This window comes from Muntiacus reevesi, chromosome 4 (genome assembly GCF_963930625.1).
Source record: "Muntiacus reevesi chromosome 4, mMunRee1.1, whole genome shotgun sequence".
NCBI classification, from domain to species: domain Eukaryota; kingdom Metazoa; phylum Chordata; class Mammalia; order Artiodactyla; family Cervidae; genus Muntiacus; species Muntiacus reevesi.
Window position 1 is genome coordinate 66484276 of NC_089252.1, and position 111219 is coordinate 66595494.

At 45.9% G+C, this 111219-nt stretch overlaps 2 protein-coding genes across 2 annotated transcripts; both read left to right on the forward strand.

Moving 5' to 3' along the window:
* The first annotated feature begins 19363 nt into the window (after positions 1-19363).
* Positions 19364-19787, forward strand: LOC136167723 (10 kDa heat shock protein, mitochondrial). Its single transcript, XM_065935229.1, has one exon. It carries the CDS (start codon positions 19384-19386, stop codon positions 19690-19692), a length of 309 nt encoding a protein of 102 aa, XP_065791301.1. The 5' UTR covers positions 19364-19383; the 3' UTR covers positions 19693-19787.
* A 3003-nt stretch (positions 19788-22790) lies between these two features.
* Positions 22791-83283, forward strand: GPD1L (glycerol-3-phosphate dehydrogenase 1 like). The gene is made up of 8 exons (XM_065932923.1): positions 22791-22974; positions 38638-38815; positions 55201-55341; positions 56854-56992; positions 64067-64179; positions 72976-73209; positions 73599-73705; positions 80471-83283. The coding sequence occupies exons 1-8, from the start codon at positions 22928-22930 to the stop codon at positions 80565-80567; spliced, it is 1056 nt and encodes a 351-aa protein (XP_065788995.1). The 5' UTR covers positions 22791-22927; the 3' UTR covers positions 80568-83283.
* Positions 83284-111219: the final 27936 nt, after the last annotated feature.

Genomic DNA, 111219 nt, shown 5'->3' on the forward strand with positions numbered 1-111219 from the left:
ATCAGAAACAAGGAGGGGAGGACTTTCCTGGTGATCCAGTGTTAAGAATCCGCCTTACAACACAGGGTGCTCGGGTTCAATTGCTGGTCAGGAAACTAAGATCCCACATGTCAGGGGACAACTATGCCTGAGTGCTGCCGTAGTGAGGCTCACGCCAGAACTAGAGAGTCTGTGTGCCTCAGTACAAGACCTGATGTGAAGACTCTAAGACCGGGATGCAGAGAGCAAATTAATTAATTATAATAAAATAGTTTTTTACAAATGAGGAGGGAGACAATGCAGACAAAGGAGCTACAAGGATCGCTGTGCTGGGGACATCGATTTTTGACCAGCTTGACCCAAACTTGCTGCGTAGCCTTCCTCAGACCACCCAGTCTCCCCAGGCTGCAGGTTCCCTGCGTGCAAAATGGTTTCACAAAGACAACACTTACTAATAGTTCAGAACTTTTGTAAATGCTGATGTTCAATGACAACACTCTTCTCAAAAGGTGAAACGAAAGAACTTGGACAAATTAAACCCTTTTCACCTTAAGGACTGGTTCCAAACTGGGAAAGCAGTACATCAAGACTGTATATTGTCACCCCACTTACTTAACTTATATGCAGAGTACATCGTGCAAAATGCTGGGGTGGATGAAGCACAAGCTGGAATCAAGATTGCTGGGAGAAATAGCAATAACCTCAGATATGCAGATGACATCACCCTCATGGCAGTAAGTGAAAAGGAACTTAAGAGCCTCTTGATGAAGGTGAAAGGAGAATGAAAAAGCTGGCTTAAAACTCAACATTCAAAAAAAAAAAAAAAAAAAAAAAAACCTCAACATTCAAAAAACTAAGATCATGGCATCCAGGCCCATCACTTCATGGGAAATAGATGGGGAAACAATGGAAACAGTGACAGCTTTTATTTTCTTGTGCTCCAAAATCACTGCAGATGGTGACTGCAGCCATGAAATTAAAAGATGCTTGCTCCTTGGAAGAAAAGCTATGAGAAACCTAAACAGTATATTAAAAAAGCAGAGACATTAATTACTTTACCTACAAAGATCTGTAGAGTCAAAGCTATGACTTTTCCAGTAATCATGTACGGATATGAGAGCTGGACCATAAAGAAGGCTGAGCGCCAAAGAATTGATCCTTTTGAACTGTGGTGTTGGAGAAGACTCTGGAGAGTCCCTTGGACTGCAAGGAGAGCAAACCAGTCAACACTAAAGAAGATCAGTCCTGAATATTCATTGGAAGGACTGATGCTGAAGCTGAAGCCCCAATACTCTGGCCACCTGATGTGAAGAGCCGATTCATTGGGAAAGACCCTGATGCTGGGAAAGATTGAGGGCAGGAGGAGAAGGGGATGACAGAGGGTGAGATGGTTGGATGGTATCACCGATTCAATGAACATGAATTTGAGCAAACTCTGGGAGGTGGTGAAGGCCAGGGAAGCCTGATGTGCTGCAGTCCATGGAATCAGAGTCGGACACGACTGAGCGACTAAATGACAACAACCTTCAGGATTTCGGCTAGATCCATGTAACAGTGCTGACTTAGGCTAAGTACTTATTTTCTTACTAGGCTCTCTAACCTAATCTATGTTTTAATCTGGTTCTAATTGTCCTGTAGGACTTCAGCTGTTTTCGATCACAATAGCTGATGTTTGCAGGATACACATTGACTTTAAGAATCTAGAAAGTTCTTTCAGGTTGGCCCAGACAAACATTCTTGAGTGCAGATAGGGAAACTTTTCCCAGGATGCAGGACTGGAAACGGGAGAGAAAGGCTGGTGTGGGGGCTGCCTGCAGGACCTGCACTTAACTCCCAGCTGCAAATGAAAATTGTCATCTGAAGCATCAGTAAACAAACGATGCAGCCACCATCTAGGACAGCCACCTCCATCCTCCCCCTGGGGCCCTGAGGGAACTCAGCGTGGAGTCAGATGGCTGCCACTGAAGTCACCACCCGCTGGGCCCCGAGGGGATTCAGGACGGACCCAAACAGGACCCTGGGCCTAGTCAGCGAAGGTGCATATCAAAGGGGTGATTTCAGTTATCTCAGATTTTTGCATTTTTCCATACAGGGAAAAGTGCCAAATTTATTAACTTGAGATGTCTGGTTTTCTTTGGCTAACAGCAATCTTTTGATGTTCTGACTAGCTGGTTTCTGTTTCAAAAAAATCCCCAGATATATCCTGGCTCCTCCCTTAGGCCTTCAGAGCAGTCCCTCAGAGCATCTGAGAAACAGTATCCTCAGCTTAAGTCCTCAGGTTTATGTACCAAATAAAACATAATTGTCAACTTTTAGGTTGTGCGTGTTTTTGTTTTTGTTTTTTCAGTTGGCACAGCGAAAGACTTGCTATTACTTATTTTTTTGTTTTTTGCCACATAGCTTTTGGGATCTTAGTTCCCCGACCAGGGATCGAACCCATGTCTCCTGCAGTGGAAGTTTTAACCACTGGAACACCAGGGAAGTCCCAGGACTTGCTATTATGAGTTTCATCTTGAGTACTTAGTCATGTCCGACTCTTTGAGACCCCATAGATAGCAGCATGCCAGGCTTCCCTGTTCTTCACCATCACCAGGAGTTTGCTCAAACTCATGTTAATTGAGTCGGTGATGCCCTCCAACCATCTCATCCTCTGTTGTCCCCTTTTCCTCCCGCCCTCAATCTTTCCCAGCATAGGGTCTTTTCCAGTGAGTCAGCTCTTTGCTTCAGGTGGCCAAAGTATTGGAGCTTCAACTTCAGTATCAGTCCTTCCAATGAATATTCAGGGTTGATTTCCTTTAGGAATGATTGGTTTGCTCTTGCAGACCAAGGGATTCTCAAAAGTCTTCTCCAACACCACAGTTCAAAAGCATTGATTCCTCGGCATTTCAAATAAAGTCTGTCTTTTTCCAGTATATCTTACTTTGAATATACTGCCAGAACACAGACCCTAAAGTTAGTCACAGATCTTGGATAACCTCGATTCACAGCAGTTTATGTACTAAAAATATTTATGTATTCCCTAGTCTTAATGGGCACAATAGCAGTCTTTCAAAAAACCATGCAGTGGGATGTCATAAAACTTGGATTGTAGCCTTAAATCATTTCTAGGTTTCTTTCTTTCTTTTTTTTTTTGCCATGTCATGTGGCTTGTGGGAATCTTAGTTTCCCAACCGGGGAGGGAGCCCGCCCTCAGCAGTGAAAGGGCCTAGCACAGAGGCCTCGCACACTGGACTGCCAGGGAAGTCCCCATTTCTAGTTCAATTCTGTTTCTTGGTTGCTGAGTCAACTTGGGTAGGTTTCAAGGGTAGAACAACAGAGCACTGCATTCCCTCTGGAGGAAGTGAGGCGTGATATTGATCTGAAATATCTCCCACGAAGTGGCTGCTGACTATTTTTAGCACCAGAGTGACCAGTTAGTTCCCCATTTAATCTTGTACTGGGCTGGAGGCTGCTGAGGCAGCAAAGGGTTTAGAGCCACGTGAAGACAAGAACCCAAGGAGAAGTTTAGGGTCTCAGCTCTGCTGCAGGAATGGGGACCCCTTCCAGGGCCCGAGAGGGGACTCTTGTCTAACACTCAGAAATGAATTACGCAAGGAGACACACACGCTGACAAAGCAAGGGACTCTCGGAAAAGGGCGCCCTGGCGGAGAGCAGGAAGGTAAGGGAACCAGAACTGTCCTGCCACATGGCTCACAGTCTCAGGTTTTATGGTGATGGGATTAGTTTCCAGGTTGTCTTTGGCCAATCACTCTGACTCTGGCTCCTTCCTGGTGACACCCAGCCAAGATGGATGCCAGCAAGAAGGATTCCTGGAAGTGGAAGGACATGTGGCATCTCCTTTTGACTTTTCCCGAACTCTTCTGGTTGGTGATGGCGTGTTAGTTCTGTGTTCCTTACCAGGACTTCCTGTCATAAAATAACTCATGAAAATGATTACTGTGGTGCCTGGCCAGTTCCAGTCAGTAGGGTTTCCCTAACAGCGCCACAACTTGGGATCTCTGGGCCTTACCATCACAGTGACCAGACCCCAGGTAAACAGACCAACGCCAGAGGTTAAGGGCGGGGTCGTCAGAGTTAGATTAACTAGGGTTGCTGCACACTCACCATGTGCTACCGGGAAGAAACGGACAAATCATGTGAGCACTCTGCACCCCTGTACCCTCCTCCATAAAGGACATAAACACAATTTCCCTTAGAACTGCTTTGAGGATGAGATTCCTAGAGGATTAACAGAAGCTGGCCACAATTGTGCATCTGGCACCTAGTTCTACGCTTGACTTCAAATAGGTGCTCACTGAGAAACTTTTGAATGAATAAATACATGAAGGATGAATGTGAAACGCTTAACAAACAGCCTGCCTCATGGTGAACACTAAAAGAAGACACACGAACTGAATGGTTTACATAAAGAGTCTGGGACACAGGACAACATGGGGCTGATCTGTATAAGACCTCACCTGGAAGAAGAAATCTAAATGCAGGTGAACTGATTGATAGTTACCATGTCCTCCTTTCAGTAAAGGAGCCAGCCTGGGAAAGCTAGGTGAGTAAAATGTACAAAAAGGAGCGCTCTTCTGTTAGATTCAACATTGGGGGTGTGTGTGTGTGTGTACTCAGTCACTTCAGTCATGTCCGATTCTCTGCGACCCCATGAACTATAGCCCACCAGGCTCCTCTGTCCATGGGATTCCCCAGGTAAGAATACTGGGGTGGGTTGCCATGCCCTCCTCCAGGGGATCTTCCTGACCCAGGGATGGAATCCACTGTCTCTATGTCTCCTACATTGGCAGGTGGGTTCTTTACCACTAGCGCCATCTGGGAATTAAAGGAGAACACAAACCATTTTCCCCAACACCCAGCTGGGGCCCTGAGGACTGAAACCACCTGACCCCCATATCTCCTTTAGAGACTTCCTTGATCTAACTTTAGAATTCCACCGCCCTCATTAGGATGACTTTGCCATTCCAAAAGACTCTGCCCAGACAAAAGGCTAGATTGTTCACAGCAAGAATTTCCTGAAAGATTCATGCCCTTCAGTGGAAGCCATCAACAGGTACTCTGCCCCTTAAGATTCTTCAAATCCCTCAAATTCCTCACCAGTCCTGGATAGTTGCCTCCTGATCCTTATCTAGTCCTGATCGAGGGCATAAACTGAACTCCCCATTCTAATCCCTTTCCACTTTGCCTTCCCCTTGGAGCCACTGCCCATGCACCATGCAGGCAGTGTGCAGCAAGTGACCGTCAACTACAAATTGGCACTTGGCATCTACTGCGACAGGGACTAAATCAGGTGCTGCTGTGGCTGTTGATTTTCAAACCACCCACCCTCCCCGAAAGAAATGAGGCACTCGGTGCCCTGGGGAAAACAGGTCTTCGGGTAGTTAGATGCTTTCAGGAGCCAATTTTATGAGCCCAATTCTTGTCTCTCCTCATATCTAGAAAAGCACTAAAATCCTTCACGGTGACGACCGCTCCTTGTGACTAGCAGAAAGCTTCTGTAAAAAACATGTGGCTGACTGCATGTACTCCCCCTTCACCAAAATCACCTCTATACTGATCTTCCCCCCACCTCCCCACCGCCTCTTTGAAGCAGTCTCTCACCTATCTGAGGTGCTGTCTCCCGGGCTACAGTCCTCAATCTGTGCCCAATAAAATTTAACTTGGGACTCTCACATTGTGCATTTTTTAAAAAAGTGGGCACAATAAACTGAGCCTGGTCTTTTCAGTGGGTCTTTAGGCACAGCTGCATTGATAGTCACAGAACATCAAGAGTACAAAAGCAGCCTTAAGGGGCCTGACCCACCAAGGATGGGCGCCGCTAGCAGATTTCCTTCTCCTACGAAGAGTCATCAAAGTTCTGCTCTGAGATGCCTGTGCTAAGATCCCCCCTCCCACGGGGCCTATTCTGTCTCTGCCTGGTCCTCTCCCCGTGTCTCCCACAAATCATATTCACCCCGAGACTGGCTTCCCTTCCAAGAACCAACTGACAAGGAAACCATCAGTGTTGAGTCCTTATCAGCTCCCTCTGAAGGCAGCTGCCCCTCAAAGCAGGATCTAAAATATCAGAGGCCTGCTCAGAAATCTCTTATCTCCTCTTTCAAGCGGGATCAGAAATTCCTACCATTCCCGTTTGGGAATAGAGATTCTGTATCTGACAAAACCAGAAAAAAAGATAATAATAATTGTTCCCTCGGTTTTATCTGTCCGGGAATGGAAATAGCTGTATAGGATGCAGAGAAGGGGGCTTCTCTGGTAGCTTAGCTGGTAAAGAATCTGCCTGCAATGCAGGAGACACTGGTTCAATTCCTGGGTTGGGAAGATCCTCTGGAGGACGGCATGGCAACCCACCTGCTCCACTATTCTTGCCTGGAGAATCCCATGGATAAGGAGCCTGGTGGGCTACAGTCCATGGGGTCTCAAGGAGTTGGACATGACTAAGCGACACAGCACTTTCTTCAAAGGCAAAAAGTGAAAGTGCTTAGTCACTCAGTCATGTCCGACTCTTTGCAACCCTCATGGACTGTAGCTCGCCAGACTCCTCTGTCCATAGGATTCTCTAGGCAAGAATACTGGAGTGGGTAACCATTCCCTTCTCCAGGGGATCTTCCCAACCCAGGGACTGAACCTGGGTCTCCTGCATTACAGGCAGATTCTTTAACCACTGGACCATCAAGGAGTGAAAGTGAAAGTTGCTCAGTCGTGTCTGACTCTTTGCGACCCTATGGACTATACAGTCCATGGAATTCTCCAGGCCAGAATACTGGAGTGGGTAGCCGTTCCCTTCTCCTATGGATCTTCCCAACCCAGGGATTGAACCCAGGTCTCCTGCATTGTAGACGGGTTCTTTACCAGCTGAGCCACCAGTGAATCCCAGTAAATGTTTTTTGAATGGGGAATACATAAGACCCGTTCTATCCTTTACAAACTTCTCAGCCAAGATGAACAAAGCAGGACTTGAATCGCAGTTGCTTTGAAGATATTTTATTGTTGTTCTTTCATATAGAGGTAATGCATATCTGTTATAGGCAATTTAGAAGAGATAGATAAATTTGAAAAAGGTTACCTGTTGTCTTCATCATCTGAATATTACCTCTTATCCTGAATCTTTTTATATCTTTACTGGTCATCTGTGTTTCTGCTGCTACACATTATCTTTGCATGCCTTGTGCTCATTTTTTCTGCTAGGATATTCAGTTTTCTCTCTAGTAAGTTATAAGAGCTCTTTATATATTAGGATAGTCATCATTCATCTGTTCCATATTTTATACAATTTCCTGAAGTTTAACCAGCAAGAGAGGTGAAGGGTCTGGATCCTATTGGAATAAAGGAAGGTATACGCTCAGGAAATGTCCACAAGGGTGGATCTTGGGAGCATGAGGGATTCAAAACCATTAAAACCTGGGGCAAGTAGAGAGAAGACTGAAGGAAAAGCTGAGAACAAAGACTCAAGTCACAGAAGGCAAAACAAAGAGACCAGGGACAGTGCAAGAGGGTTTCTACAAAGGACTGGGTGGAGTTCCTTTCGATTCAGCTGGATGTGATTAACTTTTCAACTTGCCCAGTACTGCATGGAGGTGAGCCAAGGCCACCCAGAGTGGTAGAAAGGGGGAGATCCCTAAGATCTTAGCTAAGGCAGCAGAAGTTCCCCTTCCAAACAGACACACTCATGCTCTCTACATCCCTCCCACACCGTCAAAGGCTTCCTTCTTCATTTCAGACCCCTTAATGCTACCCCAGGAGTGTCCCACCTGGAAGGCCTCCAAGCTTCCTGTAAGCTCACTCCACCCTCTGTAATGGAATCATTTAGTCTCTCTCTCTCTTTTTTTTTTTTTTTGATGGCCTTTATTATTATTATTATTATTTTAAAAACTCTCTAAGTCTCCACATCAATTTAGCTACTCATGGGTGAGAAAGGGCTCGGAGAATAGACCTCTAACAGTACAGTGTCTTCTGTACCACACACCTTCATGCTCAGAGTATCTGGTGATGGATAGAGAGAGGGTGAGTCCCACAGAGTGCAGGGCTTGTTCCTGGCAGGGGATCATCGGCAGACTCCTGGCCCCCGCCCACTTTCCAGAGGCCTGTTAGCAGCCGAGGTGTCTGTGGCCCTGATGCCAGAGGAGTTATCTATTTTCAGGATAAGCAGAGGCCGGCTGGCTGCAGGAGACTGAGCTGGGGACCTTTGAGCAGTGCCCACCTGTATTCAGAATAGCATCACGAGCGGCACAGATTCGTGCTCATTTCAGCTGCTCAGGGCTCTGCAGAGCTGGACGCAGACAGCAGGTCTGATGGCAGGAGGGCACTGCTCACTAGAGACACCTGGGTGATGCCTGCACCCTCAGATGTTCTGACTCCAGGCCTGGGGTCAGTGTGTGTTGTGTGCATGTCTGTCTGTCTTTTCTGAGTCCCAGGCACGAGCCCGGTGCGTGGCCATGGTGAGAACCACGTACTCTACCCCAGGGGACACACTCTTTGAGGGCTGCCACGAGAAGCTATGGTATTTGGGTGTGGCCTGCCCACCTGCACGTGCCCATGCCCAGGGCACACATACTAAATCGCTTCAGTCGTGTCCAATAGTCTCTTTTTTAAAAAACAAAACCACGAAAACACCTTGCTGAGTTTCAACTATCTTCAGACATTCCTGTCTATTGAACTCTGTCCTGAATCTGTTTGAATTTAAACTTCTCGGATTCACTGATGGGACACTTGGAAGGAAAGTGACGGTTTACAAAGAAGACTTTACAATCCTCCCTGTGCCTAAGAGTGAGACCTGAGTTCGAAGGCTGCCTGGCTTTGACTTGCTCCCTTTTCCCTTCTTGCTCTGTATCCAGCCCTTTCATTCTTTCTTTCTTTTTGGGGTGGGGGGGGGGTGGGGAGGGTGGTGCAACGTAACATGGGAGATCTTAGTTCCCTGACCAGGGATTGAAACTGTGCCTTCTGCAGCAGAGGCGTGGAGTCTTAACCAGTGGACCACCAGGGAAGTCCCATCTAGCCATTTCAATTTCTGCTCTTATAACCAGATGGTGACTGCAGCCATAAAATTAAAAGACACTTACTCCTTGGAAGGAAAGTTATGACCAACCTAGATAGCATATTAAAAAGCAGAGACATTACTTTGCCAACAAAGGTCCGTCTGGTCAAGGCTATTGTTTTTCCAGTAGTCATGTATGGATGTGAGAGTTGGACTGTGAAGAAAGCTGAGCACCGAAAAATTGATGCTTTTGAACTGTGGTGTTGGAGGAGACTCTTGAGAGTCCCTTGGACTGCAAGGAGATCCAACCAGTCCATCCTGAAGGAGATCAGTCCTGGGTGTTCATTGGAAGGACTGATGCTGAAGCTGAAACTCCAATACTTTGGCCACCTCATGTGAAGAGTTGACTCATTGGAAAAGACCCTGATGCTGGGAGGGATTGGGGGCAGGAGGAGAAGGGGACGACAGAGGATGAGATGGCTGGATGGCATCACCGACTCAATGGGCATGAGTTTGGGTGAACTCTCGGAGTTGGTGATGGACAGGGAGACCTGGTGTGCTGCGATTCATGGGGTCGCAAAGAGTCGGACACGACTGAGTGACTGAACTGAACTGAACCAGAGAAGGTGAGGGGTCCCCTGATGACTTTCTTGACAGAAGAGAGGCCATTTTTGGCCTAAGCTATTTGTGATCTAGTGGGCTTCCCCGGTGACTCAGTGGTAAAGAATCTGCCTGCCAATGGAGGAGACTTGTTGGATTAGATCCCTAGGTCAGGAAGATCCCCTGGAGAAGGAAATGGCAACCCACTTCAGTATCCTTGCCTGGGAAAACCCATGGAGAGAGAAGCCTGGTGGGCTATCGTCCAAGGGGTTGCAAAAGAGTCAGAAACAACTCAGTCACTAGACAACAATTTTGTTTCCTAAGCCTGGTCACAATCCTTCCCCTTAAATGGGCCTCAACAGTATTTATCTTAAGGGAACAAAAGAACAAACAACTGTCATTAGGCAAGAAAAGTAACAGTAGGGACTTCCTTGGTGGTTCAGGGGTTAAAGCTCTGCTTCCAGCGCAGGGGGCGCAGGTTTGATCCCTGGTTGGGGAACTAATCCCACTTGTCTCCCAGCATGGTCAAAGAAAGGAAGGAAGAAAGAAAAGTAACAGTAGCAAAGATAGCAAATTAGTTGTAAACTCCCAGTTCTATTTCATGGTAAAGATTTACCTGAAGAAATTTATTGCACTGTTTTGCAGATTTTAAACTTCCACTGGGGACTCAACTCCTGGTCAATTGGAACCAAAGGGATGAGGATGTTGACCTTTTCTGACAGACACTGTGGCTTCAATCAACTGAAACTTGGACTCTGTCAACCTTTGCCCCCATTCTAAGCCGACTCCTCTGCTCAAGCCCCTTCATTAGTATGTATGTTCTCTTAGCTTAAAACTTCCCTATTTTGCTTTTCCGGAGGACTGCTTTGGGGAAGATCCCTAGTATTCTCCTTATTTGCTGCAAATATTAAATCCTTCCTTCTCTCGATCTTTGGCTCAGTTGTGTCTTTTGCTCGACCTCCATCAAGAGGGGAGCTTGGACTGGATGGCACGTCTCTCCTTTACACAAGGCACTCCCAAATGTCATTATCCTAATGACTGTTTTCCAGAGTAGGTTCATTTCTCAAAGGGAGAGTTCTGTGGTTTCCTGGCAGGGACATGATTGAGGACTAACATAATCTGTAGACCTGGGTTTTTGTGGGGGAGGGGGCAGGAGAGAGGACAAGCAGGAAGGGAAACTCCATATCTATAAAATGAGCAGAAGGGAATGCGGTCCCTCCTCCACCCACTCTCCCCACTTCCCCACAAAATACAGGTGAAAAATACGCCGAAATACACCACTCCCATAACAGCAGTCACTGTCTGAACATGTACTTTGATCACAGCTGCTACCAACCAAAGCAAAGACAGTGTTTCTCTCAGTTTTGCCTTCCCAGTTCCATAAATACACACACCGAGGAGGGAGTCATTACAAATAGCTGTTAAGTGAATAAACACATGTGCTATAATATGCCTGTGTTATCATCCCCAGTTCGCTAAAGTGAATCAATATCTTTGGGACTTCCTCGGTGGTCCACTGGTTAAGGTTCTGCCTTCCAATGCAGGGGACGTGGGTTTGATCCCTGCTTGGGAACAAAGATCCCACATGTAGCAACTAGAGAGGCCACACACCTTCCAATGCAGGGGACGTGGGTTTGATCCCTGCTTGGGAACAAAGATCTCACATGTGGCAGCTAGAGAGGCCACACACCTCAGTACTGAGCCCGCACCCTCTAGAGCCTGTGCCACAACAAGAGAAGTCCACACACAGACACATAGCAGTGAAGACTCAACACAGCCCAAAAATGAAAACCAAAGAACTGCTCCCTGCCCAGCCCACTCCCAATTAAAACAAACAAAAAAAAGAAATCATTTAAAAGAAAAAAGGGCAGGAACTTCCCCCGTAGTCCAGTGGTTGAGAATCCACCTTCCAATGCAGGGGACGTGTATTACATCCCTGGTCAGGGAACTAAGATTCTGTGCCCGCCACAACTACTGAGCCCAAGAATTCTGGAGCCTGCATACTGCAACCAAGACCCAGTGCAGCCAAATAAAAAAATAAATTAAAAAAAACCCAATAGTATCTTTATATATGAAAGTGAGTTTGAAGTATACATGTGATCTCTTCTCCCTTCACCTTTGACAGTGAGGCATTCGGCCTTCACCATGCCAGGGAACCACAGAACTCTCCCTTTGAGAAACTGACCTGCTCTGGAGAACAGTGGTTAGGATAATGACATTTGGGAGTGCCTCACGTAGAAGATCTGCTGTTACCCACCCAGCCCCTCTCTGTTGACGAGCCTGCCCAATGCGCCTGGCGGTGCCTCACTCTTAACTATGAACGACTCACAAGACCAAACATCTGAGAAAGCCTCTGCCCTGACAGATAACACTCACAGGATAATGCAAAAAACAAAAGAAAACGAAGGGGAAAACCTATACTTAAGTTCAAAGAGATAAAAAAAAATAATAATGAGAAAGAACTCCTGGAAATTGAAACCACTAACAAAGCCTTTTAAAAAAGAAGAAGCACCAAAAGAGTTGAAATATAGGACCCAGAAAATTGGGGGGTGGGGGGCAGCATGGGAGCAGGCAAGCAGAAATGAGGAAAGAAAAGACTTTGGAGAAGGAGACAAGTGCTAAATGATAGAAGTTTCAGACATAAGCTCCAGAGAAAATGGATAAGAGCTAGTTCTTGAAGAAATGAGACAAGAAATCTTCACAGCATTGAAAAACATAATAATTCCAATGCAAAGTTCATCACTGAATTTAGACAGACCCAGGACAGGACTATCATCATGAACTTTCAGGATCCTGAGGATAAAAAGGGGATCCTAAAACTTTCAAAGAAAGAAAAACAGGTCATATAGAAAGGAAAAGTGTAGTAGGGAATAGACTGCTGCTGCTGCTGCTGCTGCTAAGTCGCTTCAGTCGTGTCCGACCCTGTGCGACCCCATAGACAGAAGCCCACCAGGCTCCTCTGTCCCTGGGATTCTCCAGGCAAGAACACTGGAGTGGGTTGCGATTTCCTTCTTCAAGGGAATAGACTAAGTGGCTTTAAAACAGAGATACAGAAAATGGAGCATGGTAATCAAAATAGAAATTTATTCCCAGCTCCTGCCGTAGCTCAGAGGAGGAGCCCAGAGCTGGAAGGTCATGTCAGGAATCCTCACAGTCCAGCTGCCAGTTCTGAGTTTAGGGCGTGAGCCTTGGTCCCTCCATCACGTCTGCATCCCTCCTCAGGGAAAAGGGCAAAGTACAAGGATTTTGGTTACAACCTGGAACTACTGGCCAGAGCTTAGTCACCTGTCCAGAGAGCACTGCAAGAAAGGCTAGGAAATGTGATCTCCTTTTTATAAAAGGAAAAAGGAAGAATGGATTCTGGAGGACAAAAAGAATCCGCTCTGGACTGTACTACTTCACACATCACTGGACACTAGTGGCCAATGAATAATGTCTCCATAATTTGAGAGAAAATGATCTTTACCCTAGGATGTCATATTAGTCCAGTATCAAGGTGAGGTCAGAACAAAGCCATTAAAGACCTAGAAACAGAATGTTTAAGAAGTTCTTGATTGATGTGCTCTACTTAACTAAGGAGTAGTTCAAGAAGAAAGACATGGGATCCAAGAAGCAGGCTTGGAGAACAAGTAGGTCAGGATGGTATAAGAGACCGATGATAGTGGGAAAGAAATCTCCAGGAAAAAATGGAATCAATAAAATAGCCAACACGTTTGATCATTTGGGGAAAATTACTGATAGGAATACACTTGATCCAACAGAGCAAATGATAAAACCTTAAGGAACAGGAGAAGAAAAACATGTGAGCAAAAAAAACCAAGGCAATTATTAGGTCCAACATTCCCGTCCACCAGTCACCCAACTGGTGGGCCAAGTCAAAAATCTGCAAGTCATCCTTAACTCTTTCCCTCCTCTCATCCCTTCAAATGTAGCTAGAGTGATCATCTAAAAGATAAATATGAGCACATCATTTAGCAGCCTAACTGCTTCAATATTCCCTCTCCACCTTCAAAATAAAACCAAACCTCTACAAGAGAACCCTCTGCTGTCTGGTCCCCATCCGCTGTCTGCCTCATCCATCTTTACCTCTTGATCAATCCTCCAACTTGCTCAACTTTCAGATCTCAAAGGAACCAAGGACTACTTCTGTTTTGCCTCCAAGCCTTCAGACAGGTTGCTCTCTCTGCCACAAACACTCTTCTCCCATCTAATTCCTACACGTCCTTCAGCTCAGACATCCTCCAACTAGAAAGGCTTACCTGACCCCCGGCGCCCCCTGGGTACCACTCCCATCTGTCCCCAGAATGACCTGTTTCCTATCGGAGCAACATCAGGCTAGACTCTATGGAAGATGGTGGTGATGGTTTAGTCTCTAAGTAGTGTCTGACTCTTGTGATCTCATGGACTGTAACCTGCCAGGCCCACCAGACTCCTCTGTCCATTGGATTTTGCAGGCAAGAATACTGAAATGAGTTGCTAACATTGGAGTGTTTTGCCATATCCTCCTCCAGGGGAACTTCTTGACCTCGGGATCAAACCCAGGTCTCCTGCATTGCAGGTAGATTACCCACTGAGCCATCAGGTAAGCCCCTCTATGAAAGATACTTGTTTTTATTTGACCTCCTTTCCAGACTGTAAACTTTGTCTCTATTTTTCAACACTGTATCCTCAGTTCCTGGCACAAGGTTGGAGTCCAGTGTTGAATAAGCAGATGAACAAGACTCACCTAGAGCCAAGACTAGGTTAACATTTGATTTTTAATCAAGCAGAAACTGAGTAAATCTCTCTGCCTCTCTCAGGTTGGGTACAATGCTGAATCTGATCATTTTATCTTTAAAACTCCCAAGTTCTCCAAGTCATCCAAGGTGGTGGCAACTCAGATGTAATCAATAATAATATCCAGTGCTTGGCTAAGAGCTGGTTTCTAAATAAAGGTAGGTTTTAGTAGTGTGATTTTTTAATTTTTTCAGTAGTGTGATCTTTAGAAGAACCAACAGATCCCCAATCTAAGGGGCTGGTGCTGAAGTACAGCTGGTGGATACAACCTGACGCACAAACCTTGCTTGATAATTTAATAAACTTTAATATGAACAGATTGAAATTGACAGTGGCTACTGTTAAGTGTCTGGAACTCTACTTGGTTCTTTCAAGCAGTGAAATCTGCCTTTTATCTACTCTTGTTTCTTTTCCCCAGGGAAGTGAGATAAAAGCCCATATAAATTTCCAGAATGAGGCATTGTTTTCTTTAGCCAAAAATCTGTACTTTCTCATTAGACTGTCAGTAGCAATATTGAAGATGGGCAATTTCATCTGAAGCTTGTACGGAGAACAAATGCTACCACCCAGGGCTGTACAGCGTGTAATTAGGAAGCAGAGAGGTGACACATGTACTGGGGGACGGAGTAGATGAAATGTTTCTTAAGTGTGGCCCGAGTTTATGCCTTCCCTAGAATTAGAGGAATGAATTTAACCAATATCAGCCTGTGAAAACATTTTCAGTGCCACAGAGAAATGAGAAAAAGAAAGATTTTGTGAGAGGAAGAGTTTTCTAAGAAGTCTCCTTTATTCTTTTCACTGTTCATTTTAAGTTTTCATTATGTGAATTCATTTTTTGAGAATGACTGACGTTTGTGATATGAAATAATGTTAAGTGGGGACACAAATAACAGAATACTGTGTCCATGCAAGAAACTGGTAACAAGGTTTCATCAAGAGAGGGAAATGGGGGCTGGAAAAAGGAGGGAGAGGAACTTCCCTGGTGGACCAGTGGTTAAGACTCTGGCTTCCAATGCAAGGGGTGCGGGTTCCATCTCTGATCGGGCAGCTAAGATACTGCATGCCTCATAACCAAAAAAACAAAAATATAAAACAGAAGGAATATTGTTTAACAAATTCAATAAAGACTGAAAAAATAGTCAACATCAAAAAAGAAAAGGGAGGGAGACAGAATTTCACTATACAGCCTTTCCATGGCTTCCCCCATGACTCAACAGTAAAGAATCTGCCTGCAAAGCAGGAGATGAGGGTTGGTTCCCTGGGTTGGGAAGATCCTCTGGAGATGGAAATGGCAACCCACTCCAGCATTCTTGCCTGGAGAATCCCATGGACAGAGGAGCCTGGCGGGCTACAGTCTGTGGGGTTGCAAAAGAGCAGGACATGACTGAGCAGCTGAGCAAACATGGCAAATGGTTTAAGTCCTTACTTGGAAAAAAAAAATTGGTAATTCCACATCAGACAAGAAAAATGTGTTTCATATATAAAATCCCAAGACCTAGGAACTGTTTCACAATATTTTTCTGACAACCTATATTAACTAAATGCCTTCTCACGCCAGCTAAAGAAGGCATGTGTGTCCCATCTCGGGTAATGTCTCTGGTGCCCAGTAGGTTAAATTGGTGACAGCCAGTTTTCTCTACTGTGAGGTTGCTCTTTTATCTCTTGTAAGAAATCTACGTGGCGATTTCGAGGCCAAGTATCTTATCCCTCTTCAAACTTCCAGCACTATTCTGGCAACCACTGTTGACTGAGGAACTTTGTGTTTATTTGTTGGCATGCTATTGTAAGCGAGGCTGTCTCTTCTGTTGTTTACTTATTTCTCTAAGTCACCACAGACCCATGACTTTTCAGTTTATTCAAGGCCTGTTACTATCATTATTTATTTTTAGCTATTTACTTACTTGTTTTTTAGTTGAAGTACACTGATTTGCAACACTTTGTTAGTTTCAGTTATACAGCAGACGGATTCAGTTACACGTGTCTGCGTGTGTGCTCAACCATGTTCATCTCTTTGTGACTCAATGGACTCTAGCCTGCCAGGCTCCTCTGTCCGTGGGATTCTCCAGGCAAGAATACAGGAGTGGGTTGCCACTTCCTTCTCCAGGGGATTTTCCTGACCCATGGATCGAACCCTCATCTCGCGTCTGCTGCATTGGCAGGCATGTTCTTTACCAGTTGAGCCACCTGGAAAGCCCAATTACACACATATATGTATATTCTTCTCCAGATTCTTTTCCCTTTTTAGGATATAATAAAATATTACATGTAGTTCCCAGTGCTATAGAGTAAATCCTCATTGTTTATCATTATTTACTTTAATGATTGTGTTGACCCAGATTTGGCTCCTGGGAAATCCTTTTTTTTTTTTTTTTTCCTTTTAAACCATAGACCACAAGGCCCTACAATTTAGTCTGCCTAAATTCTGCCTCTCGGACCACAATTCGCCCCTCTCTCACATTTGTTCACTATTCAACAGCTCCTTCTGTTGTTCCTTAAACACAGAGGCTATTTATTTTCTGCCCCAGGGCCTTTGCACTGGCTACTTCCTCTTCCTCGAGGGCTGGCTCCTTTGATTCTCTCAGGTGTCTCTCCTAATTTAAGGCTAGCCTCTCTCTCCCTCTCCTCCTGTCCTTCTCATTCTCTCTTCTGTGTTTTCTCCCTTTCTACTGGTTCCTTCCTAGGAATAGGCCAACATGTTCTAGCCTTTTCCACATGATTTAAAGGGGGGGGAAAACCCTTCAAATTCTTCCCTTTCCCCTTAGGTTTTGTCATCCCTCCCCACATGGCCCCAGCCCTCATCTGCTGCTGACAGCCAAAATTTGGGAAGCAGTTTCTACACTCTCAAGTGCCATTTCTTTGTTTTCCATTTAAGTCTCCATCTACTTCAAGCTCTGCTCAGAACCAAAACTGAAATCTTCTGACCAGGCCCACCAACAACCAGGGAGGTGGCTGCCTGTACCAGACCTTTCCAGTATGGACTGGAAAAAAGTCTTCCTCCGTCAGGGCACTTGTTTCCATCTGTCAGAAAAAGGTACTCTCAAACACACATATCTACAATGTACACAACAGGCATGGTGCCCACTGGCCTTGTGGAGTGTCTTACCTGCACAACCATACTTTGCCAGCAGCCTTCTGTTAGCCTGAAAGATGTACTCTGGTCTCATCTGACCACTCTCAAATTCCCCTGTGACTATCCCTCCTTCTGGAAATGTGGTCTTCCTGGACGACCACAACACCACACTCTGTAGGTCCTTCTGCTCCTTCCTCGTTCTCCCAGGCCCTTAAATGTTGACTCCATTTCAGAGTCCTGCCCTGCTCTGTCTTCCTTTGCTACCTGACCCATCTGTGTGAGTGGTCTCAATCCCTTTCACTCAACACTTACAGAGTGTCCACTCCATGACTGGCAGTGTTCTAAGCACTGAGCCCTTGAGTTCATACTGATGATCTACAAACATGTCTCCCTAGCTGCCTTCCTGAAATCTATACGTGCAAACCAAATGGATTCCTCAGACTTAAGTTCTCCAGATCTGAGCTCATCACCCCTCTCTTCATATTGATTCCTCTTCCTGTTTTAGCAAATGATGCTTATTCAATTACCCAAGCCTGAAAGCTGGAGACATCCTAGACTCTCACTTCTCTGCCCTCAAAAAGCAGGAAGTCTTATTTTTCTACTTCCTAGGCATGTCTCAGTTTCACCCACATCTTCCCATTGCTGTCACCACCACACTGACCTCCGTCCTAGGTATCCGGTATCACTTCCCATGTAGAATAAACACTGCATCACAGCTGTGGAAAACAAATTTATGGTTACCAAGGTACATGATGAGGGAAAGATAATTGGAAGATTGGAACTGACATATACATATATATGCATTACTATATAAACAAATAGATAAGTGGGGTCTTCCCTGGCAGTCCAGAGGTTAAGACTGCCAACTTACAAAGAAAAATGCACAACATGAAAGTTGAGAGTAAAGTTTTATTTGGGACAAAATGAGGAATACTATGGGAGCTACCCAGGTGGAACCAGTGGTAAAGAACCTGCCTGTCAATGCAGGAGACACCAGAGATGCAGGTTCAATTCCTGGATTGGGAAGATCCCCTGGAGGAGGGCCTGGCAACCCACTCCAGTATTCTTGCCTGCAGAATCCCACAGACAGAGGAGCCTGTGGGGTACTGTCCACAGGGTCACAAAGAGTCAGACATGACTGAAGCAACTTAGCACACACGCATGAAGTATACTATAGCCTGGGAGACAGCTCTGAGAACCTGCTTCAAAGAGGTAGGGTGCAAGGTCAGTATACACGTGATTTTGGTGAAGAGAGGTACATGCCGTGAAGCATGTATTATTTTGCAGGTTTCTACTAGTCACGAGGAGTAGTTGTCATCATGAAAGATGTTAGTGCTTTTCTAGATAATGAGGAGATACAAGAATTGGGCTCATAAAATCGGCTCCTGAAAATATTTAACTATCTGAAGCCCTGTTCTGCCAGTTTTTCCCAGAGCACAGGGTGCCTCATGTCTGCTTTCCACCCTGAAATCCTTACAGTGGGTGTTGCAAGTCAGCAGCTGCAGCAGCAAGTGATGTAATCCTTGTAGAGGCAGATGGCAAGTGCCGACTTGTACTTCACAAGATTTTGTGCTTTCACTGCCTAGGGCCCAGGTTCAATCCCTAGTTGGGGAACTAAGACTGCCACATGCTGCGTGATGTGGAAAAAAAAATTAAAATAAAAAATAACTAATAAGAGAACTTCTCCCATCCAAGTACTAACCAGGCCCGACCCTGCTTAGCTTCGGAGATCAGACGAGATCGGGCGCATTCAGGGTGGTATGGCCGTAGATAAGAGAACTTATTAGTTATAGTACAGAGAACTCTACTCAATACTCTGTAATGATTTATATGGGAATGGAATCTAAAAAAGAACAAAAATATGCATATATACAACATGTATGCATATGCTGTATGCCTGAAACTAGCACAACAATGTAAATCCCGACAGTAGGTCTCTCCTTTCGCCTGCGGTGAGTGCAGAGTGCGAACTGCGGCAGCCGGAGTCATGGCAGGACAGGCATTTAGAAAGTTTCTTCCCCTCTTTGACCGAGTATTAGTTGAAAGAAGTGCAGCCGAAACTGTAACCAAAGGAGGCATTATGCTTCCAGAAAAATCACAAGGAAAAGTATTGCAAGCAACGGTGGTAGCTGTTGGATCAGGCTCTAAAGGAAAGGGTGGAGAGATTCAGCCAGTTAGTGTGAAAGTTGGAGATAAAGTTCTTCTCCCAGAATATGGAGGCACCAAAGTAGTTCTAGACGACAAGGATTATTTCTTATTTAGAGATGGTGACATTCTTGGGAAATACGTTGATTGAAATAAGTCACTATTGAAATGGCATCACGTGAAGCTGCCCATTCCACTGAAGTTCTGAAATCTTTCATCATGTAAATAATTTCCATGTTTCTCTTTTATAATAAACTAAGGATATCCAAAAACAAAAAAAAAACAACAAAAAAACAATGTAAATCAACTTTACTCCAATAAAAATTAATTAGAAACAAATAAACAGGCTCCCACCTGGCCTCTGCCTCCTGGCCCTGACCTGAAAGTCTACAATGGCTTCTTCTGCCCTTAGGATTTCAGTTCTAATTCTCTGGTACGGTTTATAAGGCCAATCATGACCAGACACCTCCTCTACCTCCCAACTTTCATTTCTCTTCATTTTCCCTGCCCTTCACACTCTTCCCCTTATTTGTTCTCCCTTCCATCCTTACTGAGTTCCATTTAGTTCCTGAACATGTCATCTGTTTATAATCTCTGAATCTTAGCCAATACTAGTCCCTCTGCGTAGAAGAGCTCCTTTGGGTCCCCTCCCAGCCCATCATCTTGCTGACTGCACCTTTTTTCTTTAAAAAAAAAATTTTTTTTTTAATTTGGCTGCACCTGGTCTTAGCAGCCAATGAATCACCTTGGAAGTGAAGCCTCCAACTTGCTTTGATCATGTACCCCATGTGTAGAGAGCTGTCCCCTCTGATTCTAGAGCTAAATAAATGAATGTGGTGGTCTGGAGACCTAACCTTGGGATGCTCTGTTAAGCAACAAGAAATAACCAGGGGGTTATTGAGCCCTGTAAGTGGAGTGTTGCTGCCTGACATGCACCATTGGCTTTGGGACACGGCAGCAGGCAGGCATCCAAAGGCCCAGGGAGGGCGTCAGAGACAGGGTGGAAGGCTGGAGGTGAGGGCCTAAGAGAGGAAAGGAGTCTCCAGTTACAGACGAGAGCTTGCCAATCCTGTTGCCATCCTCTCCCATAAGGTAGAAAATCTGAACTGTGCTTCAGGAGCTCAGTGACCTGGTGAAGGAGACAGCTGAGCTGTTTCTAAAGGGCTTCCTGGCTTCTCCTAGCTGCCTGATGAGTTTCCATCAAGATACATGCATAATCCAGTCATGCTGTCTCCATGCACCATGCACTGAGTCGTAAACACCCTGGGACTTCTCCAGGTCCCTCAAGAGTCGGCTTGTCCAATGAGACTGACTAACGTGTTGTCCTCTGGGTTGTTCAACCCTCCTGGGGAAGGCAATCCACAGAAGGCCAACTGGCAGACTGCCATCTTAGCAGACCAGGAGGCAGACTGGCAGAGAACCAGAGATCTCGCTAGACCTTCTCCCCTTCCCCATGCTCTTCGTTAGGTCGATATATAAACGTGTTTCTAACATATATACAATAATATAAAGAATAACCAACCCTCCTCTCCACTAGAACCACAACCCCTGCATTTTGGGTTTGTTTCCCTTCTTTTCCTTTACAGTTATAGTACCTATGTATATATCTACAGTGATACCTGTAATTTTGCTTGTTTCTGAACCGACAGAACTAGAATTCTACCGTGTGCAATCTCTTGCAGTTTGCTTTATTCTCTCAACATTCTACCCATGGGTTTCACCTCTGTGGTTTTGGTTTTGATCTTTGCAACCGGTCTATAAAATAAATGGCTACTCACTATGTCCATCCTGGCGCAATGTATCGTGTATCTCGGGTGGCCGATAAACCCTCTATGATGATGCTGTGCAAGATGAGTTCACAGAACAGCCAGACCACTCACTTTCACGCAGGCGCAGTTGCAACATCGGGGAAATCGAGTGTCCACATGAGGTATAAATCTTTTAGGCAAAGGTTAAACATGAACTGATCACTTGGCATAAATCTTGGCAATGTATGCTGCCTCAAGTACGAGTTCATCATTGGGTTAGGCAAATGCATTTAATAACACAAATGCAAGGGGATAAAAATGAATAAAGTTTAGATAGTCCACCTTTCGAGTTATTCCTGCTTTGGCATCTTTCCTGGCAAAGAACTGAAAGCAAACTATCAGTGAGGGGTGCAAAGCATGCTTTGTCTCACCCACTCTCTCTAGGGAGTTTCTTGAGTTAGTACCATAAGTAATAGAAGTAAAATTTTCATATAATGTAGATGTAACAAAAATAACAGTTAATCCTCTGGGCGTCAAACTAACAGGCCTAATATTTTTCTAGGTACTAGAGTATTTGTTTCCTCCGTCAGTCTCTGATATTTTAGTTCTCTGGTTCTCAATCTTGAGTCCTTTTGTAGTCATCCCCCTGAACATAAAAAATTCGGATGTTTGCATCGTCTTCCGGGAGATTCTGATGCAATCGGTCTGAGGTGATGCCTTTGCGTGGGGGTTTTGAAAAGTTCCAGAGACACAGCTGTAGTGGAGTTGAGAGGTTCTGGTTCACACCACTTCGTTTCCTCCTCTGGGTCCAGCGCGGCGCCTGGTGGAAAGTGATGCTCAGAATGGATACCGAACGTTCAGTTTCTCAGAAAGGAAGGAAGCGAGGTCTCGGAACCTCAAACCCTTGCGGTGCCCTGGGGCGAAGACCACTGAGGAGCCAAGTCCTGCCAAGCCAGTGGTGAGGGCGACGCCCCCGTGCCCAGGTCTCTCCCCGCTGCCCTGACGCTAGAAAGTCCCCACCCTGGAGAGCAGGTACTCTCCGGTCAATTCTCAAAGGCCTCTGAAGATACACGGCCACCGTGAAGTTCGGCGGTGCCAGGCGGTTTCTTGTTTCCACAGGTGAGGCAGAGTCTGAAGAAACTTAAGTGGCCTCTTGGGGCTCTGGGCCCAAGCCGGGTTGACTTTAGAGTCCAGAGTCCTCTCTTGGCTTCAAATTGCAGCCCGGCAGCGCCTCCCGAGACAGGTGGAGCGGGGGTCACCTAAGCAAGCCTGCTCCGCGGGGAAGGCGGCGCGTCCCCTGCGGCCCGAGCGCGAGTCTCGGCGCTACCAGCGACAGCTGCACGTGGCGCGGCGGGAGAGGAGGTCTGGGGAGGCGGACTACAAGTCCCGAAAGGCCTCGCGCTGGACTGGGCGGGGCCTCGCAGGGCCGGGCGTGCGCAGTGGCTCTCGGGAGTAGCGGGGCGGGCCCTCCGGGCTGTCAGCTGTGGCCCCGGGCGCCCGGGCGGGGGTGGTCGCGGCCATTGGCCGAGAGGCGGCGGGGCGGGGCCGGCGTGCGCCGCAGCGGGTTCATGCCGAGCGGGCGGAGGCGGGCAGCCGACCCGGTAGGCGCGCGCCGGTCTGCAGCGTTCGGCCTGAACCATGGCAGCGGCGCCCCTGAAAGTGTGCATCGTGGGCTCTGGGAACTGGTGAGCGTCAGCTGGCGGGCGGCGCGGACTCCGCCTCCAGGAGGCCCCTCTCCGGGGCGAGTGAGGGCGCGCGTCCCCGCCGCGGCGAGGACACCCGGCACCGCGCGTGGGGAGGCAGGGCGGGCAGCGTCGCGGCCCGGCTGGGCACCGCGCGCCCGGGGAGGCCGCGCCGAGGCACCAGCTGGGGAGGCCCAGAGCCCGCGTGCTCCTGGAGGCGGCGCGGGGAGAGGGGACGGCGTGCCCGCGGGCACCTGTCTGCGCTCGCGGCACCAGGCAGCGGACGCCCGGGGGCCACCTGCTCGCCACGCCCGGGGGGTTTGCGCAACATCCTCAGGACGTTCTCCATTCTCCTGGGCAGATCTCCTGGGTAGAGGAGTTGTAGGAGGCTCGAGCGTTCTTGCTGGGGTTTCCGTGTCAAGGAAACCGAGGCAGAGGGGGATGAAGGGTGCCTGTCGTGCAGGTCGAGGGCGGAGCCGGCTCTGCCCTTCCAAGTGCAGGTCCGGCTCCAGGCTTCTGCCAAGTCTAGTATCTTAGTAACATATCGGGAAGAAAATCCAAGTTCCCTACAGCCCGGGCTCGCCCAGTAGCTCAAGGGCTTTGGGAATTTTTACCTGGGGGACGGGACGGGACGGGGCGGGGGGGCTGGTGTTTGCGAAGCTTTGCGTCTCCGCTCTGCCAGGCATTCTCTTAAGCACTTTAAACGTCAGCTCTTTTAGTTCACTTTCTCAGACCTAACACAGTTGGATTATTTGGTGTGTTTGGGTGACTGTAGAGGAAAGTGGGCTGGGGGCGAGGAGGCAGAATATGGTATAGCATCTGGTGTTTTCAATCTTTTCCCATGGCTGCCCGCTATTTTCCCCACATTCAAGGGACTGGTATAAGAATAGTTAAAAGAGTGATGTCCTTTAAGTCCTGTGGCCGCACACTCATCACAGTTCACGCTTGTAGCAGCCCTACAGAAATTGGTACTAGTTACTCGGTCTTCCTCTTTAAGACTTGGCCCAGAAAGTACTTTTTGGAGGAAACCTTTTCTGATTCGCCACTTTTCCATCCCAGCGAGGCCAGGAGCGGCTCTCGGTGCCCTGTTGCTACCATCTGTCATAGGTGATGACTTATTTGATTATCTGTTTCCACTCCTCCCCTTCCAGCTCTGGAGAACAGCAAGAGCTAGGCATGTACTTAGTAAATACTAAATGAATAAACACAAACTAAGTTAAAAGAAAAATCTTTTGGCCATACTGAGCTGCATGTGGAATCTTAGTTCCACAATCAGGGATCCAACCCTCCCCGCCCCCTGCCACCATGACCTGCCCCCTCCCTCCCCCACCCCCGCGGTGTTTGGCAGCCTGGAGGCTTAACTACTGGACCACTGGGGAAGTCACCCCAAACTCATTTTTTAATGAAGAAATGTAATTATATACGATTTGGCCAAATTTCACATTGTTAGAAAGGTACCCCAGAACTCACCAAAAAAAAAATTATCTTGGCTAAGTTCCAAGACAACCCACCGTTATCTCCCAAGGTACTTCCTGGAGGAAAACCAGTGTTATCAGTTTATTCTGTTCTTTCTGGAAGAATTCCATCAGATGCAAGAGAATGTTTACAAGTAGTGTTTTATCTCACATCCCTGCAAATACTAGGATATTTTGCACTTTTCTGTAAACTTTTTTCAACCAACAACAAAATGTTCTGTCCTACGTTTAATTGAGTCCGTACCTTTCATTGCAGAGCTTCGTTTGGACTTGCTGCTGACTTTACCAGTTCTTATCCCCAGGCACTTGAGTGAAATGTCAGCTGCCTCATGGACTGTGAGCCTGGAAACATGCCCATTCATCCTGTGTTCTTTAACACTAATTTCCTCTTCTGAAAAAGGCCCCAGGAGCACAGATGACAGCACCTTTTCCTCCTTTGCAAGGTGCAGGAGAAATGGCATGGCTGGGCCACGCGGGATTTGGGCCTGGAGCTAGAGTCATGAAATGACCCTCCTGCCCCCATCTCTGACTTTGGCTGCCTTCCCGCAGCTTAACTCTGATGTACTTGACTGTTTTTCTTGGCTTGCTCCAGATCAAGGAAATGGAGTAGAACTTGGCTAGTGACACTGGAGCTGAGCAATTGAGAAATGCACCAATGGTTTGGCCTGGCTGCCAGGCTCCATTAATGATGGGATCAGATGGGAACAGTCATTGGCTTCCCAGGCACTGTCCTGGGTACAGAGCCACGCCAGCCCTAGAGAGAGGTTCACGACCTCACCAGAGAGATTCAGGAACTTAGGAACAGAAAATGACACAGAGATGCTGCCCAGGGGTCCACTGAGTATTCAGCTCTGGTCATAGACATTTGCCTGTCTGCTCCATGCAGATATAGTGGTCTTTCCAGGGGTAGGAATGCAATGGACACTGTCTCTGCCTTCAGGTCACAGATAGATAAGGACTTGGAAGGTTATGTTCAAAAGAAATACAAAGTGGAATGAAATATCTGCCTCAAGGTTAGACGTTTTAGGTTTATTTCCTCCTGTGGCTTGCGGGATCTTATTTCCCCGACCAGGGATGACACCCGTGCCCCTGCAGTGGAAGCATGGAATCTTAACCCCTGGACTGCCAGGGAAGTCCCAAGATTAGATGTTTTAATAGTGTTTTTAATGTTGTTGTTCAGTTGCTAAGTCGTGTCTGACTCTTTGCAACCTCATGGATTGCAGCACGCCAGGCTTCCCTGTCCTTCACTGCCTCCCAGAATTTGTTCAAACTCATGTCCATTGAGTCAGTGATGCCATCCAACCATCTCATCCTCTGTCGTCCCCTTCTCCTGCCTTCAATCTTTCCCAGCATCACAGTCTTTTCCAAAGGGTTGGCTCTTCACATCAGGTAACCAAACGATTGGAGTTTCAGTATCAGCCCTTCCAATGAATATTCAGGCTTGATTTCCTTTAGAATTGACTGGTTTGATTTCCTTGCAGTCCAAGGGACTCTCAAGAGTCTTCTTCACCGCAATTTGAAAGCATCAGTTCTTTGGTGCTCAGCTTTCTTTTTGGTCCAGCTCTCAAATCCATACATGACTATTGGAAAAACTGTAGCTTTGACTATATAGACCTTTGTCAGCAGAGTGGAATCCAGTGTTTTTAATTGTGTTTGTTAAAACATGGTCCAAAGACCACTTGCATCAGAATTGTGTGTATTGGTCGCTCAGTCATGTCCGACTCTTTGTGACCACATGGACTGTAGCCCTCCAGGCTCCTCTGTCCATAGAATTCAAGCAAGAATACTGGGTTGGGTTGCCATTTCCTTCTCCAGGGGGTCTTCCCAACCCAGGGATTGAACCCAGATCTGCATTGCAGGCAGATTCTTTATCATCTGAACCACAATTAGTACCAAGGAATCTGGACTTGCTGAATCACATTCCCTAAGGGCAGGGCAGATTTTTTTCCCTTCAGGGACTTTAGCCTTCTGTTAACTTTTTTTTTTTTTTTTTTTTGACCTTGCCACAAGTCATGCTTCCCTGGTGGCTCAGACAGTAAAGCGTCTGCCTACAATGTGGGAGACCCGGGTTCAATCCCTGGGTTGGGAAGATCTCCTGGAGAAGGAAATGGCAACCCACTCCAGTATTCTTGCCTGGAAAATCCCATAGATGGAGGAGCCTGGTGGTCTGTAGTCCATGGGGTCACGAAGAGTTGGACACAACTGAGTGACTTCATTTTCACAAGGCATGTGGGATCTTAGTTCCAGTTGCCAGTCCAGGGATCAAACCCATACCCCCTGCATTAGAAGCACAGGGTCTTAAACACTGAGCCACAATCTATTCCACAAACACTGAACCCAATCTTCCACTAATTTTAAAACAGATTACCAAAAGACAGACCCTTCCAGATTCTCAGGAATAGGAAGTTGCCTAAGCAGCGTTTACACTTGGGAACTTGAAGTTGCTCAGAATGCTTAGGTAAATAAAGGTGTTACGTCTGTAGCTATAAGGTGGCTCCCATTAAGTTCATCCTGCAGTGTAAATGATCATCTCTGACTACGCAGATACCTGAAGAATGACAGGCCCTGTCCCGCCCTCCAACACTTAGAGCTGGTGATGGTGGAGGCTGGGGCACCTCACCGAGCCCTGCAGGGCTGCCCGCCGCGGGCAGGTAGGTGCTTCCTAACCGGCACCGCGTTTCATGGGCCTGGTCCCTGGGACTCATAAAAGCAACTGAAAGGAAAAAACAAAAGCCTCCTAAGTTCCTGCAAAGATGAAACAAAGTTCCTTCAGCAAAAAGATCTCCAGGAGATCTCTCCTTGGGACGGCCACCCTGAAGCAGTGCTAAGATGCAGTTTGAGAACTAAAACGTCAGGGTTGTGTTAGTGAGAGCTCAGTCTCTGTGCACCGATGCGGAACCAAACCCTGGAGACCAGAGCTGTGGGTGAAGCAGAGAAGGACAGCTTTATTACCTGGCCAGGCAAAGGGGGACACACCAGGCTTCTGCCTGGAAAAGCTATGTGTCTCTTTTTCCAGAGAACTTGATGAGGGTTTTTGTAACAGTGGGTCAAAGATGGGATTGCTGACAAGATCAGGGAGTATGCTGGATCTCAGGTGGTTGGTCTTCTAATCTTGATGAGCTGCTCTAGTCCCTCTAATCTTGCCTTAGGTGGTTTCTTGGTTGATTAGCCAACTGTTTGAATCCTCTCTTTGGAACTCAGAGAAGGTCGTAATGGCTGGAGTCTTGCCTACCAGAAAGGCCTCTCTGCCTGGGAGCCCCACAGGGTCCCACTCTGTTTCACTTGTATTTGCAGCCCCACCTCTGTGCCTGGGAGGTCAGTCCAGAAACACCCCAAACCTCCTTGGGAGGCCGGGTGGGGCAGGAGGCAGCAGTAATAGGATTCCACCCTGATCCCCTCCTGGCTTCTTACCCTGTCAGTCTAGGTCCTTGAGCAAACCGCTTCTCTCCAAGGCTCAGGCTCTGACTGACGTTGGTACCTGCTGTTTAGGATCATGGTTAGGATGAAGTGAGGTGATCCAGGAGCGACCTAGGTTCAATCCCTGGGTTGGGAAGATTCCCTGGAGAAGGGAAAGGCTACCCACTCCAGTATTCTGGGCTGGAGAATTCCATGGACTTATAGTCCATGGGGTCCCAAAGAGTCAGAACTGAGCGACTGAGCGACTTTTACTTTTTCAGCAGCGTGCAGAGGGACTAGCACTCAGTAAATGTCAGCTAGTGAAAAAATGTTATTTTCGTTAGTTGGGTCATCTTTGACCAGCACCATCATTATTAAGTCACACAATGGATCTTTTCGAGGCCAGTGTTGAATAAGGTGGAGTGGGGACGCAGATCCTTCTAACTCCGATGTTCACGTCTCTATAAATTCTTATCATTTTCAGTGAGAAGCATACTTCCACCTGAGAGCCGGTGCTCATCACAAAAGGCCAAGGAACAGGGACAGAGGAGGGGAAAAGATCAGAGAGCAGGAGGTGTTTCCAGAAGTTATCTTTTGCCCTTGTTTACACCGTCACCTTACAGCTTGACTGACGCCTGGGACTGAAGGTCTGGAGAGCTTTGGCCCACTTTGCACTGATGGCCGAAGCTGGTCATCTGGGTGACTCTCTTTGTCCTGCTGGAAGCGTCTGAATGCAGCCTGGATGGCTAGTCATCCCCCGTGTCATCCTTTTTTGTCTGGGCTACTCAGGCTCTGTGATGATTCTTGCTGTATCCTGACATGGAGAGCTTGAACTGACTTGAGCTTCCGTGTGTGAGCTCCTCTCCGGTCAAAAATGACCCTTGCCCTGTCCACAGCAGTGGAACTGACACCTCTGCTCTGGAAGCGGGGGTGGGTAGTGATGCGTCGGGGCGACCTGGGAGGAGACCCATTTCCCCGAGGAGCCAGGCTGAGAACACCTTCCAGACTAATACACCTATTTCTGTTTCTGTGCAGTAAAAACATCACAGCTATTCTGGGGGTGAGTCCAGTTTTCCTAGCTGAGCCCTCTTTCACCTCTTTCGCCATTCTTCATTTCCTCCCCGTCTTTAAGGGAATAATCATTATAGCAGTTGCCACTTACTGGCATTTTCTGTGTCTGGGATATGTGCTATTTCATGTATATCTAATAATAAGCCTATGCGGTACTATTACTATCCCTATTTTAGATGATGAAATTGAGATTGGAAAACTTTTCAAGGTCAGTGGTTAATACAGTAGAATTGAAATGCAGATCCCTCTAACTTCAGGGTGCATGTTTCTAGAAATTCTTATCATTTTTATTTAATTTTTTTGGCCACGACCAAGCAGAATGTGAGATCTTTGTTCTCAGACTAGGGATCAAACCCACGTGTCCTGCCATGGAAATGTGGAGTCTTAACCCCTGGACTGCCAGGGAAATTCCTAATTCTTAACCATTTTTAGTGAGAAGCATACTTCTATCTGAACAAATCCCATCTGCACAAAAAAATTGAATATCTTATCCTCCCTAAAAAAGTCTAGTATAACAATATTCCATTTAAAAAAAATCAAATTGAAGTGAGGTCTTAAAAATCGTCCTGGAGGGACTTCCTTGGTGGCAAAAGTCTTGAAAAACAAACAAGATCCTGTTCAGTTTCCTTCCACAGTGGCCACCCCTTCTCCTGCAGTTCAGACACGATTACAATTTACTGTTTATAAGGTGCGGCTCAGTCGCTTCAGTCATGTCTGACACTGCAGCGCCATGGACTGTAGCCCGCCAGGCTCCTCTTCCCATGGGATTCTCCAGGCAAGAATACTGGAGTGGGTTGCCATGCCCTCCTCCAGGGGATCTTCCCCACCCAGGGATCCAACCTGCATCTCCTGCGTCTCCTGCATCACAGACAGATTCTTTACCACTGAGCCACCAAGGAAGCCCTGTTCATAAGGTACCTGATCTTAAAATTAATCTAGAAAATTAATCATTAGATAAGTCTGGTATTTGACAGGGAAATCCATCACCTCCAACTTCCACCCATTAGCATCAGAGCAGTGGCCAGGTGAGCCCACTCTTTTTGAAGACATGTCCCATTGTTTAGAGAGTCATGTATCCGCCAGATCTTCTCCATGTAGTGTCTCCAGGTTTCTCAGCAGTTGCCGATGGGAAGTTGTGTCAGGCGCCTCACCTCCAGATCTTTCTTCTTCCCCTCATCCCTGACTCCCAGGGCTTGATGACATCAGGAACTAAGCCTGACTTTCCTCCAGCTCCTCTGGGGTTCTCCTAGTGGCGCTTTGCTATCCTTCTGTCCTCTGGGGTTCCTTCCACAGTTGGGTGCCAGGACTTCATCAGTTATCTGCTACTGCCCAACTATCTCCCCCTGAGACTTCCTGACTTCAAACAGTTTGAGCTAAGCTGGGTGGATCTGTGCTGGTCTCTTCTGGGCTCTCTGTTAAGGCAGCAGTTGGGTGGGGAGTGGGCTGGGGCTCTTGATCCTCCACACCCCCTTTCACAGGGGTGGGCTTTGGCCAGGCTGATGGGGATGACAAGCCACATGTTCCTCTGTCTGCAGCAGGCAAGCTTGGGCTCCTCCATGCGGTGACTGGGTTCCAACTTCCAGAAAGAATTCATATGAATTCCTCACATACCATGGAATTATACAGTGATTTTTTTTTTTTTTTTTTTTGGTAACTGGCTTATTTCATTTAGTATAATGTCCTCATGTTTTACTTGTAGCATGTACCAAAATTTCCTTCCTTTTTAGGGCTGAATGGTTGTAGGTATATACCACCTTCTCTTTGTCCATCAGTGGACACTTGGGTTGCCTCTGTCTTTTGGCTCTCGTATATAATTCTGCTATGAACATTGGTGTACAAATACCTTTTCAAGATTCTGCTTTCAAGTCTTTTGGGTGTATGCCCAGAAGGGGAATTGCTGGATCAGATGGTAATTCTATTTTTAGTTTTTTGAGGAACCACGGTATTGGTTTTCATAGCAGTTGTACCATTTTACATTCCCACCAGCAGAGCTCAAGGGTTCCAATTTCTGCACATTCTCACTAACACTTGTTTTTTCGTTTTGTTTTAATATAGTAGCCACCCTGACAGGTGTGAGGTAGTATATATTTTGTTAATTGCATATGATCATATGTTAGGTACACTTTGCATCCTGTTTTCTGTTAAATGTAGCATTCTATCTTAGGCTTTTCCCCTGCAGTTTAGATTTTGATAGACAGGCTTTTTTTTCATCTGCTTCTCCCTCTCCTTTTTCTCTGTGAAGTTGTTCACCTTGATCTTTTTTCCTCTGTGGTTGCTAGCTTTGATTTTAAACTTAGGAAGCTTCCCTATCCAGAGATCAAATAAGCATTCACCAAATTGAATCTATTTTTAAAATACTTTGTTTTTCACATTTGCATCTAAATACTCTGGCATTTGATTGTACTCTAAAAGCCCTTAGCTGCAAAGAATTACGCAAAATGTTAACAGTGGTTCTCTCTGGTGGTGAGTTATTTATAATTGTTTCTTTCATCTTTCATGAATAGCTTTTAGCAATAAGAACGTAGATGTTATTTAAACCAAAATTGTGGAAAAGGAAATGGCAACCCACTCCAGTATTCTTGCCTGGAGAATCCCATGGGAAGAGGAGCCTGGCGGGCTACAGTCCATGGGGTCGCTAGGAGTTGGACATGACTCACAAACCAAAACTGACCATTCTCTTCCCTTGGATACACAGGCTGGATCAGCTCTGGGCATGGGATGGGAAGAGTCTAGCTGAACCCTTGTTTGTTCTCCCTGGAGAGTTTCCTCCTTGGTTAAAGAGGGATGGTCTTATGGGGTCCTTTCTGGACCAGAAAGCTTCTGCACCGTGCAGTTCTGGGAATTGTCAGCCTGCCTGGATAGGCATCTTGTCCCTCGGCTGATTAAAATATCACTTCTTTTGGAGAGGAAGAGAGGAGCCAGTGCCAAGGGGCTGGGGGGTGTTGCCTAGTGGAGGTTAGGACCTCCAGCAGGTGAGTGTCCATCTGGGACCCAGGGAGAGAGAGCAGAGAGGTGAAGACACATGAAGTGAAAGTTGCTCAGTCATGGCTGACTCTTTGCGACCCTGTGGGGTATATAGTCCATGGAATTCTCCAGGCCAGGATAGTGGAGTGGGTAGCCTTCTCCAGGGGATCTTACCAACACAGGGATCGAACCCAGGTCTCCCTCATTGCAGGCAGATTCTTTACCAGCTGAGCCACCAGGGAGACCCTGTGAAGACATGACTGGGTTGCGGATCTCTCCTCCTCCACTGACCACCTGCCTGTTTGATCCTTGGGGTCCAGTGTCTTCACTGAGAAACGGGGAGCATGATAGTGCCTGCCTCAGAGGGTTGCTGAGGCTTGAAACAGATAACTAGTGGGTGAGGTATTGAAAACAGTGCTCTAGTGGTAACCAGATTGCAGTGTACAAATGTATCAGACCAACTTGTATGCCTTGAGTTTATATAATGTTATTTGTCAATTATGTGTCAATCAAAAAACAAAGAGCAGACAAACAGCAGTGCCTGACAGCTGGTGGTCAGCACATCCCTACCTGCCTCTCTCTCCTCTTCCCCTTTCCTCCCCCACTTTACCACCTCCTTCCCCGCCATTAACCTCCCGCCACCCTGCAACACGTGTGGGCTCTGGGTAAAAGCGCAGGACAGCCTCTGTGCCCCTCCGGTTCCTGCATGCTTGCTCCTGGGCCCCTCCATCTACCTGGAAACCCACCCCCCACCCCACCCCAAACTTGGACTTAGCGGCTTTATCCCATTTGTCTTCTCTGTGCCCGGCATGGTGTCTGCATGGCGTAGGTACTCAACAGGCGATTCTCAACAGGCGATTCTACTCTACCCCTCAGCAAGTGGGAATCAGTGTGGGCTTTGGAAACAGATCTGGCTAGAACTGCTGGCTCCAGATGGACAGCACAACCCGGTAACTTACTCTCTCCAAGCCTCGACTTCCTTATCTGTAAAATGGGGATAATGTGGCTGCTGAAGAGATGCAATGAGCTCTGTGTCACAGACTCAGTGTGCACGCAGCTGGCACGGAGCATCTTTTCCTACCCACGGTGCCTTTATTGTTGCTTTTTTGGGGGGAAATTTTTTAAAGTCTTTATTGAATTTGTTACAGTATTGCTTCTGTTGCTTATGTTCTGTGTTTTGGACCATGAGACATGTGTGATCGTAGCTCCCTGACCAGGGGTCAAACCCCTATCACCCCCAGCATTGGAAGGCAAAGCCTTAACCACTGGACCGCCAGTGAAGTGCCCCCACCCAAGTCCCTTTTCAGTTTCGTGAGCATAACATTGCTGAGGTTGCAAGTTAGCCTGTATCTTGAGACCCAGGACTTAAGATAATTCATGATTCCGCTGCCACTACCTGGTCCAGGGACCCAAGGTCAGAGTGACTGAGCCTCCCGGGTCGTGTCTTAATCTGCCACGTGGAGGTTGAGATGGACTTTAAACCTCCTTTAAACCGCCCCAGTCACTTCTGCCCTGCTTATTCACTTGCACTCTCTTTGAAAGTTGATTGAAAAAGAAAATTTTGTAACAGCACTCCAAATACCACAAGTAGAAGATAACAGCCCCCTGTAGAATGGAAACAAATGGATCATCTAGGCAGCCTCATACTTTGCAGAGGGAAATTCGCAGAGGCCAGGGAGGTGGAGAACACGGTGGCGCTCACATGAGCCTTGCTGCAGCTCCCTCGGGGCGGCCAGGTGAGTGGAAAGGACTCACGTGGGAAAAGGACTCTGTGTGTTTGGGCGGCTCTCAGCTGATGGGACTCCCACCGGCCCCCGTTCCTTACGCTGGGAAGCACCGCACTCTATCACAGACCTGGCATTTAGCAGACAGACGAGTGGGCGTGTGGAGTGATGGCTGCTTGTGACCTTGACCCAGCTGTGTTAATGATCCATGCCTGACCGGACTTGGGCAGTGACAGGACAGGCCTGAAACGCAGACTCCACCATCGTGGCTGTGGGACCCCAACTTCCACTGCGGCCAAACCACACATCGCCCGCCTCCATGGACTGGGCTGTAGACAGTGTATATTATTTTATTTTATTTTTTTAATTTTAAGCTCTCAGTTCTATTGGATCTGTGCATGTTTTTGGACTGGTCCTCTGTAGGCTAGGCACATTTTTAGGACAAGGTTGTCACTTATACGTGGGTTCCATTTCCTTTCAAAACACACAGGTTCCTGCAAAACACTCCCTTTGCTATTTGATCCTGTTCCTTACACAAATGTGACAAACACATTTCTTTTCAAATAAATTTTGAATTAGTTTTTATTACAGTTTAGGGCTTCCCAGGTGGCGCTAGTGGTAAAGAACCCACCTGCCAGTGCAGGAGCCGTCAGACTCGCATTCGATCCCTGGGTCAGGAAGATCCCCTGGAGGAGGGCATGGCCACCCACTCCAGTATTCTTGCCTGGAGAATCCCGTGGACAGAGCAGTCTGACAGGCTGTGGTCCATAGGGTTGCACAGAGTCAGACACGACTGAAGCAGCTTAGCATGCACGCATAGTTGCTTTACAGTGTTATGTTAGCTTCTGCTTTCCATCATCATGAATCAGCTGCACATGTACATATATCCCCTCTTTTTGGATTTTCTTCCTTTTCAAGTCACCACAGAGCACTGAGTAGACTCCCCTGTGAAGGTTCTCATTAGTTATCTATTTTATATATAGTAATGTATATGCATCAATCCCAATTTCCCAATTCATCTCCCCACCCCCAAATGTATTTAGTACCATTTAAGAGCCACAGAAGAATTTTTGGTTATGGATTATACTTAAACAAAAAGCCCCAGCTTTATTCAGGTATACTGGAGACACGGAAAACTGAGTGAGACATAATTAATATTTGATGGGTTTGGAGATAACACATATACCTGTGAAATGGTCACCACAATAGAGATAATAAACATCCATCACCTCCAAGAGTTTTCTCCAGACCCCTACCTCCAGTTTTGGTGGCAAATATATATTCTTGTCGTACAGAATATATTGCCTTTATTATGCTGAGGCTAATTATATACATTTGAGGTTTTATAAACAGCACAGAAATGGTGGACAGCAAACAAAATACTTGGTTCAAATGGAGACTGTACTGAAAGAGATGAAAATAAAGCGTTTTCATTTCTGATCTCTGCTTACCATCCCCCCCCTCCCCCCCAGAAAAAGTTTGTTATTTAGACAGAACAAGACTAGGCCTTATGTTTTACTGTTTTTGTTCATCTCCCTAGCTTCTTCAGTGAATTGAATTTCTTGCTTCTTCCCCACCCACATCTCTTCCTGTGCCTCCCCCACCCTGTCCATGAGCGACAGAGCCAACGGCTTGGCCCAGAATCACCTGGAGTTACCTCTAGCTGCGTATCTGATACATCCCTTTGCTCCTGATGCAAAATAGCCCGCTCTCCCCCAACGCAGTGCTGAAAATAACACGCACGTGTCGTTGCTTGTGCATCTCTGAATCAGCCGGTTAGTTCTTGGCCTGGCCCCACTCCTCATGTGTCTGCAGCTCGCTCAGTGTTGGCTGGAAGCTCTGCTTTGCCGGTTCTTCCCATCCCTAGGGTATGAAGCCCCTTTACTTCTCTGTAGACAGAGGGAGTGTGCCCATGTCTTCTCCCCGGACCACCCCCTCACCCCCCACCAGGTCTGTCCATCGTTTCTCTCAGCTGAATGCTGGGTGTGCGAGACTTCTCATGGATGAACTGGGTTGCATCTGAGTCCTTTGTGTTGAAAGTCTGTCGCAATTGACCCTTCTAATCATATGTCCCTCATTCCCCTTCACCTCTTATCACACACAGGACTGTCGAGTTCCTTTTACCTTGTTCTCTGTTAAGTGGATGTGATCTCGGGTGGCCTCTGCCCACAAGGGCTTGGAGCAGGGCTTGGGTTCCCAGCTGGAGATTGAGTCCAGATCAAGGTCAACCAGATCCTAGCCACTAGACCAGTGGTCAGTGACAGGAGCCCTGGCCCTTCAGCTCTGCAGAAAAGAACTTCCACAAAGACGGAAAGTAGTGAAGCATTTATTAAGAGGAAAAGAGTACAGTGTGTATGGATAGACACACGGGCAGACTCAGGGGGAGGAGTCCCTGAGTCACACTCTCCTGGCAGTTTGAATTACTTTTATGGGGCATTTCTTAATGGTTTTCCTTTGGCCAATAATTTTGATTTGCGTTCACAGTCCATATTTGATGTATCTCAGGATCCTCGCACGTGTGCGCGTACGTCTCTAAGCCTAGATGGATTATACCAAAAAGGCCTATGGGTAGGGAACATCCCTTGGCATCACGCCCCTGTAGCCTCCAAGGAGCCTCTCTGCACATGTGTGGTCGGGGAGGTCTCCTGACTTCGAGAATGGGAAGTATGTGGTTTGGGCAGGGTCCAGCTTCCTCCTTTAATTATCCTGCCATCCTCATCTTGGAGTTTTGGTCCAAACGGAATGAATCTCAAATTGCTTTACCTTGGGAGGCCCTCTACCTCCTGCCTCATGTGGGAAGCTTTTTTTTCCTTTAAATAGTCGTTTATTTAATTTGGCTGTACCAGGTCCAAGTTGTGGTATGTGGGAATCTAGTTCCCTGACCAGGGATTGAACCTGGGCTCCCTGTATTGGGAGCGTGGCGTCTTAGCCACTGGATCACCAGTGAAGTCCTAAAGTGGTCGGGAAGCTTTTGAGAGCACTCCTTTGTATTGCCAGCTTCTAGCCAAATGCATTAAACACAGTAGGTGATCAGGACATTTTTTGCAGCCGACATCAATGCATGAATGAAAGACTGAATGAAGACGTTGATGAAACTAAGGAGAAGGTAGAATGAAGTCCTGATGAGCTTACAGGAGTGAACAATATGCCTGGAATTCTCATTTTTTTTCTGTCCTAAGCCCCTTGAGCACCATAGGACAAGGTCTGTCTGGTGGGCTTAGCTCTTAATAGTTCCAATTGTTATTTAAGTTTTCTTAACTAACTTTTCAGCAGACACTACAGTAGGTTTGTCCCTGGTTGCAAGTGCTTGACTTTTCCAGGAGGGAACTGTGAAGGGAGAAGGAGGTGTATTCCAGTAAGACTGGACCATGGGGAGGGCGCTTGTGATTTAGTTTATTTTCTCACTGGCTTTACTAGACTTGGATTCCTAGTGTCTTAGAGATCCCCACCCCTCTCGGTTTGCTGAGTTCATCAGAATCACACTTGGTGTCTTTGACCTTGTGTGAATTGTCAGGATAAACATTAGGATAAAGGTGGTAGTGATGGTGGGGAGATTCTTGGCCTTTTCTTCTATCAAGTGTCAGAGGAGAATTGGATTAAAGGATATTTAGCTAATAAACTGCCCTGCTGGCATAGAATAAGGATTTCACAGGGAGCGCCTCTCCAAGGATAACCCTCTCCATCTCTTCTGTATCAGCTTGGTCCTGCCCCCTTTCTGTCATTACCCCTTACTCATTTTCCAAACTGTCTTAAGAATAATTGTTAGAAAAAGTAATAAATGCCCTGACGTGTGAATTCTCCAGGGGCTCCAGGCCTTTCTTTCCTTTGCTCCTCACACCAGGAAGGTTGTCTAAGAAACAAATCTTTTTTCCATTCAAAGTCCTGTAAAAGAAGCTGATTGGCTTAGCCGGGATTTGGTACCACCCCTGGTCCAAATCGCTGCACCCAGCACATCCCTGAAACGGGCATAAGTGCCCGAGCTGACCAGCAGCATCTCTGCCGTGGGGACCAGCTGCACACCACGGCTCTTGTGCAGAGGACTGGCATTAACTAGCATTAACTGGCATCTTCTCTTCCCTCGGGGGAAAGCCTGTGGGTGACTGATTCATTACCAGGATGTGTTTGGTGAATAGAGATGCAGAAAAGGGAGCTTTTAGAAGTCGCTGGGTGTCTGTTGGGGAGACCAGACCTGGAGCCCTTGCTCTGCTATTTTTCTTGAATCCACCTGGGTCTTCCTTTATGACTCCACCTGGGCCCTAGTGGAGTTCACCAGAACACAGCTTATCCTACAGTAACTGCATATGAATCTTCTTTTGATGGATTGGAAATATAGCCCAGTGGCCTTGGAGACTTTGGGAACCCTTGAAATGTTTTTTTGCTTTTTTGTTTTCAAGATTTCTTTTTTATTTTTGGCTGAACTGGGTCTCCGTTGCTTTCCCTAGCTGAGGTGAGCAGGGGGCTACTCTCTAGTTGCAGTGGTCGGGCTTCTTGTTGCGGAGGCTTCTCTTATTGCGAAGCCCAGGCCGTAAGACACATGGGCTTCAGGAGGTGCTCTCGAGCCTGTGAGTTGCACAGGCCTGGTTGCCTCACTGCACGTGGGATCTTCCCGGAGCAGGGATTGAACCTGTGTCCCCTGCACTGCCAGGCAGATTCTTAATCACTGAGCCCTTCAGGGGAAGCCCTGAAGTGTTATTTTTATGCATCTTTCAGGTGGATTTCTCTTCCACCTTTGATAGTCTCTTCCAAGAAAGGTTGATGCCTTCTAGTCTCAAGGGGAGGTACTTTTTGACCTTGTACCAAATTCTGAGGCTTTCCTGACCACAGGGCAGTATTTCCAAGTGAAAACAACTAAGCTTCAGCCGAGGCAATACCATATCTTGAGTTCTAAGCTCAGTGCTTGAATAAGAACTCAAGTCTTCTGAATTATAATCTGGTGCTTCTTCTCTTCTGCTCAAGGGAATTTATCATTTTCTCTCTTTTTAAAAAATTTTTTTATTATTTTTTAATCATTTTCTTTTCCACCATTTCTTTTGCAGGGGTTCAGCTGTTGCAAAAATAATTGGTAATAATGTCAAGAAACTTCAGAAGTTTGCCTCCACGGTCAAGATGTGGGTCTTTGAAGAAACAGTTAATGGGAGAAAACTGACAGACATCATAAATAACGACCATGAAAATGTGAAATATCTCCCCGGACACAAGCTGCCAGAAAATGTGGTAAGATTTGGGGGTAAAAGTATTGGGATTGACAAAAAAAATTCACTCAGATTTTTACACTACATCTTATGGAAAAACCAGAATGAACCTTTTGGCCAACCCAATTTTTTGGTTCATTCTGAAAGTTAGGCTTGACTGAGTTAGCACCTAGGCCTTGGGGGGATGGGAACACTGCTTCCCCAGTCTCCTCTTCCTTTCTGTCACCAAGTTCATTGCTTGATCTGTTTTGGTTTTCCTCCCTGGTGCCTCAGATGGTAGAGTATCTGCCTATAATGCCGGAGACCCGGGTTCGATCCCTGGGTCGGGAAGATCCTCTGGAGAAGAAAATGGCAACCCACTCTAGTACTCTTGCTTGGAAAATCCCATGAATGGAGGAGCCTGGCGAGCTACAGTCCATGGGGTTGCAAAGAGTTGGACACGACTGAGTGACTTCACTTTTTTTATTGTGAATGTGGCCTTGCTTTGGGCCTTGCTAGGGCTGCCATGACGAAGTAAAATAGACTGGGTGTCTTAAACAACAGGAATGAATTTTCTCATAATTCAAGAGACTTCAAGTTGTCTGGAGGAAGTAACTTTTCTTTCCCCTTCTAGGTTCTACTGTCTGGCCTAGGAATTAAGCTGATACAAGTCAGAATAACATGTAGTAAAGAATCTACCTCCAGTGCAGGAGAAATGGGTTCGATCCCTCGGTCAGGAAGATCCCCTGGAGAAGGGAATGGCAGTCCACTCCTGCATTCTTGCCTGGAGAATTCCTTGGACAGAGGAGCCTGGTGGGCTCCACTCCATGGGGTCGCAAAGAGTCAGATAACCTCTGAACAATTAAAAAAAAATGCATAGGAGAGATCCAGGAAAACTTTGTAACCAAAAAGATAGAAGCCCTTACCTTAGGTAATCCTCATCTAAAGAAAAAAGGGGGATGGGGGGAACTTGCCCAGTGGTCCAGTGGTTAAGACTCTGAGGTTCCAATGCAGGAGATGTGGGTTTGATCCCTCACCAGGGAACTAAGATCACCCCACATGCCTCAGGGCATGGCGAAAAAGAAGGATGTTGAGGGTGGGGAGAGTCAATTATGGGAGGTGAGCAGGAAAGCACAGGAAACAAAAGTGAAGTTTTTACGCAGATTTAATCATTACCTTCCCAGTTTGAGAGTTTGTAGAGATCTGGTCCTTCTCTTCTTCCCTTGGAGGGAGACCCCCCTTACAAATAGAGATTTCCCTTATAGATGTAAATATTTTTACATAAGGGCAACTCCTATTTGGTTTTCATTGAGTCAGTGATGCCATCCAGCCATCTCATCCTCTGTCACCCCCTTCTCCTGCCTAGATCTTTCCCAGCACCTTAAAATATGCTGAACTTCCTTAGTGGTCCAGTGGTAAAACTCCACACTTCCAATGCAGGGTCCTTGGTTGGGAAACTTAAGATCCCACAAGCTGCAGGCTGCAGCCAATAAATTCATAAATAAAATAACTTTATAAATAATAATAATTAATATGCCCACTGCAGGAAGGGGGACAACCTCCAGGGCCTGAAAGGGGCCTCTTGTCTAATACTCAGAAATGAATTGTCCCAGGAGACACACAAACTGGCAGAGCAAGATACTTTACTGGGAAGGGATGCCTGGGCAGAGAACAGTAGGATAAAGGAACCCAGGAGGACTGCTCTGCCAGGTGGCTCTGCAGTCTCAGGTTTAATGGTGATGGGATTAGTTTCTGGGGTGTCTTTGGCCAGGCACTCTGACTTAAGAGTCCTTCCTGGTGGCGCACACATTCGTCAGCCAAGATAGACACCAGCAAGAAGGATTCTAGGGGGCGGTTGGACACGTGGTGTCTCCTTTTGACCTTTTCCGAACTCTTCCAGTTGGTGGTGTCATATTAGTCCCTGTTCCTTCCCAGGACCTCCTGTCGTGAAATAACTCATGCAAATGGTTACTCTGGTGCCTGGCCAGGCTGTGTCATTTCACTCAGTTTGTTCCCCCAGCATGCCAAAGAGGCATATTTTAAGGTGGCAGAATCTGCTCTGCTGAAAAGCCCATCAGCTAGGTGTTGACAGGGTTGGCTTCTTCTGAGGCCTCTCCTTCCTGTGTCTCCACGTGGTCCTTCTTCCTAATCACCTCTGCAGAGACACCAGTCACATTGGGTTCAAGCTCACCCAGGGACCTCATTTTAACGTAATTCCCTTTATAAAGACTCTGCCTCCAAATACAGTCACATTCTGGGGGACTAGAGTTAGGACTTCCACACATGAATCTGGGGTGGGGGTGGACACATTGCAGACCATCACAGTCTACCTTCTTGGCATTCAGGGTGCTGATCACATCAAAGCTGGAACTAAGAATTTTGCTTTTCATGTTGGTACCTGACACTTGTTCCTTGGAGGAAAAATTGTGACAAACCTAGACAGCATTTTAAGCAGAGACATCACTTTGCCAACAAAGGTCCATATAGTCAAAGCTGTGGTTTTTCCAGTAGTCATGTATGGATGTGAGAGTTGGACTGTAAAAAAGACTAGGTGCTGAAGAATTGATGCTTCCAAATTGTGGTGCTGGAGAAGATTCTTGAGAGTCCCTTGGACTGCAAGGAGATCAAACCAGTCCATCCTAAAGGAAATTAACTCTGAATATTCTTTGGAAGGACTGATGCTGAAGCTGAAGCTCCAATACTTTGGCCACCTGATGCGAAGAGCCGACTCATTGGAAAAGACCCTGAAGCTGGGAGAGACTGAAGGTAGGAGGAGAAGGGGATGACAGAGGATGAGATGGTTGGATGGCATCACGGACTTGATGGACACTGAGTCTGAGCAAACTCCAGGAGATAATGAAGGACAGGGAAGCCTGACGTGCTACAGTCCATGTGGTCACAGAGTCGGACACAACTGAGCGACTGAACAACAAAAAGGAAGAAATGGAAGTTTTATTTGAGCTAAATGAAGGATTATAACCTGGGAACAGCATCTTAGCACCAAGAACTCTTCTGTTAGAAGTTAAGGCAGAGTTATGTAAGTTTTTTGAGGGAGCTGTGTATTGAATGATGTGATACTGACAGTTGTGCCTATCCAAACCTGTAGGTACAAAGCAGGGATGTTGGAAACTCTGCTTCTCTGTATAGCGGTGTTGAATCAAATCTCAGAGACAGAGTTTTGGGTGAAGTAGAAAAGAATAGCTTTATTGCTTTGTCAGGCAAAAGGGGACACAGTGGGTTCCTGTACTGGAAAACTGTGATTCCCAATCCGGGTGAACTTGCTGAGGAGTTTTATAACAATACCTCCAGAGTGGGGTTGCTGACAGGTTGAGGGCGTGTGCTAGATCTCAGGTCAGTACAATCGCTCAGTCATGTCCAACTCTGCGACTCCATGGACTGCAGCACACCAGGCTTCCCTGTCCATCACCAACTCCTGGAGCTTGCTCAAAATCATGTCCATCAAGTCAGTGATGCCATCCAACCATCTCATCCTCTGCCCTCCCCTTCTCCTCCTGCCTTCAATCTTTCTCAGCATCAGGGTCTTTTTCAATGAGTCAGTTCTTAAAATTGGGTGGGGCCAGGTATTGGAGTTTCAACTTCAACATCAGTCCTTCCGAAGAACACCCAGAACTGATCTCCTTTAGGATGGACTGGTTGAATCTCCCTGCAGTCCAAGGGACTCTCAAGAGTCTTCTCCAACACCACAGTTCTAAAGCATCAATTCTGTGGCGCTCAGCCTTCTTTATGCTCTAACTCTCACATCCATACATGACTACTAGAAAACCATAGCTTTGACTAGATGGACGTTTGTCAGTAAAGTAATGTCTCTGCTTTTTAATATGCTGTCTAGGTTGGTCATAGCTTTTCTCAGGGGGTCACCTCCTAATCTTGCTGAGCTTCTTTAGTCCCTTTCATCTTGCCTCAGGTGTTTTCTTGGCTACTCCTCCCTTGATGAGCAACTAATTTGCCTTTTGGAACTCAGGGAAGGTCATGGAGGCTGGAGTCTTCCCTACAAGAAAGATGGGACAAAAAAAAGACCTCAGTGCCCAGAAGCCCCACAGGGTCCTCTTTGGTTTCAGTGGTGAGTCTTTGTGATCCCCTCTAAGATCTAGAAGGAATGTTATCTTTAAGGAATTGCTTCCTTGATGCTGGGAGAGTGTTACTCTATGGTTGAGAGCAGGTATTTCCACCTATGGGGAAGGTATGGTCCCTGTATAATGCAGATACGCAAAGCCCAATAGAGGGGAGTTGTTTAGTCGCTCAGTCGAATCTGACTCTCTGCAGCCTCATGACTGTAGCCCGCCAGGCTCCTCTGTCCATGGGATTTCCCAGGCAAGAGTGCTGGAGTGGGTTGCTATTTCCTTCTCCAGCAGATCTTTCCAATCCAGGGATCAAATCCATGTCTCCAGCTTGGCAGGCAGCTTGTTTACCCCTGAGCCACCTGGGAAGTCCCCAGGGGAGGGGAGAGAGCAGACCAAAGGGCAGAGAAAAAAAAAAATTTTTTTTTTGGTTTAAATTTTTCTTGTCTTGCCATAAAACATGGGTTTTATTTCACATACCCTTTCTTAAGTTGATGGACTTTGGGCCATCCCTAGGCCAGCTAATGGACTGGTCTTTAATTAAAATCAAGGTTAAGACCTAAATCACTGAAGGGGATTGGAGGAAATAGAAAATTGGAAGAATGATAGTTTAAAATTCCAGCTTATTAGGCTTGAACAGGAAAATCTAGGCTATTGCCTGGCCTCATTCCAGTGACTTGTGGAGGAAGGAAGAAATGAGATGAGAATGAAAATGCTGACCCAGCTACTGGTGTGAGTGGGGTTCGTGAACTTTTTTTTTTAATATTTCGGTGTTTATTTTTGGCTGCTCTGGGTCTTCTTTGCGGTGCGTGGGCTTCTTGTTGCCGAGCGCAGGCTCCAGGTGCTCAAGTTTCAGGAGCTGTGGCGCGCAGGCTCAGCTGCCACACAGCACGTGGGATCTTCCCGCGCCAGGGATCGAGCCAGCGTCCCCTGCATTGCAAGGCGAATTCTTAACCACTGGACCTCCAGGGAGCCTAGAATTCATAAACTTCTGTTCCAGAGTCACCCCTGGGTGGCTTTTTGGAAGAGTCTGTTAGAAAACCAGCCTGGGGTCTTCCTTGCTGATCCAGTGGTTAGGACTCTCCACTTCCACTGCAGGGGGCACAGGTTCAATCCCTGGTCCGGGAACTAGGATCCTGGATGCCATAAACTGCAGACCCAAAAAAGAAAGAAAGAAAATGAAAACCAGCCCACATGGCTGTCTGACTCCTGGCAGGGGAGACTGATTTGTAGGCTGATGAATGCCAGCAAGTTTGGAGATAACAGTCCTTCTCATCTAAGGATTGCCGGTTGGCTTTGGCTACAGAGTTCCTTGGCGTCAAGCACTCTGGGAAGTAGTTCACGTTTATCATATTGTTACCTGAAAACTGAGATCACCTCTTGGTAGGTGTCAAGGGAGAAAAGTGAAAGTGAAGTTGCTCAGTCATGTCCGACTCTTAGTGACCCCATGGACTGCAGCCTACCAGGCTCCTCCATCCATGGGATTTTCCAGGCAAGAGTACTGGAGTGGGGTGCCATTGCCAAGGAAGGATTTATTATTTGCATCAAGTAAGGAGAACCTCAGGGGTCTTTCCCAAAGCAGAGCCTCCCCAACAGCAAAACTGTGAACCTTATAATCTAAGAGAACAGGCATATTCACCCAGGGGTTTGGGTGTTACACAGAGTGAGTCCAAGCTTCAGTGGAATGAAATCATGAAGGTCAGAAAAGGTCAACTTCATCATTCCTTAGGTTCTAGTTGATCTGGAGGTGGAGTGCCCAAAGTGGGTTTAAATACCTCAAAACACTTAAGACAGAGCTTTAGGCTATTCTAATGAGAGTCATTACAACTGATTTGGTATCTTTGCTGTTGTTACTTCTCTTGTCTGATAAGTTGGTCCTTTGGGTCTTTTCGTTCCCTTAAGATCCTTTATTACTGTTCATAGGCAAGCCAGGCTTAGGTCCCAGAATGGCTTAGGCCAGAGATGGCTTCTCTTCTGTCAAGAAAGCCAGGCCTGGTTTTCCTTTGGTGGGGACTTCTATGCTATCACCTTACAGTCTCACTGAATGTTCTCAGTGACCCTCTTAGGATGGTGCTCTTAGTTTTCTTATGATGATGATGCTTCTGATTTTACAGGGGAAGAAACTGGAGCTCAGAGAGGTTAATGAACTTGGCCCAGGTCACAGAGCTGTGGGCTGGCAGACTTGCGCCTGCTGAGTCATGGCTTCTGGACAGTGATGACGTGATGATTTCCCTGTGTCACTGCACGGGCAGCGTTTCCCTGTGGTTACTCCTCGTGCTGTGGTTGGGTTCCGAGCTGAGCAGTGAAGTTGCCCAACGTTCTGATGATGAGAGTAAATGGGCCACTGTTCCCATGGCCCTGGAAGGCCTCTGAGGTCGCGTCTAACCTTGCTTGGGGCAGACTGGTCCCCTGAGCGCCCCTTCTCATCCACGTCAGAATCCACCGCTCCTTCCCTTCTGTGGACCACACGCGTCCTTAGCGAGCTCTTCCACTGTGCTCTGAGCCAGCTCCTTCTGCACCCTCTGTACCCCACCTGCCGGGGTTTCATTCTCCTGTGATTCCCGGCGAGGTGCTCAGCAAACACAGTGGGAGATGAATCTGCTAGATGGTCACTGTCTGCATGGAGAACAGGGGGGCAGGAGGCAGAGAGGGAGTCAAAAACCCATCCCCCAAAGCCTAGCCCATGTGCCCAAGTGTGGGCGAGGGAGGACCTCTCTGCTCCTAGAAGGTTGTAGCCTCATGACAGTGAGTGTATCTGGTCCATGGACTGGACATTTGTATGTCTCTGGTCGTTTGCTTTGCTGTTGCAGACAGTGCTCCCGGGAATGGCCTTATTCATGTCTGAGGTGTGTATCACAAGGTCACAGGGAATGCAGCCTATAATCTTCCAGGTCACACCACTGGTTTCCAGCGTGGGTGTGAAACCACACAGCTCAGATGAGGACTTGAGCCTAGCCGAAACCCAGATTGGGATTGAACCCTCTGTCCTTTAATTAAGGTCATATACCTGCTCTCAGGACTTACTGAAGTTCAAATTCTTTATGTCTTGGTGCAGAAAGAATTCAGTGAGAGACAGAGGGATAGATAAGAAGGGGATGTATTTAGAGAGACACCCACTCCACATGCTGAGTGTGGGCCATCTGGGCCTTCTCAGGAGGCGAATGGCCCCGAAGTGCGGGGGTGGTTAGTTTTTATGGGCTGGGTAATTTCATAAGCTAATGAGTAGAAGGATTATTCTAATACTTTGGGGGAGAAGGGGCAGGAATGTCCAGGAATTGGGGCACTGCCCAGTTTGGGGCCTTTTATGGGCGGCCTCAGGACTGTGGTGCAGTGGTAAAAAAATCTCCCTGCAAATGCAGGAGTCAGAGGAGATGCAGGTTCCATACCTGTGTCAGGAAGACCCCCTGGCGGGGGAAACGGAAACCCACTCCAGTATTCCTGCCTGGAGAATCCTGTGGACACAGCGGGCTGCCGTCCGTGGGGTCACTAAGCGTCAGACACGCCTGAACAACTGAACACATCAGGGCTGTTAGGTGTCCGTGGGCATGTTATTTAGCATGTGCTAGTGTGTTAGACCCACTCCAGTGTTCTTGCCTGGAGAATCCCAGGGACGGGAGCCTGGTGGGCCGGCGTCTGTGGGGTCACACAGAGTTGGACACGACTGATGTAACTTAGCAGCAGCAGCAGTGTGTTAGGATGAGTGCATAATGAGGCTGAGGTCTCCCAGAAGTGGAATCTTCCGTCATATTGGACTTAGGCGGTGTTAGTCAGTTCTCACCAGTTTGTGTTGTATCCATAACATCTTTGTCCTTCTTTTAAAGGCTGTGCCCTGCCCGCTTCCTCCCTTCCTCTCCACGCCCCCAACAGAGTCTGAGAACTCACATCCTTTCACACCCTTGCTGGCCCTTGGTGCAGGACACAGAGGTTATTGCAACGTGTTATTTCTTAAGCTGGCCAAAGGTACACCGGCATTTGCTTCTTTGTCTCTTGTTTAGGCTTTCTAGATCCTAGCATTTGTATGTATGAAATGTCTTATGATGTGGGATTTCCAGGGGGCACAGTGGGAAAGAATCCACCTGCCAGTGCAGGAGATGTGGGAGACTCGGGTTCGATCCCTGGGTGGGGAAGACTCCTTGGAGGAAGGCATGGCAGCCCACTGTAGTATTCTTGCCTGGGGAATCCCATGGACAGAGGCGCCTGGTGGGCTACAGTCTGAAGGGTCCCAGAGAGTTGGACACGACAGAGCACGCACGCACACACACAAAATGTCTCATAATAAGTGATTTTAAAAGTTGAGCAGTGATGAAGTTGAGGGCCGACTCTGAATGAGTCTGGGCAGCCCTGCTTCTCCTGGGAGGATGGGCTGTTGTAAGGAGTGAATGAGATGATCCACATAAATTGTTGAGTGTTAAGAATCTGTTACAAAACTATGACTTTGTTTCTACCGGGTCTTTAAAAATTTTGTTTTTATCGGAGTTTTTCAAATACCTCATTCGGCCATTTAAAACATAAACTAGTGTTAGACAAGACCAATGGTTGTCACCATTTTTTCAGATAAAACGTCAGACATAAGATTAATTGACTCGATGAATGTCCATCCAGAGCGAAAAGCCGGCTTTACTCACTTCTGTCTTGTGGATTCAAGCCGGAGAGACTTGCTGCATATCATCCACATGGGAGTGTTGTTTATGACGCCTGCCACTTGCACAGATTGAGACTGGGGGTCTTCCTTGCTGGGGGCCCCAGACTGCTGCCTGCCTGACCCTTCTCCAGGCTCATCACGTGACCCCTCCACAGGGGAACCTTCTGTAGCAGTGACCTCACCAGGTCATCAAAGTCTCACTAAAAGCTGGGGCCGACTGGGTTTGTGATTTCCCCTTAGACTTGCATGGAGGAACATTTCTTTCTTCCTGTCACTGCAGGATAAACTGTCGGTCCTTTGTCAGAGCCGTCTTTCCAGGGCCTGTGCTTAGAGCTCACCCAGGTAGAGAACTCTTCCGCCTCGGTCCAGCTTTAACCGACCTCAGTTGGTTAAAGCTCAACCAGGATTGAGCATTGCCGCATCTTCTGTGAACTGTGGTTGTCATGGCGCTCCTCTTTTGTCTTCTAAACCTCGCCGGTCCTTTTTCAAAAACAGCTTTACTGAGATATAATTCTCAGGCATACAGTTTGCCCCTTAAAGTGTCCGATTTAAGAAGTTAAAGCTATCATATGACCCAGCGACGGTCCTCTAGGTTTATACTCAGAAGAAGGGAAAACATGTTCACACAAAACATTTTACACAAATGTTCCAATTCAGTGCTTTCTATGTATATTCACAGAATTGGGAAACCATTGTTGCAGTTAATTTTAGACTATTTCATCACCTTAAAGAGAAACCTTATATGTTTTAGCAGTCACCTCCCACTTCCTCATATCCCCAGCCCTAAACAACCACTAGTCTACTTCCTGTCTCCGCATTTGCTGGTTCTGGACTCTTCATGTAAATGTCACCATAAATACCTCACGGTCTGTGACTGGCTTCTTTCACTTGGCATCATGCCTTCAAGGTTATGCATGTTGTGTCCTGAATCAGTACTTCACTCCTTTCTATGGCTGACTGATGTTCAGTCTTATGGATGTACCACATTTTGCCTATTTACTCATTGATTGGTGGACATTTGAATTGTTTCCACTTTTTGGCTAATATGAATAGAATTGCTGTTAAGTGTGTGAAGTGTTTTGTGTGATCATGTTTTTGGTTCTTTAGAGCTTAATACCTAGGAGTACAGTTGCTGGGTCATATAGAAACTGTTTAACTTTTTGAGGAACTCTTGCCAGACTTTTTCAAAGTGGTTGCACCAGTGCGTTGTACAAGGGTTCCAATTTCTCCACATCCTCACCAACTCTTGTTATTATCTAACATCTTTTAAAAATACTTTATTTATTTGGCTCTGCAGGGTCTCAGATGAAGCATGTGGGATCTTTAGTTGTGGCATGTGAATTCTTAGTTATAGCATGAGGGATCCAGTTCCCTGACTAAATTGAACTCTGAGCTGTCTGCATTGAGAGTGCAGAGGCTTAGTTACTGGACCACCAAGGAAGCCCCTTAGCTAACTAACTTTTTGGGTTAGAGTTAGGTTGAGGTGGTACCTCGTTGTGGTTTTGATTTTCATTTGCCTGATGGCTTATGATACTAGTCATCTTGTCATGTGCTTATTGGACTTTTTTATATCTTCCTTGGGGAAATGTTTTTTTTAAAAAGTCCCCTTTTAAAAATTGGGTTGTCTTTTTATTATTGAGTTGCAAGGAGTGTTTATTAGATACAAACCCATTTTCAAGTATATAGTGTGGAAGTGTATTCTCATTCTCTGAGTTTTCACTTTCTTGATGGTATCCTTTGAAGCATAAACATTTGAAGCTTTGAAATCCAACTGAGATACTTTTCTTTGTTACTGACTTGCTGGATTTGTTCCTTGCATAGACCTGCATTCATTGATATGTCTTCAGCTCCTGGAATGGTGCCAGGTGTGATTTGTGGTCTGATTGAGTGCCAGGGGCAGCACATGTGGAGCGGGAGGCCCAACCAGACTGGGGAGTTTCCTTTCAGTGGCTTAGCTGGTGTCCCATGGGATAGAAGTTTCGGCCAAGATACTTTTTTAAAAATTGACCATTGACTTTTGGGTAATACGGTTGTAATTTTGCCTGTTAATTTTAGCTTGAAGGCTTCTGAAGATTAGAATATCAGTTTAGTAGGAGCATCAGCATCAACTCTTTCCTCCCTGGGTTTAGCTTTTTTATTTTCCTTAGGGGATTCATCTTCATTGGTGTTTCTCAAACTTAAGAGTTCCTCAGAACTACTTGGAGAGTTTACCAGGGATCACTGGATCCACCTCTAGAGTTTCTGAGTCACTGGGTCTCAGGGGAGGTCCAGGTATTTGCATTTTTAACAAGTTCCGGGTGATGGGTATGCCGGGCGGTGGGGATGCTGGGCGGTGGGGGTGCCGGGTGGTGGGGATGCTGACGGTTCAGGAACCACACCTTGGGCCCTGCTGATCTACATAATAAACAGCTTTTTATTTTTTTCTTCCAGAGGCAACCTCACTTACTAAAGTGGTATGTTTGTATAAGAATCTTCAGAGGGGCTTCCCTGGTGGTCCAGTGGATAAGACTCAGCCTTCTTTTGAAGGGGGTGCAGATTTGATCCCTGGTTAGAGGAGATAAGATCCCACATGACTCACAGCCAAAAATCCAAACTATAAAACAGAAACAATATTGTGACAAAAACAATACTGGGAAAATGGTCCACATCAAAAATCTTTAAACAAACAACAACAAAAAAGAAACCTCAGATCAAGTTGCCTGTACTTGAGGATCATTTTTCTGATGCCAAGGATGGCGCGCCGTCATTCTGGAGCCAAGGATGTAAACCTCACTTCATCCTGGCCTAAGCTGAGCTTAGGAGAACAGGAGTAAACCACAATGTTTTTGAGCCTCTGCTGTGTGGCAGCTCTAGTTTGCTATCTACATTACTCATGCTGTTGTGCTGAAGCTAAATGTCCATCCGCTCAACAACGTAGGCGAGTTGCCTGGGGTGCCCAGTTACTTAACTGGTGGTGGAACTGGGTCAAGATGCCCACGGACTGCACAGTGATAGCTAACCCAGGGGGAAAGAGAAGAACCTTCAGGCTTGGCCCATAGACTTGACTGGCTCTGCCTTCAAGGTTTATCTGTTTGCTTTTATGTTTGGTTGTGCTGGGTCTCAGTTGCGGAGAGCAGGGGCTTCTGTTGCAGGCACAGGCTCTGGGCGTGTGGCTTCAGTGATTGGGGCCCTCGGGCTCCACAGCGTGGACTCAGCAGCTCTGGTGCACGGGCTTAGTTGCTCTGTGGCCTGTAGATCTTCCCGGACCCAGAACCAAACTCACGTCCCTGGCATTGGCAGGCAAATTCTTAACCCCCAGACCACCAGGGAAGCCCTTATTGGCTCTGTTCTAAATGACTTTATTTTATTTATTATTAGTTTTTTTTTTTTAATTTTTTATTAACGTGAACCAAGAGCCGTGGATTCCTGAAAGGTCCATCAGATGGACCAGCCGTGATGCCTTCATTCTAATTGGATTTCCTGTCCTCCTGGCCAATGACAGGCAAGCCCGTTTGCCCTGAATAGTCTTTCTTAAAGCATTTCGAGAACCTTTAGTGGTGGACACCCTCAGGAAGACTTTGGCAGGAGGCCCAGGAAATAGGTCAGCATTTCCAAAGCAGTGTCCTGATTTGGCTCAGAGGAAAAGATAGGATAGAGGCTTAGCTAAAGCTGTCATTCTGAAAGAGGGTATTCAATTTATTTTGATCCTGTGTAGCAGGAATGACGGCCATGTGCACCGTACAAATGCAGCTCGGGTCACATGTTGCTTCTGTGGGTTAAACCCTTAGTACTCGGGCAAGGACAATGGAAGGACGTCTGTGTGTGCTGAGGGAGTCCCAGGCGTATTGTCCCAGAGATCCGCGACACACCCAACCAGCTGCAGTCGTCTTTGGTTTGTTGAAAAAGGAAACAGGGAAGATGGGAAGAAATCCCAGGCCAGCTGGCAGCTTCCATGGGAGTCTTTCATCACAGGGGACATAGCATGGGCTGATTGCCTTAAAGGTTAAGAATTGATAGGAGGCCAGTGGATTTTTCTGATGAGTAATCTCTCTCGCTTATTTCATATCACTGCAGAGTGCTATTATCTATATTAATTTGAAAGTGGTCTGTGAAGTAGCTGGTAGGAAAGGTGATTTTTAAAAATATTTTATTTTTAATTGGAGGATAATTACAATATTGCGATGGTTTTTTTCTATAATTAACTTTATTTTTAATTGAAGATAATTGCGCTACAGTTTCTACCATACATCAACATGAGTCAGCCATAGGTATACATATAAACCCTCTTGTACCTACCTCCCACCTCCCTCCCCATCTCACCCCAGGAAAGGTGTTTTTTTTTTTTAAGTGTTTACTTGGCAGTGTTGGGTCTTAGTTTAGACATGAAGGATCTTTAGTTGCTCTACAGCATGTGGGATCTCAGTTCCCTGACCAGGGATCAGACCCAGGTCCCCTGCACTGGAAGCTGATTCTTAACCACTGTACCACCGGGAAGTCCCAGAAAAGTGATTGTTATCCCCGTTCTGTAGCCAGGGTGACTGTGCTTAGTGAATAGGAGTCATCTATGCAGGTCCCGTGACTGATCAGTTGCTGACATGGGACCCAAACGTACATCTTTTCCATCTTTTCTCTGGTTCTGGTGTCTTTTACATCCTACTAGGTCAGGAAATGCCCTGAAGAGAGAAAGGGTGTGTGTTTTCTGGGGGGTGGCGGGGAGCAGGGAGGTGGATGGGGAAGTGGAAAAACAATAGGTCTAGAGAAGGAAGGTTTTCATTAAAATTCAGGCTGCCAGGCTCTGTCTGAGAAGGGGGTCAAGAACAGAAGTCCCTGCCTAAGTGAGGCCAGTAACGCCAGGGGGAGTGGGGGGGTCAGAGTTCTAATGAAGGCTGGGGGGCAGAGACTGGTTGGGACCACAGCAAATGTGTAAGAGCATAATGAGCCTTGTCAACAAGAGGCAGACAGCAGTTGTGGTTCGGCATCAAGGCTGACGGATTCCAATAAGAAACTGCCTTTTTGGAGGAGGCGAAATATCCAGATGCCAAGGAAGTCCTTACTACCTAGCCTAGGTTACCAAACCAGAAAAGCCCCTCTGAAGAGAAAGACCAGTTTCCCTCAGCCTTGGGTGTGTGAATAAAGAGGGAGAAATGCTAAGCTTCGGGTTATAAGCTTAGTCATTCTATGGGGAAACTCTCTTTGTTGCCATTCAAGTCAGCTTAAGCTGATGTTTTGGGTCATATGACTAAAAATTCAGGTAGGGCCGGTTTCAGGTGCAGCCTACAACAGTGGATTAAGTAATATCAACAAGGCCCTGTTTTTTTTCCTGTTTTCCTGCCTTCACTCACACTGGAGCCCCTTGGCAGGTCTAGGTGCTGCCCCTCACATTTGTAAAATGGCTGCAGCTGTTCCAGACCTTGCACCATTATTCCATACTGTTCAAGGAAAGACCCAATAGCTGGTGCAGAGGAGTAAAGAAGCAACTGTTTCTCAGAAACCCCAGCAAACATTGGTTCTCATTGTTTTATTTGTCCATTGACCTGAATAACTTAAAGACTATTCATGCAGGGGGTGGGGCGGGCATTTCCACCCAAACTGCATAGTTAAAGTGGTGAAGCAGTAGCTTTTGAAATGAAATTTAGAGGCATTTTTGCCAGAAAGAAAGAGAATGGAGGGTAGGTGGTAAATTACAGGTCTTCCATACCAGCCAAAGGAAGGGGCGAGTGAAATAATGCCAGGTAGATTTTCCTGGGGAATTCTTTGAGTGAGGTAGTAACTCTTGCACATGCATTAGTTAAGAAACTAGACTAAGCTGTAGAAAAAGACAAAAATGGAATTTAAAGAACAAAGATTTATTTCCCTCTCACATGACAGCAGTCCAGCAGCTTTGCTTCACACCATTATTCTTGGTCCCACTTGGGTTTTCAACTAGCACAAAAGTGGGGAAGGGAAAGTGTGGAGGAAGCAGCCCCTGTTTGAAGGACTCTGGGTCTTAAGTGGCATGCACCGCTCCATCTCTCATTCCACTGATGGGAACTTGGTCGTTGACCTTGCGTATCTGCAGGGCTGCTGGGAAATGCAGTCCTGCATGCTAGGTGACCAGTAACCAGCTTGCAGCTCTGTAGTTACGGAGAAGGGGGAGAAGAAATTTTATCGAGGAGTTGGCCCCTCCATCACAACTCCCACAGTAGATTTCCTAGGAGCTTATCCATTCTGAATGACATTCCTGTGGCAGATAGCACTTCCTCAAAGAAGAACCCACATCCAATTTCCTGCATTTTGGGAACCAGGAATGTTTAATCACAACTATGTCAGTTACAGTTAGGTTCAAATGCATATGACAGAAAACCTAAGATAGCAATAACCTAAGCAAAGTAAACACTTGCACTTTATTTCTCTTACGTGAAGGATGTGTATCATAATTTAACGATTCATCATGGTGACAGGGACTCTGTTCCACTATCTCAGCCTTTGGTTTCCTCCTTAGTCCAAGATGGCTGCCCAAATTCCAGCCATCTCTTCACCATTTTTCTGACCAAAAGACGAATTCAGGGACATTTCCCAGAAACCATAAGCACATTTACACCATTGGTCAGAACTTGATCACACAAGGCACCTAGCTGCAAGGGAAGCTTGAAGTGTAGCTTTCTTTCCTGGCAGGTATGAGCCTTCCCCCAAGCTGGGGTTCTCTTGCTGAGAAAGAAGGGGAGAACGGACATTGGGCAACAAGGGGCAGCCTCTGCTAGAGATCATATGCCCCCGTGTCCACGATCAGCGCCCTCTCCTCTGCCTGTGTTTCTCTGCCCATGTTAATTTTTTTTTCTGGTGGGGGTGGGCTGGGCTTTGCCACACTGCATATGGGATTTTCCCCACCAGAGATCAAACCCATGCCCTCGTCCCCTGCATTGGGAGCACAGAGTCTTAACCACTGGACCACCAGGGAAGTCCTGCCCATGTGAAATTTTAAAACCCACCTTTGTACTTCTCTGAAGGAAAATCATCAGAATAGCTGACATTTATTCAGTGCCTGTCAAGTGACAGACTCTGTTCTGTGTCATTTATGCTTCACAACAGTGCTCTCCAAGTACTCACGTAGAAACGCTTAGTGTGGGACTGTTGACAGGCTTAGGTAGAGTTGAGGGGACCAGAAGGGCTCGGGGAAGTGGCCAGAGATTAGCGGCAGGAGGAAGCCACGGCCACCCCTGAAAGGGCAAGGGGACAGAGCCGCGCTTAGAGGTGTGAAAGGGGGGCTGACGCAGCCCAGGTCAGGAAGTGGGGCTCTAGATGGGAGCCCAGGCCAGCACCGCGAGCCAGGTAGGAGTGGCCCCAGGCGCAGGTCCACACCCTCACCTGTCTCTCCTTGCACCTTGGAGCTCCGGGCACTGCCAGCCTTGGGCTGCAGCCACCTGGAAGGCAGAGGGCAGGGCGCTGGGGAAACAGCGCGCAGAGCGCAGCCTCCCGGGCCGGAGAAGGGCAGGAGTGGATGGGGGGTTGGGGAGCAACAGAGAGCCACTGCGCAGGATGGTTGCAACCCCATTTTAAGGAAAGAGGAACGGCGGCGGGGGGAGGGGAGGGCGCTGCTGGCCTGGGTTGCAGAGTGGGGAGGTGGCACGGTCCCGCACTGACCCGACTGTTCCCGAGCATGTGACCGCGGCTGATGCCCGGTCGGCGCGCACGTGGCTTGGACAGGGGTGTTTCAGGCCGGAAGTAACCGCGTCACCCTCGCCCTGGCAGGTGGCTGTCGCGAACCTCGGCGAGGCCGTGCAGGACGCAGACCTGCTGGTGTTTGTCATCCCCCACCAGTTCATCCACCGGATCTGCGACGAGATCACGGGGAGGGTGCCGAAGGACGCTCTGGGCATCACCCTCATCAAGGTGAGGCGGCCCCTCGCAGGCTCCGGGGAACTTGCCTACCTCTTTCATCTGCTGGGGGAAAGGAGCTGAGGGGAGGGGATGGCTGGTTTGGGTTTGTTTTTTAAGGATGCCTGGAAGGGAATCAAAACCACGCGTCCCGTCCCCCCCCCCCCCCGCCGAGCCTGGCTTTACTCACGTTTTGGAGGGGCTGCTTCCTATCTGGAGGGGGTTTCCAGCGCTGGGCTCCTGCTGCAGGAAAAGATCTTCCTGTCTATCACACGGGGCTGCACCCTTGGCCTGGAAATCTCACGTGTTTTACATTTGCTGGGAAGTTAATCATCTTTACTTTCCCACTCCTGGATTTATTCCCTGGAGAGGGTGTTTTTAACTGGAAGTCCACAAACCATCCCCAGAGGCCCACAGACAGAATTCAAGAGGTTCATGGACCTAAATGTGGGGATGGAATTGCAGTTTTATTTATTTTAACTTCTAACTGAAATGAGCCTCTCCTTCACTTATGAATGTAGTCCAGAACCCAGAGTTTCAGTGACAATCTGTTAGCAGGACCTTGACCCTGTGGTCGATACAAATTATAGGTATTTTCCTTTTACTTTACAACGGCTTCAGATATCTCAAGGTATCATTTATTCCCAACTACTTGGGAATTATAGTAATTAGACCTGCTATGGCACCTTTTTATAATTGCAGTAAGAAAATATATATATTACTTTGTCACAAATGTAGGTTTGTTGTTTTTTTTTTTAACATTTGATAACTGTATTTCAAAATAATTGTCTTGCTGAGTAATCTTGTATTTTGCTTTATGCATATGGAGTCTGAGAATGAATCCATAAACTTCACCAGACTGCCAGGGGCAGGTCTGTGTTGTCAAAAAGGTTAAGAACCCTCTTGAGAGAGTGTGTTTGTAGGTGAATGTTTATGAAAGCAAGCACACTTCAAATGTCAGTCATCGATAGGATGGACAAATGAATGATGGGAAACTACACAGGAGTGAACCAGAATATTCATGTGGCCACATGGGTGAATCTCCCAAATAATAACATAGTACAAAGCAGCACATCAGTGGTGATGTGCTGAGAGGCACAGTTTCATTTATAGGCTTTCAAAAACAGGCATAGTGATATAACATACTGTTTAGGGGTAGTTTCATGTGATAAAATGAACAAGAAAAACAAGGAAACAGGGCATAAGTGACGCTGACGATAGGGGTTCACCCTGGCGGGCACCAGGAAACACTAGTGAGGAGAAGGACGAACTTGGGAATAGACCCAGGGGACTTCAGTGGTGCCCATCATGTTCTTTTTCTTAACCTGGATGGTGACGTTGTTCATTTTCACTTTGTCGTCACTCTCTAAATGGTACATACACACTATGTCTGTTTACTCTTAGAAACGAGATTTTTCAGTCGCCTATGCCATTGGAGGTCTGAATCTAGATGACCTGCAAAGCAGCGGTCTCCAGCCTCTTGTTCTTGGGGGTTTCTCTTCCTCTAACCCACTGGCGTCCTTGCAGGGCATAGACGAGGGTCCTGAGGGGCTGAAGCTCATTTCTGACATCATCCGAGAGAAGATGGGCATTGACATCAGCGTGCTGATGGGAGCTAACATTGCCAACGAGGTGGCCGCCGGCAAGTTCTGCGAGACCACCATCGGTGAGGGCCGCTGGGCAGAGGGACGTTGCACTGTGTGTCTTAGCAGGCGCATGTTCCATTTCTGGAATTTTCTGTAGTGAACTCTTCCCTGCTCCCGTAACATTCCTGGGGTGGACATTTCAGTGGGGTGGAAACTTTATGTTAGGAGGCTGTTCTGTGGGCATGTGAAGCATTTCTACAAACTCTGGAGTGAAAGTAAAGCCAAGGAGACCATGTGGCCCGCCACGATCCAGTAATGCATCATCGAGGTTATTCACAAAAATGCAAGGCTGCTTGCTTGTACCAAGAAGCAGATGGCTGTGTCCATGGTGGAGTGCCCTTGGCCTTAGAAACCCAGCTTTTCTTTTTATTTAAACAACCGGAATTTATTTCTTGCAGTTCTGAAGGCTGGTTCAAGATCACGGTTGAGCCAACCCTTTTCTATGGTGAGGGCTCCCTTCTTGGCTTGCAGACAGCTGCCTCCTTGCGTGAAGGATGTAGGGGTCAGGGAAAGCAGGTCATGTCCAACTTTGTGACTCCTTGGACTGCAGCACACCAGGCTTCTCTGTCCTCCAATCTCTCCTAGAGTTTGCTCAAATTCATGTGCATTGAGTCAGTGATGTTATCTAACCATGTCATCCTCTGCCGCCCCCTTCCCCTTTTGCCTTCAGTCTTTCCCGGAATCAGGAGCTTTTCCAATGAATCGGCTCTTCGCATCATGTAGCCAAAGTTTTGGAGCTTCAACATCAGTCCTTCCAATGAATATTCAGGGTTGATCACCATGCAGTCCAAGGGAAACCTAGCTTTTCTTTACTCATAAATGCCAGTATCTGGAGCCTCATTGGATGCCTCAGAGATCTAGAAATTGATGGGAGTGATCCCCGCTTTCCAAAGGAATAAGCTGAGGCTCAGAGAGTAAGCTCCCTGCCCCAAGATCACACAGCTAATATAGAATTCAGACGTGAACTTGGGTCTCCTGGTTCCTGAAACAGAAATCCCTTTCTATTCTTACACATCAGTGTTGTGAACATGTCTATTTCTTTTAAAAAAGGGCTTCAGAATTCCTAAGTGCCCACATACCATGTTATAGGACTCATAGAATGCTTTGCAGGGTATATTTAAGTTTATCTACCATTTCAGGACTTACTTCCACTCTTATCAAATGGACCAGTGATGGGAATCATTTCTCCTTGGCAGCTTCGTAAAAGGAAACTCTGGGAGAGATCGGGCTCTCTTGAGTAAGATGGGATGGATGGGAAAAGGTTTTTATGCATGCATGTAAGTTAGGACATTTAAAATTTTTTTTCTCTTTTATTTGCAATTGTACAGGCATTACCTGGTTACCAGGTGACATAGAGATAATCAGAAGAAAGCCGTTTCTTAAAACTTGATTATTTTAGGGGCTTCCCAGGTGGCGCTAGTGGTAAAGAACCCACCTGCCAATGCAGGAGGTGTAAGAGACATGGGTTCGATCCCTGGGTTGGGAAGATCCCCTGGAGGAGGGCATGGCAACCCACTCCAGTATTCTTGCCTGGAGAATCCCATGGACAGAGCAGCCTGGCGGCTACAGGCTGCTACAGGCCACAGGGTCACAAAGGGTCGGACATGACTGAGCCAACCTAGCACGGCACATTGATTTTTAGTTTTTATTTGAGTATAATTGATTTACAATGTTGTGTTAATCGCTACTGTTCAGCAGAGTAAGTCATTTGTTTATATCCACTCTTCTTTAGATTCTTTTTCCATATAGGTCATTACAGAGTATTGAGTAGCGTTCCTTGTGCTGTATAATAGGTTCTTATCCATTACCTGTTATATATGTAATAGTGTGTCTAGGCCCAAGTCAGTCGCCTGATTTATCCCCCCACACACCATTGCTTTGTTTTCTATATCTGTGACTCTGTTTCTGTTTTGTAAATAAGTTTGTTTGTATTCTTTTTTTAGATTCCATTTATAAGTGATATCATATGATATTTGTCTTTCTCTGATTTAGGAAAACCATTTCAAGTTTCATTTCATTTTCGTTATTTTTTTCTACTTGTGATGAACTATGGTTGTAGTTGTTAATATACTCTTTTGATAATTGTTTCATTTGCTTCGACCAGCATACATTTTTTTTGTATTTTTTTTGTACAAAATTACCTGTAATAACATTACCCAGGTTGATATTTATAAAAGCAATAAGCACAGCTAAGAAAATTCAGGGGCTTCCCAGGTGGCACTAGTGGTAAAGAACCCACCTGCCAATGCATAAGGTATAAGAGACATGGGTTCGATCCTTGGGTCAGGAAGATCCCCTGGAGGAGGGCAGGGCAACCCACTCCAGTATTCTTGCCCAGAGAATCCCATGGACAAAGGCGCCTGGCGGGTTACAATCTACGGGGTCGCAGAAGAGTTTGACACGACTGAAGCAGCTTAGCATGCAAGAAAATTCAAACAGTTCAAGAAAGTATAAAATTAGAATTAAGACCTCATCCCTCTTCTCAAAGGAAATCATTGTTGATAGTTCCTAAGTATCCTTCCCTTAAAAAAAAAAATTGCATATGTATGCTAGGCTGTACTTAGGTTTTATTCTTTTCAGTTCTTTTATTCACCTTTATTCATCTATGATTTTATTGTAGCCTGTGAAACTGTTATGTAATCACTTTAATTTTTCAAAACTAATTATTAGCTACTTTTTCCAGCTTAATCCTGTTTGCCAGTAGTCAATTTGCTAGTTATTTGGTTGGGATTGACCAATTAACCCCAGTCATTCTGTACGGTTGAGACAGACTTCATCTCCAAATTTAAACTGATAGATTTTGGCTAGGATTTCTACCTGCCTGTTAGCCTTGTTATAGGCAAGCTCCCATTTGGGTGCATCAAGCTTCTTTACTTTGTAAAGACAGACACATGCACAGAAGTCACATCTGTTTCTCTGGCTTCTGTTTACACATTGCTTCTGCTGCCTTCTGTGGGTTGGACCATGACTGGCAAGAGTGATCTGATTTAAATTAGATAAAATACTCAAAGTGAGATAGAACAGGAAAGTGGTATTTTCTAAATTTTCTTATATAACCTGCGCTTAATCAACAGGAAATATTAGACAAGGCCAAAGGAAGGGACATGGTACAAAACAAGTGGCCCACACTTTTTTGGGGGGCAGCACCGTGTGACATATGAGATCTTGGTTTCCCAGCCGAGGATCAAATCCTCGCCCCCTGCACTGGAAGCCCAGAGTCTTAACCACCTGACCGCCAGGGAAGTCCCACAACTGGCCCACACTCTTGAAGAATGTCAGTGTCATAGGAGACATTGCAAGTCTCCAGGAGAAATCTGGAGGGACCTGGCCACGACGTGCAGTCCAGGATCCTGAGCTAGATCCCCGATGCCATGAAACCAACCTGGGGCCGTGGGTCAGACACTGTGAGCCGTGGTGCCCCCTGGTGGTGAGAGCGCCCTTTGCAGGAATGACTTCACCGTGTCCGAGATGTCTGCTCAGCCTGCAGATGTGTCCAAAGTCTGTTCTATATAAGTTGTGGTGCTAAATGTCAGGATACATAAGCCTCTTCTTTGTGGAAGGAGCTTCTTAGTACACAAAAGTAGAGAATTATGGACTGAGATGTGGGATGTGAAGGAGTCTTACGTAAATAGGTTGATTATCTCCAAAATTTGGTGTGGAAGAGAAGGGGGATTTTCCTGTCTTTTGGTTCATATTCAGTTTGACAAGCCCTTCCACAGGCTGATGGGCGTTCCCTGTTCTGGATCACATGTCTTGGGTCCCTTCTTGCCTCATCACTGCTTAAGACTGGTAATAATAATACGATCAATGCTTTCTTATCCAAGACTTAAAATAATAGAAGATTTAAAAATTCAAAGGGTAAACATTTGATGCCATTTGCAGCAACATGATTGGACCGAGAGATGATCACACTAAATGAAGTAAGTCGGACAGAGAAAGAAAAGTATCATTTGATATCACTTACATGTAGAGTCTAAAATATGACACAAGTGAACTTATTTATAAAATGGAAACAGACTCACAGACATAGAAAACAATGGTTACAAAGGGGTGGGGAAGGGATAAATTAGGAGTTTGGGATCAGCATATACACACTATTATTTAAAATTGGTAAACAAGGTCCTACTATATAGCACGGGGAACCAGAGTCAATATCCTATAATAAACCATAATGGAAAAGAATAAAATAAATAAAAGGTGCGTTTGAGAAAATGTAAGACTCCTTTAAATCGAGCTCACCTCGCTAATGAACCCTGTGCGTAATTTGCAGCACAGAGACTCCAGCAGACGCCGCCTTGTATCGGTGGCAGATGGAGAACGCTTGTCTCCTTCCACATGTCCAGTTACTCACAGCTGCTGCTGGCTCGATCACAATAGCTCAGTGGAGGGAGTGGGGGCCTGTCTGTGCTGCTCGTGAGCCCCCTTTGTGTTGCAGGGCCCTGGCCCATGGAGAGGAACAGAAGAGAAAGACAATAACTACATCGTGGTGTGGATCTGGGGCTGGTTTACCCAACCCAGGTGATGAAACAGTGCTGCTCGTCTGGAGGACTGTTTATAAAAGGAAGAGGACAATTTGCTCACACAGAGGGAGTTCTAATATTTGGACGAACGAGCATTCAGCTAAATGACATCATAGCGATGCCTGTAGAATAGAAAATGTTTCTAAGTATCTGGCGTAGCTGTCCTAAACATTTTATGATGGAAAATGTCCTTAAACCAAACGAAAGTAGAGAGAACTATTAGGACCCCACACTGCCCATCTTTAGTAATGATTAACTGCTGGCTGGCCTCATTTATCTGTTTCCCACCCTCTCTCTACTCTTGTCTGAACTTGTTTTTTGGTTTGTTTGTTTTATTTTTTGGCATGCAGGATCTTAGTTCCCTGACCAGGAATCAAACCCACACCCCGTCCATTGGAAAGGTGGAATTTTAACCACTGGACCACTGGGGAAGGCCTCCCCTGGATCATTCTGATATTATATTACTTCTGAGTATAATTTTGTTAAACATCCTGTTTTTTTTTTTCCCTGCAGTGGAAGACTATGGCTGTGATTGTGATGTCTGTTTATTGCTTCCCTCTTCCTGCCCCTGAGTGGAACATAGCATAGAAAACATAGCATAGAGGTCATATAGGTCCTGGAGCCAGAGCACCTGGGTTAGAATTTGGGCTCTGCCTCTTACTAGCTGTGTGACCGAGGGCAACTCAGTAAACCTCTTTGGGGCCTCTTGTGTGTCAGTGGGGCAAATCAATCATAGGCATGTAAATACCACTGTCCCATTGTGATTATATAGACCTTTGAGTGCTTGTTGTAACTAATAGGCAGTTTGCACACCTCATGAGGTTAGAGATCACATCAGAGGTTTTCAAACTTGTCTGCCCATTGAAGTCACCAGGAGAGCATCAGAAATTAGTGATGCCTGCTTGACCCCAGAGCTTGTGATTTAATGGATGCTGGGGTGTGGCTGGCCTTTGCTGTTTTTAAAGATCTCCCGGTGATTGTCATGTGCAGACAAACTTGGGAAGCAGGCTCAGGAAACTCAAGGCTGGAAGCGCCCAAGTGCCATGGTCCCCGGGGGAGCTTTCTGCCAGCTCTGTGTGGGAGCCAGGACCAAGCTGGCGAATTTTATCGTCCTGATTTCCAGAACTGAGCGCCACCCCACACCCCACCAACCAGAGCAGATCTCACATTAGGCTCTATGAGTTAAGCTTTAGTTTTGTTTTGAACTGAAAGTCTCTATAAATAGAAAAGTAACATGTGAAAAGTACTGATCCTCCACATCATTCCAGGCATTGTCCCAATGGGGAGTAGATATAAGGAGCCTTTGAATGCATTTCCATCCTCCACCAGTTGAGTCACTGAACATGTTTGTTGACGTTGTATCAGTTCTCTGTTGCCATAGTGATGCTAAGTAACAAACAATCCTGAATTCTTAGTGGCATCCAAAATAAGCACAGCTGACACATCTGTGGGTCCACTGGGAGGCGGTGCTGGGCTCCTGTCTTCTCTTCCTGGGGGGTCCAGCAGGCCAGCTGGGGTGTGTTCCCACAGTGAAGGCAGATGGACATGGGAACCCGCCCTGCTATTGCACAGATGGGCTTCAAATTCTGCTGCGTCAGGTCTGGTCCCATTAGCCAAAGCCAGTCACGTAACTGACTCAGGTGGTCAAGAATCCGTCCACAATGCAGAAGACTCAGGTTCCATCCCTGGGTCAGGGAAATCCCCTGGGGAAGGGGGTGGCTACCCACTCCAGTATTCTTGCCTGGAGAATTCCATGAACAGAGGAGCCTGGCAGGCTAAGTCCATGGATTGCAAAGAATCCACATGACTGAGCAGCTAACACTTGCACTTTGACCAAAGCCAGGCACGTGACTGAGCCCAAGGGTGGGGAAATTGTCTCACCCACTGAGTCCAGGCATGTCCTGAGGTTAGGCCTAGCATTGGTGGAAAGGGAGGTACTTCCTGTGGAGGGAGCCTGTGATTATGGTAGCAAAAAGTTGCAACGATTTTAGATCTCAAACAATAGAAAGACACTTAGATAAAATATAATGCGCGTATGCAATAAAATATAAAATGGCCATTTATTGTTAAAGTAATGTAGAAAATATAGGGTATCACTGAAAATTATTCCTGCCATAAATGGGGGAAAGCTGATTGTGAAATCCATGTTATGTTCTCAATTGAGAAAAACTATGTATATTTCAGTTTTGGTAAGTTAAAGATACATGCCAAATTGTTGCTTTTATCTGTGGTGGGATTGTGGAATATTTTAACTATCTTGTTTCTAGTCCTGTGACTTTATGAACTTTCCTATCAGGAACGTATGTCAGTTTCGTAATGTGAAAAAGGTCTTTTTAAAAAGATTTTTTATTGGCTTAAAAAAAATTTTTTTTTTTTCATTTTGGGTCACACCCCAGGGCATGAGGGGATCTTAGTTCCTCTAGCAGGAATGGAGCCGTGCCCCCTGCATTGAGTGCATGGAGTCTTAACACAGGACCGCCAGGGAAGTGCAAAAGTCATTTTAAACTGTGTTAGATGCGAAAGTTAAGATGAGAGGCCATTGCTAATTTCCTTTTTCCCCTAACCTTTCAATAGGCAGCAAGATCATGGAGAACGGCCTTCTCTTCAAAGAACTTCTGCAGACTCCTAATTTTCGAATCACAGTGGTGGATGACGCAGACACGGTTGAACTTTGTGGTGCTCTGAAGGTAAAGCAGCCCTGTCATTTCTGCTTGAGGGAGGAGTCCTCACGCAGGGCTGCTGCCAGCGTCATTGCATCCCATTCTAAGAATGAGCTCTGTGTTCTGCGCTCATACTTCTGGGGAGAATAGTGAATTGGCAGCCTTGTTTGTCACTTCCTGCTCGGCCGCAGCCTTTCCTGGGTGGTTAGATTTCTTCTCGCAGTCATGGTGCGCTTCTGTTTGTAAATCTGGGAGCAGTGTGCTAGTTTGTTCTCTGGGAAGAGGACGGCATGAACATTTGGAAAGCCAGGGGCAGACTCTGATTGTAGAGTCTTACCTGGGAGCCAAGTATTCTGTAATTCCTACTTTTCTCCTACGTGTTATCTTGAGCAGGAAGAGGAACTTGGTTGCTCTGGATGATCTCTTGGTTTGATGGTATGGTTGGTTGGTGTTTTTAAAGAAGGAAAAAACCATCTGCTGCTGGCAGGTTTTGCTAAGAATAGCTTAATCTTTGCCTATAAAGGGAAAAGCTCAGATTAAAGAGGCAGCTTGTGTTGGCTAGTGACTTGAGAGAGTCAAGAGAAATTTCCGTGTTTGGACTTGGGCCCCTGACTTGTAACCCTCCGCCTTTAAAAGTTGTCGTCAGGGGCCTTTTCTAATGGTCCAGTGGTTAAGACTTCTCCTTCTACTGCAGAGGGTACAGGTTCGTTCCCTGGTCGGAGAGCTAAGATCCCGCATGCCTTGCAGCCAAAAAACCAAAACATAAACAACAGGAGCAATATTGTAACAAATGCAATAAAAACTTTAAAAATGGTCCACATTAAAAAAAAAAATCTTAGAAGAAAATCATGGTTGGCGTTCCTCTCTGTCCTGACAATGGGCAATAGCCAACAGGGCTGTAACTTCTGAACGTTCTCCCCTTAGAAGCAGAGCTCCCTTAGCTGCCATCTCAAAAAAAAAAAAAAAAAAAGGAAAACTACAGAGCTTCCCTGTGAATTAATAACCCCTTTGAGTCACTTTTGAGTCATTTCTTTTGTAGCAGAAGCTACTTCTCAGGAATTTGAGCACCTAAGGAAGGAAATTAATCTGACGTTCGCCTTACTTTGTCAGGTGAAAATTACAAAGATCGAAAGAATGCAGGGAGACCCGTCCATAGGGCACCTTCTTATGCTCTCTGCAAATTGTATGTCTTTTCTTCTAGTCATCATTTAAAACCACTTAATGTCACGTGTGAATGTGTAGTCATGTCTCCATACAATGAGAGTTTTAAAAATTGAAGCCAACTAAAGCCTTGAGCCCCCAGGCAGCCCACATTCATCTTTCCAAATGCTGGCAGGGAACTCTCCCATTGCACACAGCCTTTTATATGCTGAAGATGCTGGCTTTGGCTGTGTTCTTTATTATTGTTGGGTGAGATTTTTATGCGTTTTTAATAGTCCTTCATTAAACTAATGGGAGATCTCACTGCTCAGCATGGCCCGTGTGCTCCAAAACTGTCATGAAGTGATTGGGTTATTTTTGGTGGTGGATGGAGAAGCTGTGAAAACCCACCCAGAACATAGGGGCAGGGGAAGGGGGTGGGAGAGAAGAAAGCGTCTAGATTGAGGGCCCTGGAGAAGCTTCTGCGGATGGAACCAGGTTTGTGCTGGCCCTGCTTCTGAGCTGGGCCCGGCTTCTGAACTGAACTGGCTTTTCAGTTCTGTTTGCAAGAAGCCTCCAGCTACCATGACAGAGCGGTTCGTTGGGGGCAGAGGTAGATGGGGACTGAGAACCATTTATCATCCTGCCCCTGGCTTTCCTTTCAACCAGGAGTGCTTACCATCATTCCTGCCAGCCTGCATCAGAGCTGGGAGTTTTAAAAACTGAGAGGCAGGTTCTTGGGCAGTAACTGAGGCTAACCATCCCATCGGACCAATAAGGAGACAGAGCACCAAAGAGTGAATGACTCAAATGTAGCAAATACTAGCTCGCTCAGAACGTGAACGCGGGTTTGAAGAGTCTGTCCAGGGTTCTTTGGTTACTCTGGATGACCTGACTTTTCTTGTTGGTGTCCAGGCGGTTGAATGAAATGAAGTCCTCTCTTGCTACAGCCTGCCCAGCAAGGGCAGATGGGCCTATTTTTCCTTGATTACATAATTAATAGTTTTGTTTTCTTCATGATTATAAAAGGTAGCTTCATACTGCAGAGAGGTGTAGAGAAGAAAGTGAAAATGACTGATGATCTCTGCATCCTGAGATAATCACTGTTAATGCTTGTTGTCTATCCTTCTAGGCTTTTTAGCAAGCATAACTATGTGCATGTTCCCCTTTTTAAAACAAAAAGTGCATCTTACTGTTCAAGTAGTTTATGTTTTACCTTTTAAAAAAATTTTTTTGAAGTATAGTTGGTTTACAGTGTTGTATTTATTTCTACTAAACAGCAAAGTGAGTCAGTTATACACATATAATCATTCTTTTTTGGATGTTTTACTTTTTTCACATTAACAATCTTTAGTCATCTTCTCTATTCTAAAAAGTTTTTAAAGTACACTTTTTTCATGCTCAGAAACGTGAGGGCATTTGAATTACCAAAAAGGGGGGGGGGGGAGGGCGAGGTGGTGGGGGGGGTAGGGAGAAAAAAAGTTAACAGCTCCCCACAATGTTGAAAGAAAAGGAACATTCAAAGGAATTATATAAAATCATTTCGTACCAGTGCATCTTACACCCTTCAGAATGTCCTTCATCTCTTAGCTACATTAATCTCTTAATCAGTGAGTGAGTATTCTTTTTTAAATATCACCTTTATTTAGGGAGGCCCGGCGTCCTGCAGTCCATGGGGTTGCAAAGAGTCAGACATGACTGAACGACTGAACTGAACTAATTTAAGCATAATCCATGTACTGTGTTGATTAAATATATGATACAATAGGTTTTAACAGTTGGGTATATACACCCTGGACATCATCACTCCAATACAGAACATTTCCATCACCCTAGGCAACTCCGTAAGTCCTTACACTTTACTCCTCCCTCCCAAACCAGCAGTCACAGATCTGCTTTTGTTCACTGTAGAATGTTTATAATACATGTATGCAGTATGTACTCCTCTGTGTCTGGCTTCTTTCCCTTGGGTGTATTTTTTAATGTAAATTTTAAGATGTTCTTCATACAGAAAAGTATAAAAGTCATATAAGTATTTAGCTCAACCTGTTATTTTTAATAAATGGTTTATCAAGATTGTTTTGTTAACAGAGACCCAAAATAATAGGAGCTGAACAAGGTAGAACTTTCTTTCTTGTGCAGAAATCCTAATTCCATATGAAAATTCCACTCCACAAAATTCTCAGGGACCCAGGCTCCCTCCAGCTCATGAGAGATGACCCTTGTCCTCATGTTCTAAGATGGTGACCAGGGCTCCAACCATCACATCTGCCTTCCAGGCAACAGGATGAAAAAAGAAAGACAAAGGGTATGTGGCAGCTGTCTTTTAAGGCATTCTGGGGAGTTGCAGTGTAACATTTGTCTTTATTTTTAATTTTTTTGGCCGTACTCTGTGGCATGTGGAATCTTAGCTCCCTGACCAGGGATTGAACCCACACCCCCTGCAAAGGAAGAAGGAGTCTTAATAACCACTGACTGCCAGGGAAGTCCCTGACTTCATCTTAATAGGCAGTTAGTAGTTAATTGTACTCCCTGCTGCAAGGGAGGTTGAGAATTTTTCCACCCCCATGGGAAAAATACACTTGCGTGAAAATCAGGGACTCAGGCTCTGGAAGAGGAGAGTATTTGGGGAGAGACAGCCATCACCTCTGCCACAGATGCATGTTGTTCTCTGCAGGGCTGTCTGTGCTGAGGCTCGCCACCCTAACTGTAGGCTGTGTGGGTTTCCTCCAGGCCAGGAATGTGGTGTGGCTGTGATGAATGTGCTGTGGGTCGCAGTCTGGTACCTAGTCTCTAGGCAGGGCTCCAGCTAGAACCCAGTAGCATATGTGTCTATTTGCATTTACATGCAAGTTATTTAAAACTTTAAAAAAAAATTCAAAACTCCATTTCAGAGTCACAGTAGCACCATTTCAGACTCAGTAGTCACATGAGTCTTTTGTGAGTCTCAAGGCCTAGTGGCCACTCTGTTGGACGAGCAGATATCAAACATGTACATCTCATCAGGGTGCCCAACCTGTGGGGCTGAGTGTGGACTTGACCTTGGACCTCCTGGACATCTCAGATGGGTGACCTCAGGGCTTGACCTACAAACCACAGGTGGTACCTTGCCTGCAGTTAGATAGCCTCCACTCTGCAGGTTTCCTCTAGGTTGGATGCACTTGAAGGTGGCCTTGGGAAGAGTCAGATGCATTCAGAAAATTCTGACTTGGGTTTCAGTGGGCCAGTTCTTCCGAGGCGGTAGGAGTGTTTGCATAACCTGCACGTAGCATGGGCTGCTCCTCCAGTTTTACAGTTTGGGTGGGAACAAAAGACCGTGAGCCACGTCGACTCACTGTGATGCAGGATTGCAAAGACAACACATCGGGAAGGGTGTCTCTGAGTCTTGCCACCACCCGGGAAATGGGCCAGGGCTTCAGCACCTCTGTCTTCTGAAAGTCGTGGTATTTTTAGCTCCAGAATAGTTTAAAGCAGATTTGAATGCACGGCGGATAATGATAAATTTCACAGCTGAGCGATCTCAGAGGACATCTGCTTGGGTGCTATTCACACACGATCTGACTGCCTCAGTGTGTTTATTTTTCTTTTGACAGTGATAAGTGGTAGGGGAGAGAGGGAAGATTTCAAGATCCATCTTAAGGTGATTAAACTGGCCCTGGGTCCCCTGAGGAGGGCGGGGTTGGGTCTGCAGTGGCCCGCTGCTCCCCACGGTGGGGAGGTCAGATGTCCGGGAAACTGGGAACGGGTCCCTACCTGTGTGCCCCCAGACCACGGTGGGGGGGCACTCTCCTCTGCCTGTTCTCTGAGCAGTGGCACAGGTCAGAAGCACTGCTTGGCAGCTAAGGGCTCATCCCTACGGCTCCTCCTTGGATGCCTCCAGTGACCGAGAGCTCACCCCTTCGCCTCAGTATTCTCTGTTGATTGGGGTCAGCCCTTCCTGTTAGAAAGTTCAGGTCTTGCTGTCCCAGCCCCTCTTTGTGTTCCACTCGCTGGCTGGAGCAGCCTCGTGTGATCTGCTCCCAGGAGAGATGACGGAGCCAGGCTGTCAGGGTTCGAAACCCAGCTCCTGACTGTGGGACCTTGGGCGAGCTACTTACCCCACGTGCCCAAGGGTCCTCCCCTCACGCTATACATAGTAACAGAACCTGCCTGGTAGGAATGTTGTGAAGATTAAATGAGTTAATAATATAGGAAGCACTTAGAAACAGTTCAGTAAGGGAAGTTGCTGTTATTTTTACTATTTTTTCCCATGAATCTTTTGTCCTCCCAGGCCTCCCCCTTTTATCTCCCAAGTCTCTCTGCAGGCCTGGGAGGCAGTCCTCTTTTTTTTTTTTTTCCAGTCCTGCCACACAGCATGCAAGATCTTAGTTCTTCAACCGGGAATTGAACCCAGGCCCCAGCAGGGACAGCACCAAGTCCTGACCACTGAACCGTCAGGGAATTCCCAGGGGGCAGTTCTCTTTGATATCTGATTGCAGGGGTGTCTCAGGAAGGTTTCTCGGACCCCACGGTGGCCAGGCCTCGGAGTGGCCGCATCGTGGAAGGAGCAGAGTAGGGGGAACGGTGGGCTTGTGGAGCCAGGTCCTGGGGGCATGTCCCGACTATGTCAGTCAGCAGAGGGATGTTCTTGGCAGGCCGTTGACCCTGTCTGTGCCAGCTAAAGTGAAGTGTTAGTCACTCAGTTGTGTCAGACTCTTTGCAGCCCTATGGGCTGCAGCCCACCAGGCTCCTCTGTCCGTGGGATTCTCCAGGCAAGACTACTGGAGTGGGTTGCCATTCCCTTCTCTAGGGGATCGTCCCAACCTAGGGATCAGACCCATCTCTCCTACATTGCAGGTGGATCCTTTCCCATCTGCTAAGGGGGCAGACACACACTTGCTGGGGATGCCAGTGAGAATTCAGATGAGACCACGTGGGCAGCGGGTGGTGGGCTCACTGCAAGCACTTTGTAAACAGACTTTCCCTCCTCTTGAGTACAGGAACCCCTTGTTGAAAGGAAGTCCCTGCTGTCTCCCCTCCAGTCCACAGACGTTGGCTGGGGCTGGTTTGTCAAGTGACCCCCAGAACGGGTTGTGTCATGAGGAAAGGGGGGACACCAGGGGCACAGCCCAGGAGGCATCAGAGAGCCATCGTGGCAGTCCAGCCATCTGGACCCTAGGCCCGGGCACGTTGCCATGGTAACATCCAGACAACCATCGGGTGGGCTTTCCCAGCAGCTGGCCTCGTGGCCTCTGTGGCCAGTCCCCCCTGCGCGTCCTTAGGTTTCTCGGCTGCCCCAGGGCCTTCCTGCTGTCTGCAGCCCCAGGGCAGGGCCACAACTGAGCCAGCTTCCCTGGAGGAGTGCCAGCACCAGAAAGGCCTTGAGAGATCTTATCCAAGCCCCGAGTTTAACAACCGAGGCCAAGAAGGCTCAGAGACGTGGAGTGATTTCCCCAGGGTCACACAGCAGCCAAGCAGACTGAGAACCTCATGTGTGCGCCTCTCCCGTCTCGCCGTGGCTTCCTCCATCGGGCTGCCGGGGCGGGAAGGATGATGCAGGCAGTGCAGTCTGAGGGGCACAGCAGCTCCCTGGCGGCAGCTTTCAGCCCCGGCACCCGCTGTGCGTGCAGCCATGGGTGGGGAGACTGACTCCTGGCGGGGCCAGCTTAGCATCGGGCAGCATTGTGTGCAGAGGTGAGAGGAGGGGCAGAGTGAAGGACCTGGAGAGATGCTCATAGCAAACTAGGATCTGCTCCTCAGCGCCACCAAATTGAGAGGGAACAGCCGGACCTTTTAGATGGGACCCTTGGCAGAGACCAGAAGCCCGGGAACACCCAGGGCTGGGCCCAGACAGGTGAAGGGAGGAGGAATGGGCTCATTTTCTTTTAGCTTATTTCCCATTTGTTACTAACTGGATTCATATTTTAAGATCTCTTAAGGCACAAATCCGTATTCGGGCATCAGGCATTATGGAAAAACATGCTTATGTGGTTAGATGGAGACAAAATACTTGCATCTTTCCTGCACTGAGTGTTTTTGAAGAGGAAACTGGTAATGTAGAAAGGGCCAGAAACCTGAGCGCTTGACCGGTGTCCGAAAGGAGTGTCCCCCACTGCCATGCAGGCATTACTTGTCCTATGTGATTGTCCGGATCTGAGACCCAGCTCAGGTGCCACCTCCTCTGTGCAGGCTTCCCTGCTTTGTAACAGAAGCTTCTCCACATACTCCAATCCTTCTGTCTCTTGATGTGCTTTTCTATGTCTTTTCCCAATGATACTGTCAACTCCTTGAGAGCAAGCTCTGTGTCTATCTTTTCAGCTTCCCCACTCCACCCCCAGCCCAGGGCACTCTCTGCCCCTCCAGGGCCCAGCGGGGCTTCCCACGGCCCTTGCTGAGTACACATGAGCTGAACTGAAACCTCACCTTCATTACCTCTTACAGAATATCACTTTCTGCTGAGCGTCACGGTGATTTGTGCACACATTTTATTTTCCTGTTAAGTCGGGGGTGGTTAACTTTTTCCAGAGGAGCCTCATAGAAAATGTGGATCTTGCACACCTAATAGGTCTCTGCACAACTACTCAAATCCATTGACAGCAGAAAGGCAGCCACAGACAATACGTTACTGAATGGGGTGCCGAGTTTCCAAGCACAGTGTGACTTACAAAAGCAGTCTTTGGCCCTAATTTGCTGGTCCCTGAACTAGGCGATCAGCTCCTGAAGAGGCAGGTCTGTGTCCGAGCTGCCTGGTGTCCAGCAGAGAGCCATACAATAAGCCAGCGCTTCGCAAATGCTAATTTAGAGATCATCAAATGAAACAAAAGGCAGAAACTTGATCTACACAAATGCATCCATCATTACCCAGCACTTCTACCCCAAGGATGCTCACAACAGAAGTGCCGGCCTGGGGTCACCAGAGGCCACCTACCTAGTGTCATAGCAGAGTTATTTGCAGTGACTCCAAACTGGAAACTAACCCAGTGCCAGCCACCCGAAGGGGTGAATTACATTGTTTTTGCACAGTGGGATACAGTGCGGCAATGGAAATAAACGTGTCCCGCATTAAAGTACAGCTGAATCTCACAGATGTGATGGGGAATCGAGACAGAGGAGATGACACAAAGGATTATATCCTGTATGATTCTACTCACATAGTGCTAAGACAGGGAAAGTAAATGTGTGCCATTAGAGGTCAGGAGAGCAGTAACCTTTGGTGCCGGGGTGACTGGGTGGGGGGTGCTGAAAGGGGCTTTCTGGGGCACCAGTTACCTTCTGTTCCTTGATCAGGGTGCTGGTTCCATGAGAGTGTCATTTGTGAAACTTCATCAAGTCCTGCACTTATGACTTGACCACTTTTCTGTCAGTGTTATAGTTGGATAAAGCCTTTGATTTATTAAAAAAAGAAAGAAAGAAAGTCTGTACAAACAATATTTAAGTGGAGATGCCTCTGCGCCATGCCCTTTCTCTGGCGGATGCTTCCCTCTGAGTCCAGGTTCCAGAGTCCTCTGGGCTCTTTGCCCCATGAATGGGAGCTGGTCCCTCCTTCCTTCTCTCTCTCAGAGGACCAGAGTAGAACCCTGGGTCCTGCTGGACGGGAGAAGCCGGCCAGCCTCCCTGCCTCTGCTCCTCCCCGCCTCCCCCACACGCTTTCCCGCAGTGTGCGTGTGAAGGACCGCATCTCCAGGCTTCTTGCCTCCTCCCCAGAACATCGTGGCCGTAGGCGCCGGGTTCTGTGACGGCCTCCTCTGCGGCGATAACACGAAAGCTGCCGTCATCCGCCTGGGACTCATGGAGATGATCGCCTTCGCCCGGATCTTCTGCAAAGGCCAGGTGTCTACGGCCACGTTCCTGGAGAGCTGCGGCGTGGCCGATCTCATCACCACCTGCTACGGGGGCCGGAACCGCAAGGTGGCTGAGGCCTTCGCCAGGACCGGCAAGGTAATCCCGGGGTGGGGAGCGGAGGGTGTCCCGGGCTGGGGAAGAGCCACTGTCCAGGGCACGGAGGCTGTGTGTGCGGGGCTGGTCCTGCCCACCACCACCTGCCTTCACTCACCAGCGCTTCGGTCCTACCACCTCTACCTTGAGTGTTCTTACCTTTCCTTGGCCTGCTGCTCCCCTCCCTCTCCCCTGCTTTTAAAATAATGATGCCTTAGGGCCTTTCCCGACATTCCAGTGGTTAAGACTCCAGCTTCCACTGCAGAGGGCTTGGGGTAGATCTCTGGTTGGGGAACTAAGATGCCACATGCCATGCAGCACTGCAAGAAAACTTTTTTTTTAAGTGATGCTCTAGATGTTACAGGAGATTACGTTCATCCATTGTTTTTAAGACCATCGAAGAACTGGAGAAGGAGATGCTGAATGGACAGAAGCTGCAAGGACCTCAGACTTCAGCCGAGGTGTACCGCATCCTCAAACAGAAGGGGCTGCTCGACAAGTAAGTGCCCCGTTTTCCGCGAGGCCAGAGGGTCAGCTGGCATTGCGCTTGCTGGTGAGCACGGGCAGTGCTTGACTCAGGCGTCTGCCAGGCATGGGCAGGAAGTTAGCAGAGCAGTGCCGTCCTTCGTCTGTCATGAGGGTCTACGGCAGGAAACGTCTGCCTGCCCTGAAAATGAGCATCTACCCAAAATCCGAAATGAGGGAGGGGAAATGAGCCCTGTTAGGCGCACTATCAGGTTGGCCAAAAAGTTCACTCGGGTTTTCCCATAAGCGGAAAATCCCCAGCAAACATTTTGGCCAACCCAAGACAAAATAGGAGTTTGAGATTCTGGCTTGCCCTGTGGCGTGTCTGGTAAGAGTTACATGGGCTTTCCAGGTGGCTCAGTGGTAAAGAATCTGGCTGCCAAGCAGGAGACCTGGTTCGATCCCTGGGTGGGGAAGATCCCCTGGAGTAGGAAATGGCAACCAACTCCAGTATTCTTGCCAGGAAAGAATGGACAGAGAAGCCTGGCGAGCTACAGTCCATGGAGTCTCAAAAGAGTCAGCATGACTTAAAGTATGACTTAACATGAGTTAAAGCAATGTGTCATATATTTTTAATTAAAAATTCTTTTAAAAAAGGTTACTTTGTCCTTTTGATAAAAAGATAACTCTTGTTAATGAAATGTCAAGCAATTCAGGGAAAAAGGAAGGACAAGTCCCCGTAGGACTCTAGCACCAGAGGTGCCCTGCGTTACGGTGTGATGAGGAACCTTGGAGTCTCCTCGCCTTTCAGGTGTACCCATCCATACTCTGCTTAAAAAAAAAGAAGTACCATCTGTGTGCAACCAAGACCGAACTAGGACCCCAGGATAGCACACGGATAGGCTCGGGTCCAGTCCTTTGCTAGGATTCCGAACTGACTTGTTGGCCAGTGTGAGTCTGTGTGCGCCCTCTGACTGCAGGGGATACAGGCTGGATCAGCTGTTCTGGGATCAGTGCCTACCTGTTTAAAAGCAGATGTAGCCAAGCAGGAGAAACCTGCGTCTCCCTAGTCATGTCCCATTTCCTTCTGATTAGAAGTGGACCTTCTAACTGATTAGAAGTTGGTGATGGACAGGGATGCCTGGCATGCTGCGGTTCATGGGGTCGCAAAGAGTCGGACACGACTGAGCGACTGAACTGAGAAGTGGACCGTGTCATGCCTGTGTTGAATGAGGTCGCAGCTGGGTTGGCTCCCTGCCCTTCTCGCAGGCTGCATGTTGAGTCCCTCAGTGGTTCAGGCAGAGCTGACGTCCTGCCATCCTCACTTGGCACCACCTCTTACCCGGATTTCTTTCTCTGCCGTTCCAGCCATCATCACCCTGGTCTTCCTTCATTTCCTTCTCCCTTTCCTGCTGTAGAAAGAGCACTGAGGGGGAGGCCCGTGGCCTTGTGGCTCGCCAGCTGCATGGTCTTGGGCAGGTCATGTTTTTAGCTGTTCTGGGCCCTTTTATCTACAAACTCAAACTGGTAGACCAGATGACTGCCGTGGTTACCTCTAACTCGGAGACCTCCTGTTCTTTGAGAATGAGGTCCACAGGCCTTAGGTTGGTGTCTTAGTCCAGTTAACAGCTTGGCTTCTAACAGCATGTCCTGTGAGCCCTGTTTAGTGGAAGTGGACCTCCCTTGCCCCAAGCGCCTCTTTCTCAGACTCCTGTGTGCCTTTGCCTGGCAGTGTGACCTGCCTGGACACCCTCTTCATGAGCATCTCAACCATCATGGCCCATGAGGCAGCCTGGGTATGTCCTCAGAGAACCTTTTCCATATCCTGTAGACTTACATCACTTCCCATGCTTTGAAATTACTGTTTAGAGTAGTGGTCAGCCAACTTTTTGTGCAGAGAATCACATAACAAAATTTCACCTTTGTAGACCACACACAGGCCTCTGCCTATATAGTCTGTTTCCTTTTATAGCCCTTTAAAAATGTAAAAGTCATTCTTAGCTTGCAGGTGGGGCAAAAATAGGTCACAGGCAAGACTTGTGTTTCTGGCCATGGTTTGCCACATCCCTGGTTTAGACACTTGCTGCTAATGTGTTGCTGCTAAAGTTACAGTTTTACTTTGATTTTTCAAGTCTGGGAGGGGGACCACGCTTCTGGGAGAAAAAAACGTTGAAACCATACAAAAAGGCACACCAGGAAAAGTGGGCCCTGATCCACCACAGACAGAAGCAGCTCTCTCAGGGCTCGTTGAACTTCCCACATGGCGCTTTCATTTGTGTGATGGTGACAAACTCCACAGTCCACTCTGCCCCTTTTCTTCCCTTCAGGGTGTGTTTGCAAGATTGTTCAACATCCGCGCCTAGAGATCTCGTTTAATGTCTGCAGAACATTCCACAGTGTGGGAGAACCTCGGTTTGTTTATTAACCAGTCTCCCCTTGATAAATGTTAGTTGTCTGGGTTTTAACGCGGTCATGAAATTTGCTTTCTTCAGCGTCCTTCTGCCTGTCTTTATGACCACGTGTGAGTATTGGGTATTTGTCTGCTCAGGCTGCTGAGGCAAAATACCACAGATAGAGCGGCTCACCCAACAGAAATTTCTTCTCACAGTTCTGGAGGCCAGAAGTCAAAGATATCTATCTGCAGGATTGACCTCTCTGAAGTGTCTCCTTGACCTGCAGATGGCAGTCTTACCCCCATGTCTTCTGGTGTCTGTCCCAGTCTCCTTATAAGGACACCAGCCATATTGGTTTAGGGCCCGTCTTAATGAACCCTTTTCACTTAATTTCCTCTTTAAGTGCACTATCTCTAAATACAGTCATTCTGAGGTGCTGGGGCGTTGAGTGAATTGAGGGGACTGGGGTACAATCAGCTTGTAGCAGTGCTATAAAGGGCTGGGGCCTCATCTCTGTGCCTTAAGGATGTTTCAGATGGTAAAGAATCTGCCTGCATTGCGGAAGACCCAGGTTCAATCCCTGGGTATGGAAGGTCTCCTGGAGAAATAAATGGCAACCCAGTGCAGTATTTTTGCCTGGAGAATTCCGTGGACAGAGGAGCCTGACGGCCCATGGGGTCGCAAAGAGTCAGACACGACTGAGCGGCTAACACTAACACATACATCCCTGCCCTGACATTGAGGCCTGACACATCTAAGCCCTCAGGCTCCATTAGTGGGGTAGTTGGTTGATAGGTTTATGTCCATTTTTTAATGGAACATTGTCTTTTGTCCTCCTTTCGCTTTTTTTTATTTTGAAATTTATTTTTTTGTTTAGCTGTGCCAGATCTTAGTTGCAGCATGTGGGAGCTTTAGGTCTTTAGTTGCAGCATGTGGGATCTAGTTACCTGACCAGGTTTTGAACCCAGGCCCCCTGCATTAGGAGTGTGGCGTCTTAACCCCTGGACCACTAGGGAAGACCTTCACTTTTTTTTTTTTAAACTAGTTTATTTTTTGAAAGTACAGTTGCTGTGCAACATTGTATGTTACATGTATACAATATAGTGATTAATAACTTTTAAAGTTTATATTCCATTTACAGTTATTATAAAATATTGGCTGTATTTCTCATGTTGTAAAATATATCCATGTAGCTTATTGATTTCATAACAGTTTGCACACCCCATTGTTCTACCTCTGTCTTGCCCCTCCTGCTTCCCCCTCCCCACTGGTAACCACTAATTTCTTCTCTATATGTGAGTCTGCAACTCTTTCGTTATATTTATTAATATTCTTTTTTATGGCTGAGTAGTATTCCATTGTTTATGTGCACCAAATCTTTTTTGTCCATTCATCTGTTGATGACTGTTCAGGTTGCTTCCATATTTTACCAATTGTAAATAATGCTGCTATGAATATTGGGGTGCACGTACCTGTTCAAATTAGTGCTTTTGTTTTTTTCAGATATGTGCCCAGGAGTGGGATTGCTGGGTCATAAGGCAGTTCTATTTTTAGTGTTTTGAGAAACCTTCGTACTGATTTCCACAGTAGCTACACCAGTTTACATTCCCACTAACGGTGTAATAAGGTTCCCTTGTCTCCACATTCTTGCCAACATTTGTTATTTGTGTTCTTTTTCATGATGGCCATTCTGACCACTAAGAGGTTATGTTCCTTTTGACTTGCATTTCTCTGGTGATTAGTGATGTTGAACATCTTTTCCTGTGCCTGTTGGCCATCTGGATTTCCTCTTTGTAAGAATATCTATTCTGTTCTTATGCCCATTTTTTAATCGTGTTGTTTGTTTCTTGATAGTGAGTTGTATGAGCTAGTCATTTCATTTGCAAATATGTTCTCCCATCCGGTAGGCTGTCTTCATTCTGCTAATGGTTTCCATGTCCTCCTTTCACTTTTTCACATTCTTTAGAGAGTTCCTCAAACAGATCTAGTTGGCTTTATAGTCTTTTATTTTTGGATGTCATGTGGTCCTGAAATAAGTCCTTTTTTAAAATAAAAGATTTTATTTTTGAGCTGCAGTTGGGCTTCACTGGTACATGCAGCGTTTTTCTAGTTGTTGCAAACAGGGGCTACTCTTCGTTGGGGTACTGGGCTGGTCATTAGAGCACAGGCTTTAGGGGCACGGGCATCAGTAGTTGTAGCACTTGGGCTCAGTAGTTGTCACTCAAGGGCTCTAGAGTGCTGGCTCCAGAGTCGTGGTGCATGTGGGATCCTTCCAGACCAGGGATTGAACTGGTGTCCCTTACACTGCGAGGTAGATTCTTAACCACTGGACCACCAGGAAAGCCCATAACATTTTAAACAATAGAAAGCAGCATTTAGATGGGCATTATAGCCTAGCGGTTTAGTGTTAGCTACAAAAGTCAGAAACTGTGCCTCGGTTTCGTACATAGAATAGGGATAGTATCATCTACCTTATAGTGTGGTTGTGAGGGTTAAACAAGTTACTTGTCAATAGAAATGTTCCCCCCCCCCCCGCCCCGTGTCTCTTGTCATCATCTCATCTGCAGAACACATTTTGAAAATGCTAGTTGTGAATATTTGGAGTACTTTTGGCTTCAAGAGCAACAACCAATTAAAACACCTTGAACAATACGGTTATTTTTCTCACATAACAGACTCCAGAGGTGGATTATTGGCATTGTCTCAGTGTCTCTGGGTTAGAATCTTAGTGATCCTGTTGGCCTTTCCTTAAAGCCTCAACATGGCTGCAGCAGCTCCAGGCATCACATACTCACAACTGTACTCAGCAGCATGAAGCAAGGACGGTCTAGCAGATATTTTTGTCCAGTGCCTCTCAAAGAGAGAAAGATCTTCCGCAGAAACCCTCGCAGATGTATTCTGTCTTGCTGGCTAGAACTTGCTTACTTGGCCAACTCTGGTGTGAAAGAAAGGCTGAGATAGGGTATTTCCAACCTCAGTAAGGAGAGAAGGGGGTTGGGAATAGCTTTGGGTGGCACTCATCACGTGCCACTCTGCTTGAGGAACATACAAATTGTTCTCATCATAGGAACAGGAAAATTAAGTCATGGAAGAACAAAAGAAGGAGTTAAAATCTCCTGGTATTAACTCCCATTCACAAGAATTCATTCGACACTCACTCACTAAGCACCTGCCTCTTGCCTGCACTGGGCCAGGCCATTTTGATGCAGAGGTGAGCAAAACTAGGCTTGGACCCTGTCCTCTCGGATAGTCTAGAACCCTTGGCTGTGGTGTGGCTGCATTTACAAACTGCTGTTTATTATACACATCATATATCAACTGTCCTATTTTCCACCTCACACATTAAGTCACTTAATACAACAATCCTGAGTGTCCATTCCAATCTGCAGATGAGCAAAGGGACAGAGGGGTTGTGAAGCTTGCCCAAAGTTAATTGGCTGTGAAATCAGATTTTATTAAGTCTAGCTGACTCTGAAAAATGCCAGAAGTTTCTGCACCTTAAAAAACCCACAATGACAGACTGTCATAAAGACATGTAACCTATCAGCATTGTTTCCTGTTCTTAAGTCATGTTATCACTGTAGAATGCTTAACTAGATAACTTTCAGAATGGTTTTTAAGATTCTTGTGATTCTTTCAAGCTCACTTTAGGCAATGTGTATGGGTTTGAAAGGTGGTTGACATTACTTAGTCATTTCCTTAGTGATTTCTGCATTAAAAAAATAAATACTTACTGAGTGAGTTAGCAGTACCCTGGGATAATGTCACCTTTTCTTATAGTGGGTTAGTAGCCCACTCCTTCATTCCCTCATCCATTTCAAACTGTCATTTATACCTGTGTTCGCATCTTTGAAGAAGCAGCAGAATAAATTCCGCTTCCCACGTGAGATCAGCATTTTGCTAATTGTGAGTCCTCTTGTTGATTCTTGTGGGAGTATTCAGGCCTCCATTATCTATGGTGCTGTGTGGGCTGCCTCATCTTCATCCTTGGATGATTCGTTTCAGAAAAGCGAGAGCAGTGCCTCCCTACAATTTAAAATTTATTCTCCAACCTTTTAAAATAGTGACATAAACCTGAATCCCTTCCAGATTTGGCCAAGAGCCTGAGCCACAACTCTTGATATCGCTGACCACAGATCACCCTTTAAAGAGTACCCCGGGACGGGTCTGTAGACAGCACACTCCAAGCAACCAGAGGATGGTTTGGGTTGTACCAGGTTCTTACAGCCATGGTGTAGAGGCTCCCTGCAGACCACATAAGGAAGGGATGTGAAGGAGGGCACTTTGTTTTCCAATAGTAGCATGCTAGTCTGCAGTCTGTTAGGCAGGACAGAAAGACTGGTTGGGTCTATGAGGTAGACCAGATGGCTTAACTTGTCTTTTCCCATCCCCCTTCCCCCAACCAGGTTCCCGTTGTTCACTGCCGTGTACCAGATCTGCTATGAAGGCCGGCCCGTTCAAGAGATGTTGTCTTGTCTCCAGAGCCATCCAGAGCATATATAGAGTGAATCATGCAACCTATCAGGAAACGGCCCGCCTTTCGTATCAGACATTTAGATGGGTGGAAAGCAGGACTTGGCAACAGAGATGTATGCTTGACTGTCATCCCGTCATGGATGAGTATGAATTCTTACCAGGTCCACTTTTGAATTGCAAGATGAAGTTCATTGGCTCAGATGTTACTGGGCAACATCTAGACGCACATATGTGACCATGTGAGTGTGTGTTCCTTTCTCATTGTATGGATGTTTCTATGAACCAAAATTAAAGGCCCTTTTTAAAAAATCATCTTTGAAATTTTCCCACCGTGGTAGCATACAAGATGTGGAACTATCGCAGCTAAAAGTTTTGAGTTTCACCAAAAGATTTTTTTTTCTCATTCTCAAGGTTAAACTGTAACAAGCATTAACATGGCAGAGTAGATGAGTGAGGGGGTTCAAAGATCAACATACTGTAACTTAAGCACTATCTGAGAGCCAGCATAATTAACTACTTCAATTGTGGGTTGATCTTTTTTTTTAAGTAATTACATATTTTAATTAGGTAATCCACTCATCTGTATATTCCACTCATTGCAGTTTTCTGCACTTTTAGCCTCTTTTCTCTTCGTTAGCTACCAGAATGTACTTTGGCAAAGGCACAGCAGTGGCAGAAGGCAGAAAACCCACCTGGAATGTTCCTGCTGTGTTCTTCTGATTAGCAACCATTGTATGATGCTTTTTGTCAGGTTGTACTTTCGTTCACACATTTCCTGTAAGCCTCACAGATCCCCTGAAAGGGGGCAGCTGTTACTCCTCTTCTAAGGTCCAGCCTCCGTGCCTGGTCATCTGACGAGAAGGGCCAGATCCAGAGGCTCTCGGTTGTCACTGGCCTTTGAACTCCCACTGATTGGTCGTAGCAAATTCTGTCCCCAGGCTTTCTTGAGGGCGTGGGCAGCTTTCTGCAGTTGAGGCTTGCATGGGTCCTTGTCTAGGAGGATGCCACTCAGTGTGGACCTCACTCCATTCGCTCCTCTTGGAGTCTCTTAGAAACATAGGTTCCCAGGTCCCTCCCCGACCCCAGCCCCTGAAGTGGGGTCTTGTATCTCTGCTTTGACATGCCTTCCATGTGTTTCAATGCTCACTACTGTCTGAGAACCACTACTGTAGAAAATGTATTATTTAGATTAGCATTTCTCAAACCATGTTGCATAGGAAGCCAGTGTCCCAGGATCCAGTAGTGGTCCTGCTGTTCCCTGCCAAGATCCAGTGAGTTTGGGAAAAGCTGTGTCCGTACACCCCTCCTGAAGGGATAGACTGTGTGTTCATGGAGCGTGCTTATTTAACCCAGCAAGTCCCAGACAGATTATGGAGATTTTTTTTTTTTTTGGCAAGGAAACTTACCAGAGTTTCCAAGGAACACTATTCCAGGCTGAGGCACCCATAGGACAGCACAAGTATACTTCACTCTCCGCAAGAAATGAGAATGAATGGCTGCCTGTGGTATTGTTCATTCCGCACCTTTATATAAAGTTCAGGTCTGCCACAATCTTTGCTGAAGCTTTAAGGCGACACTGTCAGGTACAGCCAAGTGGATGTCAACTTCGCTGAAACGCACACTGTGTGGACTAAGTGCTTTTAATTCTAGAATTAGAACGGAAATGACTGTATCTTTGTAAATGTGATTGGTTTCAAGAGAGCACTGCGGTTACCTTACATACTAGTGGATGAGTGTTAAGGAAACGTATGAATGTCTCTTACATATTCATGGATTTTCAGTCACTTTGAGATTTTGACTTTTTTACTTTCCAGCTTGGGATTTTTTTTCCTTCTATACCCGGAATGATTGTAAACTAGATTTTTTTGTGGAAATTTTAAAAAACTCCTATATAGAAGAATATGAAAGCACACAAAATGCTATGTTTCATCGATTTTAGTGCCACTGTTAATCAATTTTTGCTTGTCTCATAATTAATCTTTTTAAGAGTTTGTACATAAGTAACAAAGTTACTTTTTAAGATACATAAAGGGCTGTAAGCTAATTGTGGTGTCTGTCAAATAGCATCATCAGATGTGAGGATTCGGATTTTTGTCTTGTGTATATTCTTCATCTGCATTCAGCTTCCATCTCTGGGTTTTGTACTTGAGTGTTTTTTTCCTTTATAAATGCCTTCTCACCCTTCTGAAGTCTTCTGACTGTACCTTTTGAACATACTTATGATATTCTGCACATATAGAAAAAGGTAAATTTTATATAAGTTTATGCTTTGCTAACTGTAGATATTTATTACTCTACGAGTTATCTATTTTTATAACCACCTGTGGTCCATCATTTATTTTAATTCACCTTTCTTACTACTAATTATGGTAATTGGGGAGGGAGACATCTAGAAAAGAAGCTTAATTTATACTGTTTCAGCCAAATCTGTGAATGTAAAAACTACACTGTTGCCTTGTGATAATCCAGCCTACTATAATGTGGAACAATGTCCGTCTTGAAACCCATCCTAGCAGGTGGAATTGAGCTAAACTCCTGGTTTTTTATTTAAGTCTTAGCTATCATGTGGCCCCATGGCATCAGTCCAGGGAGTAGTGAGATGCCACTGTACCAAGGAATCTTCCATTTCTTCCACTAGCTCTAATCTAAGAGCCTTTTACCTACACATGTACTGTGTTTGTTTACAGACTGTAGGTGGATATGATTTCAAAGCTTGATTTAATAAAAATTGAATCCCCCCAAACCTGTGCTACTGATCCTATTTTTTTAAATCAGCTTATGTAATAGTTTTATTTGTTTAGGTAGTCTCTTTTATTTCTCTCCCCGAGTTGTGTTACCTTGACAACAGTAAAAAGGCAAATTTTAAAAGAAGGGCTTCATCTCTAATGCGTTCCTCAAAGACACATCTGCTTCCATTTGCCGGTGGGTGTTCCTTTCCATGGCTTGCTGATATTTTTATAGAATTACAAGCATAGGATGGAGGCCTTCTCCTTCCACCCATTCAGTGGATTAAATGTGAGGGTGAAAGGTTGTTGCTGAACCACGGAAGACGCCGGGATTCTTGGCCTCCAGAGGAGAAGAATTCAATCTGGGGCCAGAAGTGAGGCTTGATCGCTCAGAGCTTTTGTGTAATAGAGTTTTATTAAAGTATAAAAGAGACAGAGAAAGCTTCTGACATAGGCATCAGAAGGGGCAGAAAGAGTACCCCCTCGCTAGTGTTAGCAATGGAGTTATATACTTTTTAATTACTTATTACAGTGAATCAAAAGAATGTCTGGAGGTTGTCAAGACCTTACTAGACCCACTCCCATAATGTACATTTTAAGATAACAGCATTAGCCAGAAGTTTTTTTTCCAGAAACTGTCCTCAAACAGGATACATTATTGTGATATAATCCTAAGGAATGTAGAGGAAAAAAAAAAAAGTTTGTCCTTTCCTCCTCCTTGAGAATTCCAGACCCCTCTCTCCTTGGGGACCCCCGGACTTCTTATCAACCTGCCCAGGAACTGACTCTCTCAAGGGAAATGCCCAGAGTCCTGAAACAAATGGGAGCGCTGATGGCCAGAGCAGTCGGGCTTTGATGAGGCTCTGCGACTGCGGGAGAGGGGGTGGGAGTGCTCACCGTGTCCCTAGGGGCCGGGCTGGAAGGTTTATGCTCCAGCCCTCCAAGGGCCACACGGTCCAGGGGAAAATGGGCTCAGAAAGCAGAGGTATGGGCACAAGCAAGAAAGCTGGGTGCCGGGCAGAGAAAAAGGTCTCTGCTGAACACTCGTAATCATGCCAGCACCACAGACAGGCTTTGGGTTTGAATTTTTACTTCCAGGAGTCACAAGCAAAAAGTTCACATAAAAATCGGAACTTGGGCCAGTGAGACCAGTAACTGACAGAAGCAAAAATCAGCAACATCTTCAGAAAGCTCTCTGGATTCCGGCTGCAAGGCTTCCCATAAAGATGCACTTCCCATAGGTATTCTCCACTGAGTATGTACTTTTAAAATTATAATCACAAAATAGTTTATTATGAGTGCAGGTCAGTAGATTTTTTTTTTTTAAAAGAAGAATTACATGCCCAAGTTTCCAGATATTTATTTGAGCAAAATGAGAGATGCTTTGAAAGGTACTCTTAGGAAGAGGTGTACATGTAGATCCACTGGCCTGGGCAATGGTTCCTGGATTAAAGGCCCCAAATTTCCAAGGGCTCCACCACTCTCCTGGAGGCTCACTCAGTGACAGGTGTGAAGACAAATGAGCACAGAAACATCACATTCACCAGCTCGGGGCCTATTCACACAATGAGCAGGAAATGACTCAAATGTCAAAAAAAAAAAGGTCATACAAAGAAGATTAAACCATCCGTGGCTGATTCATGTCAGTGTATGGCAAAACCCAGTACAATATTGTAAAGTAATTAGCCTCCAACTAATAAAAATAAATGAAAAAAAAAAAAAAAGATTAAACCATCAAGAAGGAGACTTGTAAACAAACCCATTTGAACATCTAGACATGAATATAAATTATGTGATTGGACAGATTAAAGAGTAGATTTGACAAGAGCCAAAGATGGAATTAACAAAGTGGAAAATATATATGAAGATATTAACAGAAAGTAGCAAAGAAAATATCTGAGAATTTAAGAGATAAGTAGAGGATAGGATAAAATTCAATATACATCTGATTGGAGTTCCAGAAGAAAGAAGAGCGAGAGGTGATTTTTGAAAAAAAGAATGTCTGAAATTTGTCCAGAGTTAATTGTATACAATCAGTTTTGTTATTCTCCAAAATATATTTCCACTAAAATTTTTCTCCATTAAAATTTTATCACATAGACCTTATAACTTTACGACTGCTTGTAAAATAAGTTGATGATGAACTTTTTTTTTTTGGGAAATAAGCTATATAAGAAAGCTATAAGCATAAGCTACTAATTTACTGAAGGTCTGATGGATTTGAGTACTGGAGCAAGTTGTGTCTCCTTTGGTTTGGATGGGAGGTGTGGCACTGTGGGAAGACTTGGGTTTCGGATTCTGCTTCATTGCCTTAGTATCCATTTAGTCAGGTCAGCCAAGTCTTCTTTGAAGTGCATTTTCCTCATTGATTGGGAATAATATCCATGCAACTCAAGGATTACTGTGAAGGTCAGTGAGAAACAGAAAATGATAGCTTTAAAGGAGGAGAATATGATACTAGTAGCTGCTTGTGCAGAGATAATCATATATGCTCACTAAATTATTAAAAAAAATTTTTTCTGAGATGTACAGTTAAACTACATTTCCCAGCCTCTCCTGCAGCTAGGTTATTGAATTCTGGTCAGTGACATAGGGAAGAAAAAAATACCTCTTTGGAGGAGGAAATGGCAACCCATGCCAGTATTCTTGCCTGGGAAATCCCATGGACAGAGGAGCCTGGTGGGCTACAATCCTTGGAGTCACAGAGTCAGACATGACTGAGTGACTAAACCTACCTACCTTTTGATGTTCAGACTACCTGCCCTTTGTCGAAAAACTTCTGTATAACCTGGCTCCTCCCCTCTCCTTGGAGCAGTTCTCTCAGCGTCACTTGAGATGCTGTCTCCCTGGCTTAAAGTCCTAAAAATTCCCACCAAATAAAACATAACTCCCAACTTCAAAAAAAACCTCTTACTGGAGTTACATTCGGTTTGAGTCTCCACTCGTTTCCCGTGCGCTGATTGGATATCAATTTCCAGAATGACCTGGAAGTCATATGTTGGCTCTTAAAGCCTGGATTCTGGGACTTTCCTGGTGGACCAGTGGCTAAAAATTGCACTCCCAATGCAGGGGACCTGAGTTCAATTCCTGGTGGGGAACTAGATCCTGCAAGCCACAGCAAAGATAGAAGATCCTGCTTGCCACAATTAAGATCCTGTGCAACCAAAGAAATAAAAGTTTTAAAATAAGAGCCTGGATTCCTACATGACTTTGTGGAGAAGATTCTCCCAACCTTCAGTTCACGTTGAACTGTGATAGTTAAAAAAATCTTTATGCCACTGAGATGTAAGTGTTATTTATCATAGCATCTAGCATAATTTTCCTTAAGTTGCTAAAAAGACATTTACGGAGTTAAGATGAGATGGAACTTACAGAAATCTCAAGAGATTTTGGAGAATTTATTCACTGGTCCCTATAGCATCCTACTATCTAATTTGGCATCCCTTATTGGGATATAGAGGCTGTGCTGAAATGTGGATGGGTACACTTGTAGATATGTCTGTACGTTCCTCTCCTCTTCTGGAGAGTGAAAGTCGATCAGTCTTGTCCTACTCTTTGTGACCCCATGAACTGTATAGTCCGTGGAATTCTCCAGGCCAAAATACTGGAGTGGGTAGCCTTTCCCTTCTCCAGGGGATCTTCCCAACCCAGGGATCAAACCCCGGTTTCCCGCATTGCAGACGGATTCTTTACCAGCTGAGCCACAAGAGAAACCCAAGAATACTGGAGTGGGTAGCCTATTCCTTCTCCAGCAGAACTTTCAACCCAGAATCGAACCCGGGTCTCCTGCATTGCAGATGAATTCTTTACCATCTGGTAAAGATGGGAAGCCACTAGCTAGCTAAGTCCAGACTTTGTATGTAATTGTCCCTTCTCTAGAAATAATTCCGTCAAGGCCCAGGATTGATAACATTTGCTGTTACTTCTATTTTTTTTTTTGTTTTGTTTTTTGGTTGTGCCTCATGGCTTGCAAGATCTTAGTTCCCCCGACCAGGGACTGAACCTGGGCCCCCCGCAGTGAAAGCTGAAGTCCTAACCACTGGGCCACCCAGGGAGGTCTTCAACATGTGCTCCTCACACTAGAGTCTCCTTAAGCTATCTTCCTTGTTTCAGAAGCTTCCAATTAGAAGTGTCATTAGATTGTCACCAAGTCTACATGCCAACTGTCAACTCCAAAGCCCTTGTGTAGCTGAAGCCGAAAGAATGACTTCAACTCCCTTCAAAAAGTAAGGAATGATTGATACTGTGTATAAAATAGAGCTAATGAGAACCTACTGTATAGTTCAGGGAACTCTACTCATGCATCAGTAGTGACCTAAGTGGGAAGGAAATCCAAAAAAGGGGATCGAACATAGAGCTGATTCACTTTGCTGTACAGAGAAACTAAGAACATTGTAAGGCAACTACACTCCAGTAAAAATTAATAATAAAAAAACCTCCTGAAACCAAGGAAAAAAACTAAGAATCTTTGAATGTTAACATGTTGAGTGCAAATGAGCCCATTGGAAGAATACTTCATCATTGTACTTGTAATTTGTCAAGTTGGTGTTATTCAACTTGTTGCAAATGGAAATGCTTTTATGCTTTGATAGATGTGTTATTTGTGATTCTTTATTGTTACTGCTCTTATTTTAAAATAATCTTTGGGAAACAGTCGCTTCATTTCAAATTAAAGTCCATTTGCCCACTTCCCTAGTAGCCACTGTTATTTATTCCTAATGTGCTCTTCTAGAATTTCATTTTACATAAGCAAATATATACTTATTCCTCTTCCCATTTTTCTACACAAAATAGGGATTGCTATGCATCTTGGGGTTTTTTTCGGCTAACATTATGTCTTGACCATCTTTTACATCAGTTGCTTTTTTAAAGCAACTTTTTAAAAACTTTTACTTTGAAATAATTTTATCAACAGATTCACGGGATGTTGCAAAGATAGTACAGAAAATTCTTAGGACCACCCAATTTCCCTGAATATATGAACGCTTAATTTTAAAAGCTATGTTAAAATACTAGTGATAAAGTACTTTTAACTTTACTACTCTGATACTTTGTATTTGAGCACTGTGTGTGTGCCCACTCCATCGTGTCTGAGTCTTTGCAACCCCATGGATTATAGCCAGCAGGCTCTTCTGTCCATGGAATGTTCCAGGCAAGAATACTGGAGTCGGTTGCCATTTCCCACTCCAGGGGATCTTCCCAACCCAGGGACTGAACCCAGGTCTCTTGTGTTTCCTGCTTTGGCAGAAGGATTTTATTTTATTTTATTTTTCTACCACTAGCGCCACCTGGGAAGCCTGAGCTTTGTATATATGAATTAATTTAATCCTTAAAATTTATCAGCCCATATACAGATGGGAAAGCTAAGGCACAAAGAGGCTAAAGAACTTACCTAATAGACTGTAGTTGATAAAACCAGGATTTGGACTCAGGCAGGTTGCCTTCAGAGTTTGTGTGTTTTTTGTTGTTGTTGTATCAAGGGGCAAGTGATCTTAGTTCCCTGACCAGGGATCAAACCTGTGCCTCCTCCACTGAGAATGTGGAGTCTTAACCCACTGGACCAGCAGAGAAGTCCCCAGAGTTTGTGTTCTTAACTTTAAGGTTATGTCATCTCCTTTCAGTAATGGCTGTTCACAGTGAAGCAAAATCAGTGATTGGAAAGATCAAAGGTGCAATCACTCAACAATTATTTCTGCAAATTTGCATAAATATACTATGTTCATGCATGTGTGTGTGCTGTGTTCAGTCACTTAGTTGTGTCTGACTCTTTGTGACCCCCGTGAACTACTATAGCCCACCAGGCTCCTCTGTCCATGGAATCTTCCAGGCAAGAATCCTAGAGTGGGTTGCCACCACCTACTCCAGGGAATCGTCCCAACCCAGGAATTGAACCTGAGTCTCCTGCATCGGCAGGCAGGTTCTTTACCACTAGCGCCACCTGGGAAGCCCTTGTTCATGCATGTATTGAATTTTAAAACATAATACTGTTCTAAAGTTTCCTTTTAAAGTCTTAATATTAAAAAATATGGATTTCCCATAGCCTTTAAATATCTGCATATGTTTAATTATATGACTATTCCATAATTTATTATAGATGAATACTTAGATTGTTTTCTTTAATTATGATAATTGCCACAGTAAGTATCCTCACTGTGTATCTCTGTTCACTTATGTAAGTAAATCTAGAGAATAACGTCCTAGAAGTGGAATGAATGATTGGCACAAAGATTTGTGTTTTGTATTTTAATAGACTCTGCCAAGTTAGCCTTCAAAAGGAAGGCTGCAATTTATGGTTCTGACCTCATTTTCATTTCCTGATTACTTTTATAACCACTATTTGTGATTCTTTTATAACAAAGAATTAAATAGAACCAATAAATTTGAGAAATGCAGTGTTGTATTTATTAAGAATTTAGGGAATTCCTGGCAGTCCAGTGGTTAGGACTCTGTGCTTCCAATGCTGGGACCCTGATTTAATCCCTGGTGGGGGAACTAAGATCCCACAATCTACGTGGTGTGACCAAAAAAGAAAAAAAAAAAGAAAGAGTTTAGAAGTGTCTCCTATCGGTTTTGTTATTCAAAACTACAATTTTGTTAAAAGAACTGTTTACTAGCAGTTGTAATAGTCAGTGGTGCTGAAAGTTTATATAAGCACACAAAATATGTCTTGTGAGTGGCCTGTTTATGAGGATTATTGAAACAAGAAACATTAATGAAAAAAATTTTAAACATCACAAATTCACTGTTGAAACAACCCCCCAGAAGACTCTTGTAAAAAGCAAGTTGGAATGGGTTTACCACGCCTCAGGAAATTCCCGGTTCCAGTGAATGATGACCCTCCAGTCCACCAGAGGTCACTCTTTGGAAATGAGTTTGCCCCAGGCAGTTGGCAGCCTGTAAAAAAAAATAGCATTATTGTTCCAGTGGCTCTTTGGTCAGGTGTTGAGAAGGTCACGCTTTTCTTGCGAGCTGAGCTGAGTTTGTGCTGCACAATTGTCCCGTGTCTAGGTTTCATTCTGATGTTGTAACTCAAAACAGACCGTAAGTTGGTGTGTTTTCCTTTTGACTCTGTCCTGTATCCACTTAAACACCTAACTGGATTTTGTTGCTTCTGGATTTCTTTCCCTTCCCCGACATTGGGCTCCCACTTAGTCTGTCTTCATTAAATGTCTGATTTCTTCTCCATCTCGTTCTGACATTGACGTTCCAGCAAAAGCAAAAATACCTGCTTTTTGTTCTCAGGAAAGACTCTAGGAATATATTTGCGGAAATACTTCTGGAGGATGAACATTCTGTGCTTTAGAGAAGTTTCAACAAGGAGGGTGGTACATAGCGGAGGAAAAAAAAAAAAAACACCTCTTTGCATTCTAATCTTCCCCCTGGTTTGCTGGTTCATTATCTTTGGAGATTGTGTGATTTCCATTTAGAAGCTGTTTTATCAAGAAGTAAATAAAATTTAAACTTCAAGATCCTTATTTGTACAAGTGCCTTCTACCTAAGTTTGTTTTCTTAGCTTTGTATTCTTTTGGGGGTTTTTTTGGCCTCACTGCAAGGTTTGTGGGATTTTAGTTTCCTGACCAGGGATCGAACCTAGGTCCTTGGCAGAAAAAGTGTAGAACCCTAACCACTGGACAGCCAGGGAAGTCCCTGTATTCTTTTTCTTTTTAGTTTATTTGCTTCTTTATTTTTGGTTGTACTGGGTCTTCATTGCTACTCAGGGGCTTCCCCTAGTTGTGGTGAGCTGGAACTAGTCTTCGTTGTGGTTCAAGGGCGCCTCATTGTGATGGCTTCTCTTGCAGAGCTCAGCCTCTAGGCACAGCCATCAGCTGTGGCTTGAGGGCTCAGTAGTTGTAGCACATGGGCTTAGATGCTCCTTGGCATGTGGAATAATCCTGGACCAGGGATCAAACCCGTGTCCCGTGAATTGTAGGCAGATTCTTATCCACTACACCAAAGTCCCCTTTTCTGGGAAGTCCCCTGTATTCTTTTTCTTAAAGAGAAATCACCAAGTTCTAAAAACTAGCCCCTGGGACTTCCCTTATGGTCCAGTGGTCAAGACTTCTCCTTCCAGTGCAGGGGGTACCAGTTCCATCCCTGGTCAGGTAGCTAGGATCTCACATGCCTGGTGGCCAGAAAGACCAAAGCAAAATGGAAGTAATATTGTAACAGATTCAATAAAGACTTTTTAAATGGACCACATCAAAAAAAAAAAAAAAAAAACTTAAAAAAATTAGCTTCTGGGACCTTAAGTGGAGTCAACACCTCGTTTCAAGACTTATAAATTTGGGTAGAGATTCAAGTTCTGGCTCTACGGGTCTCTGGCCAAGTTACTTAATTTCTCCGGGCGTCCATTTCTTTGTCTGTAGATAGTGTCAAGTTTCTTAAGAAATCAAATCACATGTATAACTTGCTTCTCACAGTCCCCTGAACATATTAGGGAACTTCAAGAAGGAAAGAACCTGGGGAGGAAAAGACAAATCCATCCTTGGTTTGAATTGCTTGGAGCCTTCTGCCGGGAGTCGTCCAGGAGACAGGAAAACAAGAATGGTGTTGGGTGAGGCCCTTGTGAGGCTGAAATATTGGGAGGGTGGTCTGTGAGGTGAGGAGGAAAGGGATTCAGGGGCAAATAAGCACAAAATAAGACTGAGGTGCCCAGGGTAAGACCTGAACAGAATCCATGTTCCTGTTTCTCTTTAAATTTTTGGCTCTGTGGCATGCGGGATCTTAGTTCCCTGACCAGGGATTGAGTCCATGTCCCCGACATTGGAAGTGCACAGTCTTAACCACTGGACCATCGGGGGAGTCCGCCATGTTTCATTTTGTTTTCTTTCCATTGTGACCCCGATTCCTTGGCCATGAGCCAATTTTCCAGCCCCTACAGACGGGGCTTGTCCTGTGACTGGCTTGGCCAAGGCAACAGAGCAGTAGTGATGGAGTGCAGGGCCAGGTCACATACGAATTGCCAACTTAACTTTCCCCTGTACGTTTGCTCTCTTTCAACTATTTTTAGGAGATAACATGAATCGTATTTTTTTTTGGAAGGAATTTTTAATTTTTTTCTTAATTTATTTTAAATTGAAGGATAATTGCAATATTGTGTTGGTTTCTGCCATACATCAACATATTTATTTTTTAAATAATTTTATTCATTCATTTGTTTTTGGCTGTGCTGGGTCTTCGTTGCTGCACAGGCTTTTCTCTAGTGTGGTGCATGGGCTTCTCATTGCGGTGGTGAATCATATTTTACATATTATATTACATATGGTAGTTCAAATTCATTTATTCTTAAGTGCTAATTTTCCATTATATGAATAAACACCAAGAAACTTATCTGTTCCTCTATTGGTGGCATATAAGTTGTTGCAGTTTTTTACTAATATGAAAATAACGGAAGAATATAGCTTGACAGGCTACATACAGCCCATAGAGTCACAGAGAGTTGGACACGACTAAAGCAATTTGGCACGCACATGCAGTGTCATCATACTAATTTTCGCAGTTCTTTTTCCAACTTAATGAGTCTGAATTGATATCTACTTGATATATTAGTGTTTATTTCCTTGACTTCCAAAGACGTTGAACCTCTTTCCATGTGTATGTTGGCCTTCTGGTTCCCTGTTTTGTAAATTGTCTGCACATTCTCTGTTTTCCTGTTATTGCTTGCCTTTTTTTTTGCTAATAGACTTGCTCCTTTAAGTCTTTATATCATCTTTGTATTTATATTTTATATAGAATATATCTATATAATGAAGATTGTATGTGAAGAAAATAGTATATGTCATATAAATAATATACTTTTTGTATGTTTGGTTGCTTATATGCACTGCAGAGATCTTCTTTCAGTAATTTCTTGACCGCTTTATTGAGAGAGAGTTCACATATCATACAACACACCCATTTAAAGTGTATAAATCAATGGTTTTTTAGTATAGTCAATTGTAGAATATTTCATAAATATTTAGAATATTTTCATGACCTCATAAAGAAACTCCATGCCCATCAGCTAGCTCTCCTTTCCCCCATCCCTCCAGCCCTAAGCCACCACTCATTTTGTTTTCTGTCTCTATAAATATGCCAATTCTGAGCATTTCATGTAAATAGAATATTTAATATGTGGTCTTTTGTGACTGACTTCTTTTGCTAGCTTTTTTTTTTTTTTTTTTCTGCACTGTATGGCTTGTGGGATCCTAGTTCCTGACCAGGGTTGGAACCCATGCCCTGGGCAGTGAATACGTGGAGCCCTAACCACTGGACCACCAGGGAATTCCCAGCATAATATTTTCAAGGGTTATCCATGTAGTATGTATCAAGATTTCATTCCTTTTTATGGCCAAATAACATTCCAATGTAAGGATATACCACATTTTGTTTACTGATTCATCAGTTGAAGTCATGTTTACCGAAAAATGCAACTGATATGGAAAATTATTCTGATTTCTGCCCAATCTGATCTGATTGTTAATCCCCGTCTTCTCCCACACAAGATAAGAAAAGTGGTTTTGCCCAAAATGTTGCAAAGGCTTATCCGTGGCTTTGAATTGTCCTTTATTGATGAGAAGTCTTAGTTCAATGCCCATAATTGAAGAGGTAGCTCTAGAGGCCCTTGGCATCCTATGTGTAGTCCGGGGTTCATAGCATCCCCCTCTCTGAAGCTCATTAGACATGCAGGCTCTCTCATTCCTCCCAGACTTCCCAAAATGAAACTCCCATCTCAGGAGATCCCCAGTGAAGTGTATGCCCACTGAATTTAGAAAATCACGGCTCTCCGCTATTCTTTCTTTCTTTCTAATATCTATTTATTTGGCTGCACCAGATCTTACTTGTGGTGCCTGGGATCTTCTATCTTCCTCGAAGCATGTGGCATCTAGTTCCCAGGCCAGGGATTGAGCCCAGGTCCCCTGCATTAGGAGCATGGAGTCTTAGCCACTGGACCACGAGGGAAGTTTCCCTCCACACCCCTGTTTCTCACCCTGCGTCCATGCTGAAACCACCTGAAAGGCTTTTCGAAAGTTGATTTTGAGAAATTCAGAGTCACTGGTCTCGAGCACGTCCCAGACTCCCGGGGTGACTCTGGTGACCACCAGCCTGCGAAGCCCTGATAACAGATGTCTTTTAAGAGCAATCGCAACTTTTTTCTAGAAACCACTTTCATTTCATTTGTTCTACTTATCTTTTTTCTTTTTGAGGTTTGTGGCTATGCCGGATCTTCTTTGCTGTGCTCCGCATTTCTCTAGTTGCGGTGAGCAAGGGCTGCTCTGCTTGCGGTGCGCAGGCTTCTTATTGCAGTGGCTTCTCTTGTTGCAGAGCATGGCTCTCAGAGCACACGTGCTTCAGGAGTTGTGGCACTCGGCCTTAGTTGCTCCTCGGCATGTGGGATCTTCTGGGACCAGGGCTGGAATCCGTGTTCCCTGCATTGGCAGGCGGATTCTTACCCGCTGACGCACCAGGGAAGTCCCTGATGTGCGCATCGTAAGGGTCTGCACTTCTGTTTAGCCAGACCACCTGGACAGCCCTCGGGGAGGGGCTTGCGTGTCCACTTTCTAAGGAATTGGAGTGAGATGGCCAGTTTCACCTTCTGCTCTCTGAGGTCTCATCTTAGTGGGTTTCAAAGCTCTGCTGACAAAGATGGTCTCTTTCTAAGCACACAGCGGACGGGACTTCGCTGGCGGTCCAGTGGTTAAGAACCCGCGCTTCCACTGCAGGGGGCGCAGCTTCCATCCCGGTTTGAAGCACGAAGATTCCCGCCTGCAGCACGGTGCAGCCAAAAAAAGAGAAAACGCCGCTGAAGCCCCTGTGCTGGGTGTGCAGCTAAGGAGGTGCTGGTTTTTCTTGGTCCATTTTCAGTATCCAATGTCCAAACTTGCTCTACAAACGGCTACTGCTTGAAGCAGTATTTACCCCAAACTGATTTCTTTCCTGCTTCCTGCCAACAGATTAAAGACAATAGGAACAAACATCTTGGGTAGATACCAGGATTTGCCTCTTTTAAAAATAAGCCCAATCCTGATCTTTGCTGAGGAAGCTCCTGCAGCAACAAGCTGTCACATCTGTTTCCCCGGCTTCTTCTCTGTGATTTCCTTCCATGCCCAGGCTTCCTGTGTGTCCTGCTTAAGTGCCCTGTCATATTGTTATGATCTCATGGCTACAGGGACCGACTGGCTCCTGGGTCCAGGCAGGCGGTACAGCTCTACTCTACATGTCGGTAAAAGGCTTCACCCCTTTCCTGGGTGCAGTCTACGTCTCCTTGTCACTTGCAATCCTGCCCTACATCTGTCTCAGATAGGGTCACAGCCGCACCCCAGTGCTGGTGCTGGGGCCACTTTTCTGAGTTAAAGGAAACAGGAGGGAAGGGGGAAGGAAGATAATTCTGTCCTGTGCATCCTGCCATTATCCAACTCACAGATGCGTGCGTGATGTCCTCTTATTTTTTTAATTGAAGTAGCTGGTGTATAATGCGTTAATTCTGTTATATGGCAAAGTCACTCTGTTTTTTATTAATGTGTGTGTGTGTGTGTGTGTGTGTGTGTGTGCACGTGCTGCGTGCTTAATCGCTCAGTCGTGGTCCAACTCTTTGCAACCCCCATGAACTGTAGCCCCTCAGGCTCCTCTGTCCATGGGGATTCTCCCGGCAAGAATACTGGAGTGGGTTGTCATGCCCTTCTCCAGGGGATCTTCCCAACCCAGGGATCAAACCCAGGTCTCTCGCATTGCAGGATTCTTTACCATCTGAGTCACCAGGGAAGCCCCCCCACCACCACACACCCACACAAACATACACATTTTTTTTTCCTGTGCTTTTTTTTTTGGCTATACCAAGGGTCATATGGGATCTTAGTTCCCTGACCGAGTCCCCTGCATTGGAAGTGAGGAGTCTTAAGCACTGGACCAGCAGGGAAGTCATATATATACATACTTTTTGAAAATGTTCTTTTCTGAGAATTCCCTGGTGGACCAGTGGCTAAGCCTTTGCGCTTCCAGTGCAGGGGGCATGGGGTCGATCCCAGGTTGGGGAGCTAAGATCCTGCATGCCTCAAGGTGCAGCCAGAAACAAAAAGCAACACATATGCTTTCCCATTATGGTGGATCACAGGATATTGAATATAGTCCCCTGTGCTATACAGTAGGGCCTTGTTGTTGGTCTTTTCTATATAGAAAAGCTTACATCTGCTAACGCGAACCTCCCTGCTCCATCCCTCCCTCAACCCCCTCCCCCATGGCAACCACCAGCCTGTCCTCTACGTCCCTGAGTCTGTTTCTGTTCCATAGATGAGCTCATTTGTGTCCTGTTTTAGATTCTACATGTCAGTGTACCAAGAGGGCTTTCCCTGGTGGCTCAGTGGTAAAGAATCTGCCTGTCAATGCAGAAGACGCGGGTTCAATCCCTGGGTTGGGAAGACTCCTTGGAGAAGGAAATGGCAACCCGCTCCAGTATTCTTGTCTGGGAAACCCTATGGACAGAGGAGCCTGGCGGGCTGCAGTCCATGGGGTCGCAGAGAATTGGACACGACTTAGTGACTGAACAACAACATAAGTGATATCATGTGAAATTTGTCTTTCTCTTCCTGACTTGCTTCACTTTAGTGGTATTATCTCTATGTTTATGCATGTTGCTGCAAGTGGTATTATTTTGTTCTTTTTTGGTTGCGTTCAATATAAAATATATTTCATCTTATATATGTACTACAACTTGTGCAAGGTCCTTCCCCTTGAAAATATTTATTTGTTTGGCTGTGCCAGGTCTTAGCTGTGGCATGAGGAATCCTCACTGTGACATGTGGGATCTTAGTTCCCTGACCAGGGATCAAACCCGGGTCCCCTGTGTTGGGAGCTCACTGTTCCTCCTGGCAAGTCCTGTGGGAGGTCCTTTTGAACCTTGTTACATTATTTTCAGCCACCTGAGAGCTTGGGCTGCTTTGACTTATTGGAAGGAGTGATCACGCAAGAATCAAAGGCCCCAAGGTGCCTGAAATATACACCCCGCAGGGCACTCATGGGTGTCGGATCGCTTCTTGGGTTCTCTCCAGGGGTGACTGAGTTGCTAAGCTGCTAACTTGACCTGCTTCTCTCATACTGCGCCAAGGAACCCTGCCTTGTTTTCCAGACAGCCAGTGCTAAATCTCTTGTGTTGGTGACACTTTCCTAATTACAGCTCTGAGATGCTCCCTATTACCTAAAATAGACTCCTTGGAGGGTTTTCATGCAGTCAGGAGTTCCCAAACCTGGGCAATTCAAAGTATGAGTCTGCTTTTGAGAGAGGACAGACCTTGCCTGACCCAGATTTCTTTTCTTTTCCTTTTGGCTGCATCTTGTGGTATGTGGGATCTAGTTCCCCGCCCAGGGGTCGAACTCATATCACCTGCAGTGGAAGCTTGGAGTCTTAACCACTGGACCACCAGGGAAGTCCCTGACCCAGCATTTCAAAGTTCTTTCCGCGGAGCCAGTTGTGTATCAACAGAAGCCAGGATCGCTTGCTCAGCGGCTCACACTGGGGCTGGCTGTGGGCAATTACTCCTGTTTTTGATCTTTGCAAAAGACGTTTGCTTAATTTGCTGGTACACTGCTTCTCTGATCACATGACAGGTATGCGCCTCTGGGTGTGCGTCCTTTGTAAATAACAGCTTGTTCTTTTCTTTCAGCCTGGTGCTTGCTTACTCCCCTACCCAGCCCTTTTAATGTGTCTAAACTGGTTTCTTGTAAATGAGGGCTCTGGTAAATTATTCAGTAACCTGAGCCCGAGTCCCCACCTCCCAGAGGAGGGGATGTGTACACAGCCCCCCACAACTTCTGAGCCACCTCTGAGGTCCTTTGCAAAGTCCTGGCCCTTCTGTTCTGACAGGGATTTGATGTGAACATCCTTTCACGTGCTCCTACCTGCAGGAGAGCCTACGTTCTTGGCTGTTCAGATAGCTGTTTTCTTCATTGGTTTCTGCTAGAAAACCTGAAACAACAGCCTGGAGTGTGTGTGTGTGTGTGTGTGTGTGTGTGTGTGTGTGTGTGAGAGAGAGAGAGAGAGAGAGAAGAGATAGAGAGAGGATATGAAACAGTGTCCATGAATTGATTTCATTTGATCATTCGGCCTGAGTTTCTAGATCTGTCTGTCTCTTCCATCCCCCCACACTATGCCAGGTCCCTTTTTCTCCCCCTCTTGATTCTTTCCCTCATTCACCCACCTTAACTGACCTTAAAACACAACATTATATATAATTCTACCTTAATTGAACTTAAGAACTTAATTGAAGTTCTAGGGTGCTCTGTTATTAAATGGCAGCAGATTAAAATGAATTTTTTCTTTCCTTCAAGAAAAGTGTGGTAACTTAAATGCTTTCTTACCATACTTTAGTGTCAAATTTCCATCATCCAGTATGATTCCTCTTTGGCTTTAAATTAATTTTTATTGCAGTATAGTTGCTTTACCGTGTAGTGTGTTTCTGCTGTAGAGCGAAGTGAATCAGCCATCCATATACATATATCCCCTCTCTTTTGGGTTTCCTTCCCATCTCGGTCACTGCAGAGCATTGAGTAGTGAAGTTCTCATTAGTTATCTGTTTTACGCATATTATCAATAGTGTATATATTAATATGTCAATCTCAATCACCCAGTTCATCCCACCCCCATCCCACTTTTTTCACTTTACATTAAATCAAGAGCATTTCTGCAGAGTCTTAGATATTCTTAGAAAATGTATTTGACTGTAAGTTGATGATCCTTTCATGTTTGTTTCTTTCTGCTTTCAGGATATACAACCTAATGATAGCAATTATTGAATTGCAGGTACTAGAATTAAGGATTTAAAGCGTATATTTTAGAAGTTAGCCGTCACGTAGGTGGGCCCAGCTTACTGCCCACCCAACTGGCATTGGACAATATCTTGGCAAAATAGTTTGCCCATTTAATAGCTGAAAATGGTACCTTGATATTTTACTCTGCATCTCATTGATTCTGGCTGAATTGAAGACTCAGATAACAGCAGTAAGAAAAGAAGTTTACCTACAAGAAACACGAGACAGCCAAAAGGACCTGCTATTCAAATGAAAAACACAACAGGTCATTAAAGCCAAGCACTGCAAAATTACCAAGGCGACTGAATTTATAGTTGGTATGTTCAAGACCACAGCGCAGCAATTTACAGGGTTATCATTTCTAGGAGGTTGTGGCCAGACTTCAGACAGCAGCACTGCAAAAGTCAGGGATAGAGTTGTTCACATGAAGTAGTCAGCATCTTATAGGCAGTGCTCAGGAGTCCATTGATTTGAGGGGCTGAATTTGACAGGCCTGAAGGTGTGTTTTCCCTTAAGCCTGCGCCTTCATAGACGCACGATGTCAGCTTTGCTTCCACAAGGCTTTTCATGTGTAGAAAGGATAGTGTATTTCTCTTTTGTAAGTGTATATTGTGTCTTTCGCACTGTTTAATATTATTGGGGTTTAGCTATTGTTTACTGGACTTCTTGGATTTTACTTGCGGTATATTTAAAATACATTGCTGCATATTGCAAAAAATTGTTTTCTGCATCAGTTGACTTTTGATATGTTTGTTTGTAGTGTTTTTAAATCATGGCTAACATATTTTTATGTACACAAGTCCACTGTTTCCTTTATTATTTCTGCATTGGTATCATGCTTAGAAAGTACCCAGCTGTTTCCCAGCTCACTCATGCTCTCTCTCTTTTTTTGGTCTGTTTTTTGGCCGGGTCATGTGGCTTTTGGGATATTGGTTCCCCAACCAAAGATCGATGCTGTGTCCCCTGTAGTGGAAGCAGAGTCCTATCCACTGGACCACAAAGGGAAGATCCTCTTTTTTCCCTTTAATTGAAGTATAGTTGATTTACAATGTTGTGTTCATCCTAGCTCTTTTAATATTGCTTACAGGCAATCTATGAAATGGGAGACCATATTTACAAATCATTTATATAACAAGGGGTCAAGGCAGTCTCCCAGCGGTCCGATGGTAAGGACTCAGTGCTTTCATTACCGAGGCCAGGGTTCAATCCGTGGTGGGCAAATTGAGATCCTACAAGCTAGTGAAAATGAAAGCTAGCAGTGTGGCCAAAAATCAATAAATGAAATTAAAATAATAATAATAATGATAAGGGGTAAACATACAGAATTTTTTAAAAACTCCTACATCTTGACGATGAAAAACCAAACAACGCAGTTAAAAAGTGGGCAAAGGGCTTGAACAGACATTGCTCCAAAGAAGATAGGCATATGAAAAGCACATGAATAGATGCTTAATGTCACTAGTCATTAGAAAAATATAGATCAAAATTCCAGTGAGATACAACTTCCTATCCATTATCCCATGGATATCTGAAAAATAATAAGAAGAATTGGTGAGAATGTGCAGAAATTGGAACCCTTGTGCTCTGCTGATGGGAATGAAAACATGGTGAAATTGCTATGGAAAATAATAACAGGAGTTTCTCTGAAAACTAAATAAGAATTACCATATGATCCTGCAGTTCCACTTCAGGGAGTTGAAAGCAGATATGTGTACACCCAGATTCATAGCAACATTATTTATAATAGCCAAAAGGTGAAAGCAACCCAAATGACTATCAATGGATGAATGACTAGAAAAACTTCTGTATATACATGCAATGGAATATTATTGAGCTTAAAAAGGAAGGAAATTCTACCATTTGCAACCACATGGATGAAACTTGAAGACATTATGCTAAGTAAAAGAATCCAGACATGAAAGGACAAATACTGCATAATTCCATTTATATGAGGTACCTCAAGTAATCCAGTTCATAGACAGAAAGTAGAATGGTGGTCTCCAGGGTCAAGGGCAGAAGGAAATGGGAAGTTGTTGTTTAGTGGATGTGGGGTTCAGGCTTGCAAGATTAAAAAGTTCTGGAGATGTATGGTGGTAGTGATTGCACAACGATGTGAATATACTTAATGCCGCTTCGAAATGGTTTAAACGGTTTTTTGTGTATTTTAGGGCTTCCCTGGTGGCTCAGTTGGTAAAGAATCTGCCTGCAATGCGGGAGACTTGGGTTTGATCCCTGAATTGGGAAGATCCCTTGGAGAAGGGAAAGGCTACCCATTCCAGTATTCTGGCCTGGAGAATTTCACAGACTGTATAGTCCATGGGGTCGCAACAAGTCGGACATGACTTTCATTTCATATATATTTTACAACTTAAAAAAAATATGTTGCTTATATTTTCTTTTGCCGACTGCCAACTCATTGGAAAAGACCCTGATGTTGGGAAGGATTGAAGGTGAACAGAGAAGTGGGTAGCAGAGGATGAGATGGTTAGATAGCATCAGTGACTCAATGGACATAAACTTGAGCAATCTCCGGGAGATAGTGGAGGACAGGGAAGCCTGGAGGCCTGCAGTCCATGGGGTCACAGAGAGCTGAACTTAGCAACTGAACAGCAACAACAACAACGATTTTCTTTTAATACTTTATAATTGTGTTGTGTTCTTTTAGGAACCACTCTGATTGTGAAAAGTATCAGCAATTCCTTTCCACAGTGCAAGCTTCACCTGTTGGTGGTAGGAGGTCAGTGGTTGGAGGCCTGATGAAAACTAAACCAAAGGTGACTTAGGGACGGTGACAGACCCTGGGAGGGGGTTGGTGTGGCAATCATGTTCTGATGAAAAGGATTACAGATTTTCTTGGACTACCTGTTTCAATTTTGTTGTGTAACAAACTACCCCAGATTTTGTGACTTAAGAACAGCCTTCTTATTGCATCACATAGATGCTGTGGGTCAGGAACATGGGCAGGGCTCAAACCGAGCAATTCTCATGGTGTTGATTGAGATTGCCCAGTACTGCTAGCTGCTGGCTGGGCTTGTCTGGAGTATCCAAGATGGCACTTTTAGTGTGGGGATGCCTGGAAGCTGGGCTCAGCTGGGACTGTCAGTTGGAGAGCCTACACGTGATGGTGGTCTTCGGGCAGTCAGATTTCTTAGCTGGTGGCCCAGGGCTCGCTGAGAGAAGGTGCCTGGAGATCAGGATGGAACCTCCATGGCTTTTCTGACCTAGCCTTGGAAGTCGCATATAGTACTTGTGTTGCATCTTGGTGGTTACAACATAAAGTCACCCCGAGATTCAAGGGGACAGAAATTACCTGCCACCTTTCCATGGGGAAGCGGTGAGATCACTTTGAGGAGAGCATTGTGGGCTGGAGACACTATTGTAGCCATCTTTAGAAAGTACAGTGTCTCCTGCTACTAAGAAGAAGAGGATTTACTATAAAAGCCAGCAGAGGGACGTCCTTGGTGATCCAGTGGTCAAGGCTGAGTATCCAGTGCAGGGGGCAAGGGTTCGATCCCTGGTCGGGGAACTGAGATCCCTCATGCTGTATGATGTGGCCAAAAAAATTTTTTTAAATAAATTTGAAAAAACAAAAACAGAGTTAGGAAAACCCTGGAAAGGAAGCCGAGCGGGACCAGCAATCGCTAGTGTGTGGCCTCCTTCTGCTTGGGTGCCTCTGTGCTTGGTTTTCCTTGATCTTCCTCAATTTCTTTTGACCTCTGCTCGGTCCCAGCCACCCGCAGCCCCACAACCCCACCTATGGTCTACTACGGCCTCTCCTGCCTTTCTCAAGCGTCCCCCAAAGTGTCTTATTTCGGCTTCCCGCGAGCCTGACTGAGTCATCTGTTGTTTCCTGGCAGCCCGTGGCCCAGTCGTGGGAGGGCCCGGGAGGGAGGAGCAGAGCAGGTGTCAGATGGCACAGCCCCTGGCTTTCACACCTGGCTGCACAGCTGAATCCCCTGGTCAGCTCTTTAAAAAGTCCTCCTGGCCTGGGTCCCACGCCCAGATGTCCTGATTTCACAGGCTTGGGATTACAGACTAAGCGGGGGTCTTTTTTAGAAAACAGGGGACCCATGCTGCTTCTTCCACACTCAGGGGGAGCCATGACACCCTGGGAATGACCAAGAGGTCTGGACAGCAAGCTGGCCCCAGGGCGTATCATTTGCCAGACGGGGAAAGGAAAACAGGCTTTTCTGGTTTGAGGCTTTGATCATGTGTTGTTGCTTGTTTGTTTTTTTTTTTCCTCACAAATAAAATCTCAAAGAATTTGTGAGCTAGAAGGGACCTTAGCGACAACCTAACACATTCGTTTACAGATACGGAATAGGGAAACCACTTCTTCAGGGTTTGCTTAGAAATATCCAAGCTTAGCACTGAGAGGCCTACCATGGAAATCCCTCAGTCCCAGACAAACCCTCTATGGAAACCCACTAGCAATTCCTCCCCTTTCCCCTGCTCCCAGCTTCTGGCAACCACTTGTATCTACCTCCCATGTCTGTGTGTGTGAACTCAGTTGCTTCATTTGTGTCCATCTCTTTTCAACCCCATGGACTCTAGCCCACCAGGCTCCTCTGTCCATGGGATTCTCCAGGCAAGAATGGGAAGTGGGAAACCATGCCCTCCTCCAGGGGATCTTCCCCCACCCAGGGATCGAACTTGTATCTCTTATGTCTCCTCCATTGGCAGATGGGTTCTTTACCACTAGTCGCACCTGGGCAGCCCTCCAAGTCTATGGATATGCCTAGTCTAGATATTTCATATATGTGGCCTTTTATGTCTGGCTTATTTCATTTAGCATAATTGTTTTTAAGGTTTAAAGTTTATTCATATTGTAGCAGGTATCAGTGCTTTATTGCTTCCTATGGCTGGATAATATTCCATTGTATGGATATTCCACATTCATCACTTGATGGACATTTGGATTGTTTCCACTCTTTGTCTATTACGAGTAATGCTGCTATGAACTCTCGTGTACAGGTTCTTGTGTGGACATAGGTTTTTTAATTTTCTTGGCTATACACCTTGGAGTGGAGTTGCTAGGTCGTATGGAACTTTTATGTTTAACATTTTGAGGAACTGCCATACTGTTTTTCACAGTACCTATCATTTTAAGTGCCCACCAGTAGAATACAAAGGTTCCAGGTCCCCCACGTCCTTGCCAACAATTGTTATTTTCTGCCTTTTTGACTATAGACAAACTAGTGGGCGTGAAGTAGTATCTCAGTGTGGTTTTGGTTTGCGTTTCCCTGATGACTAATGATGCTGAGCATTTTTCATGTGCTTATTGGCCATTTGTATATCTTCCTAGAGAAACTGATATTCAGATCCTTGGCTCATTTTCATTTATTTTTATATATCTGCTTATTTGGCTGCGCCAGGTCTTAATTGTGGCACCCAGGACCTTTAGTTGCAGCATGCAGGATCTAGTTCCCTGAACAGGGACCAAACCCAGGCTCCATGCGGGAGCATGGGGTCTTAGCCACTGGCCCCCCAGAAGCCCCTCTTTCTGACTTGCTTTACTCTGTATGACAATCTCTGGGTCCGTCCGTGTGTCTGCAGATGGCGCAGTTTCGTTCCTTCTCCATTATGGTTTATTACAGGATATTTATTATAGTTACCTATAGTAACAGTGGGGCTTCTCAGGTAGGCGCTAGTGGTAAAGAACCCGTCTGCCAATGCAGGAGACGTAGGGCACTCGAGTTTGATCCCTGGGGTGGGAAGACCACATGGAGGAGGGCATGGTAACCCACTCCAGTATTCTTGCCGGGAGGATCCCACGGACAGAGGAGCCTGGTGGGATACAGTCCATGGGGTGACAAAGAGTCAGACACGACTGAGCAACTTAGCACACATGCTATACCGTAGGGCCTTTTTGTTTATCTGTTCATGTTTAATAGTTTGTGTCTGCTGATCCCGAACTTCTAATCTGTCCCTCCCCCTCCCCTTCCCTCTCTGGTAACCAGACATTTGTTTTCAAAGTCTGCTTGTGTTTTATAAATTAGTTCACTTGTATCAATGTTTAGATTCTACCTAAAAGTGATATCATGTATTTGTCTTTCTCTGTCTGACTTATTTCACCTAGTATGATCATCTGTAGAGATATATATATATACACACACACAGAGATACACTGACATAAACATAAACATACACAGACACACAGGCATACACAGACACACACACAGATACACAGACACACAGACACACACAGAGGCATACACAGACACATAGACACACACAGAGGCATACAGAGACACACACAGGCATACACAGACACACACACAGATACACAGACACACACAGGCACACACACATACACAGACACACACAGAGGCATACACACACACAGATACACAGACACACACAGAGGCATACACACACACACATACACAGACACACACAGGCACACACAGATACACAGACACACACAGATACATAGACACACACACAGATACACAGACACACAGACACACACAGAGGCATACACAGACACATAGACACACACAGAGGCATACAGAGACACACACAGGCATACACAGACACACACACACATACACAGACACACACAGGCACACACAGATACACAGACACACACAGAGGCATACACACACACAGATACACAGACACACACAGATACATAGACACACACACAGATACACAGACACACACAGCATACACTGACACACACACAGACACACACAGATACATAGACACACACACAGATACACAGACACACACAGAGGCACACACAGACAGACACACAGATACATAGACACACACAGAGGCACACACAGACACACACAGGCATACACAGACACACACACAGATACATAGACACACACAGGCATACACTGACACACACAGAGGCATACAGAGACACAAACATAGACACACACAGACACACACTCAGGGTTACACAAACATACACATATACCAGACACACATAGAGAAATACACACAGACAGACATGCACACACACACATACAGACCCAAAGGCACATACACTCCAGACCAAGGGCATGGCCTGGGTCAGCAGAAGCAGAAATCCTCTCTCTTTCTCTGTCTCCCCTCACTGACCCTTCACCCCACTCAAATCAGAGGCTGGTGGGTTCCCAGGCCCCTCGATCTGCCTCTGACCTCTGCTCCGTGAAGCTCCTCTAAAGCACAGGGGAGCGCCTCAGTAGGGGAGGGGGGACCCTAGCTCTCAGGCTCAGCCAGCAGCTTTGCGGTGGTGGCTGCACACTCCATTGTCTGCGATGACGTGATGTCACTCCACAGGGCTCACTTTCCTGTTGATACCTGCCGCCCTCAACAATGAGCACAAAAATAGCCTCTTCCTGAGTCATCCAGGGCTTCAAAGGGACCAACAGAATGGTTTAGCAGATGCCTTAGTTGACATTAGACAGTTTTTAAACTGACTCTTTTGACCCTTGGGAATGAAGGTAAATTGGACATAACACCATCAGGGGGTGCTGCAGTGGCTGACGGCTTGAAAGCGGGCAGCATTCCTGGTTGACCAGAAGGGCAGGCAGCATTCCCGTCCACCATCCTGAGTCTGGTTAACTTGGCGACAGAGCTGCGGCTGAGGTGTGGGATGACCTGGATAAGGCTCTTCAAATACCCGGAGGGCAGTGCTGGGAAGGTGGGGGAGGATTGTGCATCTTATTCCAGAGCCCAGTCCTGCACTCCCGGGCAGGGGACAGGCAGGCTGGGGGTTGCTGTGATCACCTTCTTACAGGGATGGCTGGCTGCGGATGGAAGCAGCTCAGCTCAGCAGTTCTCCATGGCAGAGCTCCAGCCTCACCCGCAGATTTGAGAGGACCCCTCTACCCAGGGAAGAATTTTGTTCCCCCTACAGTGATGCTTATTGGATTTCCTCAAATACAGAAAAAGATGAAGAAGAAAACAAAAAAGATCCCTAATCCACTCCCTAGGAAACTAGCAACAGGTGAAAAATTTTTGAAAAGTGTTTCAAGTTATTTTTGAATGAATGAATGAATGAATTTATTTAATTTTGGTTGCGGTGGGTCTTCATTGCTGTGCATGGGCTTTCTCTAGTTGCAGCGTGCGGGCTTCTCATTGCGGTGGCTTCTGCTGTCGAGAGCACGGTCTCTAGGCTCCTGGGTTCAGAAGCGGCTCTCAGGCTCCAGAGTGCAGGCTTAGTTGCCCTGAAGCATTGTGGAATCTTTCCAGATCAGGGATCAAACCTGTGATCCCTGCCCCTGGCAGGCGGATTCCTATCCACTGCGCCACCAGGGAAGTCCTAAATTTATTTCTATTGATTTATTTTTTGGCTGTACTATGGGGTATGTGGGTCTTAGTTCCCCAGCCAGGGACCAAATCTGTGCACCCTGCAGTGGAAAGGCAGATTCTTAACCACTGGACTACCAGGGAAGTCTCCTGAAATGCATTTTAAAATGGGGTGTTTTTGTTTTATTTTGGTCGTACTGCACCGCTTATGGGATCTTAATTCCACGACCAGGGATGGAACCCAGGCCCTCACCAGTATAGAGTTCTAACCACTGGACAACCAGGGAATTCTCAAAACTATTATTTTAAACTTTACCTTTTTTCATTTATGTTGGAAGTGGAAATGGAGGCTTGTGATTTTTAGCTGGAGCCAGGTGGTGGAAGGTCTTGATAATCCCTGGATCTCGATTTTACTCAGATGAACTCAAGTGGTTTTTTGCACTTTGGGGGTCAAAGTTGGCGTCCAAAAGCTGAGGTGTTCAACCAAAGAAGCTGTTTTGAGAAACATTTGTGAGTTGCTCTCAGCCCTCAGGATCAGATTGCTTGAAACATCGCACCGCTTCAGGGCAGGAACTTCCAGAAGGAAATGAATCCCATATATTGCCAAGCCTGTCCGGTTTGTTTCTTTAAATGTAAATCTCTGCAACTTCCATCCAAACCTGTTGTATTATCAGAATTGGACCTATAAGGCAGTACAAGTCCTCTCTTGGGGTTGTAACCAGACAGCCTGTTCACTGGGGCCGCGTTCCGTGTCACCCCACCAGGGAGGGAAGAGCCTTTAGGAGCAAGCCCTGTAGTGGACAGTTATGGACCTGTCTCCTCAGGAAAGCATTCCTCCCCTTTGCTGGTTCTGTGGCTTGTTCCATCCTGCCTCTGGTCCCATGCTTGAAAAGTTCTTCAGTCGTGTCTGACTCTTTGTGGCCCCATGGACTGCAGCTCGCCAGGCTCCTCTGTCCGTGGGATTCTCCAGGTAAGAATACTGGAGTGGGTAACCATTCCCTTCTCCAGGGGATCTTCCCAACCCAGGGATCGAACCTGGGTCTCCTGCGTTGTAGGGAGATTTCTTACCGTCTGAGCTACCAGGGAAGCAAGCCCACGTTCTTTCAGATCTCTTCCTGTAGGCCACAGTCATTGGCAGGTCTCTGACCCCAAATAAGCCAATCACATTTTTCAACCTCTTCCCGCTATAGTTGGGACCAAGATTCACCCCAAACTGGGCCAGAGGCAAGAGTGCACCCCTCTCAGATGATGGAGCTGAAGATGAGAGCCTGAGATCCTGGATGGCCACGCCCTCCGTGCGTGGGAGCGATTCACTGCAGAGTGAAGACAGTGCCAGGTGTGGCAGATCGTGTTTCCAGAAGGTGGCCGAGGTCATGTGTCTCATGCTACATGCTTTTCCAGAGCCTGGCCACTCCCCAGCAAGAGGAGGAGTTTATGGACGTCCCCATGGCCCAGTGGTTAAGGATCCACCTGCCAATGCAGAGGCCACGAGTTCCATCCCTGGTCAGGGAACTGAGAGAACAAGCTTCGAGATGCCCCCCACCAAGAAAAAGCAGGAGTCTATAACTAACCCCAACCTTTGAAATAGGGTGAGCCTTTGTCACTGCCGATGGAGGAGGGTGGAGGGGTGCCCTCTGACTCTGAGGCCAGCTCATAGGAGGCGACACACGACAGCTCCCCCCAGCACCCCCTTCTTGCGCTTGCCCTCAGAATCCAGCTCTCATGCTGTGAGTAGCCACATGGAGACACCCGTCCCTGAGGCCCTCGGCCCAGCTGACAGAACCAGCTTGCAGCATGTTGCCCAGAGTTAGGAGCAGAGTTCCAGCCCTTTGCTGAGGCTGCCAGTCAGACATCACATGGAGCGGATGTGATGTCTCTTTTCTCTGCCAGACTCTATCTCAGGCAGATTCACGAGTGTAATAAGTGACTGTTGTGGTTTTACTTTATTTTTAATCTTTTTTTTTTCTATTTTTTGGTGGCACCACATGACATTCGGGATCTTAGTTCCCCAACCTAGGGTAGAACCCATGCCCCCCGCAGTGGGAGTGCAGTGTCGTAACCGCTGGACCGCCAGGGAAGTCCTACTGTTATTGATTCAATCTATTGATTTTTGAGGTGGTTGGTTTTGTAACAGTACACAGCTGTTATACTCAGGAACATGGAGAGTCACAGCAGATTTTTTTTAATTGAAGTATAGTTAATGTACAGTATTGTTTAGTTTCAAGAACACAGCAAACTGATTCAGTTATCCATATGTATGTATGTACGTATATTTTCTGTCATAGGTTACTACATGCTATTGAGTAGCGTTCCCTGTGCTACATAATAGGACCTTGTCATTTACCTATTTTATATATAGTATAGTAGTGTGTATCCGTTAATCCCAAACTCCTAGTCACAGTGGTTTTTGAGCACTTAGTTCCAACATCTGTAAAGTCTACCAGCACCTTCTTGAAATAATGAAAGCCTTGCAAAATCCCCTTTTATCTGAGATCATTGGGTTCCTGTCACTTGCTATCAAGAGAATCGTGGTTAACACTGGTGGTCGTGATTAAGAAAGGGTTCTGCTGAAATAAGAAAATTTCCTGACACCTGCGGGTCCTGGTACATTCCCCAGGATACTAACCTCCAGACAACTTGATTTCAAGATGAATAAAACTGCCCCCCAACCCCCCCACCATCACCTTTTAAAAAATCTACAATTACAGAGTTGCCAACTTTAGGCTTGCTACATTAGACCACTTTAAAAAAATCAACGTCTATCTATTTTTACTATTATCTTGTACAAAAGAAGATATTTGAACATTAAAAATGTCGGAAGGGAATTCCCTGCAGTCCAATGGTTAGGATTCCATGCTCTCACTGCCAAGGGCCTGGGTTCAATCCCTGGTTGGGGAACTAAGATCTCACAGGTCCAGTGGCTCCTCCCCACCTCCTACCCCACAAAATGAAGGAAAGACATCACCCCAGAATAGAGTTTTTTAAATTGAATATATTTGGGGACTTCCCTGGTGGTTCAGTGGTTAAGACACTGTGCTTCCACTGCAGGGGGCAGGGGTTTCATCGCTGGTCAGGGAACTAAGATCCCACATGCTTCGAGGTATGGCCAAAGATTGAAAAAAAAAAAGGGGGGGGGGGTGGGTTTAAGTGAATATATTTGGCATCAAACAAAATTTACCACATTGGCATTTTTTTGTTTTTTTCTTTTTAGATGTATTTATTTATAATTGAAGGATAATTGCTTTTACAATGTTGTGTTGGTTTCTGCCACATTGACCTTTTTTTCTCCTTTCATTATGGCACAGTGAAAAGTTTATCATTGCCAGGATTTGGACATTGGTAGCTGGATATTGGAAATTTTTCTGGGTTTTACAGGCAGAGGGGAGCAGAGTTGAGGACAGATGGCACAGTCTATTCAACTAACTTTAACAAACTAACGTTAAAGAGCTAAGTTTAACATACCCTAAGATGGTGGATAAAGAGGTGACTGGCTTGGCGTGGCTGACCCCTTTCTAGCAGCATTTTGTCCAGAACTGGCCTTCTCCAGAGAGATCTAGATGTTAATGAGGACCTGGGTTCCCGAAGCCACATTGGATATAAAGGTTGGTATGTGGATTTGAGAACCAGAAGAGGGCCAGGTTTCAATCTCAGTGTTATCACTTTTTTTTTTTTTTTTTAATTAATAGCTTGGACAACTTACTTCTCAGTTTCCCTGACTGTAAAGTAGGAATGTTTTAGGTTGGATTTCTTATAAATAGACCCGAAGAGTAGGATTCATGTGAAAGTTATGTATTCGTTAAATGTTCCCAGGAGAAACCCACAGGGGAAGTAGATGGTGGGACCCGGTGGCCTCAGGGCCTCAGGGATTAAGGGCTCCTGGGGAAGCTCTGTAAATGGCCAGGCAGAGGACAGGACACCAGGAGAAT

Coding starts and splice junctions, on each gene's coding strand:
- LOC136167723 (XM_065935229.1), top strand. CDS start 19,384: ATGGCAGGACAGGCATTTAGAAAGTTTCTTCCCCTCTTTGACCGAGTA.
- GPD1L (XM_065932923.1), top strand. CDS start 22,928: ATGGCAGCGGCGCCCCTGAAAGTGTGCATCGTGGGCTCTGGGAACTG. Junction 22,975..38,637: donor ATCGTGGGCTCTGGGAACTG/GTGAGCGTCAGC, acceptor TTTCTTTTGCAG/GGGTTCAGCTGTTGCAAAAA. Junction 55,342..56,853: donor TGGGCATCACCCTCATCAAG/GTGAGGCGGCCC, acceptor GCGTCCTTGCAG/GGCATAGACGAGGGTCCTGA.